The sequence below is a fragment of the Mercenaria mercenaria genome, chromosome 4 (genome assembly GCF_021730395.1).
Source record: "Mercenaria mercenaria strain notata chromosome 4, MADL_Memer_1, whole genome shotgun sequence".
Lineage (NCBI taxonomy): Eukaryota > Metazoa > Mollusca > Bivalvia > Venerida > Veneridae > Mercenaria > Mercenaria mercenaria.
Window position 1 is genome coordinate 70,599,565 of NC_069364.1, and position 132,809 is coordinate 70,732,373.

General features: G+C 35.5%; 2 protein-coding genes and 5 long non-coding RNA genes across 7 annotated transcripts; 4 read left to right on the top strand and 3 right to left on the bottom strand.

The window, feature by feature from the left end:
* The first annotated feature begins 10,463 nt into the window (after window positions 1-10,463).
* On the top strand, window positions 10,464-73,950 carry LOC123552973 (uncharacterized). The gene is made up of 13 exons (XM_053542263.1): window positions 10,464-10,564; window positions 12,072-15,761; window positions 21,503-21,674; window positions 31,446-31,559; window positions 62,791-63,087; window positions 63,410-63,469; window positions 66,173-66,225; window positions 67,232-67,280; window positions 67,533-67,646; window positions 67,885-67,971; window positions 68,491-68,901; window positions 69,783-69,899; window positions 70,492-73,950. The coding sequence occupies exons 2-13, from the start codon at window positions 12,087-12,089 to the stop codon at window positions 70,686-70,688; spliced, it is 5,346 nt and encodes a 1,781-aa protein (XP_053398238.1). The 5' UTR covers window positions 10,464-10,564; window positions 12,072-12,086; the 3' UTR covers window positions 70,689-73,950.
* LOC123540732 (uncharacterized) lies at window positions 31,570-38,261 on the top strand. The gene is made up of 7 exons (XM_053541633.1): window positions 31,570-34,149; window positions 34,421-34,516; window positions 34,779-34,854; window positions 36,054-36,154; window positions 36,732-36,787; window positions 37,205-37,396; window positions 38,183-38,261. The coding sequence occupies exons 2-6, from the start codon at window positions 34,460-34,462 to the stop codon at window positions 37,218-37,220; spliced, it is 306 nt and encodes a 101-aa protein (XP_053397608.1). The 5' UTR covers window positions 31,570-34,149; window positions 34,421-34,459; the 3' UTR covers window positions 37,221-37,396; window positions 38,183-38,261.
* Window positions 73,951-87,914: 13,964 nt separating the features above from the next.
* Window positions 87,915-97,107, bottom strand: LOC128556447 (uncharacterized). Its single transcript, XR_008370675.1, has 3 exons — window positions 96,972-97,107; window positions 89,210-90,221; window positions 87,915-88,377 (listed from the first exon to the last, which is right to left on the bottom strand). It is a non-coding gene; the product is annotated as an uncharacterized LOC128556447 (long non-coding RNA).
* A 5,290-nt stretch (window positions 97,108-102,397) lies between these two features.
* Window positions 102,398-108,428, bottom strand: LOC128556762 (uncharacterized). Its single transcript, XR_008370822.1, has 3 exons — window positions 108,172-108,428; window positions 104,244-104,393; window positions 102,398-103,222 (listed from the first exon to the last, which is right to left on the bottom strand). It is a non-coding gene; the product is annotated as an uncharacterized LOC128556762 (long non-coding RNA).
* A 3,717-nt stretch (window positions 108,429-112,145) lies between these two features.
* On the bottom strand, window positions 112,146-113,924 carry LOC128556763 (uncharacterized). The gene is made up of 2 exons (XR_008370823.1): window positions 113,123-113,924; window positions 112,146-112,340 (listed from the first exon to the last, which is right to left on the bottom strand). It is a non-coding gene; the product is annotated as an uncharacterized LOC128556763 (long non-coding RNA).
* Window positions 113,925-117,577: 3,653 nt separating this feature from the next.
* Window positions 117,578-123,057, top strand: LOC123552092 (uncharacterized). Its single transcript, XR_008370824.1, has 3 exons — window positions 117,578-117,845; window positions 122,064-122,192; window positions 122,880-123,057. It is a non-coding gene; the product is annotated as an uncharacterized LOC123552092 (long non-coding RNA).
* A 1,467-nt stretch (window positions 123,058-124,524) lies between these two features.
* Window positions 124,525-128,617, top strand: LOC123552091 (uncharacterized). Its single transcript, XR_008370825.1, has 4 exons — window positions 124,525-124,739; window positions 125,427-125,647; window positions 126,335-126,564; window positions 128,274-128,617. It is a non-coding gene; the product is annotated as an uncharacterized LOC123552091 (long non-coding RNA).
* Window positions 128,618-132,809: the final 4,192 nt, after the last annotated feature.

Genomic DNA, 132,809 nt, shown 5'->3' on the forward strand with positions numbered 1-132,809 from the left:
CTGTTCCCCTTGAGGTAGTGCGTGATAGTTTGTATCCAAGTTTGCTCGTCAGCTCGGTGGCAAATTGCCTGTAACACAAATACTACGAAGAGCAATTAGTTTGTCCAAATTCAGTGAAACATAAACATACAATATAATTGTATAACAAAATGAATAAACTTGTGTAAAAATATTATAACTTGACAAAAGTACAAAATTCGTTTAGATTTGGGATGTGGCGGGTGGGAAAATCTAGCAGTTGTTACTTCGTAGGTAGTACAAGTTTAACTGAGAATATTGCACGTGTTTCTGTGTTATATATGTACGTATATTACGTTTGGTTCCCAAACAAATCTGGTTTATTTATATACAACGTTTATAATAGACCTGGAACCAAAACTGGTTTTGTCTCACAAAGCTTACAGTAAACATACATGATCATACATGTGTAGGTATAGATGCACAACGACAAACTGACCTAGGTATAGATACGCGATGACAAACTGACGATTTCGTGAAAAATAAAAGCAATTATTTAAAAGATAAAATAATTGATATTATTTTCCTCTTCTAACATTAAACAACCACAATCCCATTCAAATAAATTCTTTTTTAAAAGATAAGGATCTATAACATTTTGTAATTTATCAATCACATGTTTTTTATATTCATCGCTATTCATCATAACTATTTGATCAAGTTTTGATTTAATAACGTTTCTTCTTTTTAGTACTATTTTTATATGAATTTTTATCTTCATTCATTATTTCTCCTAAAGTGCTAGATAATTTTGGCATAATCATTCTATCTACCTTTCTATTAACCATCTATATAATATACTTATAGAAAAAAATCTTTAAAAAAACGCACGTAAAAAATAAATCTAAATTTAATACAACTCTTCTTTTTTATTTCTGTATCGGTTAAGTTTAAATTCCTTCATATACATTTCAAGAGGTATTGAATAGTTTTTTTCTTTCTGCATTTCTAACAATATTGTAAAAATATCTTGAATAACTTTATTTGAATCTTCTTTATTTACTTTTCCGATTCCTGCTTTTGTTATAAGTTGTTTTATTTTGTGATGATGTAATTTTAAAATAGCTTTTTTGTCTCCAACTTTTAGTCTATTAATAAATATAGTAATTACTGATGGAACAGCGCCAGCAACTGCTACAAAAATAGGAATAGCTGGAACAAGTACTAATGCAGCTGAACAACCAAAAATACCTGCTGTAATTTGTAATCCTGTATTTACTTTTCCACAGCATTTATAACTTTTTCTGTAAGGAGCAGCAAGTTTAGTCAAGGGAATAATTAATTGGTCTATTGTTTCTATTCCATTAGAAATTAGATTTTTATTACTCATTTATATAATATATTTTTTTTAATTTAATTAAATTTGTTTTAGTTCACTAAACGGAATCCAACTATTAAATTTTTCACTATAACCTTTCCACTAAAGCTTGTTTTTTCTTATAGTCTCGTCTGATAACTTTTTCTATTCTAAAAACCTCTTGTTTAGTAGGTAATAGTTCTTGCACGTAAAATGAACCCTGAATTATTTCATTATTCAAATCTCTTATAGTGTATGTTCTGGGATTTGTGTTATTAATTTTATCAATTATAAATATTTCCTGTGTCCAGTTTGGTGTAATCCTTTTTTCAAAAGTCGTTAGTTTGCTTAAGCGAACCCGATCACCAATTTTAAATTTTGGTTACTCTTTAGTATCTTTAAATTTCCGTATAAATTAAAGTAAACAGTACCTTTATTAAGTTTTACTGCTTCAGTCGTGTCTTTTATACAAATGTTTTGTTTGTTATATTTATCACCATTCTTGTAAATTATCTAAATAAGTGTAAGTATTATTTGCTGTAAAATATTTCCACTTATTCTTTTTAACTTCTTCATCTTCATTACAACGGCTTCTCTTTAAGGTATGATCTGTTAATCTTATTTTTATTCAAACATGTTCAAACTTTTCTAATAAATTCTTTCCTTCATCTACTATAAAATTGTTGGTTCTACTTTTAGAAATTTTATCAATGCTTCAGTACAATCCGAGTTTTTTCTTTAATGAAACAACCCAACATTGTGATAATCAATATCATTAACAATACTTTATAACCTTTTTATATTTTGAAAAACTTCTATCACTAAATCACAGACCAGGTACATCAATATCTTTGACTATCACTCTTCGTAAATATTTTGTTTAATTGGTTTAGTAATCTTCTGCTATTCTCACTCATGTTATTTCGGGTTTTTGAATGAGCTTAGTCCCAGATTACTTTCAAGTAAATACTCTATTTTACTTTTTCAACCCAAGTTTGTATTTCGTTTAATTGCTGTTTTACAACTAAATGTTTGCATATCATTTCTTCCAAATGTTTTTGATTAGTGTTATTTATTGAAAGCTTTTTGTCACTGACCTTTTTAACAACAATTTCGTAGCAAATGGCATGTCCATATACTGCTAATTCATAACAAGTCATTTTTTCTAACGGGGGCCTCCTGGCCGAGTGTTAGAGTCGTTGACTTCAAAACCATTTGACCCTCATGGGTGTTCGAAACCTCATTTGGCGTGAATTCTTCACTGAGAAGCCATTCCACTGGCTTACGAAGGTCATGGTTTCTACTCAGTGCCGCTCGTGAATGAAATTATGCACGGAGGGCACCTGGGTCTTTCTCCACCATTAAGTGAAGTCGCATATGACCAAAATTGGTCGTGCGACATAAACCCAACAAAATAAATAATAATAAAGAATTATCTAAAGGATTTCCTGGCCCACAATAGTTTTATCCTGGGAGTGTTAAACCTTTCTTAGGTAATAAAGGTAACATTGCTTTATGAATATCAATTGCTCCTCCGAAACGTTTCACAAACTGTGTTTTTATATTACCGCAGGATGCACACTGAGCTCTTAACATAAGTCTACCATTTTTTGTTGTAACATATTGAGGATTTATACTATCAGTAAATTTCCTTTCTTTTACACAATATATTTGTTTTTGACTCATTTATATTATATGTATTTAAACCTTTTTTATTTTTTCACTTGGTCAAAGGGACAAAACTCTACACGGCTTAACTTATATAGTAACTAAAATCAAGAGCATTAATTTTCACCGGTGAGAATCCAATAATCACCTGGCAGCAAAATACTCTAATGGAAAACCAATATTGTGTACACGCTGGCAAAAATGACTGTTAAGTTCCACGCTGGAAATAATGACGCAGGTGGTTATTGATTTCTCACTAGAGAGAATTAATGCTAGCGTGTAAAGTTAATATCGGCTTTAAAGTGGAGGCTAAAACTATTCAGTGTGCCCAATCACGTGATCGTGCTACGTCATTTTGTTCCCGCTACAAGCTCGAAAGTGAAAGTGAAATGGTAAACAAAAATTATAAATCAGGGCGTAGGTTTGTTATTCAATATATTGTATAAATATCATGCACACGATTCGAAACCTATTTGAAAGTGCTATCCCCGGTACTACGATTTCCCCACCAAACCCTTCTCGTTTTAATGCTATTCCTGTTCAACCACTTTCGATATGTGTGCTCTGAGGTGTTCTCACTACAAGTCAATTGCAAAAAATTACAAAAATGCACTTTCTTGTGGATAAAATTCACAGCATAGGTCATCGCTATAAACCATTGATTACTTTAAGACCATGATTAGCTCGGATATTTACTCGTAGTCGCATATTGGACAGAAAATGCCATTTTATGGAATGTTCCCACAACAAGTCCATCGCAGACCATGTTCTCACAGAAAGCAACTTTTTGTTTTTCATTTGTAATGTAGGTGCAAGCGGCGAGTACGTATGTGCAGAATGCGGGAAAGCTTTCGCCACCTCTACAGAGAGGAAACAACACCAGCTAAGAAAGACAGATACACGTTTGACTTGTGATACGTGTGGCAAAAAGGGAACACCTTCGCACACACAATGACATTAGACATGTATAGTTTTATAGAATATCCACACTGTCCATCTACATATAAACACAGGTCGGCTCTAAACTGTCACATCAAGACGGCACACAAGAAAGACTGATGTGATGTTTCTCTTTGAACGTTTCATTTTTACAGCGATTTTACACTACTATGCTCATTCTTACAAAACGAAGCCCCTAGAGAAACAAATCTTTCTAATACGTAAAAACCACAAACTGTTGTTCTAGTCCTCTAGTGTTAAAATCTCAGTGGAGTAGATTGAAGAATTTCGAAAGTAGTTTGAATCATTTTCGAAAATTTGAACCTTTTTAAGGTCTTTGCCATATTATTATTTGAGTAAAATTACAAACTTTGTTTAAATTACTGTTCCAGAATGAGTGGTAGTATTAAGATGTTCTCCCTTGATCTACGTAAGATGTAGGTTTATATTTAATATCATACTGTATATCATTCAAGTGTTTAAATGATACTTTGTCCCTTTTGTTAAACTGACACTGATACAAAATGAGCCACGAAAGTTTACATTGCTTTACACAGACATTCTTTTTGTGCCTAAAATTGATTATTTTACGTTACTAACACATAAGCATTTTCATAGGGTATACTCATTAGGTTCGATCGAGTTACAAGTAGAGCCGTCTGGCGACGACTTCGGTACACTTAAGGTAATATGCGCCACCTAACGATTTTCAGCGGATTGTTATGAAAGTTTGCCAAATGAAAGTTGATAATATTTTCGATTGATAATTACGCAGCGACGAAGTATTTTAACTTTGTAATGTCTAGATTTTAAAGTGTTCCAAGGTCGTCGCTATAAGCCAGACTTTCGTTCGAACCCAGTGAGACCCTGGTTTATTGAACTTATTTCTGGTCACTCAGATATGGTACTAACTCACCATTCTTTTGACAGAATATTTCAATTGAGAGAAATGCAACCACCTTCATTGGGTGATATGATTTTAGAAATCCAATCATAACCATGTTAGGATCTTTAACCCTCTGTTAACACGTGATAGAATCTCTCATTAAAAGTCTCATTAGATAGCGCACTTTCTCAGGTCAGCGATCGAGGATCATCTGTGATGACCCTCTTGTTTTATCAACTTAGTTTATTTGTATTTTACAGGCGCCACATGTTTTATTTGAAAATAAGAATTGTAAGAAAGAAATGATATACTTCCTGCTTCTTCACAAAACCAAGATTTCACACAAGAAGTAAAATGCATCTAGATAAGCATATCTTCGTTCACTTTAGTATCATTAAATATACGTCAAGACCCATCTCCAGAGTAGGTAAAATTATTTAATCATTTCTGCGTGCACAACCGTCATATCTAACTCACATGGCACACTTCTTAAATGAATTTTGTTCACGTTATGGCTGAGTGAGTGAGTTGGGTTTTACGTCGAATCGACACAAAATTGTCATATATCGCCGAGGGTTCACGTTTTATTGAGGTCACTTCCATTTTCTGTGTCTAGCGTGCCATCTCAACAAAATCATACTTATAATCACTGAATTACATAAACTTTCGAATCATTTAGCAAAAATAAATGGCTTACACATCAATTCTACTATTATATGCAAACTGTATCCTTATATATCAAGTTCTTATATTTAACATAGATTGCATGTTAAGAAAAAAAAAACACGCTCTTTAAGCTACATCATTCTACCTTCTTTAAGACCTATATAACACCAAAAAACACCCTGCAAATTATAGAAGTCGGAAAGACTTTTTGAAGCCGCATCATAATTTTTTTTAAAAGATTTAATCTTTATACCTGCATTGTATTACAAAGTTGCTTTCTGTGAGAACATGGTCTGCGATGGACTTGTTGCGGGAACATTCCATAAAATGGCATTTTCTGTCCAATATGCGACTACGAGTAAATATCCGAGCTAATCATGGTCTTAAAGTAATCAATGGTTTATAGCGATGACCTATGCTGTGAATTTTATCCACAAGAAAGTGCTTTTTTGTATTTTTTTGCAATTGACTTGTAGTGAGAACACCCCAGATCGCACATGTCGAAACTGATTGAACAGGAATAGCGTTAAAACGAGAAGGGTTTGGTGGGGAAATCGTAGTACCGGGGGTAGCACTTTCTAATAGGTTTCGAATCATGTGCATGATATTTATACAATATATTGAATAACAAACTTACGCCCTGATTTATAATTTTTGTTTACCTTTTCACTTTCACTTTCGAGCTTGTAGCGGGAACAAAATGACGTAGCGCGATCACGTGATTGGGCACACTGCTATTTTGTAAATTGTTTTTCAGCCCGGGTGTAAAGTTTTTTAAGTTTTAAAGAAATTTTGAAAGTTAAATATATATTTTTTCAGTACTTTATCAAAAACCAAATGTTTTCACAGTAGTGGTTTTTGAATTGTGTGAGCTACTTACGTCCATCAAACCTAAGTACCCTTAGTACTGTGTCAGCATTGGTTGGTTTGGACTCAGGGTTAGGGTCAATCTGGGGTTAAAGTGCGCCTATAACCTCATAATCTATACTACTGACGTCACACAATTTACATCATGTGTCAAATAAGTAAAACGTGTGGAATGTTAAAATTAAAGGTCAGTCTATTACCACACAATATTGTTTTTATCCTGTGAATTCATGACATAATCGTCATTAAAACCTATAGCATGTACAGCGTCGGCAGCGATGAAAATTTCATCGGAATTTCCTCCACTAATTTGTCTTTTAAGTGTTTGACGCGAGTGCGGATATTGCCCATATGAAAAAATTATCGCAATATTTCCGAGGATCGCGTCAAATTTGTTTGACTACAGCATGTTCAAACCTGACTTGTACTTTCTTTATAAATAAAATAAATAAAATCAATGAATGCTTTTAACTGTCTTCGCTAAAATTAGAAAAATGGCAACAAATATAAATGGACTGTCGCCAAATTAAAGCCATATCTGTATTTTGTATGAATATCTGTTTAAAAAACCATATTCAAACCAAAGCAAATCTGCTCTGAAATATTTCTTCCACAAAGTATATTTCGGCACCAATTTCTAAGAAAATGTCATTCATTTCTTTCAGTTTAGGTACAAAGGTAGTTAATTGATGTCTACCTAGGCAGTATTTAAGTTTTTCACGTTTCTCAGTTACGTGACTATGGCCATATTCTTCGGTACATTTAAATTGTATATATACAGACCTTCAAGACAAGGGTTACAAGTGTCACATGAAGTGAAAGCATGGAAATGCTGATAAAAATTGTTATACATTGGTATTTTAACGTAGAAAGTAGCAGAGGATACATTCCATACTTTCTAACCTTTAGCCCTTTTGCCCCTATGTGCAAGGGAGCAACCATTAGAGGAACAGTCGTGCCAAGTTCAGGGGATGAAGAAATGTTGTTCTAAGAAAGTATGAAGGAACGGACTGATAGACAGGTGGGAGGCCACATTAGTTCACCAGGAGTACTATGAAAGGTCATTATCGGAATGCATATTTAACCAAGAACCAATGCCATTTAATATTGAAACTAAATGCTAAATATCCAAGCTGATTGATTGATTCATGAAATAGAAGATCTAGCCATTTTTTTATGCCTCGCCTCAAATACTTAGAAATTATCAATGATCACTGTTGAAAGTGACAGAAATATCCGTAAAACAAAGTCGCTTTGACAAGCATATGTTTACAGTCAAACCAAACGTGCTTATAATGTGTTTTCACTCTGCCAAAACGGGCTTACATAGGAAAAGAGCAAAATTACGTCAAAAATCAAAACATTTATTTGTAAACATTGCACCCGAATGCAAATGCTTGCATGAAACTTTTTTGTCTTTATATTTATCCGACTATAAAGACAATGTTGCTAAAGAATAGGCTTTGCGTCACAACACTGTCATTTATTTTGTGAAATATAAAGCAGAAACCTACTTACTAGTCAAAAATATCTCTGCCATGTGCATTTTCACTATACGAAATATGCAGATCTGTCCTTCCGCGTCCGCACCTTGGCAACGGTTAAAGTTTTGATGCACTTTCTCTTCATCTCTGTAATTACTTGATGGATTTGTTTCAAACTTGAAAAAGTTATTTCTCATAATCACCCACATCATTTGGCATAAGGGCCATAACTCTGGTTTCAATTTTTCATGAATTATTCCCCCTTTCACTCTATCTGAGTTATTACTAAATAGATTTGATTCCAACTTAACATAGTTGTTCTACATCATCACCCACATCATTTGACTCAAGGGCCGTAACTTTGGTATCAATAATTTATGAATTATCCCCCTTTTTACTTAAAATTTCAGGTTAAAAGGTTAAAGTTTTGATGCATACTCTTACTATTACCAAATGGATTTGATTCAAACTTAAAATAGTTGTTCCCAACCATCACTCACATCATATGACACATGGACCATAACTCTTGCACCCATATTTCATGAATTATGCCCCCTTTTTGTTCAGAATTTCAGTTTAATTTCGACGCTTTTTCACCATATCTCTGTTATTACTAAATGTATTTGGTTTAAACTTAAAATGGTTGTTCCACATCATCACCCACACCATATGACACAAGGTCCACAGTGCTAATAATGTTACGAGTCATGCTTTCTTTTTACTTAGACTTTCAGGTTCAAGCTGTAATACACTTTTGGTCTATCTCAGGTACTATATCTCCCCCAACTGGGGGAGACATACTGTTTTACCCTGTCATTTTGTCCATACATCACACTTCATTACCGATCAAATACTGGAGAACCATTTGACCTAGAATCTTCATACTTCATAGGTTGGTAGGGCTTATGGAGTAGATGACCCCTATTGTTTTGTGGTCACTCAGTCAAAAGTCAAGGTCACAGGGGCCTGAACATGGAATACCATTTCCGATCAATAACTTGAGAACCAGTTGACCCAGAATATTGAAGCTTCCTAGGATGATTGGCCATTCAAAGTAGATGACCCTTATTAATTTTGGGGTTTCTCTATTAAAGGTCAAGGTCACAGGGGCAAGAACATGGAAATCCATTTCCGATCAATAAATTGAGAACCATTTGACCCAGAACCTTCAAAATTATTAGGGTGATAGGACTTACAGAGTAGATGACCCCTATTGTTTTTGGGGTCACTTCATTAAAGGTCAAGGTTATGACCTGAACATGGAAAACCGTTTCTGATCAATAACTTGAGAACCACTAGACCCAGAATGTTGAAACTTCATAGGATTATTGGAAATATAGAGTAGATGACCCCAATTGATTTTTGATCACTTGATGAAAGTTCAAGGTCACAGGGGCCAGAAATTGGAAAACCATTTACGATCAATAACTTGAGAACCATTTAACCCAAAACCTTAAAACTTCAAAGGATGATAGAACTTACAGAGTAAACGACCCCTATTTACTTTGTGGTCACTTTAGCAAAGGTCAAGGTCACAGGGGCCTGAACATGGAAAACTGTTTTTTAAATTTATAACTTGAGAACCACTAGGCCAAAAATGTTGAAACTTCTTGGGATGATTGGACATGCTGAGTAGATGATCCCTATTGCAGCCAACCATCGGTGTATCTTGGGCTTTTGCTCCTGTCCCCTATTAACTTCTTGCTTATTACTACTATGCATTTGGGGAGACATGCGCTTTTCTACAAAAGCATCTCATCTTCTAGTTACTAAACAGATTTGATTCAAACTTATTATTAGTCACATGATATGACACATGATGCATTACTCTTGCAGGAAGTTTCCATGAATTATGTCTCTTTTATACTTATTTATATGTTTTGTTACACTTTATAGAGCTGTTATTACCTGATACTGTTGACACAGAATTAAGGCAATCTTCCTCAGATGTGCCCAATTTCACTATCAAGCACCAAAATAGTCAAGCGCGCTGTCTCCTTTGACAGCCCTTGTTGGTATAGCGATAACTCACTAAATCCTTACAGCATACCGCTGTACATTCTCCTCCTTGTAAATTGTTTGTTTGACAGGTAGTTTTATATATTGAAATGGTACAGTGCTGATTGTTGATTTCAAAGATATGCACAGATATTAAATTATGATGTATTTATCATTATTCATACTGAATTAAGTTTCACATGAGTATTACACTATGTATTTAGTTGAAGACCGTAACAAGTACGCAGATACGACAATTCAGTCACATGCTAAATAAAGGACTAGTGCGCATATTGGTATTTATGGCCAAAGAAAGTGAAACTGGATACAAAATTTTAGGTTTGTTGTAAGGAAAATCCTGTTCGCATATACTGATATTCGCGGAAAGGTGGCTCCTGCTAATATAGCTAATATTAAATGGTTTGAATCATTCTGTTTATTTCATTTTTCTACAGTTTCGTCCCTGGTGAAAGCATAAAAAATAAATAGCTCCCACTGAAATGAATTGATAGACAATAAAGTAAAAATCATGAGGTACATGTAACTTGTTTTATAATACTTAGTTCAGTATTCAAACCATAATGATGGAGTAATACTCAATTCACTCTTGAACTATATCTGTTGCTCTGATTTTTATTTCAGATTTAAACATAGTGTCATCATGCACAAAGGAAAAGTAATTCACCGTCGCCATGTCTCAAGTCTCGTGTAATTGAAGCAGGAGGGTATCCTTATCAAAAAGTAAGACATTCTATCCCTTCAAATCATTTTGTTTCAATAAAATAAATGATGCCAGGGAGTGGGGCTAGTTTTCCTTATATGGCTACATGGAAAATTGTGAAAATCTCGTCTCAAACCGCTAACCTGACTTTTAAGATAATTTCATAGCATTGTTCCTTGGATGACCCTCTTCCCAATTAAAGTTATTCTGATTCGCTCAAAAATGGCCATCATGGGGCATTGCTAGTTTTAACTCACCTGAGCATGAAGTGCTCATGGTGAGCTATTGTGATTACGCTGTGTCTGTCGCGCGTGTGTCCGTCCGAGCTTACATTTGCTTACTTAGGCGGCTATAGGAACAATAGGTATTCTGCAATTTTATTAGGGCGAGCGACTGTTCACTAAGGGCGAGTAGATTTTACTGCCTCTAGTACTGCAGGGCGAGTAGTGTGAAAGTTTTTACACCCCTGATATGCATTGGTGGATTATCTTAGTGTTACACGTGCTAGACTCCGGTAAAACAGACACTTTATGAACATTTACAATAATTTCTATTAAACCTATAGGTCTATTTGTTGATTCGTTTTTAACCTGATTATGTTTGAATCGCTAAACATTATACATATGCTTTATACATAATCTTATTATCTTTTAGTATAGAAAATTGCTTTTACTGAATTTTCAGGACATTTCTGATATCCTAGGTACTTTCTTATAGTAGACTTTGGTTATTTCCCAGATTGTAAATACACCTTGTTACATTCAGAAATACCAGTAATCCAGTAATCATATTTCAAATTCAACTCGATAAGAATAGTCGAAAGTAATGAATATCAAGCGGTAGTAGCGACATGAAAATATATATTGTAAATTAGGTAGGAGGGGTACAAATTTAACTGGTAAAATGGATTAACTTCAATTGTTTTCTCAAAAAATGTCAATATAATTATCTAAATTACCACATTAGTTTGTTTCCTGACATGTTATTTGTTTTGATAAGCATTTCTGTTGATTTCTTGAGACATCATTTAATAATATCAACACTTCATTGATGAGGTTATGATCGGATCCAGTCGCGGTCCCAAGAAGAGATACATGTTTATTGTTTTCGTGTTAGACCAAGAAATAGTTTGGTATATGTGGCGATATTTCTCAGTTGTTATTTGAGCGGGGTAACAAACGGTTCTGCACTAGGATTTTAATGTTAGTTGACACAAATGTTCACCAAAATTAGTTTTCGTGTCATGTGCAACAATTACGACCAAAGCTGAAAGGTCAAGATCACACTGGAGGTTAAAGATTAACACGGTCTGTTTTGTGTCTTCTTCCATCAAGATTTCAATATTACTTGGCACTAAGATATAATGTGCCATGTGCAAGACACAGTCCTTTAGCTTCAAGGTCAAAGTAACACTTACATGACAAAAAATATAAATAAATATTGCCCAACCCCTTCCCCAATTGCATTGCCATTTCTTAATCTAGGCTGTCAGATTTATTTTGAAATGTGTTTTTTTTTCTTCTGCAGCGTGACATACTGAAGATGGCAGAAACTGAAACCAGCTGTGAGTTTACTAAGGGCCGACTTCATATAGGGACTATGAAAGAATACATATTAAACATTAATTATTACTCATGCGGATGTGCAAAATATGGCACAGAATCAGTATCGAAACGATCAGAGGCTGATTTTACTGCACAAAATTGCCATCCTAAAAAGTCAAGTGCTGGTATAAAACGCAAATTAAAAACCTTTGCGCAAAAGATTACGATTGGTAAGAACATAAGAAAGTATTTATGTGGACTCCACTCCAGAACAGACAGTTTTAAAGAACCAGTACAAGAATCAGTAATAGAAGAGTTGAATACTACTGATCCCTCTTTACATTTTGTGAATGACATACCTTTTGATAATCATAGACATACTAGACATATTGATCCAGAAACTGGTAATGAATACAAAAATGAGTCATCAGTTGGGAATGCTAACCAAAGACCATATGCTTCTTGTTCAACTTGTCCCACTGCTATGCATTCATCTACCTTACAAGATACACACTTGAATAGGACCACAAACACATGTGCAACAATAAAGTCAAAGAAGGAAAATGCTCAAAGATTTAAAGATTGTTCAAATTCGAATGTGAAAACATATTGTGTTAGATCAGAGGATGCGAGGGATATGTTTAAGAATCAAGAAGATGTTCTGCAAGTTCAGCAATTAGCTAAAAGGAGAGGAGCTCATAGTCGTGATCCAAGAGATTCACAAAGTGTCAGTTATTCAAATCCTAATGGCAAAGCATTAGTGAAACAAGGTCATACCAAAACAGAGAATAGAACATTGTTAACAATAGAAAATAAAGATAATGATACTTCAAACAATAATAAATCTAAGTATTGTGCTGTGGTCACAGAAAATAATTGTGATGGATTCATATGTGGAAAACAAGAAAGAAAATATGGAATTAAAGGTAGGGAAGATATTAAAGGGAAACAGTGTTCAGGACTTTGCACGTCTACATCTATATTTACGAATGCTTCTGATGAAGAAACAGGCTTAAAATCTGTTTTAAATGTAGAAACCGAAGGTCAAGAAGAAATGACTATTCTTAAGTTACCGCAGCCTTCATATAATAGAGATGAGACTGAAGCTAAAGGATTAGGACAGCAGCTCAAAAATTTGGCAGATTCAGAGGGTGAAAGTAGTTCTGAGTCAACAGTTCCAACAGGATATCCTTGGAACACCATCTCATCGGGTACTGTCAGGCAGCTCACAGAAGATTTTATTACTTCAGATGTAAGTAAAAAGGAATCTAATCCAGATTGTTTTGACAATTTTCATCAGAAGACTGAGGCAGAGTTAACTGAAATAAAAACTGACAAGTCATATGTGACAGATTCATTAAATGAAGCTGAAAACTGTAATTACTCAAATTCAAGTCAAAAGTATGAAAACAGACAAGAAGTCAAAGGGGAAGGTGAAGACAATGAGTCACATGAAGCTGCCATGGAAATATGTGAAAATGGACTTAATGAATGGACAGAATTACAAAATTCTAGAAAAATTTACAATTTTTGTAGGCAGGAAGCAGTTGAAAATGAAGAAGAAAGTTATGTTGAAATAAATCAAAACAATGAGGAAGAGGAGAAAGAGGGGGATGGTAATGAAATAATCAAACATGATCATTTCAAAAGCCTGGCAAACAGCACGATTCGAGATAAACAAATACCAGTGACACAACATCTTATGAAGCTTACAAAGAAGAAGAGAAGTGACGGAATTAAAAATTCTGGTTTGAAACTTGGTGTTCAAGTTGAGGTTAGAGACACAGATGTTGCTTGCTTTGAGAAAAGTACAAATTCAAATAAAGCAAGAAACAGGAAAAGAAACTTATCATTTTTGAGTGAACAATTCATTCAAATTGGTAACAAAAGAAGGCGACTGCTGTTAGAAAGTACAGATTCAAGTATTGATCTGGATGTTCTTGGTGTGTCAGATCCTTTACATTGCACTTTATCATCTGCAGACACTGGTGATAAGACTTGTTCTTTAGTGCAGAAGTATTTTGTAAAGAACAGTGCTGGATGTGCAGTTTGTCATGCAGATACAAAGAGTTGTGGAAAGAAGAAAATTGTTGATGCTAGTAATAGTCTGGCTGATAGTAGCATTCTGGTAGTACATTCTAACGAAGACGAAAAAATTACAGATTCCAATATCTTGTATGAAACAAACTTGAGAAAAACTCAAAGTTTAGAAATCTTGCCAGAATACTGCAAACATGATGTTGCATGTAATTTACAGTTTAACGATGATATTTCTCACAGGAGATTTTATTCACTATCTGTATGTTATGCTGAAAATGAAGTGAGGACAAATTCACATACGGAGCTATTAGGACGTATGTGTGCTAAAGTCTCTTCAGAGGTGTATGTTGAAAAAAGTTGGAATAATAAGTGTTTGATTTTAAGATACGTTCCTGAAGAGGACCCAGGAAAAAAATCTAAGCCAGAGTCACAGTCTATTACTGATGACTACAATATGCCTGTTTCTAAAACTTTACGTTTAGATGAAAATCTTCCTAACTTTAAGGAGCAACTGGGTGATGCTGACATTACTGAGGAGAGCTATGACTTTAGCAAGAGTGTTTATCCAGAAATAAGTGTGCAAAATGGTGAGAGGAGATTTTGTAAGAAGAAAAGTAGTACAAGAGAAGGGAAGATAGCACCGCATAGGCGAAAGAAAAAGAAACACTATAAACATGCTCCAAAGCCTGATATTCGGTCACTGGAACCAGCCTATTTTTTATGTTCCTCAAAGTCAAAAAAGAAATGTTTTTTGCAAAAAAGTACAAGGGCAAAGTTGAGGCATTCATGTACAGGTAAAAGTTACAAGGATAAAGAAGAATTGAAGTCCAGACAAGAATTGTCTCAAACTACAGTAGACTCCGGACTTGGCTCTTCAACCATATCTAACAAATCTTTACTATTTAAAGTAGGTATTAATACATCTTATACAAACTGGCTTCTAGAGTCTTACCTAGAATCAAACACAAATAACTGTGGTAATGACCTGAGAAAAAGGCTGTGTCAAAGGAGGTCAGCAAAGGAAAGAAGAAGAAATTTACGGATTGTTATAAGGAAATCTGTTACAAAAAAGCTTAGAAAATGTCTGAAATATTATATTGCAAACGAAGGGAGAAGAGTTGCAAAATCTGTTGCTCGAGAAATACACTTAGACCACCATTTTCAATTTGTGTTTGGATTAGGGTCATACTTTGATAGATTTAACAATGGTCCACCTCCTACAACTCGAGAGCGTATGCAGTATGAATGGCTCAGACTGGAAACCTTCCGCAATTACACTGGCAATGGAAATGCTTTAGCTCTTGCAAGAAATGGATTCTACCATGACCATACAGGACCCACAACCACAAGATGTTACCTTTGTGATGCTCGTCACTCTAGCTGGGAAATGTTTGATGATGTTAATGCTGAGCACAGAAGGCAGTCTCCAAATTGTCCCTTCCATGAAAACAGTGGACAAGAGTCTGTTAACATATCAATAACTTCTGGGGACAGTGAAGGTGGGGCAACAGTACAGGCAAGGACTTCAGCGCCTACGGTTACTTCTGTTAATACCACAGTTACTGCAAGCTCCAGTTCTGCAGCTGCCAGTGAGGCCATGAGAAGTTTGCAGATTGATCAGGCGTCAAGTAGTGTAAGTATATATACTGCCAAATAATAGCAAGGCCCAAAATCTTTGGCAGACAGATAAAGGAACAATATGTTAGAGAACTTACACTACTTTTTTCGGGTTGATTTGGGCCGGAGTTCTCAATGAAATGTTTGTTTTTCCAATTTTACTTCTAAAATTCCCAATAAAAAGTTTGGGAAGAAAATGCCTAAATGTTTTTTAGAATCTTTAGCCCCGAGTTCAAATAGTTTAAACCATTTAACACATTATTTCTATCATTAGTCAAATTATTCTTTTACTGTATGTCTGTGACAAGTTATAAACATGTGTTTTTGTACGTCTTTTATTTAAAGTAGTATATGTTCACGTATAAAAAATCGTAAGTCAACAACTCCGAGCTCAAGTTACGGAGATGTTTTAAGAACTGTCAACTTCTGATTCAATCAATTACTTAATTACTTTTGAATATATGTTTATGTAATGTTGCATAGTTTACTTGACCGTTTTACATTAAAATGCTACAATATAAAATGAAACATACGAATCTATGCAGAAAGTAATATACAGTTTCTACATTGACTAAGACAGCAAAATGTTGGATTGATGAGTAGAACATACAGAAACTGAAATATAGTTTTGGTTCATAGATATTTTCTCATCAATTTTAAAACACTGTTGCTTCGTACTAAGTTTTATGATTAAGAGTAGGTTGCAGGTTCAGTTAACATCACTGATATGTCATTTCTGGTGTGAAATATTTTATTTTATGAATAAAAGATAAAATCCCTACATAATCATTTTTAAAACACAATAGGTTATACATTTGTATTTAAAGAATATCTAAAAATATCGAACAACGCGTCATTTTATTAGCCAGAAAATTGAATCGACATAAGATTATACTAATTTATTTTAGGTAAATTGTTATTTGTTTTGTTTTGCGTTATCACGCCATTTTTCAACAGTATTTCAGTTTTCAGGCTTTTAAGTAGTCTTACTTTTTCCTACTTTTCCTACTTTTTAGGTCTGTTCCTACTTTTTAAAAATAACTCCAATTATTTCTACTTTTTATTTAAAGAAGAAGAAATATGTAAACAAATGGTGTTAGTCTATTTGTAGAATGAATTTTGTTACATAATATAAGGACCGATGGTATACTGGTGAATACAATTAGACTTCAGAGCATCATAAAATAGACATACCTTATATACCAGGCCCGGATCCAGGGCTGGGCCGAGGGGGGCCTATGCCCCCCAGTTGGCTGAGAAGTGATCTTTACTAACTGAAGTTGCGCCAAACTACATTTTGGCAAAGAAATGATATTTTCTCAAAATTTAGACACAAAACACACCAGAGGCCATCATTTCTTACCTGTATTTGACAGGAATCTCTCATACTCAAATTTTGGACCAATAAATGACCTAGAGTCCAGCATTTCATACCTGTATTTCAAAATTTTCAAGGGGGCAGAACCCGCTGACCTCTCAAAAATGAGGACGTACCCCTCCAGGACCTCAAAAGTTAGACCATAAAATGCACCAGAGGCCACCATTTCATACCTGTATTTCAAAATTGTCCAGGTAGAGAGCCCCCTGACCCTCCTAAAGAGACAGGGATACCCCGTCCCATACATCAAATTTTAGACCAAAAAATGACGTAGAGTCATTTCGTACCTGTGTTTCAAAATTTTCTAGGGGGAGAGCCCCCTGACCCCCCTGAAATGAGGGTATTACCCCTCCAATACCTCAACAGTTGGCTGAGAAGTGATCTTTACTAATCGAAGTTGCGCCAAACTACATTTTGGCAGAGAAATAATATTTTCCCAAAATTTAGACCTAAAACACACCAGAGGCCACCATTTCGTAGAGCCCCCTGACCCTCCTAAAATGACAAATCTTACATAAATCAACTATTTACAAGAACTAGTTGCATTGTCCTTGAGTAATCTTTCTTGTCTATAACATTTACATAAACAACAACAATGAACTTCTAATTAAAAGATCTAATCAGATTTTATTTTTTTAGCTCACCTGTCACTTAGTGACAAGGTGAGCTTTTGTGATCGCCCTTCGTCCGTCCGTCCGTCGTGGTCTGTCCACAATTTCTTGTGAACACGGTAGATACCACATTTTTCTATCAATTTTAATTACACTTGCATAAAACTTGTATTGGTATAATATCTCGGTTCCTTTCGAAAATTGGCCAGATCCCTTTATGGGTTTCAGAGTTAATGGCCCCTTAAAGTGCCATAATTTGCTATTTTTGGCTTGTGAACACGATAGAGACCATAATTTGCAATTGATTTTAATCAAACTTGCACACAACTTGTATTGGCATAAAATTTCGGTTTCTTCTGAAAACTAGGTAGATCCCATTATGTGGTCTAGAGTTATGGCCGCTTAAAGGGCCAAACTTTGCTATTTTTTGGCTTATGAACACGATAGAGATCATACTTTGCAATTGATTTTAATCAAACTTGAACACAACTTGTATTGGCATAATATCTCGGTTCCTTTCGAAAACTGGCCAGATCCCATCATGGGTTCCAGCGTTATGGTCCCTTAAAGTGCCATAATTTGCTATTTTGGGGTTATGAATACGATAGATACCACATTTTGCAATCAATTTTAATCAAACTTGCACATAACTTGTATTGGCATAATATCTTGGTTGCTGCCGAAAACTGGCCAGATCCCATTATGGATTCGAGAGTTACGGCCGCCTAAAGGCCCAAAATTTGCCATTCATGGAACTTTATAGGAATGTTTACCTTGATGATTCCTATGCCAAAGTCAAAACTGGGTCATATGGGGTCAAACACTAGGTCACCCGCCAAATGAAAGGAAAAGCTTGTTGAATCCGGCAGATCCAATTATAGGTTTCGGAGTTACGGCCCCTGAAAGAGCCAAAATTTGTTAATTTTACCCTGTGAACACGATAGAAGTGACACCCTGGAGGCCACATTTATGACCCAATATTCATGGAACTTTATAGGAATGTTTACCTTGATGATTCCTATGCCAAAGTCAAAACTGGGTCATATGGGGTCAAACACTAGGTCACCCGCCAAATGAAAGGAAAAGCTTGTTGAATCCGGCAGATCCAATTATAGGTTTCGGAGTTACGACCCCTGAAAGAGCCAAAATTTGTTAATTTTACACTGTGAACACGATAGAAGTGACATTTTACATTCGAGTTTAACCACACTTCCACACAACTTAAGTCACTATAATATCTCGGTTCCTTTCGAAAACCGGCTAGATTCGTCCATGGGTTCTAGAGTAACTGCTCCAGAAAGGGGCAAAATTTTCTATATTGGCCCTTTCAGCCATTTAGAGGTTTCAGTTATGTTTTGATTTGAAACAAATTTACATAGAATGTTTATCATGATGATCTTTACGCCAAGTTCGAAACTTGGTCATGTGGGGTCAAAAACTAGGTCACCAGGTCAAATCATAGGAAAAGCTTGTTAACACCGTGGAGGTCACATTTATGACCCTATCTTCATGGAACTTTATAGGAATGTTTACCTTGATAATTCCTATGCCATGTTCAAAACTGGGTCATATGGGGTCAAAAACTAGGTCACCCGCCAAATGAAAGGAAAAGCTTGTTAACACTCTTGAGGCCACATATATTATTTATATTCATCTTGATGATTTCTAGGCCAATTAGAAACTGGGTAATGTGGGCTCAATAACTAGGTCACCTGCTTAAATCAAAGAAAATGCTTGTAACACTTTAGAGGCCATATATTTGACCCTATCTTCATGAAACTTGGTAACAATGTTTATCTTGATGATTCCTTTGCCAAGTCTGAAACTGGGCCACCACTCAAATCAAAGGAAAAGCTTGTTAACACTGTAGAGGCCACATTTATAACCCTGTCTTCATGAAACTTGCTCAGAATGTTTATCTTGGTGATTCCAAGGCCAAGTTTAACAGGTGAGTAATATAGGATCATCATGACCCTTTTGTTTTTAAATGCCGCTTAAACAAAATCATCATCGTACGAGTATAAGACGCACCATTTTTACCTAGATTCTGGTCAGGAAGAAACGGTGCGACCTATACATGGGTATATAGAACAAGACTAAATTTTTTCCCTGACTCAAAAAATTAAGAAAATCGATCTTTGTTTACACCGCGTACCTTTACATTGAAGAGAATTCAAGGGGAGAAACTACATATGACTCGGGCATAGCTAAAATCCGGTATAGAGACCCGGCCTCTTAAATGAATTTTGTGTAAGATGAGCTCCCGCAAAAGCTTTAAGAAATGCTGTTTTTCATTAAAATATATTTAACAACGCATTTCTATAGGACAGGTCGCCGTGATGTCACGCATCTGTTTATCTGGTGGTGGGCAAGACAAATGTTTTTACATTTTTTTGTGTATGAGATCTGAATTTTTATTTTTTAACTTTTTCGCTCATTTATGGATTTTCAAAATTCAAAAAGTTTTGAAATACTTAAAATTTCTATATTTACGTATTCAAATATCTTTTTATAATAAATAACCGTTTTAAATGACATATAATTTTAATAGCGGCGTAGTGATGTTCAAAACCTTTAGAAAAACACTGTAAGTTAAGCGTTCATAAATAATCCATTTTATTTCGAAATAATAATTAAAAGTAATTAGTAAATTGCATGTTTTATAACCTTTCCATTGATTAAAAAACTATTGATATAATTTGTGTTTTAAGAAAATTTAGGCCGTTAGAAAAACATCACTGTTTACAAAAAATATGGACGTTCGGCGTCTGCCCACCTTATCACTGTCTTATCAGTTCTAAAATTAGAAAATACAACGGATTTGTATACAAACACGATCCCTCCTTAAGTTTTTAGCAAAACCTGTGTAAAACTTTCCCAACGTGTTTTCACACATTTTGCAAGTACATCAAACCAACCGCAATTACAAGTGGCCGCAACACACAAGTGGATAATTAGGAGATGTTTGAGAAGGTGATGAGATCGAAAAGATGTTGAGAAGTTTGAGATAGTTTGGACATAACTTTTAATATCTGTGTTTTCGATAGCATCCCATACTCAATTTGACATCTGTCACTTGATTAACCTCTCAGTTATTTTGATCAGTATACCTCTATTGTCTCAGCTGGAAATCCCACTGAAACTGTCAAATTAGTAGTATCTCACCTCGCGATTTTAATAAGTCGTTTTCACAACTTTGTTAACATTACCAATACACGAGTATAAGCATTTTTCCAGAAATCTGTAGATTTATTTTTCACTGCGTCTTATACACGAGTGTGACCTATACTCATACTATGTAATGTTGAAATAGATCTTCTGCGTATCTGTTTGATGCTCTGTTGCTTAGAGATGAGCACATTTATTTCCTGTTTCCTTCGAAGAAAAGTGCGGCAAAAAATTGTGAAAAAAAAAATGGAAATTCAATAGCCAGACCTGGTGTCAAGCTGATTTTTTTCTGAAAGTTTAAGTGTAACTATATTTTAGTAATCTTGTTTTATCAGCAAAATGTCAGCTTGACACAACGAAAGGCAAGCATGTAATATATAAATCGCGTGTGAAAATGGTAAAAATCTTTGACCTCGAGTATTTTAAATGTCTCAGTCGTACAAATAACTTGGTTTTGAATATTTTAAAGTCATAGTTTTAACGATTATGATCTTCTCTTTTGTTTTAAACGGTTAAAAGTTTAATTATAGAGTTTTTATACCAATTATTTAGGGGGCCATTTCTCATATTTTATCATATCTCATCCTTCATATTTCAAAGGGAGGAGAAAGTATATCCCAGCAACCAACAGAAGATCCAGAAAGTAGAGACCGTTCCTTGTTGGCATTGTCTCAGCCACGTACACAACGAGCTCTGGGACGGACAGGGCACTCCTATTCTACTATCATAGCTCCAAGAAGAAATAACGTAGCTACAGGTGCAAGAAGTAATGGTATGTTTTAGCTCACCTGTCACGTAGTGACAGGGTGAGATTTTGTGATCGCCCTTCGTCCGTCCCCAAATTCTTGTGAACACGATAGAGACCACATTTTGTAATCAATTTTAATGAAACTTGCACACAACTTGTTTTGGCATAATAATCTCGGTTATTTTCGACAACTGGCCAGATCTTATCATGAGTTCTAGAGTTATGTCCCTTAAAGGCCAAAATGTGCTATTTTTGGTTTGTGAACACGATAGAGACAACATTTTGCAATCAACTTTAATCAAACGTGCACACAACTTGTATTGGCATAATATCTCGGTTCCATTTGAAAACTGGCCAGATCCCATCATGGGTTCCAGAGTGATGGCCCCTTAAAGGGCCAGAATTTGCTATTTTTGGCTTGTGAACACGATAGACACCACACTTTGCAGTCAACTTTGATCAAACTTTCACACAACTTGTATTGGCATAATATCTCAATTCCCGTTGAAAACTGGCCAGATCTCATCATGGGTTTCAGAGTTATGGCCCCTTAAAGGGCCAAAATTTGCTATTTTGGCTTTTGCAGCCATGTAGAGACTTCATTTATGGTTTGATTTGACACAAACTTGCAACATATCATCAACAACAATAAATCTTGGATTCCATGATGAATCTGTCAGATCAAATTATAGATTATAGAGTTACGGCCCCTGATGGACCCCTGAAAGAGCCAAAATTTGTTAATTTTTACCTTGTGAATACGATAGAAGTGACATTTTATATTTGATTTTAGCCACACTTACACAGCCATTTGATACAAACTTGAACAGAATGATTATCTTAATGACCTCTAGACCTGGATCGAAACTGGGTCACTCGGGTCAAAAACTAGGTCATCCTGTCAAATCAAAGGAAAAGCTTGTTAATAACCTTGATGCCACATTTATGTTCCTATCTTCATGAAACGTAGTCGAAATATTTATCTTGATGATTCCTAGGCAAAGTTCGAAACTGGGTCCTATGGTGTCAGAAACTAGGTCACCCGGTCAAATCAAGGGAAAAGCTTGTTAACACTCTTGTTCATTTGATGTGTATGAAACTTGGTCAGAATGTTAGTCTGCATGAAATGTCGTATGATTTTTTATCTGGGTCATATGGTGTCAAAAACAAGGTTTTCAGGTCAAATCAAAGAATAAGCTTGTTTACACTATAGGGGGCACATTTTTATTCTATCTTCGAAAAACGTGATCAGAATGTTTGTTATTATGAAGTCTTGGACAAGTTCGAATCTGGGTCATATGGGGTAAAAAACTAGGTCACTAGGTCAAATCAAAGAAAATGCTTGTTTACACTCAAGAGACCACGTTTTTTGGTCAAGTCTTAATGAAAATTGGTCAGAATATTTGTCTCCATGAAATCACTAGGTAAAACATGTTTACACTGTTATAGTGTGTTATTCAGGTGAGCGACCTAGGGCCATCTTGGCCCTCTTGTTATATATTTTGACATTTATCTACAATTGAATTATTTGTTTCTTATGTGCATCTAGTTTTACTGTAAGTTATTTGGGGAAAAGTTTGATACACTAAAAAAGAGATTTTATTTGCAAAATAAAACAGCACCAAAATCAGCAAGCTAAAAGCAGTGTACATAATGCAAAGGTCGTTCACAACTTCATAAAGGTCAAGTATTTGAGACTCGCATGATTTTGATCAATGGTTGGTACAAATCACTAAAGATATCATTGAATAGTTGAATGGTTCATGTATTTAGACTTTGATATATATAATAATGACCAGCTGATAGCTGACAGCTGATAGCTGATTTATAATTAAGATAAACACTTGGTTCAAATAACCTAAATACAAAGGTTTGGTAGAATCAAATTTTTAGCTTGACTAAAATTTTTCAAATAGTAGAGCTTTTGTTGTCACTCTTTCGGCGTCAGCATCGTTATCACTAACGTTTGCATGTAAGCAGCATATAGGTGTCTCTTAAACTACTCTTATGACTTTTAGCTGTAACAAATCAAAGAGCAAAGCATTTTATGATGTAAAATCCAAACTGCCTATGACGGGATTCGGACCCGGGTCGCTCGGGTGCTAGATCAATGCTGACGCAGTTGTCAGAGATTGACTTTAAAAGTGCAAGCTATGCATAAGCAACCGTAACACTTCCCCTCCTCAAAGAATTCATCATGATGACGTGTAAGCCATTTTGGCATAGAAGTGCCATTTTCGGCACGAGATAAAGTCTGTATCCGAGATGAGCCCAAATCTTATGATGGTTAAGGCATAACAAATCAATGAGCATAGCATTTTATGTCGAAAAATCCCAACTGCCTGTAGCGGGATGTAAACCAAGGCAGCTTGGTAGCTAGTCCAATGCTCTAATCACTGAACCAAAGAGTCGGCTCCCTGACGATTAGCTTTAAACGTGCAAGCTATGCGTAAGGGACCGTAACACTACTAGGCCAAATGCACATATTTGCATACATGATATCAGATGACCTCACCTGACACGTTACATAACTCTAGCTTTTATTTTTTAAAAATTATCTCCCTTTTAGCTCACCTGTCATGAAGTGACAAGGTGAGCTATTGTGACTGCTTGATGTCCGTCGTCCGTCGTGCGTAGTGCGTCGTCAGTCGTCAGTCGTGCGTCGTCCGTCGACAATTTCTAAAAAAAATCTTCTTCTTTAAAACCGCCTGGCGGAATTACACCAAACTGCACAGGAATGATCCTTGGGTGACCCCCTTTCAAAATTGTTCAAAGAATTGAATTCCATGCAGAACTGTGGTTGCCATGGCAACCAAAAGGAAAAACTTTAAAAATCTTCTTGTCCAAAACAACAGGGTCTAGGGCTTTGATATCTGGTGTGTAGCATCATCTAGTGGTCCTCTATCAAACTAATTCAAATTATCCCCCTAGGGTCAAATATGGCCCCGCCTCGGGGGTCACATGGTTTATATAGACTTATATAGGGAAAACTTTGAAAATCTTCTTGTACAAAACCACATGGCCTAGGGCTTTGATATTTGGTATGTAGCATCATCTAGTGGTTTTCTCTTCTACCAAGATTGTTCAAATTATCCCCCTAGGGTCAAATATGGCCCCGCCCCGGGGGTCACATGGTTTATATAGACTTATATAGGGAAAACTTTGAAAATCTTCTTGTACAAAACCACATGGCCTAGGGCTTTGATATCTGGTATGTAGCATTATCTAGTGGTCCTCTACCAAGATTGTTCAAATTATCCCCTAGGGTCAAATATGGTCTCGCCCCGGGCGTCCCAAATTTTATGTAGACTTATATAGGAAAAAAAGTTTAAAAATCTTCTTGTCTGAAACCACAAAACTTAGACCTTTGATATTTGGTTTGTAGCATTGTCTTATGGTCCTCAACCAAAATTATTCAAATTGTACCCCTTGGGTGAAAAGAGGCCCTGCCCTGGGGGTCCCAAGTTTTATATAGACTTGTATAGGAAAAAGCTTTAATAAATCTTCTTGTCTGAAACCATACGACCTAGGCTTTTGATATTTGGTATGATGCATTGTCTAGTAGTCTTCTGCCAAAATTGTTCAAATTATGGCCTTGGGATTAAAAGAGGCCCCGCCCTGGGGTCACTTAGTTATTATGTGAGTTGTGTTGGAAAAATACTTAAAAAATCATCTGATCCTATTTCCAAGACTGTTTAATTATAATTACCTGATGACCCCAAGTAATATGATGTCACTTGACTGTGACCTTGACCTACTTTCTTGTTTTTTTAAGATACAGACTTGAAATTTTGATGACATACACAGTTTTGCACACAAATCGTAAAACTGAATTTCATTGACCATGAATGTGACCTACTGACTTTCTTAATATTTTATCATCATTTTGACATTTGAAACATGTAGCTCATATAACTCAGGTGAGCGATCCAGGGTCATCATGACCCTTTTGTGGAATAAAATTTTGATTTGAGTTCTGCATGTAAACAAGACGAGTTAAAATGTTCTAGCTTTTATTTTGTTGAAATTTAGAATTTCTGACATGAATTTGGCATCATGAGATGACCTCACAGGACAACTTTATTAATTCTACGTTTTATTTTGTCAAATTTATGCACCTTTTTAACTTAAGAACTTTTTGTTTAAGTTTTGCATGTTTCAAGTTTCTCAAAATCTACTACGCCAAATGCCTTCAAATGTCACACACATATTCGGTATCATTATGACCTCACAGGACAAGTCTTTTTTTCAAACTTATCCCTTAATTATTAAAGTTTCAAATGACAGCAGGTTTCTCGAAAACTACCGGTACAAATGTTTTCAAACTTTATCTAATAGATGTCTTTGGCATCTAGTGGCAAGTTACATAACTTGACCTTTTATTTTGTTAACGTTATGCCCCTGTTTGGTTAAAGTTTCACATGTAAGCATGTTTCTCAGGAACTACTTCATCAGATGTTTTCAGATTCTCCACACTAACTCTGGCTTACGTTTTGTCAAAACTATGCTAACCTGGGCTAAAAACTGTTGTAGACAGCAGTTAGTTTGCAGTTGTTGTAAATCTTTTGTCTTTTACTTTTACTTTTACAAGTAAGTAAACATGTAAAAAGCAATTGTTGGAGACGCTAGTTATGAATTCAGAAATTTTGCATGCAAAATTGATGAAATAGCCAGTCTTTTTAGCTCACCTTTGGACAATGTGAGTTATTGTAATAGCCATATGTATGTTGTCTGTTGTGGTGCATCAGCTTTGGTGCATCGTTAACAGTTGTACCTTTTACTCTGGAGGTCACAGTTTTGCTTTAGTCTTAATGCTTGGTCAGAATATTTGTCTTTATAAAATCTTTTATAATTCCAAATCTGGGTCAACTTGGGTTATAATCCAGGTCACTATAGGTTAAATCATGGACCCTGTTTACAGTAAAGGACATATTTTCATATTTTCTACCTTATCTTTATAATACCTAATTAGAATGTTTATCTTTATGAAATCTAGGGGACAACCTAAACATACTTATCATGGGTCAAACACTAGGTCACAAGGTCAGATCATAGAAATATCGTCTTAACTCCCTAAAGGCCATATTTTCTACCTGATCTATATAAAACTTGTCAGAGTTTTTGTCATTATGAAAGTAAAGTCGAGTTCTAAACTTGCTGATATAGGACGAAGGCTAGTTCTCTAAGTCAGATCTTTGGAAAACCGTGTTAACACTGCAGAGGCCTAGTATTCTACAGGAACTATAAGAAACCTGGTCAAAATGTTTGTCTTTAAAGAATCTAGGCCAAATTTAAAAGTGAGTCATCTTGTTTCATAAACTAGGTGACTGGGTCATGTCATAGCAAAACTTTTACTTGATCCTTATGAAATATAGTCATAATGTTTATGTTGATGAAATCTAGTTACGTTTGAAATGTTAGGTCATGAAGGTCATAAACAGAGTCACTTGGTCAAATCCTTAAAAAGGTCTTTTGAAAACCTGCGGCCATATTTGTATTTGATCTGTATGTGACATGGCTAAAATGTTCATCTTTATGAAATGTATTTCTTGGTCATCTTTAATCAAAATCAAGGACACTACGTCAGATCATAGTAAAACTTTGTTAAACTCTAGAGGCCATAGTTTCAAACTGATTAATATTAAACCCGGTCAAAATGTTTATCTTTATGAAATCTAGACAAAGTTTGAAACTGGGTCATTAAGGTCCCACAATTAGACCACTAGAATAAATTAAATTATAGAAAACCCAGCTAACACTCCAGGCGCCATATTTTATGGAAAACAGACAAAATCATTACCGCCCCATCCACACACACACCCTGCAAATTAAACAACAAAATCAAAGGGAGGATTTTGTCTTCCTTTGTCAAATTGATCAGGATGGATTTTGTCCTTCTTTTATATTTTATACCTGATCTATATGAAACTTGGTAAGAAAGTTTATCTTGAAGGGAAAGGCAACATTGTTTTATTGTCTGATATGACTTCTTATATCATTAAAGGAGCGGGCAGAAATCAGTTTAAAGTTGAGAAAGTAACGAACATTGCAGTTTTCACATCAGATCTGGAAAAGACAGATAATGCCAGGATAGTGGATTATCCCTTCCTTGGACCAGGATATCTCTGAATAACCAAAGACAAGTGTATCTCGGGAAATTACAGGACCAGGATATTTCAGGATATCCCAGGACCAGGATATCTCAGGAGGTCTCAGGACCAGGATATTTCAGGATATCCAGGACAAAGATATCTTAGGAAGTCCCAGGTCCTGGATATCTAAAGAAATCCTAGGTCCAGGATATATCAGGATACCCATGGACCAGGATGTCTCAGGAAATCCCAGGAAAAAGATATCAAAGGAAGTCCTAGGTCCTGGATTATAATCTCAAGACATCCAAGGATCAGGATATCTAAAGAAATCCTAGGTCTATGATATATCAGGATATCTATGTACCAGTATATCTCAGGAAATCCCAGGACCAGGATATCTTAGGAGATCCCAGGACCAGGATATTTGAGGAAATCCCTGGTCCAGGATATATCAAGATATCCCGGGACCAAGATATCAGGATATCCCAGGACCAAGATATTTGAGGAAATACCAGGTCCAGGATATATAAAGATATCCCGGGATCAGGATATCCCAGGACCAGTATATTTGAGGAAATCCCAGGTCATGATATATCAAGATATCCTGGGACCAGGATATTTGAGGAAATACCAAGGACCAGGAGATATCAGGATATCACAGGACCAGGATATTTGAGGAAACACCAGGTTCAGGATATATCAAGACATCACAGGACCAGGATATCAGGATATCCCAGGACCAGGATATTTGAGGAAATACCAGGTCATGATATATCAAGACATCCCTGGACCAAGATATCAGGATATCCCAGGACCAGGATATTTGAGTAGTACCAGGACCAGGATATCTGGATACCAAGACAAGCAAATCTCAGGAATTTCCAGGTCCAGGATATCTTAGGATATCCCTAGACCTGGTATCTCAGGAAGTCACACATCCAGGATATCTCAGGATATCCCAATACCAGGGTATCGCAAGAAGTCACAGGTCAAGAATTCCCAGCAATGATTACGAAACCCTTATGAAGAGGATGCCTTAGGACAGGAATGTTATATTTTGGAGCAAGACGTTTTGAACACAAACAAAAAAGATCATTTTTAGTAATGCTTATTTATTCAGAATTGTGATTGGATAAAAATAACATAATAATTCCAAGAAAGAATACTTAAAAGCTGTTCCTAAAGCTGTAGTTGATTTCTTTTTGTTCAGTTCTTTGGAGGAATTTTACTTGGTCTTCTTAACAAGTTTTATTTTGAGTTCTTGAAGCATCTGTTACTTTGCAAATCTGAAGAGACATACTATAAATAATTAAAACTCTTTTGTTTTTTAAGGAATAACTGTGGTCAAATGGTTAAGGTTGCTGACAAGTCACTTGCCCCCCAGGGACATAGGTTTGAGCCTCACTCAGGGTGTTGAATTCTTCATGTGAGGAAGCCACCCAGCTGGCTTACAGAAGGCCGATGGGTCTACCCAGGTGCCCGCCAGTGATGAAATAATGCAAGGAGGGGCCCCAAAGTTCTTTCTCCAAGTCGCCATATCACCTAAATTTTGTTGGTGCAATGTTGAACCCAACAAAAAACAAAACTTTTTACTTTTTCTGTACTTATTCATCTTTAATATCCTGATTCTGATCTTGATGTCTTTCAGTTATGTTCAGAACAGATCTAGGTCTAAAATGTTATTGAAGCAGTTCTGGTAACTTCATTTTAATGATCAGTATTACACAAAGGTTACAACTTAATGAAGACTTTATGATAAATGGCCTTACTGAGCCTCTTAATAGACTGTTCAGACTTTGTGTCGCAAAATACTGTATGAAATATTTTATTTTAGCACTCTGCAACATCTTTATATGTACATGTTTTGTAAATTGCATGATGTGCAAAGGTCAGTTCCATACAGGAAGAGTCAACAGCCACAGGTTTGCCAAGGGAACTTTTGATCATCAAAAATGATTTGATAGTTTTAACACAAAAACAGTCTCAAAATTGAATATGCCAAATGGATTTGATTCAAACTTAAAGCAGTTATTCCAAATCATCACACAAGGTGCATATCTATGACACACATTTTTCATGAAGTATGCCCCCTTCTTACTTTTTATTTTATTTTTATGCAGCTTCACTATATTTCTGTTATTAAAGAAAGGTTTTGATTCAAACTTAAAGCAATTGTTTAACTTCATCACCTACATCATATGACACAAGGGCCAACACTTGCACAATTTTTTCATGAATTATACAATTTCAGGTTAATTTTGATGCACGTTAACTATATCTCTGTTTCAAACTTACAATGAGTGTTCATCATCAGCACCCACATTATATCACACAAGGTCCATAACTCTGGCACCAATATTTTTTAAGGTATTGGACCCCTAATAGTAATGTTTAAAAAATGTCATTTGCTTGGTATATTCTTAAAGTTGACCGTGCTTCGCACTGTGTGGCAATTTTTAAACAACTTTTACCGTGCCGTTTTTTATAAATTTTGTATAATTTATGGTATACCCTCAAGCTAAAGTAGAGACAAATTTCGAAGTGATGGCCACTATCCAAAACGTTTGCAGAGAATTCATAATACCATTAAATTTGATAAAAGAAACATCAAACTATTGGTAAACAATTATAAAACACAAAATAAAACTGTCCATTTCGTTTTTTCAAGGGTGCTTAAGTAAACGGATTTAATGAGACAGAAATCCAACATTGAAAAATTCAGGTCGAATCCTGCGGGTCTGTTTTGAATTTGCTCACTTCATTTAAAACTAAACTTGGGGCAGAAGTAAAACGTATCTACATTTCTTCCACAATATGTTATCTAAAGAGTGAAGGCAAAATAGAGAACTTTTACCGCATGTAAGCCGGTATTTTTAAAGATGTCTAACTCTTCCCCTTCTGTTTCAGAGGTAAACTCACTTTGAACAGCAAGAAATCGCTGATCAAGTGAAAATTTTCAACTTTTGTACAATAAATCAATAATAAGTCTTCAAAGAAGTAAAAACTTACTAGGAAAAAAGGAAAATAAGAAAAAAAAACATTTGGTCCCAGTGGGGCTTGAACCTACGCTCCCCTGAAAATTGCAGTCAAAGAAGGTTTATAGTAGGAATTGAATACTCTTCAACAAGGAGGTACTCTATTACGGGTCTAATACCTTAATTATGCCCCCTTTTAACATGTTAAGGTTATGATGCCCTTTTTCTGTATCTCAGTTATTACTAAATGGATTTATTTTTAATGTTTCGCATAATTAGAAACATGATAAATTATGAAACATGGTGCATTTCTCTTGCAGAAATAGTCTATAAGTTATGTCCCTTTTACACTTAGTTAATGTTTTAATACACTTTCACCTTATTTCAATCAAAACTAATTACATTTTTAGACTTAAACTATTTTCCACTGTAGTCGTGCACATTAAAAACTCCAGTGATAGCTCAAGCTCCCTCAGATTATACTATTAATGTCCTATTTCACTTTCCAGCACTGAAATAGTCGAGCACACTGTCTTCTGTGACAGCTCTTGTTGATATTCCTGTCTTTTCCTGTCTGCCTTAGTCCCGACTTTTTCTGACAGTGCACTGACTCTTGAACATTTAGCAGGAAGTTCACAGATTTCCCAGGATTTCCTGACCAACAGGATTTATTTCTGCATGGGAAAGTTTTTTTATGAAATTCATATCAACTGTTTCTTTTGTTACAGTTGGAATTGATCCTTTAGGAAATGGTTCTACAACATCCAGTACAGGCAGTCAGGTTCCAGGGATCCGCCCCTCTTCAATTCTGGGAGGGCCTGTAGGGGCGGGCGCTTTTACTGGTAAATCTCCTTAATGATGATACTCTAAAAGATTTTAACACATGTGTACATATGAAGTTTTAAGCTTGACTATTCAAAGAATATGTAGAGCTATTGCACTCGCCCATTCATCAGAGCCCGTCCCTAGATGTGAATTTTGTGTTTGTTTAATGTAGGCATTTAACCTGTTCTGACCTCTTGTAACGTTATTTTTGAATGTCATGGTATACTTGATGAGTATTAGAAGTAAGACTTTGGTGCAAAAATGTGTGAGATTTATTCAGGCAGAGAAAAGAAAAATACTGCTTTGTAAGCCGTTGCTCGCTTGTTGTGCGTAAACGGTTTGCAACTGGGCTTTGAAGTAAAAATTTTCTGAAAGATTATTCACTTGCCCAAAAGACAGCCAGTCATTGATAAGGAAATATTCAAAAACAATTGCGGGCCTGGAAGCAATGTACATGTCAAAATGCTGATTTACACCTTGCTAATGGCTCATTGTCGAAGGGGGAAAAATTGAAAATGACATTTTGGCATTTTTTCTCAGAAAACATTATCATTGTAATATATTTAAGTGTATATAGCTCATGGACCCATACTGTATCCCAGGGACGTCGTATTTTAGTAACCACTTATTGGTCAATTGTGATATGATATATGTAATGGACAGGTCCTATCAATTTTGTTATGGTCCTATGCCCTTGGGCAAAGAGATTGAACTGTCGGTCCGTCGTACAACACAGATTTCCATTTCACCTTCAGCCCACATAAATTACTTGATTTGGTACTTACTCAGACACAACAATCCTTCTAGCAAGACCTACAAACTGACCTTGACCTTTGTATGACCATCATCTTCAAACTTAAAACCTCAAAAAACAGCATTTTGGTTAACCAGATTTTACTGTTTTGCCAATAGCCCACATTGAGGATCAGCTCAGTATTGTGTATTCATCACAAAACCTTAGGTGAAAATATTACTTATCATAATACAGAATCTTCAAAACCAAAGTAAAACTTGATCAGTACAATATTTTGAAGGTCATATTGAGCAAAAAGATCAATTCTAGACGAGTTGTGATGCTTTTAAAGATTTAATTATTTCTAGAAGGTTATTCCATAATTATCTTTATTAGTGTTAATAGTATCTTATCTTTCAGTCTACGGGTTTATTTCATTTCTTTAGACCTGGGTCCCGTTTTATCATCGAGGTCGGTCGTAAGGCCGGTCGCATCGTAAGACAGATATTTAAGATTTTTTCTGCGACTACGGCCGAACCGTTTTATGAACACGGTCGTACGTCTTCGGTCGCAGCTAAGACTGATTTCCGTCGTACGATCTTAAAACCGTGATGCAGTCTGAAATGTAAACATCCGGGTCACCTGACTTATGTCAAAATCGTCGGTTTCTAATGAAAACAAGATGTCCGCTACATGTACTACAAAAGTAAAAGCCACCAGAAAAAGTAACTGGCAAGTGAATGAAGTCAACGTCCTCGTCAACGCGTGCACAGATAACGTGTCTAATATTTATGGTAGGCACGGAGACACCAGTGAGAAGGAAAAGGGGGATTTCTGGAGGGATACTTGTGAAAGGTTTATTTTTTATTTCGTATTTCCGTGTGGAAATATCTATATATATATATTTAGCTAAAGTACTGTGAATGATCCTGTTGTTGACAAAGACATTCGTTTGCTGAAAAAAATGTTTTGAAAATAACGCCATATAGTATGGAAACAATTATAATAGTCCAAATAATAGGACGTTTTGGGACCGCGTGCTAACTTTTGACTGTCGCCGTCCCTTCACGTCTTAGAGGGATGACAACTAAAAATATAAGGTCCTAAAATAAGTCATCCTGATAAGCCAAATGAGTAAGCTACAATTATAAGGGATTAGAGTTGTGCAAATAACTTCTTAATACGACGCAAACTTAGGCTTAGCTAGTTTCGGATGGCCAATCTTGGGTTTGTGTCGACACTCGCCCAATGAAACAGCCAGCCGGTTTCTCGTTGAACCAAATAAGTATAAACCACATATGTATATATTTTTCATTCCTTTAAACTATTATGGTTTGCCACAACATGCAAAGAATTTAAAAACAAGAAATAGCTGCCTGCAAGTGCTAATCTTCAAAAGACGAAGGTTCTGAATTACGAGAAGAGGCATACTGATTTCTTCATTTGCAAATGCTGTAATTTTGTGTTTTGTGGACACAAACACAGTGTTCAGATAGATCTACAAATGACTGATGAATTATAGAATTATGTAATCATTTATAATCAAAACAAACTTGAAAGTGTCATGTATAATAAATACAAGACAAGACAAGATAGGTTTTATTTTAAGTTGGCAAGACATATATAAGATCTAACAAAACAACATAAGCTCTGACTGAGTTTTTAACTGACTACGCTGACTTTTGTTTTTTACAAACCAATAGAGTTTTTTTACAGGGTCAGATTTATAAGTAAATAAATACTAAGTTATTTTACACATTTGACCTTCAGTTTGTACCTAATGCACTCATTTAATATTTTCTTCCAGAATTAACAGTATTGGAGGGTCAGACAGGTCGGTGGAGGAGGTGACGAAGAAATGGAAGGATTTAAAGGTTTGCTCTTTGAATTTCATTTGATGATCTAAAAAATGAATGTGATGTTATAAAATACAGAAAATCTCTGTGGGGTCAGACTTATTACAATCATTTACTTAACTATATATAGTAACCATACAGTGGATCATAGTTTAAATCCTCATTAGAATTACAAGTTTCAACTTCTTGTGTGAAACTAATTCAGCTAACTGGGCTGACAATAAAATATATGTTTTATAAATTTTTGTGAACATTTATATTTAAAACATCATTACAATGTCTTATGTAGAGTCAGACAAAAAAGAAGGAGCAGATCAGGAGGAAGGAAATGGGGACGACAGGTGGAGGTGGGGCAGTGAATTCACTGAGAGATTGGGAAGAGAAGGTATCAAAGATTGGTAACTTATAATTTTAATAAATGTTTCATTGAAGAATCCTTGAGGATGCTTATTTTTCTTTTATTTTAATATTAATGATAATTGGAGAATAATTTTCAAAAGCTAGAAACAAATCACCAACATTAATACAATAGCTGAAAGGAGCTAAGGTACAATTATTGAGAAGCAAATTTGAAGTTTCTGTAGTCTTAACTTAACACATTTTAAAGAATTGTATGATTGTACTCCATTCTTTCTGCTTATTTCCAGATAATATCAATAATACCATCTGCCGTAATAGAAGGAATCAATGATGGACAGGACATATTCAAAAAGAATGCTGGAGGTTGTAGCATTTTAACAGCTTTGAATTTTTTTCAAATAAAAGATTATAGATAACAAATCATATGTTGCAATGTGTAAATAAAAAAATCTCCTTTACTGGTAAAGGCTGAATTAACAAATGAGCCGCGCCATGAGAACAACAACATAGTGGCTTTGCGACCAGCAAGGATCCAGACCAGCCTGTGCATCTATGCAGTCTTGTCAGGCTCCATACTGTTTGCTGACGGTTTCTCTAAATTGCAATAGGCGTTGAAAGCGAATAGCATGGATAGCACAGGCTGGTCTGTATCCATGCTGGTCGCAAATCCACTATGTTGATTTTCTCATGGCACGGCTCAAATATTTTATTTGGTATTTTGTTATTGTCTTGACAATTGTCACATAAAACCCATCTTAATTAAAACAACTTTATAGGTGCAAGTTTGAAAGTACTAGAAAATAGAAATGCACTTAACCTCATCCCAGTATATTCAGCTGAAAAAAAATCAGTTATTTCAAATTAACAGAAATCATTTGCATTTACTTTTGATTTTATAGTATGAAAGTAGTTTACAGAGTATACAGACGGTTTAACTTGTGTTTGTGGTCACCAAGATTAAACATCCATTCATCTTTATCAATCATTGATACTGTTATTATGTTTTATGTCACTTTTTTAAGAAGCAAATTGTATAAGTTGCCACTTTTTAATCTTAATACAGGTTTAACTATAGTCATGAAGTGCAAGACATACCCTTTTCATTTCTATTTAATTTACATGCTGTAACTGTTTCTTTGCACTCATTCAACATATTTAAAAGGATTTCGTCTAATAATCAGAAAGCTGAATGAGAATTGCATCATATCATCAAATTCTACCAATTAGAAAGACTTCATATAGATGTAAAAGTATACACAACTTCAAAAAGGTTTCTTCGATATTTCCAATTCCAAAGTTTAGATATTTAGTTAGCCTTCATTAGGGAATAAATTGTCTGCATACAGTGAAGCCACAGGTCATTATTAAGTGATGTATAAAGTGTTTATTTTGTACAAAGTGGGTATATATTATTTTCTTGATGACAGTCTTCCGTGGTCTTATTGGTTGCATTTCAAACTCCTGTGATTATATTATATATTAGGAGACTGAAATAGACTGAATGATACATCTTTGTCTGTCATTCATTGTAAGAGTAAATATTTATTACCCACTATCAATAGGTGCCAAGGAAACACACGTGCAACCAAGTACGAGTGAGACCATTGTGCAGGTGGAGGGGGAGGAGACAGTGGTAATACACCCAAGTACTATTCATGTACAGGTATCTATATAATATTATCAATGACTGTCCTTTGATTGAAAAATGGCTAAAAGTTAAAGGTACAAATTATTTAGTTTAGATGCATGCAAGCAGAAAAGGTGTCAGGTGGAAATGAAGTCCTTACGAAATCCCCCAAAATCCAGCTATGTTCACACTTTAGTTTATAAATGTTGTCTGTCTGTTAAGGATTAAAAAGCATTGGTACAATGCCCAAGCGAAAGGTGAGTTATTTAAAGTTTTAAGGGCTCATTCAACATATGTGGTGTCTCATTCAAGAGACACAATTTCTTTTACATGTCAGTGTTTATAGCACCTATATATGAGACATTTTTCAGTCTCTTGCAATTTGAGTTAACATGTCTGATAATAAAATTTGACGTCATAGCTTATTAATGTAAAACTGTTGGAAATATAATTCCATACCGAAAAACTGAGATCTATGAAAGAGGATTCCATCTGATAAGGACCTAATATCATTCCATTTTCTTGGAATTCATGCAATAACTTAACAGTCTGTAGCTTCCTAGTGTCCTTTATGGTAAAAGACACATCTGAATGAAAAATGCTTGCATTGCAGGTTGAAAGCAGAAAAGAAGTTGTAGATGAAGGGAGAGAGAGCAAGAACAGCGAGAGGTATTTTTACTGTTTAACAAACTATCAATGACTTCGAGTGGTTTATCGTCAAATTTACCACAATTAACTAATAAAGCATCTGAACTCTAAACCATGGTAAATGAGAGGATAAATCACAAGAAGGCCTTGATTGTTTTCATTCTGACATGCTCATTGACATACCTTAATAAATATTATGCTGGACTTTATTTTCCTGCGGAGTAATGTAATATAGACGTCATGTGGCAATTTGACATCATAATTGATGTCATAATGTTCTCTTACCGGTCTGCGCATATGGACATTGTACGTAAAGTAGGTAAAATGATGAGAATTTAAAGCTATATCAAGTGTTGCATTTGAAAGCTGGCTATGTCATTAAGGTATGATTATCTTTTGTAGTGTTTACTTAAGTTGTTTCTCGTTTTATCTCATTAGATCATTGACCGAGTAAAAAGAGGCTCAGTTAAACTTCTATGAAGAAAACACTGCACTCTGCAGAAGTCAGAGGAAGGTTGCAGAGCAGCAAGTGGAAACCCTTGCTGTGCAAGAGGAGTTTTTTAAGTTGGCAACCAAGACACTGGCAAAAAAGAATGATTTGTCCGGCATCCTGGATCTTTTTACAGAACAGTAAGTTTACTTACTTTAAATGCCACAATTCATTAATATTTATAAGATTAACAATAAACATTATTATACCTCTCTTTTGTCTACAATGATAAAATCCAGTTACCCAAGAAAGAGATATTTTGACTATCAAAAACATTTTCAACCTTTTTGACATGTGACCAAGCATAAGTAACTGTCAGGTCATGTGACCACGCTTATATTTTGAATGTCATATAAGCATTTTACCAGAAACAGAATTTTTTAGACTTTACAATGTTGGATTTGATATAAATGATACTAAGAAGTTGATATTCAAATCGAAAAAGACTACAACATGCAATTTTCAAATCGATTATCACCATTTTTCAAAAGAATTTTCACCCATTGATATTGAAGGAAATCATGATTTAAAACAATTTTTGTCTTAATCTATGAAAATTTTGTATTGAGCAGAAATGGATATTGACAAATTTCAACATGTTGATAGCAAAATATGATATCAGCAAAGGAAAGCATGTGCTCAGTGACAAAATTACATTATCGCTAGCCTGATATCAACTCTTTATAAATAGATCTTTACCTTGTATTCATAGTTTTATGCAACAACTGTAATTTCAGATATTTCATTTCCTTTAATTTGATTTAAAACACACAGTTTTATATCTATCAAGTCACATTCACACACTATTTAATTCTGTTCTTTAGATTTGCATTAAATGTGCATGAAGTTGCAAGCATTTATGCCTTATGTGAAAGAAGTACAAAAAAGATTTTCAACACTATTTTCTTTTTTTGTGTTTACTTCAGATAAAAGAGGACAGCATATAATGGAGGATGAAATTTTATGTACAAAGTTGAAAACTGAGATATTATAAAGTAATTCTTGTAGCACTTATTTACTTTGTTGTTTCTTAAGGGTTTCGGCACATTTCTGTCTGCCAGTGAAGGTAGAGGAATATAGCTTTGGCTTTGTCTGGACTGCCATCTTTTCATCCACCCGAAACTATATCAATTACATGATGTGGTGTAATTATATAAAACATGGTAGAATTTGAAATTTAAACTCAGCTGGTCAAATTGTATTAGTACGACAAGAGGTATGGTCCTTTGTTCATGTAAACATCATTGTGGTTTAAACCATACTAAATTTCTTTAATGTGCTTGTCCAGCTTTCAATTCTGACAGAGTTATTAACAGTGAAAATGAATGCTTACTTAAATAAACTGACTCAACAGTGCATATTATGTTCAGAATACACGGATGTGCAGTCTGATCTTGATATGCACTGGTTGCAAAGTCAGAATCAATTATGTCCAGCATGATGAAGGTAAATAAATTTGTAGTCAGTTTTGTAAGTGTCTGGATTCATATTATTTTTGAATTACAATGAAACATATATTAGAAATAAAAACTGCTACATGACAAACCTTTATCATGGTATCTGCTTAAAAAAAAACTGATACAAAAATTTAACCAAGGCGCAACGCTGATGCTAACACCGTGGAGAGTAGGATAGCTCTACTTATTCTTTGAGTAGTGGAGCTTAGTTTACTATTATTATTGATGAAAAAACTGCCACAGTTCAAATGATTGAATACACTTTAATTTTGATAAAAACAAAACATTGTGCATATGCTTTTTATCCTATTATTTTGTCCATTTCGACATATAAACAATACAATTCAGTATGTTTATTTCGGCATCAAATATTGTTTAGTTAATACCACATATGAAATATTGGTGAGCAAACAAAAAAGAACTATATTCACTTGTAAATAGATGGTCTCAGAGGTACAATGAAATTCAGAAAGTGAAAAATAGTCACAATTTATAAATACAGTTTTATGTCTAAATGGAACCAAAAAAAGGAGATGGTAACAAAATTTTTCAAAAATATCAATCAATTTTGTTGACGTTTACAAATACATAGTTATAAAGAACTAAGAATTTTAGCTAGTAAAAATAATTACATTTTACATAGTAACTGTTGTTGTCATGTAGACTAGCCACTAGACTGATAATAGATATATTTCTACATTTTCCCCTTTTTTTGACAAATTCAATTTCATAGTGACAAAAGCCAGTCTATTTTAGAGATTTTCACAGAGGACTGATGTTGAGATTATCAGTCTAGTACAATCCGAAATGCTCTCAGAAAGATGACTGGCACCTATGGCTATTAGATTACCCGTGGATAATTTGGTACATTGCTAGTGGTCAAGTGTTACGCTGCTGATCATAAATCTGTTTACCTAACTGATTTTTAATGGTGATAACTGAAGAACCATTCTCATCTAGAATAAACCATTTTGCTACTTTTGAAATCTTGATGGGTCCTCTTTCAAATATATCTATTAACAATAATATGTTTATTTTACTTAAAGGATTATTCTAATCAGTAAAATTCTGAAACTGAAGAATGGATTTTAAAAGTTTCTTACAGCATGTCATTATTTAAGCACATTTTAAAAGATATATTGAGTTCAAGTTTATTCAAACGATAAAGAAACTGCCTTGTGTAATATGTGGCAAAAAGGAAGATTACGATTGCTACCATATTAAACTGTTCAAAAGGTGTTAATAAAACCGAGACTTGTTGTCCCATTGGAAAGCCAGTTAATAGTTTATTTGTAATGACATTTTTGTACTGAGCAGTCTAAACTCATGCATATAGACAAAAATATGAGAAAGCTGTACCAAAATTGAAAGAAACACAAGTGTCAGCAAAAATGATTTCTATTCAGTGACCAAGCACCGTACTGCAGTCACTGCAGCACCAAACAAAAAAGCTGTTTTTCTTTTCTTAACAAAGATTGATAAATAACAAAACTATTGAAGGTCGATGCATATATGGAAGGCTGGTGCATCATTCTAATTGCCATATATCTAATGCTAATAGCTAAATACAATATTCTCTCTAATAAATGCGAAAATTTCAAATATCTAATGTTTATTGCTGAAAGATAATGCTAATTGTCCATTGATTTTATAAAATAAAGATCTGCATCATCTTATGATTCTGATTTGAAGCACTTGCTTGTTCTACCATGTCATGCCAACATCGGACAATGCATGAAAGCATTCAGCTTTGTATAGAGGGCCGGTGCGCCGTGCTAATTACCGAATGCCAATTTTAATGTTAAATGCCATTCTAACACGATCCGATTCATTTTCCAATGAAACAAAGAAGGCTGAAAACAGTGAATTATTATACAACAATTCAATGTTCTGACGTCACAATTATTACGCCATAGCGTCAAACGGCATAGCGGCGCACTGGAAAAGAATTCGATTGAAAACGGGCAAATAGTGATGAATGCCGTCAAGGCTGTACTTAAAAGTCCTTGGTAAGGTGTTAGAATCGAAATAATATATCTTATTTAGTGATTTGCTCTTGAATTAAATCAGTATTTGTCGTTCAGATGCGTATTATTATATCACTCGGGCTGCGCACTCGTGATATAATTTCTTCGCATCTGAACTCCAAACAATGATTTATTAAATATATTTCTAACTTTGAGACTTTTCTATCTTCTGCAGAAATACCAATTTTGATGTAAAAATGTGCTTTCATGTATTTATATACAGATTTCTAAAGCTGAAAATTCATCCAATGAATGTGACACCTGCATTAGATTCAGAAAAGCCATATACCTTCTAACTAACAGAATACAGGATAAAAAGAAATGCAAGCATTCTGTCCGAATATCCTCAGAGCAAGATTGCAGATTTGTGTGCCTCTACTTGTGCTTCACTGTCCTTCTAATACAACACTTTTATATGCATTTATTCAGCCCCTGAAACTAGCTATTCATTAATGTACCAAGAGATGATACCACTATATTATATGTGCATTCTGTCTTTTAACGTTCAAGGTTTTCCGCTACCAATTCGGGGAAAAACACATCTTTTCTACTCCTTTATTGTCCGATTACAGTTTAATTCCATATGCCCATTTTATGACAAGCCATAGGAAATGTGTATCTTTCAGATTTTCCGATCTAACTTCCAGTACCAAATACAGAGAAATGAAATTCATTTCTGATAAAATTTCAACTCAGCTGACCCCTGCAGTTGTAAATCCCAGCTATCAGATGGTATCAATGAGTTACATAAACATGTGGCAGTCTCTATCAGTTAGGCTGTGGTCAGTTTTTGACATTGATTGATAACAAACCTAAAATTAGGTTTGTGAATTTTTGGATTGTACTAGACTATGATATTGGACATAGGATATAGACTGGCTCAGTTCGCTACCTTTAATCATAAAAAGTCTTAAAAAGATGTATCATAGTCTAGGAGCTAGTCTAGTTGTCATGGTACAGACGAGATTGACAAAGTGGCAAGAGTTACAAGTTACACAGCTATCAAGCCACATAAGTTATTTTCAGTTGTTAACAGAGATTAACAGAGGTACTAATAAAAAAATCTTGTAAAAATAAGATACAATTTAAGTAGAAATAAATGTTGTTGTCACGGTACAGAAGGGATTGAAAAAAACAGTTGCAAAAGTTACTTTACACAAGTTGCATAGTTATCACAAAGCAACATAAGATATTTTCAGTTATTTACAGAGGCATTAAGACCTTCAGCTGGCAAAAATAGGAATTGAACTAAAGGGCAAATTTACAGATTACACAATTTATATAGTTGTCAAGTCACAAAAGGTATATTCAGTTACAATTTACATGATATTATCAGATGCTGTCACAGTTCAAATGGTGTTGAAAAAAGTGGCAAAAGTTACAGGTTACACAATTTATACAGTTGTCAAGTAACAAAAGTTACATGCTGTTGTTAACAAAAAATATCAGATGTAATCCTATTACCCAAAACAGTATAGTACGTTTATCTAGGCGTTAAAGTTTAATGCTCAAATAAACGCATTGCGCTGTATATATGATTAATTCTATCACAACTTGATTCATTTTCCTATGAAACAAAGAAGGCTGAAAATTGTGAGTTATTGTACAACAAATCACTGTTATGACTTCACAATTATTACGTCATAGTGTCTTTTCGGCAAAACGACGCGTTGAAAAAGTAACTAAAAAAATCACGCAAATATTTGACGGATGTACTTAAAAATCCTTGGTAACATGTTAGAATCAAAATAATATATCTCATTTACTGATTTGCTTTTGAATAAAATCATTGTACTTCTGATGCGTATTATTATAACACTTGGGCTGTGCTTGTGATATAATCCCTTCACATCTGAACTCCAGACAATGATTTTATTCAACGACAATCACTGGATGAGATATATTATTTCTTAAGCTATGTATAGTTTATAAAGTTGTATTCAGTTGTTAACAGATGTTAGACATAAAAACATTTCAAAAATATAGATAGGATCCAGTATGGAATAAACATGCCATTGGGTGGATTCTAAGTCAAGCTAAAATGATCAAATGCTCCATTATTCCTGCCATGCAACAACAGTATGTGACTCTGACCTAAACAAATGAGGAAAATCTATCTTCTACCCAAAACGCTCAATGATGTGCTGCCGATAAGCAACAGCATGAAGATCTGCAATATTTGCAAGCACCTCCTCATGTCTGTCAACAACTACTGGCTGGATGTTATCTGGTAATGGTATGTTTCTTTCCAAACAAAAGTTATGCAGTCTTGTACATGCAATTACAATTTGGCAACACTTTCCAAGACTTACGTATAGAACTCCTCCAGTGTGCAAACATCTGAAGGACAAAAACTTATCTTACATACTTGCAAAGCTATTTGTGGATTTTATATACCTAATATGCATACAAAGTATCAATTCCTGATCAACAGTAGATTTTGTAAGTTTTATGATTTACATCTGGTGTAAGACAATTGAAAATCAGGAAATGTTACTACCAAGTTAAACAAGTAATTCAATGCATTTCTGCATAGTAACAAAGAAGCAATTAAGTAGCATTTTCTATACAGCCATAAAGAGGTAAACAAGACCTAAGTTGCACGGAAATTCCTCTACAGGGTTTTGGGACTGGCCTTTAAAACAAGTATCTTAAAATACATTCCATGCAAATGTTCAGATAAGCACTAACTTAGGCAGTTGAGTACTGTACATTATCTTATTGAGAAAAACATTTGAATTAAAAGAAAATCCTTGAATATGTTTAAGACATAAAGAATGGATCCCACACATTTAAATCGTGACATTGAACTTTACCTAGTGACAGGGTGACTAAGGTGGTCTTGTTATTAGCTTTTTTGATCCCATCGTGTGATGATACATGAAAATGGAATGAAAACTGTACTGTTTTTAATTTACTTACAAGAGACATTTTTGTCTAGATGCAGACAGACTGACATCTGCTAAGCAGTAAACTTATCTTTGCTGAATTCAGATATAATATTAAGTAAAAATAAAAAGTGAAAACCTGAATCTAGATTTTAGCATTCCAAATGCTCGCTCAACCACCATCCGGCCACTTGAATGAGCTTGATTGAATCGTACTTCCTACTCAGTGGTTGGAGTTGTTACTGGCGTAAGAAGGTATTTTCTGAGTGGATATCCAGAATCACCCAGGAGGTGACCAAGTTCGTGTCTGTCTAAATGGTCCTGTTGAAGAAATAAAAATTGAAGCATGTCATCCTAATTTCCCTTTACATAACAAGTGTTCTTGAGTTATCATCCGGAAATCATTTAACTGTTCCAGGTCACTGTGACCTTGACTTTTGACTGACTGACTTCAAAATCAATAGGGGTCATCTGCTTGTCATGGCCAACCTCCCTATCAACTTTCATGATCCTAGGCCCAAGTGTTCTTGATAATCATCCGGAAACCGTTTAACTATTATAGGTCACTGTGATCTTGACCTTTGACTGACTGCCCTCAAAATTGACAGGGATCATTTGCTGATCATGACAAACTTCCTTCAAAGTTTTATGATCCTAGGCTCAAGTATTCTTGAGCTATCATCCGGAAACCAATTTGTCTACATACCGACAGACCGACCGACATCTGCAAAACAATATATCTCTCCTTCTTCGAAGGGGGCCATAACAAATATTCTTGCCAATTTTCACAGAGTATAAACTAGCCGAGACTTTCAAAAAAATGTTTTTAACATTAGGATTATGGGTATTTTCTAGAAAAATCTAGGGGCCTTTTCATTTCATTTGACCATGAAGCCTAGTTTTTTATCAAACAGGACCCAAATTCAAACATGACTACAGATCAACAATAAAAACACTCTGACCAGGCATCATGAAAACAGGATCATAAATGAGGCCTCTACAGCATAAAAAAGCTTTTCATTTGATTTGAGCTTGTGTCCTACTTTTTGACCCTATATGACCCAGATTCGAAAATGGCCTCCAATGACCATTCCTAAAAACTTTCGTTTAGTTAGGGTCATACATTTGGCCCATAGAATCCTCACAAGTGTTCCTTTGATTTGAGTAAGTGACCTACTTTTTGACCATACATGACCCAGTTTCAAACTTGGTCTAGGAATCATCAAGACAAACATTCTGACTATGTTTCATGACGATAAGGTCTTAAATGTGGCCTACAGAGTGTTTACAGAGTTTTTTCTTTTAACTTGACAGGGTGACATAGTTTTTGGGCTCAGTTGACCCAATTTCAAAACTGGCATAAGAGTCATCAAGACTTAGTTAAACATTCTGACTAAGTTTCATGAAGATATGGTCATAAATGTGGGCTCTGGGTGTTAACAAGCTTTTCCTTTGATTTGACCTAGTGGCCTAGTTTTTGACCCCACATGACACAGTTATTAACTTAACCTAATGATCAATAAGTGCAAGTTTGTATCAAATCGCAGCATAAATGTAACCTCTATATGACTGAAAGGGTCAAAATAAAAAGGGGCTGTAAATCTGGAACAAGTGGTGAGATACTGTTGGTTCTCGAAAGGAACCGAGATATTATGCCAATACAAGTTGGATGCAAGTCTGGTTAAAATCCAATTCTGCTGTATAAAAGAAACCGCTGTTGTGCATACAAAACCAAAATAGTCAATTTCTGGCCCTTTCAGGGGTCCTAACTCTGGAACCCATTCTGAACAATAGCTCGTAGAACATGAAATGCCCCCTTGATGCATTCTGTAATTGCACAAGGAACAGAAATTATTTGGTCACTGTATACAAAAGCTCTACTATTCTGGTCAATGTGACCTTGACGTTTGACCTATTGATCTCAAATCAATTTGGGCCATCTGCTGGTCATGATAAACTACCCTAATAAGTTCCATGATCCTAGGCCCAAGCAAATTCAAGTTATCGTCCAGAAAGGGTTTAACTGTTACGAATCAATGTGACCTTCAACTTTGGCCTACTGACCTCGAAATCAATAGCAGTCATCTGCTGGTCATGACCAACCTCACTATCAACTTTCATGATGCTAGGCCTAAGAGTTCTTTAGGTATTGTCCAGGAACCATTTAACTGTTCCTGGTCACTGTGACCTTTTACCTAATAAACTTAAAATCAATAGGGGCCATTTGCTGGTCATGCCTAACCTCCCTATCAACTTTCATGATCCTAGGCCCAAGCGTTCTTGAGTTATCATCCTGAAACCGTTTAACTGTTTAGGGTCAATGTGACCTTGACATTTGACATACTGATCTCAAAATCAATAGGGGTCATCTGCAGGTGATGACCAACCTTCCTATCAACTTTCATGATCCTAGGCTCAAGCGTTCTTGCGTTCTTGAGTTATCTTCCGGAAATTGATTCGTCTTTATACCGACAAGATCTTATGGTGATAAGGTTGTGTGCAAGTTTGGTTAAACTCAGATCATAAATGAAACAACTGTTGTGCAGACCAGAAATTGTTGACAGACAGACGACGGACATTAAGTGGTCACAAAAGCTTAACTTGAGCCTTTGGCTCAGATGAGCTAAGAACACTTCCATACAGGATATTAAAGATGTACATGCATTTACCTTGAGTCCACAGTTGTCAAAGATGGATGCATCATGTGTCGACCCTGGCCATTTAGCTACCAAGTCAATAAACCTAAACAAAATGTATGATAAAAAAATTGATTTCTATTCTATAATAATAGCAGTAGTTATCACAATAACTGCTTTACTTTACAGCTAAAATACCACAAAAACAAATGATTATCAAATGATTGGTTAGAGGGGAAATGCATACATGTGATAATACAGTCTATTTTAGTTTTAATATTCACGAAGCAAAAGTTTGTACAATGTATGTAAGACTGGAATCAGCTCCAACAACTGTCAATTTAGGTGAAACCTTTAAACACAATACCTTGCTCTGTGATCTACCACAGCTTGAACATTAATTGCATGGTAGTTTTTCTACAGACATACACCTCTTCATTTTGTGACGGAGCTATAATTGATATTAAAGTTCCGTCTACAGTGCCAACTGTATTGGGAATATTGCATTTCCTGTAGAGAGCCTGTTTCACATCAGCCAAAGCCATACCTCCTGGAAATCTGAGGCAATGAAAATACATATCTATAATTAAAATAAATCTATATATTTACAGGTGTGCTATCTTAAGATTGTGCTATTTGCTGAATTCCTTTTCATGTATTCCTTTCATCAATGGTGAAAAATATATCAATATAACAATGCATGAAAATACAGCCATGGCTGATGCAGACCCTGCAAATGGTAACCCTTACTGCAATTGTGTCACTTCATCACAAAATGTTTTGTTTGAGTAACGCTGACTTTAAGGTAGAACGCGACACTTTGCGAACTTTCAAGTAGCGCCTTGAAATTTTGCATGTGTAAAGTTGACCATATTTCAAACAAGATGCAGTTTATTTTTATACCAATAGAGCCAACCAGTTTTTGTACACGAGACGTCAAAGTTGACCACCAAAACCCGTTTTTGAAACTGAAGTTGCCGCGTATCCTTGGCAACTGTTACGGTTACTGCAACGGCACCAGCCAACAAATTTTCTATAATTATACATCATTCGACGAGAATTAATTTTTCCTTTATGGTGATGTAAAAATCATTGTTTTACACCGACAAATATTTGAGAAAATGGAAAGAAAATCGCCGTTTTTGACTAAAATTTGACGTTCAGTTTCGCAGCATTTTTCGGCTTTAAATCAGCATATTACAAAATCCCTGAATTAAATTTTTGATTTTTTTTCAATAAACGGTGTTTAAAATGTATACCGAGTCCAACAGACAAATAAAACAGGGGGGTCACCGACTTAGTTTTTTGGTACATGTGATTTTATTTCCCCCACCCCCATGCGTAAAATGACGTCGCCGCGTATCCTTGTCAACACTGTTACGGGTACTGTGACGACACCAGCAAACAAAGTTTCATAAACTATACATTATTCGACGAGAATTAGTATTTCCTGTATGGTGATGTAAGAAACATTGTTTTACACCGACAAATTTTTGAAAAATGGAAAGAAAATCGCCGTTTTTGACTAAAAATTGACGTTCAGTTTCGCAGCATTTTTCGGCTTTAAATCAGCATATTACAAAATCCCTGAATTAAATTTTTGAATGTTTTCAATAAATGGTGTTTGAAATGTATACCAAGTCCAAATGACAAATAAAACTGGGGGTCACCGACTTAGATTTTTCGGTGCATGTGATTTTATTTCCCCCACCCCCGTGCGTAAATTTTGTACCATAATTCGACGCCTGCAGATACGTTCGAGACATCATAATTCAGTCATTTTGAAAATCGCTTTTAATATATTTTCTATATAATAATGATTTTTTAAAAATCTTTTTCTTCTTCAAAGTACCAAATTAACAAGTTTTCCGTTGTAATACACTGCTAAAATGAAGAATTCATACATATGCAATTGTGTAGATAGTTCGGAGATTTCACATTTGAAACAAAAGTTAAAGCATAATTATTGTAAAATATCATAGATCAGTATTTTACAGCAGTTTCATATAGTTTTAAGTTTGCCATTCACGAGAGTAAAGTTTTTCTTGATATCATCCCTTTTCCTCCATAAGCACACACGCACGCACGCCCGCACATCCCAATGTCATATATGCTGGTCGTAAATGCACTATGTTGGTTTTCCCATGGCACGGCTCAATAAGAGGTATCGCTTTGAATACTATCCTAAAGTTACATTACCGCATAAGCGTAGCTTTATAAAATTCTGATGAGTGAACTGCTAAATTGTTTGAAAATTGTTACATTCTGTATGTTGAAATCTCAGACGCTTATTAAAATAAAAATAAATAAAATATAAAATCTTACACATATACATATACTGGTCATATCCTAGTATCTCGTAAATACGAAACCAAGACCAGCAAGTTTGAGTCGTCGGTCCTATGTACAATGTTACGATATTCGAGCCGCTCATATAGATAATTACAACATAGAATTAATTATACATGTTTAACCGCTGATGAGTTACAGCGAGTTTCCATCACAACCACTTTTTTTGTGTTTCTTTCTTTTACCCCATCCGCTTAGCTCAGTTCTATGAATCGCTTTTTCGATCCCTGGGTAGGGCGTGACAATTTGGTAGAAGGTATTTGTCCGAAATCATTCGTCCTCCACCTCCGATTTTATGTGGTGAAGTTAAAATTTACTTGTTGAGGAACACTGGTTAGGTTAACCGCCTATCGTAACAGAAAACAGCGCTAAACCTAAAACAAACAGTTTTCTTTCTTTTTTATTTTATGGAATATTTATCATTTTTAGCAGAGTATGTACTCGTACTTGTTATGTCTGATAGGTCTCTAATATTAGGAAAAATATTATATATGGAATATGTTTCTATTATGTGTCTATGAATACAAGGATAACCTTTCTTTAAACACATCTCTGGAGAGCTAAAACCTCTTTGTAAAGGATGGTGTTTCTATCTAGCGTTGTTAATAAATTAACCTTTTCAGAGCAACAGCCTCCGTACAATGAATTTAAATTCTGTTTCCCCGTGGCTGCACTTTATTTGAAATCGGGGTGTCTAACTACTCTCAAAACAATCCAAATATTTTCAAAACGTAAAATTTATAATAAAGTTAAATAAATTTGTGATGTTTATTCCAACGATATTAGGGCTTTTATTTTTTCTTATTATTTTTGTAAATGTTTGCAATGTCGTGTGTATCAATTATGTATAATCATGAACTTTAGAGGAAATTCAAGAAATCCTTGCAAAGTTGTAAAGGTCTCTGTTGACTAAATTCTTCTTAAAATAGGTTAAAATTGATCACAAGACATACGAGAACCCGTTTAATTACGTATTTGTATCTGGGGTAGGGGTAGAGTAATATAATTCAGCGTAATAATTTCGCCCACGGTAACCGAGTTTTAAAGGCTATTTTGATCTAAAAGTAGAGTTTATCTTAAAATGAAGATTTACAGAAACAAATACTCATTGCAATTAAATAAAGTTTTCATCATCATATTACTTTTTAGTCAAATTATATTGTTTGGGTTTTACATTAGACAAGATTAAAGCATATTTTTTATTCAAAGCTCAACGTCATATTTGTCGCTCTGACGTAACTTTAACGTAAATATCGGGTCTAAGGTTAAGTGATCACCACAAATTATATAACATTTTAAATGCAGATATTTGTTGACTGAACAGAACTTTTTATCGAAAACAGTCCGACGGACGAGAAATCATGGTTCATCAAAAATGGACGTCTAAGTATCACGGTTCATCAAAAATGGACGTCTAAGGTTTGCGGAGAAAAAAGTTACAGAAATATCAAAAGTGTAAAATACGCATTATATGAGGAATATGTTGGATTTTAAATTAAACAAAATGTCGAAACGGAACCCAATAACTTCTGAATTTAGACGCATTCCTCCTTACTTATAGCAAATTGTGTCCACTTGACGCATTTAAAGATACCTAACGCTTCGGATTTTTTTTTGCACTGGTGACACGTTATATAATATATTGAAATGTACTAAGATTTCACTTTTTAATACGTTTTCATCATTGTTTATATATTAACGTCTTGCCATGGAACAAAATGTTTGTTTTTGTTTTGTATAAAGTTCTTTAAGAACGAGTAAAACACTAAATGGTGGAGCTGATAAGCTAAACACAATGGCCAAATCATGCTGTCTCAAACGTATCTTACATTAAACTTCATAATAATAATATAACTACTTTCAAGCATAATTTAAAGAATTTTCTCTTGTTACAATAGTTTTTAGCAATTAATTACTTGTAATTACAAGAATTTTGTTGAACTGATGTTACTGTATTCGTTTCCAATAATAATAATATTCATACTATCTTATTATTCAAATCTGGGACTATTTATTATCTTATGGGACAGACTTTCTTTTTTGTATGTATCTTAATTGTCATGTATAATCTTTGTGACGCATGGTAATTCTTTTAAAACATAGTTATTGTTACATTACGTTTATTTATTACATGAGTACCTATAAATAGTAACAAATTTGTGCTGAAAATTCTCCCATTATCGCACTGCGTCATGCATTATCACATTATCATAATAAGCCCCGGGGCCATTATCGATAATGGCCCTGGCGTTAGCGCGGGAAATTAACATCTGTAAACAGAAATGACGTCATAGCGTTTCATGGAGGTAAAACAGCGAATATTTCCGTTTTATTTTATCATCTTGAGCGTAATATCGTGTATTCTTCGTGAAATAACGTATTTTTATCCCTAAATTATGCAATAAGCAAGAAAGTACAACTATCCAGATATTTGATTTTATACAGTAAATAGACTCTTGTACAAATAATATAGAAACTGAAAAGCTGAAATTTATTGTGCCAGAAGATGCAAGTACCCATAAAAATTACACAAAAAAAAACATTTCTTACTATATTATAGGTAAACATGTAATAAACAGGTAAATACATGGGACAGCGGTGCCTTTGAGTGATAATGGCCCTGGAAGAAGATAATAGCCCTCGGGCAAAAGCCCTCGGGCTATTATCACCTTGCCAGGGCCATTATCACTCAAAAGCACCGCTCTCCCATTTATTAACCTATACTTAAGACTTCTTTAATTTGAGACGTGTTTGTCGAGAAAATTTAAGTAATTCTGATATGTGCATTTTTGTATAAATGTTAAATTATAAATTGACTGTATGATTGTGTGTATGTGTGAATGTATATCAGTTGAAGGCCATACTGGAAATAAGTTGTAAAATATCTGTATTTGTACACTTAGTATGTCACCTTCAGAAAATAAAGCTATTATTATTATTATTATTATTATTGTTATTGTTATCTGCAGACGTCGAATTATGGTACAAAATTTACGCACGGGGGTGGGGGAAATAAAATCACATGCACCGAAAAAACTAAGCTGGTGATCCCCCAGTTTTATTTGTCATTTGATTCGGTATACATTTTAAACACCGTTTATTGAAAACATTCAAAAATTTAATTCAGGGATTTTGTAATATGCTGATTTAAAGCCGAAAAATGCTGCGAAACTGAACGTCAATTTTTAGTCAAAAACGGCGATTTTCTTTCCATTTTTCAAATATTTGTCGGTGTAAAACAATGATTTTTATATCACCATACAGGAAATACTAATTCTCGTCGAATAATGTATAGTTTATGAAAATTTGTTTGCTGGCGTCGTCACAGTATCCGTAACAGTGTTGACAAGTATACGCGGCGACGTCATTTTACGCATTGGGGTGGGGGAAATAAAATCACATGTACCAAAAAAACTAAGTTGGTGACCCCCCTGTTTTATTTGTCTGTTGGACTCGGTATACATTTTAAACACCGTTTATTGAAAAAAATCAAAAATTTAATTCAGGGATTTTGTAACATGCTGATTTAAAGCCGAAAAATGCTGCGAAACTGAACGTCAATTTTTAGTCAAAAACGGCGATTTTCTTTCCATTTCTCAAATATTTGTCGGTGTAAAACAATGATTTTTGCATCACCATAAAGGAAAAATTAATTCTCGTCGAATGATGTATAATTATAGAAAATTTGTTGGCTGGTGCCGTTGCAGTACCCGTAACAGTTGCCCAGAATACGCGGCAACTTCAGTTTCAAAAACGGGTTTTGGTGGTCAACTTTGACGTCTCGTGTACAAAAACTGGTTGGCTCTATTGGTATAAAATAAACTGCATCTTGTTTGAAATATGGTCAACTTTACACATGCAAAATTTCAAGACGTTACTCGAAAGTTCGCAAAGTGTCGCGTTCTACCTTAACCTCTTAAAAGTCTCTTTGCTTTATACAGAACTTTACAAACACATTTAAATGATAAAATAAAAGCAAACTTTTACCTTACCTAATATTGTCAAGTCTATCATTTACTGCTTCCACAAATCTATCAATGATATGACATGCACTGGACCTGAAGCAGAAAAGGGACTTTATATATAACAAACAAAGTAATAAAAAGATATTAAAGCTAACCCTTTTTATGCTGGACACAACTGATTCTGCCTTTGACACCAGAGTAGATCATGATCAGACTGCACATCCATGCAATGTGATCATAATCTGCTCTGTTTGCCATTCAGTCAGTATCTTTTTTGGTTAGCACCCCTTTTAACAGTTAATGGTGCTATCCAAATTGAAAAAGGCCCGGGACAAGTTCATTAATACATTATAGAAATTTAGCATGGTAAGGGTTAAGTAACAAATTTAATGTTTCTTTACATAAATTATCTTTGTTCTATAGCTGCATCATCAAAAAAAACCTATAAAAGAGAAACATAAAGACAGCATTATAAAAGGCAATTAAGATCAAACTGTTGCCTGGATATTAACAACCTTGAATCATATTCAACTTGATTAAAACAGCTGCACTGTCAGTATGAAAATAAAGAAATGTCCATTTACCTACTAACTCCATGTAAATCTGCAACTTCAGACAAGAAATCACCCTTGGCCAGGTATCTCAAACCAATAAGTACCTGAAAACAACCCTTATATTAATAATGGCAACAACCTTTGAACAAAGTTAATATTGAAATGCTATTCATGAAATGAGTAGAGATACAAAGTACCATGAAATAACACATCTTTATCCAAAATTGTAAATAATTATAAAAAGTTTTAAGTTGCAACATCAGGCAATGCTTAGTGCTGGCATAGTGAGAGGTGTGAGGCAGTTTAAAGAGGTACTGTAGATAGATACATAGTACACAGAAAACACAAGTTCTGAAGAGCTCCACAGTTTTAAATGGCAACTTACATTAATACGTATACATATTGGTTTGAACATATCTACATCTGAAATTTGTGAAACCATAGGGCTTTAGAAATAAATGTAGTAGGTACTGAGTATACGGGTGCACTTATACTTACTTGCTAATGAGCTAGCTTTTATAGCGACATGGTAGAGTGTCCCCCTTAGATGTGAGAGGTCCAGGATTTGATTGCTTGTCAGGCCTGAAGTAATTTCAGCCTCTTACATAAATATATTTTATACTTTTTTGGTGCTATGGACTAAATAAAAGACTTAAAATGACAGATTCTTGGCTAAACTCAGTGTCTGCAGATAGTGCCAGTAGTAGAAGATGATAGTGTTGAGTTTAATAGTAAAACTGATTTAAAGAACGAAATTCAGAAGGATATTCTTGGTGAAACAGGTGATAAGGATGAAGAAGTCCTCACATATGAGAATAGGAATGATACTGGTTTTATACCAGTGGGAGTAATGGTTGCTACACTGAACCAAGAAACTATTGCAGTAGTTCAAGATGAAGACTCTGTAATAGGATCAGTGAAGCAATGGATAAACACAGACAAGAGGTCTGAGTGGTCTGAAGTCGCTCCAAGTTCTGTTGAACTTAAGTATTATTGGAATAGGTTAGATTCCTTACAAATTATTGAGGATGTTTTATACCATCTTTGGGAAAGTGTTGATGGTAAAACTTCTGAATACCTGACTGTATTACCTAAAACTTTCATACCGGAGGTTTTAGAGGAATTACATAATAGTCCAACGGGAGGTCACTTTGGTGTAAGAAAAACCAAACTGAAAGTAAGACAGAGATTCTTTTGGTATGGACTGACCAAAGATGTGAAGCAGTGGTGTAAGTCTTGTGATGTATGTGCATCTCAGAAAGGCCCTCAGAGAAAGGCAAAAGCCACTTTAAAGCAATATAATGTTGGTGCACCATTAGAGAGAATAGGCATTGATATCATGGGACCATTACCCCGAAGTAACAAAGGAAATAAATATGTTCTGACTATAGTAGATTATTTTACAAAGTGGATAGTAGCTCACCCGATCAGAAATCAAGAAGCTACAACAGTTGCGAAAAACTTTGTAGAGAAATTTGTTAAGGTATTTGGAGTACCAAAACAAATTCATTCCGACCAAGGTACAAACTTTGAATCAAACGTTTTTAGGGAAATGTGCGAAATTCTAGGGTCAGAAAAGACTCGAACAACCGCTTTAAGGCCCCAGTCAGACGGTCTGGTTGAACGCGGGCATAGAACAATAAAGTCTATGCTCTCTAAATTTGTGGCTGAAAATCAGAAGGACTGGGATACCTTTCTGCCAATAATGTCAATGGCATATAATTCTGCTGTTCAAGAAAGTACAGGTTTCACTCCCAGCATGCTTATGCTTGGAAGTGAAATAGACTTACCAGTTGATTTGGCATTGGGAAGACCTGAAAATTAAACTAACAATACAGAAACCGAATATGCCGAAGCATTGACCGAAAAGTTAGAAAAAGTTCATAATCTTGCACGTAAACATATTTCAATCGCGAGTGATTCTCAGAAACGCAAGTATGATCATCGATTAAGTCAAAATTCATATGCAGTCAGTGACCTTGTATGGTTATACAATCCGCAAGTTAAACCCGGCTTCAGCGCTAAACTTTCCAGACGATGGACTGGACCATACCAGGTTCTGAAGAAAATCAATGATGTAGTGTATAGAATTCAGTTAAACAGATGTTCAAAGCCAAAAGTTGTACATCATGACAGACTCAAACGTTATAACGGGACACTGAGCTTTGATTAATCAGATATATATATATATAAATAGGGGAACTTATATCTGTACATTGCATTTTTGTGATCTATATTCTAATACATGTTCTTGTTTAACAATCATTTGTTTTTATTTTTTAACAGTGGTTGTGTGTCACCTGCCGCAATGTAGTGTTCAATAAATATTACCTGGCTTCACGGCATGTGATGGAAAAACACAGTCATTTCATGTACCAGTGTTTGCGCTGTAGGAAGTTATTTACAAGGCGGTCGTACAATCACAATCAGTGTTCCAACTTACAAATGCAGGATCTGGTCTTGATGGACCCAGATGGCGAGCGGGACGGTGCCGCCAATAAATTTTTCCAGTGGAAGAAGGAAAAACTTCCACATCTGGTTCAAAGGGTAGAGGCAGGATATCTACGCGATTTGCGTTTACTTCAAAAGAGTACGGTCCGACGTCAGTAGGTAATGATGATGAAAGTGTCAAAACGGATGACACCAATAACTTTATACTAGATAAAGAAATCAAAATTATGGTGAATAATCCAATATCACCAGTAGACAGTCCAAAAAGAAGTGTAATTTTGAAATCCCTAGAGTTAGAGGATATAAGTGAGGAAGAGCTAGACTTTGAAGATGAAGTAGAAACACAAATGAGAGACGACAGTAAAACAAATGCACACAAGAAGAAAAGAACAAATAAACAAAGAATAATAGAAACGAGTTCTTCTTCAGAGAGCGATTCTTCGGACTCTTAATCCGAAGAGAGCAGCTCTTCAAGCTCTTCAACCTTGACAACATTGTCAAGCTTGTCGTCAGTCAGTGTTGCAGTCGCAAAGAAGATAAAACGAACTTGGACCAAGTTCAGAGGCAAAAGTGGAAGTTCATCGGACAGCGACAGCGACGATTCGATAGTAAATACAAGGCGGAAAAGGAAAAAGAACACGTCAGAGGTCAAAGATGATAAGAAAAAGAATAGTGTTATAAGTGAAAAGAAACAGAAAAGTGAAACAAGTGCAGAAAGTTAACAGACAAAGAAAAGACAAACTGATAAAAAACATAGTGAAAATGAAAACTGTAAAACAAACAAAAAGAGTAAGCACGACGTAGAAAAGGAGAATACACAGAATAGTCTGACTAGTGAAAGTGTTAATAAAAAGAAGAAGCAACGTGAAACAAGTGAAAAAAAAGAATGGTGAGGTAACTAAAAAGAGACAGACAAGTGTTGCTAGTGAAATAGAAAGTGATAAGAAAAAGAAAAGTGAAATTAGTGAAAACAAAATTGAAAAGACTAAGAAACAAGTAAGTGTTAAAGATAACGAAAAGAAACAAAGTGAAACAAGTGAAAAGAAAAAGAATGGTGAGGTAACTAAAAAGAGACAGACAAGTGTTGCTTGTGAAGTAGAAAGTGAAAAGAAAAAGAAAAGTGAAATTAGTGAAAACGAAATTGAAAAGACTAAGAAACAAGTAAGTATTAAAGATAACGAAAAGAAGCAAAGTGAAACAAGTGAAAAGAAAAAGAATTGTGAAGTAACTAAAAAGAGACAGACCAGTGTTGCAAGTGAAGTAGAAGGTGAAAAGAAAAAGAAAAGTGAAATTAGTGAAAAAGAAACTGAAAAGACTAAGAAACAAATAAGTGTAAAAGAAAATGAAAAGCAAAGTGAAACAAGTGAAAAGAAAAAGAATGGTGAAGTAAGTGTTAAGAAACAGACAAGTGAAACAAATGAAGAAAGTATAAAGGAAAAGAAAAGACAAATAAGTGAAAAGGAAAGTGCAAATAAAAAGTCTGAAACACTCAAAGGAAGAAAGAATGATGAAGTTAGCGAACGGAAACAGAACAGTCAAACAAAAGAAAATAGTGGTGGAAAGAAACATAGTGACATAAGTGAAACGGAAAAGAATGGTGAAGGAAATGAAAAGAAAAGTCAAACACAAGGAAAAGATAGTGAACAGAAGAATAGTGGGAAAAGTAAACAGGGACAGAGAAGTAAAACAAAAGATACCAACAGTGACAAGAAAGAATATAATCAGACTTGTGAAGGCAAACTGAAAATACCAAGGACAGAGAAATTAGTGATAAACCAAGTGAAAAGAAAAATGGTGAATCCAGTGAAGGAGAAAGTGAAATAATGTATATAAATGAGACTAGAGAAAATGAAAATAATAGTGAAAAAGGTGAAAACAAATTGGAGGGTCAAACAAATGAAACTAATAATAGAGAGGTCAGTGAAAAGAAAAATGGTGAATCTAGTGAAAAAGAAAGTGAGAAGGTAAACAATAATGAGACATATGAAAAGGAAAATAATAATGAAATCAGTGAAAAGACTTATAAAAATGAAAATGAGAACAACCAGAGAAATCAAACCAGTGTAGTAGAAAGTGAAAAGAAAATTTGTGAAGGAAGTGAAAAGATGAATAAAAGTGGAAAAAGTGAAACGAAAGGGATAAGTGATAAAGAATGTAAACAGCAAATGAATAGTGAAACAAGTAAGGAAGAAATTGTTCAGAAAAAGCTTAATGAATCAGGTGAAGGAGAAATTGAAAATAAGAAGGTAATAGAATAGCGTAGTACCTTTAAGTAAGCAAAGACGTTAAAAACGCAGTTATTCCCAGGAGTGTAAGACTTTCGAAAAGTGCAATGGAAATGAAATTAATTGTGGATTGGCATTATTGACCCTAAAAAGTAGACTATATAATGAGTGTTTTTGAAATATTCTGTGCTTTCTTATGTACTTTTGCACATTATCATTGTATATATATTCTTGTATATAGTATTACATTTGACCAGTTTTTCATTAGAGTGTGAGGAACATTTTAACTTTATCAATATGATTGTTTTAAGGTCCACCTACAGTATCACTTAGACTGAGAAATGCATCTTTAGGTGATGTGTTAATGATTAAAGATCCAGTATATAACCTGATTACTAATATTGTTTTATTGCCAATATGTATAGTCTTAATATTAATGTGGTTTTATATGCAACTGTAGGTTCTGTCATATGTTTTGGATTACTTAAACATGTCACACATGATTTGATTGCTGAATATTTCTGAAGATTAAGGTTCTCATATACTTGTATTGTAATGTTGTATTGCTATTGTTGTTCTTTTAATATAGTGTACAGTATTGAACTCAATTTGACTATGAATGATGTTTAATGTGTTCAAATTTATTTGTTTAATGTGTTCGAATTTAATTATCTTGAGCCGTGTTTATTGTTAAAAAAAATCTTAAGGTGCTGCATCATGTTTACATATATAGACTGCATTAGTCGCCATGAACCTATTGTTTTTGGTAATTGTAAAGTGAAAACTATCTCTGAAATTGTTTTGGGGGCCAAAACTTTGTTGGATGGGGGCAATGTAACGATCCGTTATTTCATTTTAGTCCTACCCTCTTTAATAGCTGTACTTTATGTAATGTTTATGTTCCCCACCCATGTTGAAAATAGCACTTGTTGTTGATATTTGTTTCTAAATGTAAATTCAATCATTTTATTTGTAATATGATGTACATAGATATGCATACTTTTGATTACAGATTTAATTTTTACTGTGCATCGTCGTCCGCGATCAAAATATTCATGGACGTTTGTGCTTAAAATCGGCAGTATTTATTTCTAGCGTAAATGCTAGATTTCCGCTATTCAACTGATTTACGCTTCTTTCAACCGATAAATATCGATAATAAATGTGATTTACTTACGAAATATTCCCGAAATATCCTTTTATAATGTGTTTGTTGCTTAGAATCGTTGAACAAAAGTGTAATTTCAAGTCAATTCGTGGTTTTGGAAGTCACTTTCTGATTACTGCGCTTCACTGTCCGAGACGTGACGTCACAAGTCTCGGAGTATAAAAGTGGGAACGGCGCGAAATTCAAAACAATACCGAACAAGGACGGTATTCGTGCGGTACGCCTACCAATAATTCCAACGTAAAATTATAAGTTAAATATACCAACTGGTATTAATACCAATGCCAATTTAAAATCTACCATCTAGTTCAGAATACCAAATCTGGTATACAACCATGAACAAAGAAGAGGTAATATTTTTAAAATAAATGAAGTGTGGAATTGGTTTTCCTTGTTTCTATCTCCAGCATCATCGTATACCAATTGGTATCGTATACCAATACCCGTGTTCTTTACCGTACATACTCATCTATCAAATTTCATAAAATTACTTATAGTATTATAATATCCTTGAATTGGTATTCAGTGTTAAACATTATAAATACCAATAGATCTATTGGTATATACCATTTGGCGTAAATACCAACAGTGAGTTACAGTGTAAAAAATCTTAGAATTTGTGTTTACAATGGAAGTCGCGCTATATGTGTTTATCTAGTGTTCGTAAATTTTAATAATCAGCTTATCTATCGTTGATACCAATAGGTAAGCAGCAGTGATACCATTTGGTAAACAATACCAAATTCACATATTTACGTACTTCAATATTAAAAGCAACGTTCGGAGTATTATATCTATACCACTGAACAGTGATAGTTTATTTAACTTGATTCCTTATAGTGTATTTATCAACTGACGAGTCATACTTAGTAAATTTCATATTCCGGGGAATTTTATCCCTGTGTTACTTGGACTGAGACGATCAGGGTAGATAACTATGGACTGAGTTTATGTCAAATTACCTCCCTTTATTTCAAATTAAAATGGGTATATCTATGGGTATTACAGAAACAATTAAATGCTGTGCATCAATATTGTATAGATTGGCATCTGTCTGTTAATATTAGCAAGACAAAAGTAGTTGTATTTAAAAATGGTGGTCAGCTGTCAAAAAATGAAAAATGGTTTTATGACGGTACTCGTATTGAAACAAAATTCTTTTATGTATGTAGGTTTACAATTCACATGCCGTATGTCATTGTTTAAAATGGCTGATTGTATGGCTTCAAAAGCTAAAAGGGTTATTGTTTCCCTCTTGCAGAGTTTGAATAATGTATTACCTATGTCACACAAAACATATTTTAAGATATTTGATACTAAAGTTGTACCTGTACTACTTTATGGGTCTGAGTTATGGAGAATCCATATGATGGAAAATACTGAAAGAGTACATATATATGCATGTAAACGGTTCTTAAATGCTTCCCTTAAAGCATGTAATGAAGCTATTATGGGACACTGTGGTCGATATCCTATGTATATTGTAGCACAAAAAAGATGTATTAAGTACTGGATCAAGATTTTAGAAATGCCTGACTGTCGATATGTGAAAAAATGCTATAACATGTTATTAAAATTAGATTCCCTTGGATACAGTAACTGGGCCAGTGTTATTAAACGTAATTTGTACAGTAATGGATTTGGATATATTTGGGAAAGTCAAAAAGTAAACAATCAAAATGTTTTCATATATACCTATTTGCAACGTCTAAAAGACCAGTATCTGCAAATGTGGAACACAAAATGTGCTGAGAATAGAAAATTAACATATTACCATGTATTTAAGACAAATTTTGATGTCGAAGCATATGTAGATGCTATAGATATAGTTAAGTTTAGATCAAGTATCGTCTCTCTAAGATCCTCATCTCACCAACTATTAATAGAAAAAGGAAGACATTTGGGTATACCTAAAAATGATAGATTATGTTTTTATTGTAAAAATTGGGTCGAAGACGAGTACCATTTTATACTTATTTGTCCAATATATAGAAATATACGACAAAAATATCTGCAAGAAAAATATTTTAGATATCCAAATGTTAATAAATTTTGTATTTTGATGTCAAGTACCAATGTTAATATTATAAGAAACTTGGCAATATACATATATTATGCATTTAAGTTAAGAGCGGAATATAGTGACAATAGGTAATATGAAATTTGTATAATATGTGACGAACTGAATAATTACTGTATTATTTGTGTATTATATTTAATAAAATGTCAGCTGGGTATCACACAAGTACAAACTGTATGCATGTATTGTATAAGCTTAGCTATGTAAATATTGTGTATATGGGCCGGAGGCCTTCATGCTTGTTGAAATAAACTGAAACTGAAGCATCAAAAAAAAAATATCTCCGTAACTAATGAAGATACTGATGTGAAATTTCATTTCTGTCAACAGATGGACTCGGACAATCAGTGAAGATACATATTGACTGAATTTATGACAAATTAACTCCCTTTATTTTTTATCTAAATGAATACACCTTAGCAGCTTCTAATGAGATTGGTTTTAAACGTTATTTGTGTCTTCCATGGTAAGAAATAGTCATATTAGATAACTCTCGATTGAACATTTATCGATATGAATACTTTTCTAATATATTGTTGTATAGGCTTGTACTCTGTATCTTCTACATGCTTATGTAAAGCGCCTTTGAACGTGAAATTGATCATGAAAAGGGCGCTATATAAATCTGGTATAATAATTATAATAATAATAATAATATACCAATGCATGATAACCTCCCCTGATTTAATAAATTTATAGAACTCATTTGAAATTTCATTATTGTCTTTAGTTGGACTGAGGCAATCAGGGTAGATAGCTATTGACTGATTTTATATCAAATTACCTCCCTTCGTTTCAAATTAAAATGGGTCTAACTCAGTAACCAATGAAGATACTGATTTGAAATGTCATTTGTGCCATCAGATGGACTCTGGCAATCAGGGTAGATAACTCTTGACTGAATTTATGACAAATTACCTCCCTTTATTTTATGTAAACGAATATATCTCAGAAGCATCTAATGAGGAATAGTCATGCTGCTTCAAAAATGTAGCATTGCCTAGGACTCTCAAACTTGGTATGGAAATTGGCCCTGACTAGGTCAAAAGGGACTGTTACAAGAAAATGTTTATCCTGATGATATTTAATGTGTATGCCTATGTGCTCTATGTCAAAACTTGATCATATCATTTTGAGCAATGGTACTCAGGTGAGCGATACAGGGCCATCATGGCCCTCTTGTTTAGTGTTAAAATCCTGTCTTGAGGAGTTGTTTGTACATTCTTGATAAAAGAATCTCAGGATATCCCAGAATAATCCTGGGATGTTCAGAGAACAGGTAAAATTTCTGCTTGTTAAACTTATTTTAGTGGCTAGGCTTTTGAGTAGTTGAGTGTAGTTGTCCTCTTTTAGACAGGCTTTATCTCCATTGGAAGACTAGCTTTCTTTCTCAGAAACTTTTAATGATTCCTATTATAATTAAACCATTTGAATAAAAGACCCACATGATATCTTATCGTACTGATAAATATATTGAATGCATTTTTTATAGTAAATACTTTTTTACAGGAGAAATTTAACTTGATAAAGAACGAGAAATTTAACTTGATAAAGAAAAGTATGGGCCAAGTTTCAGTTGTTCGGTTAAAATTAGTTTTTAGTAATATGAATTGTCTGATCCAAAATTCTTAATAAAGTTACTATTTCCAGTGTAAATTTACTTGTAATTGTGAATATCTAAATTATACATGATAGAAATGCTTTGTTCATCTAACTAAAAGAATATCTTTCAAGGTTTAAACAGAACTGGTCAAAACACAGATGCACAGCCTTCTGTTTCAAGAGCAACTGAAGGTTTACAACAAAGCATTGCTCCATCATCGTCTACCGAAGCAGCTGCTGGGACAAGACAAACTAATCCTGCACCTGGTGCAGGAGGAAGAACAGATCCTACAATAACTGTGGTGGTCGATAACCCTAAACATCCAGATTATGTGAATATAGATTCTAGAGTTAGTTCATACCAAGGATGGCCAGATTATCTAGATCAAACCCCTAGACAGATGTCAGAAGCAGGTTTCTTCTTTGTTGGTGGGTATCATTCATGTTAAAAACTGAAAATATTACCAAAAAGTCGTATTTCTGGCAAGGAAGTGACATGTGAACAGTGCAAAATGAGCAAATTTTATTGACTGCTATGCAATCAGATAACGAATCAAATTAAGCTTTGTTCATAGGTCTGTATTGGGAAGTTAAGATCGTTATACTGAATTTTGCTTACATTGCTTGGAATCATAGCAGCAAAATGTAAAACAAGAGATGCAACCATGTGTTAGGAGTTTTTGTTTCAGTAAGCTATAAACCTTGTTATAGTCAGAACCTCTGATTTCCATAACTGTCTTTTATGATACAGGTGTGGCTGATTTTACCCGTTGCTTTTGTTGCGGCGGAGGTCTACGAAACTGGGAGCCAGGTAGGTTGACCAGACTGTTTTAGTTCTGTTGTCTAATGTAAGTCATAGCACAAATGAACAGATCTGAATATGTTTGTCAGTCTGTGCAAGCCATTATACAGGTTATGAAACAATTATAGCAGTGAAAGCAGATATAGATGTATATAACTGATTCATTTTTAGCTCATCTGATTTTTGGGGAATAAAATGATGAGTTATTGTCATCACTTGATCGACTTCGGCATTGCCTGGTTAAGTTTTATGTTTAAGTGAATGTTTCTCCTAAACTATCAAATGTATTGCTTTGAAACTTGCAACACTTGTTCACCATCAAAAGCTGACCCTGTACAGCAAAAAAGTAACTCAATCCTTTTTTTTTGCAAGAAATTATGGCCCCTTTTGGACTTAGAAATATACAGATTTCTTGGTTAAGTTTTATTTTTAGGTAACTTTTCTCCTAAACTAACAAAGCTATTGCTTTGAAACTTGCAGCACTTGTTCACCATCATAAGCTGACCCTGTACATCAAGAAACATAACTCCATCCTGCTTTTTGCAACAATTAAGGCCCTTTTGGACTTAGAAAATCAGATTTCTTGGTTAAGTTTTGTGTTAAGGTCAGCTTTTCTCCCAAACTATCAAAGCTATTGCTTTGAAACTTGCAATACCAGTTCACCATCATAAGCTGACCCTGTACAGCAAGAAACATAACTCAATCTTGCTTTTTGCAAGAATTATGGCCACTTTTGGACTAAGAAAATCAGATTTATTGGTTAAGTTTTATGTTTAGGTAAACTTTTCTCCTAAACTATCAAAGCTATTGCTTTGAAACTTGCAACAGTTGTTCACCATCATAAGCTGACTCTGTACAACAAGAAACATAACTTCATCCTGCTTTTTGCAAGAATTATGGCCCTTTTTGAACTTAGAAAATACCAGAAAATCATGGGTAGGACAATATTTCTATCATACAGAGACAAAAAAAAATCAGATGAGCATCTGCACCCGCAAGGCAGTGCTCTTGTTATGCACTCGTCTCTGCAAGGGCGGGGCGTATTATGTCAACACCCGCCGCCACATGAACACCTATGGCGGCGGGCGGGCAGGCAGGCGGCGTCCAAAGCATGTCCGCTCTCTAAGTGGACCAGTTTTCATCGGATCTTCACCAAACTTGCTGGCAATGTTTGTGGGCATAATATCTAGGCCAAGGTAGATAACCAGCCAAATTGCCCCAGGCACTCCTGGATTATGCCCCTTGAATTAGGTCAAGTTCGATGACGGGCGAATTTTGTAACAGCCGCCTGGCACTCTTGTTGGATCATTGTGTTAGATCCTTGTGTTGGACAAAACTGAAGTTGAAACTATCTGAACAAAGTCAGATTTCTTACTGTTTGTCCTGTTGCCATTCAATAACTGAGGAAAAAGATACTTGATATTTTTCCGTCCTGTGTAATGCAAACTTGAGTAGTTTTGAAATGTTTCCCTCTGAATTCAACTTTTACATTAAGCAGTAGTGAGAAATCATTACTTGTGAAGTACATATTAATGAGCCATTGTCAAGACTATTACAAAGACTTAGTTTCATGTACTTATTCTTCCTAGTTACTAATTATTTACTAACTTTTCTGAATTTATCATATACATGTGTATTAATTTTAGACCTTATTTATTTATTCTGAGTTATTGTTAACTTATTCTTCCAAGTTAGGACAACTTCATACTTATGAAAATCTGTGACATTTGAGGCAGTAAACACACTGCATCTGAAGCCCAGTAATATATTACATTTATGTCTTAAGTATAAAATGAGTGAAGATATCAAACTATTTTGAGTCGATAGTGTGCAGAGAATATATGGGTATTTTCAATGTCTGGTTCTGTTAAGTAATAGCTTTTGTTTCAGTTACTGACTAAATATGCAGTGCTGATGTAACTAAGAGGCTCATATCCATATGAAAGCATCATATACGAGGGTTGATCCACAAGTAATATCACTACAGCCTTAAGAATGTGTATAATTGAAAAAAAAAATGTACAAATACTACGATCTATTTGCACTATTTTTTGAAAATATTAGATTTTATAGCTATTTTATTGAGGTATCGACATGCACAGAAAGCATGGTAAGGATGATTGTTGCACGTCACTGACGTGTCTGACGTCAGAAATTGATATTTTTGCCACTTTAAAGCAGTTTCAAGCCTGAGCACTACACAGTGAACTTTAACCTGCGAGGATTCCACTAAAGTTTCATTGAAGGACATAGCTTCTCATCATTGCAATTTCATTTGATTAAATATGTTATTTTGATGTCAGTTTGTGATTGTCAACGGTTTTTTTTTCTGTTTATGAAAGAAACGCTATTTCTGCGTGTGGCAAAATGTTGCAAGGGGTGAACCTTGCAGTTAAAGTAAACAACCTTAGAAAATAATATTTTCCCATGTATTCATACTTGAATTAGGTAACATCTTCATATAATCTCTATTATAATATAAGAAATATATGTGCATTGGGCATAGTGACATTACTTCTGGATTAACCCTGGTAGATTTTAAGTATTAGGTAAAGAAATGACCAGAAATACTTTCTATGAGATGCCCTTTTATCCCAAAAGTTACAAATAATTTGTATGCTCAAACTTATATTTTTCATTTTATTTATGTATAAATAGGAGAGATCCAATGTTGGAACATACAAGATGGTTTCACGTTGTGAATTTGTTAACAACTGAAAGGCGAGAGATATGTGGGTGCAGTACAGAGACGTCATCAAGAACATGTAGTGTTAAAAAAGTCACGCTTTAAAACCCTTTTTCCCCGCTATAATTCTAAATGGACGTGTCTGTCATTTAATTTAGGCAGTACCACTTATTATTCAAAGGGGTTTTAACTGAAAATCTATTGACTGAATAGGGAAGAGTGCAGACTGATGTGCAGGCTCATCTCTGGTTTTGTCAGTAAGTTGTCACCAGCATGCTAAAGGTTAATTGCTGAAGAACAGGGTGGAAGGAGTGAGTGTAAAGAAAACCATGAAGGTTCAAGAATATTATTTCATTGTTAACTCAAAAACGTTTAGGTAGTATTTAAAATATTAACTGGTTACTTTAAGCTGTGTTAGAGTTAAGAGGAAGAATTTTATAAAGAAGTCATTCAGCTCCTTGCAAGAAGTTGGGATACATACCCAAGCTTCTAAATACTAAACCAAATCATTTGCCACTCAACGATTAGGGTTTGTTGAATTCTTCATTATGGCCATCCAGCTGGTTTATGGATGGTCGGTGGTTCTACACGGATGCCCGCCTGTGATGAAATAAAGGCATCTGGGATCTTCCTCCACTATCAAAACAAATCTACCTACTACGCATAGCTAAAGGATGAAGATATTTTCATTTGATATTTGAGGATTTTAAAGCCATTATTAGGTCATAATCCCAGTTGAAAAAAGTATCTTTTTTTTTACAAATTTGAGACAAAAATGCACAATTGTATCCTACTAAAAGTTTTGGTAAAATTAATCTTTCAGTGCTTAAAGCATAGTAAAATTAATATTGAAAGAAATAACATCAAAAAATGCAAATCATTGTAAAGAATGATGGTTATTTTGCCTTTAATATTATGTTGTCGCTACAAATGTATTTATTTATAGGTGGTTAACTGAATTTTTCCACAGTTTTGACCAAATACTGCAAAAATTCTCAAAGCAGAGGGTATTGGTCATCCTTCCCAAAAAAAGCCTGGAAACAAAAAATTATTGTACTGTGTTTTATATTCCACTTGTTTTTCAGATGGCTGAACAGCAGAGACAACAAATAGAGATTGCACAAAGACGGGATGGTATGTAATATTATTTCTTCTACCCACTTCACGCATATTCCACTTGATGATTCGGTTTTCAATATTTTTTAAATGTTTTTTTTTTCCACAGGTGTGATGTAGTGAAATATTTTAGAACTTTTATTTAGATTTAGTTACCAGTTACACTGGAATTTTATTAGCCCATAAGATCCAAGTTTTAGTGATTAATGATTTTAATAAATGTCAAGAAATTGAAGTTTTAGCCAGAGATTATTTTTATGGATATTTTAGAGAATCGTAATCCTCCTGATCCGATGACAACAGAAGCTGCTGCCGTTATGCGGGAAATGGGCTACTCTGCGGAACGTACAAGGGAGGCAATCTTAGCTGTTAGACGACAAACAGGTTTGTATTATATACTTTACCTTTATAACATTTTAACTATTATATGTAAACATGATGAAAAAAGTGAATAAAAGGCAAATGTGTTAGCATTTGATAATCATGTTTGTAATCATTATTTTGGTAAATGTCCATTTGATTGTGGTTAATGAAAAGCTGACTGCAAATGATAAAATTAGGTGATAGAGAATTTAAAGATGCAAGGATGTTTATTACCTGTGTGTGTTGTTTCTTACTACAGGGTCAGCAATGGTCACTACCCAGCAAGTTCTGACCTGGTTACTGGACGATGAAGAGAGACCATTAACTGGTAATTCAAGTAACACAGGTAAGTTACTGTAAACTCAAGACTTAACTATGATACAGTGTGAAATGTTTGGTCCTGGTGGCTGTTGTAAGGACTATAAAAATCTTGTAAACATTTAGAATTTTTAAGCAACATGAGTATTGTTTTCATTTAATCACTGGTGGTGGTTTGAAACTCATCTGGATCAAACTCTTTGCATGAGAGGAAAACTTTCTGCAAGATGTCTGAAATGATCTTTGGAGGGACACCGACTGTGTTGTTGTGAATTAAAATCCAACAAAACACAAACAAAAAATCAAGTGCATTTGAATGAAAAGGTAATTTGCTTTATGATAAAACTAGCAGCCTTGTTTATTAATTGTTCTTGAAATACGTTACAGTTTTCCATAAAGCAGTAAAAAAACACTCACACTGAAGTATTCTTACTCCTTGACATTTGTTGTCTAGAAGATTTGAAAAAAGTAGTTAATTCAAATTCATCATTAAAAAAAAGATCATAACATGCATATTTGTTTTAGATTTTAAATCTTTATCTTGCAGAATTAGGCATTAGACCTCCACCTATGTCCTCTTCTACAGCAACTTCTATTGTCGACACCAGCACTCCATCTTCTATTGTGTACACAGGAACCAGTATCTCATCTTCAATTGTATACACTGGAACCAGCATAGATACTTCAATTGTAAACACGACTTCAAGCATTTCTACCGCAACATCTATAGTCAGTGCTGGGACCAACACATCTACAGTCAGTTCAACATCAACTACTGCCACAGCTGAAGTCCAGCAGACTGGCACTCCAGCAGGAGCAGAAAGCTCTGGAACTGGGAACCAGCAGACTGGTTCAGGGAATAGTTCCAGTTCTAATGCAGCCAGTGGAGCCAGTGTAGAGAAGCAGTCTGGAGCATCTGGTGGTGACAGTGATGAGTCCAAATCAGCAGCTAAGGAAGGTTTGTCACTTTTCTGTCAGCTTAAGTCATAGCTTTGATAGTGTTTTCATGCATGATAACTCATATTATTTGTAATTGCAACAAGATACACACATGTCTAGATAAAATGTCAAGGTCACACTGAAACTAAACTGAAACTGAATAATTTGATTAAACGCCTATTTCTATACAATGACATATTCAATGGCGTTGTACATAATAATAATAATAACAGTAATAAAATCGAAAATAATAATAATAATTGACCGCACTCTTCCCCCTGAGGTTATTTTACCCCTATTGCGAATACCAGTGCTTAAAGCCTTACACTAGGAAGCCAAAAGTCATTTAACTTGTTTTTGTCCACTATATTTTCTAAACTACTGGAAGGATTTTCATAAAACAATCATTGATTGTTTGATTACTTCATTAGGACACTGCAAAGAAAATTACCTAAGTCTGTATCTATATCCAAGGTCAGGGTCGCACTACAAGGCCAAAAGCAATATGGTCTTTTTCTTATCTGCATGATATCTTCTAAACTGCTTGTAGGATTTTCATAAAATTAGCATCAGTTCTTTTCCTAAGGCAGTTCAAGTGCAGGGCACAGGACCCTTTTCACTAAGATAAAGGTCAAGATTAGACACTTTAGGTCAGGGGTCAAATAGCTTTATCCATTTCATATAAACAGACATGCAGGCTGATACTGGTCTGTATATTTAGTTATTCAGTCAGTAAATTTTCAGTAAACACCCTTTGAAAAGTAAATGGTACTGCCCAAATTGAAAGCTGGACCAGTCCATTTTAGAAATCTAGCAGTGTGAAGGTTAATTTCATCTCATGATATAGTACATAATATTATGACAAATAGTTTTTCTTGCAACACTCATGTTCTGTTTCAGATGCAAGCAGCAGAGAGCCTACAAACAAAAGTACAAAGAGGAAAAATGCAACGAAAAAAGCTAAAAATAAAGCTGCAGCAAAATCAGAAACTGCTGGTGCCACTGGAGGAGATATAGGTAAACAGGATATCATTTTTCACAAAAAAAACTGCAGCAATAGCTGTGAAACTTTGCTCACTTGTTTATCATCATTAGATGAGTAAATATGCAAAGAACAGTAACTGTCACATGCGTTTTGTCCGAATCAAGGCTTTTGTTTTTGTAATGAAAAAAGACGGGGAAAAAAATTGGGACTTCTTTTGCATAAGTTTTGCATGAATTTTGTCAGAATTGTATTTGGGTCAACTGTACGTAATACTATAAGAGTTATAGGTTTTAACTCTGTATACTTTCTTTCCACCGTTAAGCGAGTATGTAGGCCAAGAACCATAAGTATGACCTGCATTTTGTCAGAATTATGGACTTTCGTATACTTATAAAATTGTAGTAAGTTGGTCAAATCTTGCATAGGGTGTAGAATTCTTCATGTGAGGATGCAATCCACCTGGCTAACAGAAGATTGATGGTTCTACCCAGTGGCTGCCCATGCCGGAAATAAATTATTACTTTTTTATATTATCAATGATGTTGGCTGTAGCATAACTAAATTTTGATGAGTTTCATCATCTATTACTCTGTCTAATGTGAATCTTCTTTTAAACTTTTCTAGATGCAAAATCTTTGAAGGCAGAAAATGAAAAGTTAAGAGAAATGCAGACTTGCAAGATTTGTATGCAGCGAGCGGTAAACACAACCTTATTGCCATGTGGCCATTTAGTATGTTGCGATACTTGTGCAGCACGACTACAGAGATGTCCTATATGCAGAAAGAGGATTAAAGGAACAGTGAAAACATTCATGTCTTGAGGAGAAACAAGAACTGGCTTCCATCCTAATATCTCACTAATATCTAATAATATGACCTAAGCAACTGCCAATATCACATCCAAGTTCAGATTGCTTAAGAGAATTCAGCATGCAGAAAACTTAGCTCCCCAAGCCTCTGCTGGCCAGGGTCAGAAGGCATACGAACATAAAGAATACGTTGGTGTTAAATGACAAATATCCACTGAATGTGAAATGTTTCCAAGAAAAAAGGTCACAGTGTTGCCGTTTTTCCAGAAATTACATTTCCACAGAATAGGGACCTTTCTGTCAATTTATGGATTTTATGTTATAGGTACTGACCTCTAGATTTTGACTAAAAATGATCTTTCTTTTAAATTGAAGTTTGCTCATATTATGAAAATTAGAACTTAAACTATCAAATCTGTTACAAACGATTTCCAATTTTGAATAGAAAAAACAGCAAAAACAACTAGTTTTCATAACATATAATCTGTCAGTAACTAAGTTTCAAAGCCTTCTTAAGAAATATAGCAATACTGTTCTGATATCTAGAAATGTTCTCTTATTGTTTTATGATCTGGAGGTCAGTGCCTTTAAGTTTACTTCAAATGATAGTCTTACTGAGAAATAAGTGGTTTTAATCTTACTGAGAAATAAATAACCGCTTGGATATTTAAAACACTTCAGAAAAGTCATATGCCTTCTAACCTTTATATGTATGACCAATGTAGAAGTTTGGTCAGCGGAGGAGAGAACAACTGGGGAGGGTTAGGGGGGAGGGGTTACAGTTAATTTGTTGAAATCTCAGAAGTGACTTCATGCTACCATGTCTGCTGAAGTCTTGTATTAACAAGGTAGGAAACTCTATTGATAACAATGGAAATTATAGCAAACAAGTGTTAGTATTTCTAAACCTCAATATTGATATGTTAGAAATATGTTTAAGAAGAATTCATAAGGTCTAGTTAGAAATAAATGACAATTGAATGAATAGTTGTAATATTTTTAAAATAGTAAACATGGATGTACGTTCACAACAGATCTATCTAAAATATTTGAGGGAAAATTTTTAAATGGAATTCCAAAACAGTACAGCTATGATTTCATTATTAATACAGTACTTTGATCTGAAGTGTTGTATTCAGCTTGAGTTGATTTTATCAGGCCTGAATACCAGATAGTGTAACTTAGACAGGAGCGATCATGTCTGGAATTTTGTTAAATATTAAAAGACAATGAAATTGATTATTTGATGATTTGATTTGAAAGAAGACTGTTTTTGCCTAATGAATGTACTTTATTAAGATCAACAGTAGTGCAAACATTAAAGAAATAAGTCTTGTCTTCAAGGAAGCATACAAGCCATAGATGTAAATGGCTTAAGAGGTGTGGTTTCGCTACCTTCAGGGGTCATATTTTAAATACTGTAACGTCTCTTATTCATAAAGCTTAACTTCCAAGAAACTTACAGAGATATTTACTTTTAGTTATTTTTTTTTATAGAAGATGAAGTAACAAATGCACTAACTTACATTTTTTACATAAATACCAACATGAAAAGATGTTTTAGATCCAGATTCATATTTGAAAATCTGAATAGTTACTTCATCATAAAATTAGCATATTTTTTGTGAATACACAATACTGTGTGTTAGATTTGAAATACTGTACAAACTTGTATAGCTAAGCACAGTGTAAAAGTGTACTACTACTAAAAAAAATAGAAGATTTTTAAACAATGACTGTTATATATGACCTTTAATTGTGAGTGCAGCTGTACAAACACAGTTAATGTATTTATTCAAGTTTGATTCATTTAATGAGGATTTACTACATTTGAAGTTAGTATCTCAAACTAAACTATTTTAGCGGACTTTTGACACTTTCTTGATTATCATTAAGTCATATCATTATTGGCATTATGTCTGTGTATTAAATAGTATATTGTGTAGAGTAACATGTATAAAATTGGTGTGTTGTATTTGAAAAAAAAAATATAAAAAAATGTAGAAAAATCACCAGTTGCTACAATCATTGTATATACAGCCATAAGGTACTTGCTTTTATGTTTGAATAGTTTTATTTGTATGTATTTTTTGTTTTGTTTTGTCTTTCAATATACACTTATAAACTTGTGTTAAGATAAAGATATAATATTGTAGACCTGCCTGAAAGGAATTTATCAACCTTTACATTTTCTGTCAGTTCCTCATATTTTCATCATACACACAAATTATGGTCTGATACCTCTAGAAGCTTTTTTGTTTGTACTGTTATTGTGCCCATCTTCCCTTACATTTTCTCTTCAAGACAACTGTGATTGGTATCAAATTTCCTAGTCATCATTCTTTGTGTACCTGCTCATGCAGCACTCTCAGGTAATCAAGTGAACTAATTCAAGGGTGATATAATATCAAGAATTATAATGCCTGGCTTTTTTTCTCACTGGGTTGAAATAAAATATTTCAATTTCTTATTTTTATTTGTGTGAACTTAAGACGAAAAGATTATTAGGTGTAAAAATATTCGGATGTGTATGTCAGGATGGTTCTTTGACAGGTTTACAATTTATGATATCTTAAATTAGCTTAGATATGTTAACAGAATGTTTGCGGAGACAAGTGACAGATATACTTATGTTCTGATTGTTTAATTGTTTAGTATATTGCTTTCAATGTTTACTGACGGTGTTGGTACCAGACTTTTTATTTGAATGTTTTATAAATGGTATATAAAGTATATTAAAGTTTGTATGTAGGTATCCATAGGGTATCAGAATTATCTACTGTTGGTGATGTTCTCGAAGAATTTTACAAATTTAATGTACTAGTATACAGACATTATTTTCTATATATTTCTCATCATATGTATGATATGCAAAATATGCCCATGGCATAATCTTTATTTAATTCCGTACATTTTAATACATGTTGTTAAGTGATCAGTACTTCGAATGGTAAGTTTTGCTGTATTTCTGTAACATCACATGTACTTACAAGATACATGTAGAATGCAGACAACTAAAATGCCATACCTTTATTATATTCTTCCATATATATATATATATATATATATATATATATATATATTATACCGCCATTAGAACATATTCATTAATGCACATGCATTTTAATATTGTCAGTGATTTCAAGGTATTTATATTTCGGTGCAAGAAATTACATTGTGTTACTTTTTCTGTTGTATGTCATTGATTATGTCTGTATTTTATTGCAGAAACGGCTTTTATTATGTATTGTACGGTATTAAAATTTGAATTTTGTGATGCATTTTTGGCTTATTTCTATAATTATGTTTAGGGAGACAAACTTATTTAATGCTGTTCGTCTGTTCATCTGTAAAGTTTGTCCACAAAAACTCCTTTGACACTATTGGACAGATTTACACCAAACTTCCCAAGAGTGATCTTTGCTTAGCCTAGTTATGCATTACTTCATGCATTTTGTTATTCCTTTACTTCCAGCAGAGTTATGGCCCTTAATTCATCGAATTTTATGTTTTGGCCTCTTCTCGTATATTATTTGGCTGATTTCCACAAAACTTTACAGAAATAATCAGTGCCAAGACTCGTGCATATTTTCTGTATTTTCCGGTTCAGAGATTTTCATAGGAGTTTTGGCCCTTGATTTGTCTTATTTTACCTTGCTTGAACGATTGCTGCTATACCATAAGTGGGAATTACTACTTCAAACTTGTGGCCTTGATTCATCCATTTTTTATGTTTTGGCTGTCCATCTATAATAGAGCGGATTTCCACCAATCCTTGCAGGAGTGATCAGCGCCAAGTCTTACAGTGCAAATTCTTGGTATGTTCCAGTTCAGTGATGTTCAAGGGAGTCACAGCACTTTATTCGTCAAATTTTATGATATTTTGTGAACTTCTCTTACACTATTGAGCAGATTTCCACCAAATGTTATCAGTGCCAAGCTTGTTAGGTTTCCATGTCATTGTCATGTTCCGGTTCAGTGATTTTCAGCTGAGTCATGGCCGTTGATTTGTCATATTTTACCGTGTTTACACTACTTGCTATATACTATTTGGCTGAATTTCAAAAAACTTCCCAAGTGTGAAGCATAGTTGTGCATATCATTACCATGTTCTAATATAGTGATTTTCAGTGGAATGTGATTTCGTTGAATAAAATCATTGTTTGGAATTCAGATGTGAACAAATTATTTCTTTAGGGCATAGCCCAAGTGATATGATATGCTTCTGAACGACAATGATTTTATTCAAGAGCAAGTTATTCTGTGAGATATATTATTTTGATTCTAACACAATGTCAAGGATTATCTTTACATCCCAAATATTTGCCTGTTTTGTGTGGTTTTCTTTCCCAACTAGCGGCTATGACAAATGTAACGCTATGACGTAATAACTGTGACATATTAATAGCGATTTATTGCATAAAATAAATCGGGTTGTGTTAGAATTAAGAAAAATATGTACCATAATATATCCAAAAAATTTTGATGGTTTAACATCAGCCGAAATGCTTGACCAATTCCTGTTTTCATCTCGCAGACACTTTGGTGCTCAAGGCATATTGATATCAATACATACACGAATTGACAATGGTGAACACATCAAGTAGTCATTGCCAAGTTGGATGCTCAAAGAATATGTAAATGTGTGTGGGTCTATAGGTCTAGATTCAGTTTCTTCATTAAAATGCATCTGTTGAAACAGGTTTGACGGTTGTAACACTTAATTCACGTCATTGGTAGAAGAGTGCAGGCATACGGTGAAATAAACGTGCTACTGGTGGAAAAGGTATCAAACTTGGTAGAAAGCGAGGATATGGTGTCTTTAAATAATGAAAGGAAGTTTGAAAAATATCAATACCAGCTAATATGTGTTATAGACACTTATATGAATAGATTTTAGCTATTGATTGTTTTTCTCAGAAATTGAGTTACTTCCCTTTGTTGCAGTTTCGCGCAGACAGCTTAACCTGTTAAAAGTCTTTGCAGAGTGTTAAAAAAGATAAAAGATCAATAAGAATGATAGTCTGAATCCAAATAACAATACAGATTGTTAGAAAGATATTATCCAAACATTTTCTGACGCATACTGTAGAGAATACAACTTAATATTCGGACTAAAGTACTTCACGTGTGCTGTCAGTTTGTTTCCGCCACATAAATTGAAATCGATACCTTTCCTTATATATTCCAAAGATGAATATAGACTACTTTTCTACCATGTAGAAATTATCATGTTTGTTAATTAATTCATTATTTCACAGATGTAGGAAATCAAAGTGATCCCAAACCTTATCAAGGAATGAGTCATTTAACTTCTGTAAAATATTAAACAAAAATAGATAGCCTAAGGATAATTTGAATATAATGTATATATTGAATTTAACATGCATGTAGATACTAACGCATTACGAAAGTACTGTAAAAATACATTAAAATGACTCTGGTTGAATATAGTGACTTTATCAAAGTCCGCCAAATCCCTAACCAAGTATGAAATTCAAACAGGGGAAATGCAGTCGCCCATATAACATTTTAAAACATTGCCTTGATCTACTTTTGATGTAAAATATGTGTTGTATACAAAGAACAGATATAAGAAACCTTACAATGTCCAATTTCAGTAAAATAAATACCTCCAAGAAAACTTCAGATCATAAGATTTTCATATTGGTGGCTATACTTAATCAAACAATATTTTCAATGAGTTTTGGTCAGTTGCTCCGGTTGTCATACATCTAGATTGAAAATTTTGGTACTTCTAATGACACAGAGTTTTTTGATCTTGTGTCCCTGTTCTGCCCATAAACTTCTACCGTGTTGTAAATAATAATACTGTGGAATTTTAATTGAAACTTTTAGGTTTGAGTATGTTTCGCTGCTAGCCAAATGGGGCTCCTTCTGTAAAGGGGTAATCTGACTATGATCGGGTGTTCTAGTTATAATGCGAGCTGCTGTGTTCTGTACATGTTGTTGTTTATACAGTACGGTGCTATGAATACAATGGAACAACGCATTGCATTTTGCAATTGTGGATATACAGCCCTTCATACAGAGTTGAACATGTTTTAACACTGCCTGAAATTCATCGATTCCTCACATACATAGTTGCAGAGTCACTGATAGTTGCAGAGTCACTGGTCTTCCTCAGCATGTTAACACTGTACCTGGAATTAAGCTTTGATTTCTGTTGTTTTGTTTTTTTTCAGCATTGAGTTTGAGCATGTTACAATACAGTGCAATACCTAACTGTAGCTTTTATAGCCTTAAAAGAAAAGAACGACTAAAAGGCGTTGGTGTAGTAACAACAAATCATTCCATAGCATCACCTTTTTTCACCATTGAACGGTAAATATATGTAACTTTTGGGATTTAGTTTTTGAGCCGTATGTACACTGTATTTCGTCAACATTGCACACCATTTGAGAGTGATTGCTTAGTTAAATGACATCCGACCTTCAAAATGGTGCTCAAGTCAGTGCAACACAGATTGTCAATGGTCATGGTTCTAGTAGCTTGTAACATACATGTAGTTTGGTAAAGAGGCTGAATAATGTCGTTCTGGAACTTCGTTAGGTCAACCTTGTCTTTCATTTGCACATAATCAGTTGACTGAATTTTTCTGTATGTAGACTGCAGTCCCTCAAGGAGTTTATTCTTTTCTGGATGGTGCTCTTACTAGATATCAGCTACCGTCTCCAAAATATTTAAAATAAGTGGGAGAAGGGATACAAGCATGTTGTTTTTGTGACTGTTGGTTCTAGCCTAGGTTTCTTTAACATAGATCTTATTCTGCACATTCTTAAATATCTTTGGTACATTACCTAAATCCATGGAATATATTTATATATTTTGCTATCAATGGTTAGAGCTCCTCCAGGAATTTCTTAAAAAGTCATGTCTGTATCTTCTGTTGCATGAGTCAAGTCAACAAAACTAAACATGACGTTCGATAACATTTTGAGTCTAACCAATCTGATTTTAGTGATTTGTCTTGTGTAAGTGTATAGCATCCCGTATGTTTTCAGATTTATTGACACAAAAGTCACTGAAATTCTGTTCAGTGCAAGTTCCTTTGCGGATAACTCAAAGGGAAAATTAAAATGACTATTGTTTGTTTATTTTGGGTTTAACGCCGTTTTCAACAGTGTTTCAGTTATATAACAGCGAGCAGTCAACCTAACCAGTTTTCCTGGGTTTCGCTGCAGTACAAACATGTTCTCTGGAAGTAACTGCCACCTTCCCCACATGAATGGGAGGTGGAGAACGAATTATTTCAGACACAATGTCTTTTTATTTTATCAAATAGTCATGGGGATTGAACTCACAACCCTGCGATCCGTAGATATGCGCTCTCCCTATTGAGCTAAGCGGGCGAGCTAGATAACTCTTATCTCCCTACAGATTCCTGACGTCTTGGAAAAAGGCCTATGCAGAGTAACAATTCGATCCTGATATTACCCATCACTTTATATTTGATTATTTATTGTGACTTTGAGTGTACGCCGCTTACTTTCAGGCTTGCTTTTTAGAAGTTTGACCTTATGAAAGGCGACTGTAATTAGGTGCAATTTGGTCGAAATACGACTATTCTAAGCGGGCAAATGAATGCTATTTATAAGTGAACATTAGCTTTTTAAATACATAATATACACTCACTAGCTTATCAACATGAGGCTGTGCATGGCATATAATTAGAGAGTAGTTTTCTAAACAGTCGTATGACATGTTGATAGTTTGATAAACTAACTGCATACACACTGGAAACACACCTGTAATTATGACAATTTGTGCGAAAACAGCGGATTTGGCTAGACACTTGCGATGAAGATGAGTATGGTTTGATGTTTAATGTCTTTATATTTCACACATATATTATCTCATCTGCAAAGACAGTAATGTTCTGTATAGCTATTTGCCACTGTGGTGGTAATTATGGCAACGGCTGATAAATTTATAAACTTGTATAATAAACATATACTCTTTGTATTTGCAAGGTACATAGATAACCATTAATTTGGTATGAATCAAATATGTATATATCTTGTTAAGTAAAGTGTTCAACTTTCTCAATAAATTACATAAAACAGTATGTTAGGTCTGTTGCTGAAATAGGCTGTATAAAATGGTTTTGTGTCTTTATAATCTTTCCCATATAGATATGACAAGATTTGATTTTAATTATTTCTATTTAAAATTCATATTTATGACCATGTTCTTAATTTACAGTATAATGATGGTTCGGTTCATGAAATAAATCACTACTTTATATTCATATTTTGGCGACCATTTTACTTTTGACGGCCATTTTGATAACACAGTAACATCCAATATATGTCAACAAATACACTATGCAGCCCTAATTATCATACTGTATAAATATTGAGAATTCTTTTCGGGTTTTTTTTTTTGTAGAACTATTTGGCAAGATAACAGATTATTGGAAGAAATGTTGGATTTTGGCAGCCATTTTTTAGTCAGCCATCTTAGATATTGCAGCAACTTCCTTTCGGTTTCTTATAAAGATAATACCCAGTAACATTTATACCAAGTTTGATGCTTTTTCCACAAATGGCACGATTTTAGGAAATTAAGTCACCATATGGCTGCACTAGATATGCTTAAAACAAAGTTACTTGTCTATATCATTGTAAATGCAACAACAGCAGGTGGTATTGAAAACACAAAACAGTCTGAGAGATTTGTCAAAGGTTATCTAAATTCATTTTCAAGGATATTACGAGTATAACATTACATAGTTGTTTAATGATGAAGACATATCAAATAGTAAAGTGAATAAATCATGTTACTCCTTAAAACAATATGTGTGATAAAATCTTTATCAAGATGCTTTGGAAGCATAGAACGTAACCAAGCATACAAATAGCAGACTCGGTTTAACTGGGGTTTTTTCAAGAGAGGTAATGAAATGTGCAGCATCTCTCTTGCTGCTAACTCATGATCCCTAAGGACCAAAAATAAGAACAATGTTATAACATCTGCAGAGGTTCAAGGGATTAGTTGGTGCCCGAGCCTATGTAGGGTACCAATGTATTCAGAGGGATTCTGAAAATGTTACACGAAACACCACTGACACAACTTTCTTTTGAATCGTGCTTTACTTCGAGGTTAGTATACGACCTGGTTGTGCTGTATTGCCATAATGGCACATCTAATGTCGTAATTGCTTGAGGGCTTAAGCACGAGAACCATACTGAAACTAAGCGCGTTATGGCTAGAAGAAACACCGGTCATTTATTGACCTTTTTACTATATAGATTCCCTTCATGTTTATCATGAGAACAGGAGAATTACAAAGCTAACTCCATTTTCATTCAACGTTTCGACTATTTTTATAAGTCTTTTTCAGGAAGTAAACAAATATGATATGAAATAAACAACGTCATGAATATATGACGTCATAAAAGATGACGTTACGTTACAAACGTTTTGGCGTAAAAATTACAATGTACAATAGGCTACATAATGTTTACACAAATGTATATCTAAAGTACTGTTTAAAGTATATTATGACAAAAGTAAAATTAAAAGTGGTTATACTTAATACATAGTAAGATTATAGACATTATTTAAAATAATAATGTTAATAATCATAATAACAGTAAGTACAGGATCACAAAGATACGAAATCACTGGGTAAATTGTGTTATAGACAAAAAAAGAAAATACCAGCAAAAACAGTACTAACTGACATTAAGAAAACCACAGTTTGTGTTACATAACAGAAAACACTATGAAGTGAAGAAATTTATGAAAAATTATACATTACTTTTGAATTCATTCCTTTTGGAAAAATAGTATCTAGTTTGTGAATCCAGTAAGTTTCCTTTAGAAGCCTCCTCATATCATCATGGATAACATCAATAGGCATAAAGCTAAAGTCATTTAAGCTATGACCATTTTGATTAAAATGAGTTGCTACATGACTAGAAAATGCAGGATCGATAAAACTTGTAATATCAAAACGATGTTTATTCATGCGTCTTGAAACTTGCTGGCTAGTTTGGCCTACATATTGCATTTTGCACTTCTTACATGTGATTAGATATATTACATCTGAACTTTTACAAGTTGCATTATTCTTAAGCTTGAAAGTTTTCTTACACTGAGAGCTATTAAAACTATCACTTTCAGTAATGTAAGAACAATGCGAACATCTTGAACGATTACATTTAGAGGAAGTAAAATTAACATCAGACAACATATAAAAGTCAGTTTTAACTAGAATGTCCTTCAAATTCTTAGGACGTTTAAAAGCCATGATAGGTTTACACAAATGTAACATTTTAACAGCAGGATTATCTGACAGCTGAAGTAAATCCCAGTATTTGTTAATAATGTTGCCAATATTAGGAAGAGATGTATTGTACTCAACTACAAAAGGCACAATATTTTGATCTTGTTTTACAGAGGCTCTAAGTGCATCATCTTGTGACATACACATACCTTTCTCAAATGCTGTATTAATAACAGACTCTGGGTAGTTTCTAACAAGGAAGTGTTGCCGAAGCTGTTCGATATTACCAAAAAATTGATTCTCATCAGAACATATTCGGCGATACCGTTTAGCTTGACTGTAAGGTATACCATCCTTACATGCTTTAGGATGGCACGAACTATAATCAACATACTGGTGAATATTGGTAGGTTTGACATGTACATTGGTGCTGATGTTATGTTCATCATCTATACTAACATCTACATCTAAAAATGATACTTCAGATTCAGATATGTTATATGTGAACTTAATCATTGGATGAACTGTATTTAACAACTCAATAAATTTCTTAAGCTCATCTAAAGAATGACTCCAGAGCATGAAGATATCATCCAAGAATCTAAACCAAACATCTGGTTTAAACTCACAACTATTAAGAAAAGATTGTTCAAGTTTACCCATGAATAACGAAGCAAAAGATGGAGCCATGGGACTGCCCATAGCTGTCCAGTTTTTTGTAGATAATTATCATTATTAAACTTGAAGAAGTTGTTTTCTAATACAGTTTGTATAAGTTTACATACACTGTCCACTGACAATCTACCATTATAGTTACTATTTTCCAAAAAATATTTGCATGCTTCTATACCTTCAGTGTGTGGGATATTTGTATACAAAGAATTAACATCCAATGTAACTAGAAATGTTTTATGGTTGCTTAGTTTATGCTGTTTAAGCTTTGTAATAAAATCATTTGTGTCTTTTATATACGACGGCAGGGACTGCACAAATGGTTGCAGAATATGGTCAACGTATTTAGATATATGATCCGTGCATGAATCATATGCAGACACAATAGGTCGGCCAGGGTATCCAAGAGGTAGATTATCATCAAAAGTTTTATGGATTTTTGGCAGTATGTAAAATTGTGGGGTCCTCAGATTTTCTGGAAAAACATCAAATTCATTCTTAATGTTAGGTTCGATGTTTTCAATTTCTTCGACACATTTGATAACGTTCTGAATAGCTGCAGGTGAGAAGTCAATTTGTACCTTCTCATAATACTGATCATTATCCAATTGCCGTTGAACTTCTTTTACATAGTCTTCTCTATTCATAACTACTACTGAACCAGATTTATCAGCTTTTTTGATAATTATACTTGGGTCATGAGACAGGCCCTTTAAGCATGCAAGTTCATCTTGGGAAATATTTGTATGCTTGCGTTTATCGGAAACAGAACTTAAAATTTCTTGTGTAATGGCCTCAATATAGAAGTCAAAATATTTGTCACGACCACTTTTTGGCGTAAAAGTAGACTGTTTCTTGTTGAAAAGGGCATTTCTCTATAATCATTATTCAAATTATTAGTACTATGATTATGACTCTCATTATTAGACAGGTCATAGAAATACTCTTTAAGGCGCAATCGACGTGTAAATCTAAAAGTTTGTTCAGCAAGCTTGATCTTGTCATGATTTTTTAATTTTGGACAAAAAGTCAAACCTTTCCCTAAGAGTCTGAATTCTGTGTTTGTAAGTTTGCGACCCGAAAGGTTAACTACTGTCTTTTTCCCCCTCGCCACTTCCTGTTGATGTTTCTTGTGCTTTTTCCATTTTTTCCTGTTTTGGATTCGTACAAATCTTCTGTTTTTTGTAGACTTTTCAGGCACGTAATTATTACGTCTATTGACTTCTGTAGTTGGACCTGTTGACTGAATCCCTGTTGTACAGCCTCTGCATAGGTTTTCGTTTTGTTGGTGCCCAGGGTTTTCGAGTTTTTTGTACTTCTTGTGTAGAAGTCAAACTGCTCATTTTTGTATGAGTTTGCTGGCGCTGATGATTTTTTTGTATCATCATTCTGTTTAGGTAAGTCTACTTGTGTTTCAAACTTGGTTTTTCCATTTCTGGAGTTGCCATGTTTTACAGCTGCACTTTTATTCTTTGAAACATGCTTAGGTGGCTGTGACTTTTTGTCAGTTTTTGTTTGAACTGTATTTAACTGTTGATGTGATATTGTTTCATCATTCTTTCGATTTTGTTTATGACACATTTTCATTTCTGCATTCTTCTTTTTCTTTTTCTTCTGTGCTGAAGATTTCTCATGATATGGTAATTCTTCACCAGTAATTATGACTTCATCATGTTTCTGTTCATTTCGAAGAAATTTTAACTTTTTTTCTTGTCTCGCAATTATCTTGTTTTTCTTCTCTTCTGTTATTGTGAAAATTTCAGCTGCAATTTCGTTGAATTTACCTTCGTCCGAAAGCAAATCTCTAAGATTGTTTTCCATTTCAGTCAAGTTTCCCTTTGACTCATGTAGCTGGAGTGCATGCTCGTCTTTTATCATTCGGCATAGTTCAAGTGAAGTTTTTTGCAAAATTCTATTAACTCCTTGTTGAAGTCTGTTATTGTCACCAACATGCACTTTAAGGTTTAATCTTAAACCCTTTGGTATAGTGTTATCTGTAATGCAGTTTTCCAGGAATTGGATGTGAGTTGATTTTCTCATCTGGAAGTCCGCCATCTTTCTTATTTCTTTAATTTGTTTTTCCATACTGGAGGATCAAGTTGATGCTGAAGCCTTGTATGTAATATATATTCAGAGAACAGGAGAATTACAAAGCTAACTCCATTTTCATTCAACGTTTCGACTATTTTTATAAGTCTTCTTCAGGAAGTAAACAAATATGATATGAAATAAACAACGTCATGAATATATGACGTCATAAAAGATGACGTTACGTTACAAACGTTTTGGCGTAAAAATTACAATGTACAATAGGCTACATAATGTTTACACAAATGTATATCTAAAGTACTGTTTAAAGTATTTTATGACAAAAGTAAAATTAAAAGTGGTTATACTTAATACATAGTAAGATTATAGACATTATTTAAAATAATAATGTTAATAATCATAATAACAGTAAGTACAGGATCACAAAGATACGAAATCACTGGGTAAATTGTGTTATAGACAAAAAAAGAAAATACCAGCAAAAACAGTACTAACTGACATTAAGAAAACCACAAGGATGGTATTTTCATTTTTTGTATTCTCACAAACTTAAATATCATTTGTATTGTGCCATCATTATATGAGAATATATCAAAATACGATTCAGCACCCTTTCATCCGTCATAAATACGTTGTTGTATAAAGTCAGAGCAAGCTCGTTCAGGGCTATTACGATTATGGCGCATGCGGCACTATGCGCCAATATGTATCCGTCATAATGACTGCCTTTCGACGGCTTTTTTTATTGCTACTTAAGAAGGTATATATAATAAACGGCAGTAATTCGTCCTCCCGCAACGACGTTGCATATTGCATACGAGGTAATTAAAATTTTAACCATATATTTTTCAACTGCATACGGTGTATAGTTAACCTTAACAGTGTTGCTGGATTTCTTACCAGAATCTTACCAGTATTAACATAAATGTATAGTCAGCTTCTGTATAAGTAGTCCAAATAATAGGACGTTCGAGACAGCGCGATACTTTTTGACCGTTACTGTCCCGAGGCACGGCAGTTGTAAAATATCAGATCGAGTAAAGCTACTGTTGATGTAGTTATATTCTCATGATTTCAAGATTTTATTTATTACTCTCAGTTTGTACTTGATACAAATACAAGCGCAATATCATATATGTATATAAATAATCCATCGATGATACATGGCATACAATAGTCAGAGGACAACAACCTATTATACGTACCTATCACTTTGGAAAAAGAAATAAGAAAATAAAAATCAATCTTTCTAAATAACAACATATAAAGAAATATTTAGCCGGGATTCGCACTTAAAATCATGCATCATTGATGCAAATTAGTTAAGTTTAATTGACAGCGCCATGGCCAGTTTTTCTGAGTTTACTGAAATTGATCTGTCCTTAAAGGTCACTGATCGGTTTAATTTTTTGTCGCGTGCTTCGAAGTTCTGCATACTTGCATGAAATATATAGTCCCTTTAAACTTTCAGTTTCATTTGGATTTTTGAACCGTCCAAAGATGTTGGAAATGTTTGTCTCATTGTTTATTTTTTTTTTAATAAAAATGTTACTGCTTTCATTGTCTACCACTTTTTTTCCACCCTTGCCTGAAAAAACAGTAATGAGTTTGTACACTGTTCAGACAATTGTGCTCTGTTGAAATTTAACCAAACACAAGTTTACCTGCATAAACAGAAAGCATGATATGTCACCATGCGCGGATCCAGAGGGGGGTGGGGGCTGCCACATACGACCCCGACATAATTCATATTATTTATCTAAAAGAAAATAAGAATTTTACCTTCAAGAAAGCTTGATTTTATCATTTTCCCAAATTTAACAGGTTAGTCCATAAAACTGTCCCAGAATGCAAAAAAAATGAAGTGCTAAATTTCAAAATTTCCAGGGTGGGGGGGGGGGGGTGTATGTGCCTTTATACATTCAATGGAGAATATGAAACTAACCCATTTCTGTGAACCGCAGACTCCATTTAAATACTCGTTTATTTCCAAAAGTCTTCTGGATATAAAAAGTAGACACATTTGTTTATGTAAGAAAACTCCATCGTAAAAACTAACAGATGTTTGAAATATGATCTTATATGATGAATGTAAAAGCTACAGATTTTCTCAAACAAGAAGACGTTTTTAAAGTCGATGATCGTTTTTGCATTTGAAGGTTACGAATTCATATTGTAAATAAGAAGAGGATGTGGTAAATCTGTTTAGCTGTTTTTCATTTCATCATCCGAACATTACTTTGTTTTATATGCGTCATTTTCGAAAATGTAACAATGCATTCTATTTTTATAAAACTGTATGTGGATCTTCCTTTGCGTTTTTCTGTGCTTTTAATCTATTTCGGCTCTTAAAATTTATACATGATAATAACATTTTAATTGACTTTTTATAACATTGATCATGATAATATACATGATAATATATGATAATGTACCCGTTCATTTTATTGCAAAAGTATATGTCATCTCCTTATGTCTTTTTAGATAGGAATATATATTGAAAGTTAGCTCTAGAAATAACAGAAAATAGTTTTAAACAATGAATTAGGGTCTTACAATACCTAACAAACCAACAAATAATATGTTGATCTAGAAAGATATTTGAATTATCTTAAATTAAACAAAATTATATAAAATGTAAAATGTTCATGTATTGATCAGACCATCTCAACGCAAATTTAACGGACTTCTCTTTGAAAAGTTTAAATGTCATATGACATAGCTAATCTCCTATATATTTCTTAGAATATAAACATATGATCTTGTCTAGTTTAGTTCTAATATTTACAGTATTCTATGGCATTTTCAATACCTCTGTATCTTTCAAGTAGGCTGTAAAACAGGCTAGAATTAGATGTTGTAAGGTGATCCAAGATGCCATGATGCTTTTACATAAAAACTGTTTTAGTAATGCATCATAAATACAGTATGTGTATTTGTTGACTGTGATTCACAAACGTAGAGCAAACTATTATGTTTATGAAACAATGATTAAAATGACGATAACGTTTTACATGTTTTACCACAAAATGAACTTGTTATTTTAACTGGTGGACTGTTTCTTCCAAATAAGGCATTTTATAAGGATATCCCTTTCGTTCAAAGCAGAAAATGGAATCAGTTGATTATTTATTTTACACAATTTCTTAGATAAATCATCAATTTGATTTCCATCTGTCAAACCTTTTCCGTCAAACTGTTTATTCATCTCTGTACACTAATGTAACGAGTTTTGTATGATGTTTACCTGTGTTTCTTGTAAATTACGATAAAATTGATTTAAATGGTGGCAGAGACTTTTGCAATAAATGCATACGTACAAAATTATTGATAAACACCTGTTCACGTCAGAAATACTTTGTCGTAGTCAAATACTTATGTGGGTTCTTTAGAGTAGATCTTCAAGTCCCATTTGACATTGATGGCTCCTGACAGTTGTGGAAATGTCATATACTATCATAATTAAGAAACTAACTGTGTATTATTCTGGTCAACTGCAAGTTATATATACGTAGCAATAAAGAAAATAGACAAGGACAAAACAAACACATAAAGAATCACAGTTTGGCACCACCTTTTAATGATTCGATTTTGCTTATAATCAAACTTTTGTGATAAAATACAAAATAGTAATCACATACCCTGCTTTTCATTTTTTCTGTCATAAAAGGTCTGATCACTGTCAAAACTGCGTCAAAAAATACAGGTTCGTTGTAATCATTGATACCTTTTGTTCGTATAGGTAACGCTTTCTTGACAAAACAAATAAAAGTCTTATTCATTATCAAAATATATTGTTGTTAATGATTCCATATCTACATAAATGGTAACGATTACCTATTTATTTAGTAAAGAAACAGTAAATAGGCTTTTTGTTCTAAAAGAACCGGAAATATTTTAAGATATTCTATTTTAGTACAGAATTACTAGCAGTTAATATTCATTATTATTCAAATACACGGTAAGTTTTAAAACAAGACTTTTGTTTTTTCGCATTTAGATAAAAAAAATCTGTAGGAATTAAAAGTTAAAAGAAGATTCCTGAAGACATTGATGAGATAAGATATTTAGTACCTGGAAATATTTCATCAAGATTTTGGATATTTTCGGTGTAATCAAATGTAGCACAATGTTCATGGTCATATCTGTATGGTCAGATAAAACAACCAGTCCATTCACTTGAACATTTTCATCATATGCCATCCATTCAAACACGATAGATAATGCTTTGTAGATATACCTTGCAAGTGTCTATATCTAAACTACCTAAAATCATTTAAACAGTTCAATCATCATTAAATAGCGATATATAGAAGATAAAGAGAATTTACATAAAGTATAAAATAAATATGGTCATTTAATTTAAGTGAAAGAGCGAACCAGTAGCGTTTTTGTCCGTTTTCATCTCAAAGACAATTTCATTCCAGCTTTTTCCTGTCTTCACATTTTTAATATATTTTCTGCTCCTTCGGGATCACGGAATCCATGCAATGTTTATGGATAATTCCACTTTAGCCGTTGCTTGGGGGCGTGAATGGTGATGCGCATTTTCTATTATTCAAAATGAACCCGCTGTTGATTTGTTTATTTGCGTTTCATCGTTCAAAAGGGTTTTCTTACAGATTTTATCAAATTTTCCATAAATTTGGATAATGTACTTACCAAATTTCATGGAAAAACACACGTCTGTTTTTCTTGTCAAGTTTCTCTGGACTATAGCAGAAACTGTTAATAAAGGTAAAATATAACAATAATCATGAGACATTAATATAACCCAGAATAGTCCAACCGAAAAGCGACTTTTTTCCCATGAAAAGCTATGAATTGTCAACAAAGTTTCTCTACAATATCCACCAATAGAAATATCTTAAAACTTACAAACTGCAGCACCCCATACCATGACTCTCCCCGAGAACTTAATATGGAAAACCATTTGACCGAATCGATTGTAGCTCAGCATTATATAAACTGCATGAGGTTACTAGAGTCAGAAACAGTAAGAAATAAAATGGATCTGTCTAAAATTTTGTTACGTTTTACACAGCAAAGAAGGTGGCTTGAAAAAATGGGATGCGAGGAGTGAGGTAGTGAGGTAGATAAGACCACAAAAATCATTTACAGTTTTTGTTTTGTTTTGTTTTTCACATTTTTATGTTATCTCGCTTGTTGTTTACATCTTAAACCGACACTCGTATCCAAGTCAGAAAATATATTTCTATTTCTGTTAAAAAAGCTCTATATGTCCAATGAATGACGTCAGTTCTTGTGTTTTTCGAATTAACCACATGGTTATGATTCTCTGTCAGAGTTGAATCTTTGACCATTGATCTATTACTAATAGCACAAAGTACAAAAACCAGTCTTCAGTACATTACCACTTAACATTTAAGGACTTCTGTGGCTGAGTGGCTGTAGGTTTCCTTTTGCCATCATATGCCTTCTATACTTAAAAAGAATTAGAAGTATGGCACTAATATCTAAGTGGAAATGAGAATGGCACATTATACAGTAGACGGTATTAGTAATAAAATGTTGAAAAATATCTGCAATGTTTTACCCTGTTCTGATTATGGCTTGTAGAGTTTGATCGGCGGGGTCAATATTTCTGAAGTATTCTGGAACGGTTGTCTTCAAAGTCCAATAATTCTCTAAATTCTGACGTGCAACAAGTTGACTGTACTTTCTCGTCAGTAAAAATCGGAGTAGAAAACCAAAATCTATGTTAAAAAGAAAAGCTGACCTAGAACATTTGGATAAGATTTTATACTTCAAATGTATATCAACGTTTTACATAAGACACCGACTACTATCTGTGACAAAAATTTGCATTAGGCGAATTTCCAGAGTTCGAAGTCGCATATACCTATTTACCATTTCTTGGTTTCCTTTGTCAAATGGTGAGGAAAAATGCAGCCTGACCAGGACTGGAATCCGGTGCATCAGACTACCGTCCAAATGCTTTATTGACTGAACTACCCGACCTCCTACACATTTTCTCCCTATTTGATAATCAAGTCGAATACCATGACACTTTGCAGATCAAACAAAATTTCTATTGTTTTCAATAAACTATTTTTTTATAAAGCATCTTCTCGTTTTCTGCCTAAGAACAATGGAAACGAAAGGTTTTTGTCGAATTTAAATTAGAAGTATTACATATTTAAGCCAATAACGATGTCTTCTAGATGAGGCAACACGCTGGTGGAAACGCTATAGTTTATGTGGACCTCATTGGTCGAGTGGTTAAATGCTACTTTGAATCAAATGTCACTCGCATCTTTAAGTTTGAGCCGTACTATAGAGCTAGTTTGCCTGCGGTCGTTGGTTGAAAACTAGTGTCCACTCCTGTTCGAAATATGACTGTCATCAATCAAAATTACCTCTAAAATATAATTCATTTTGCAGCAGAACAATCTGACCTGTTGGTGATTTTAGCCAGTCCGCTTCGATGACCCATTTCCTTAGTGTTTGAACAGCTATTTCCCGATCTTTTTCATTTAGTTCGTTCAATTCATCTTTCGCTTTCTTTCTGCTATCTACATCGAGCGTGCTTACGAAGTTAGAGTCACCTAAATTCACATTAGTACATGTATTTCTCACTTATCGGACAGAAAAATCTCTATTTTTAGAAGTGCTGGAAAATCTTATTGGTCCGAGAGCTCACTGACTTTTATTGCAACAATTGAGGCCAAAAGAAGTTTATACATTTTTGGAAACACTATTTCATATCCTCCATGAAAACCCATTTCTTAAGTGTCAAAGCCGTGCCTATCTATATTTTGTTCGCTTATGTTTGTGATATGGGAGGTTAAACTCACTTGTAAAAATTTAGGGGGTAGGGTAAAGTTTACGTCTACCAGTTTTTTCACTGTTTAATTACAGTAGCTATTTGATTGTCAGTAAATGTATATATGTCAACTAATGTCAGCAAAAAGAAATTCATCAAAAAGGAATGAAGGGCAAACTTGATATTTAAGGTCAAAGGTCAAATTTATGTACAAATCACAAAAATTGGCATATTTGAAATTTATTTTTATTCTTAAAAATTAGTTTGTTATCATAAGTCACTCAGTTTTACTTATGTAATGTGTTTATATCAGCCAAAGTCAGAAATGCAAATCTTATTGCAAAACGTCAAAGTCAACCCTGATAATTGAAGGTCAAAGTTCATTTTCATGCACAAATGTGAAAAATGTTACCTTTACTTTTTTAATCTGTTTAATATGTATTCACATTATTAGTCACTGAAGTTAATTTGTTTTAATGTCTGTATGCTAGACAAAGTCAGCAGTACAAAGGTAACCACAAAACTGCCAAGGGTAAAGCTTATATCAAAGGTCAAAGGTCAAATTTGAGTGAAAAATTGCATGAATAGCTTTTTGTTTGAAATATAAATGCTATTTCACATCATTATTTGTAATTGCACGTAATTTATTTTAATGTATATATGTCCCACAATGTCAGTAATAAAGATAGAGTCTAAAATAAGACAAGTTCAAATGTGATATTAAAGGTTAAAGGTCACTTTCAAGTAAAAGAATGAAAAAAATAGCTCTTTATTTTTTCTTCTTGTTAATGGTATTTTGTCGATATTAATCAACAATATCAGTTCATTTTAATGTATAAAAAGTAGGTGATGTCTGGTATGCACATATTATTCCAAAACATTCAAGGTTAACCATAATTTCAAAGGTCAAAGGTCAAAAAAGTGAATAAAATGTTGCAATAATATCGCCTGTTTGTAATATTTTTATTGTTTAAAAGTATTTGTTTTGTCATCTTAGTAACTGGTCGTTTTTCATTTTACTGTATATATGTCAGACGATGTCATGGAAGAGAAAATAAGTCAAGGTCGAACCTAGTATTAAAGGTCAGGGGTCATTTTTATGTAAAAGATCAATTTGTAGCATACTTACTCATTACTTTGTTCAAAAATAATAGCTCTTGTTAGAAATTTCTGTTGGCAATTTATTTTAATGTATATATGTCAAGCAAGGTCAGGAATGTAGGTCTTATCCAAAGAAGGCAAAGCAAAACCTATTATCAAAGGTCAAAGGTCAAATTTGCGTGAAAATTAGCCAAAAACCCAGTATTTTTGCAACGATTTTTCATTATTTTTTATGGTATTTAAAAACTATTAACTAATTATTATTCATTTTAATGTATTTATAACAGATGATATCATTCTTGAAATAATAATGAAAAATTAGTCAAGGTCAAATCTGACATTAAAGGTCAAAGAAGAGGGCCTTCAAAAAACTCGCCACTATGAAAATAACTGGCAGGAACAAGTTAGGGAGTAAATGCAAAGATCCTCTGCAAGTCTACACAGGCAACGTACGATACATAGCAGAGTACGCATCAACCTCATTGGTACCTGCTTCCAAAACCAGTAAAAATAAATTGGACAGTGTTAAATTTCATGTCTGAGTATAATCCCGGGGCAATGAAAACAACTCAAATAAAATGAATCGAAAAGACAGCCAACCCTGAACAATTAGAGACAAGACGAGAGTACAAAGCTTTTGTCCATGCAGAGAAGGCAAAGAGACTACCATCCCACCCACTCCACTCAAAATTCGAGAGCAGAACCAAGAACATACTGAAAATACAGGGTCTTATCCACATCGTCAAAAAACTGCCAAAATAGAAAGCAGCAGCACTGGACACAGAGGCAGAGCCGCTCGAGCCCAATGAATGGTTTCCCAGACAATGTGCTCCCAAGATCAGATTTGAGGTGCCAGGAGTAGAAGAAAAGGGAAAACACCATCAGGCTTACCAACAATCTCTTACGCTAGAAATGATCAATAACCGCTATCCAGCACACTCTTGCATCCAAGAATATACCAATAGATCAGTGGAAAAGGCAGTTCAGAAAGCTTGGGGTGGTGCTTACATCAAATTTTCGGACAGCTCCTCCTTCATATTCTCTCATACAGTCGGCAAGAGATGCTCCAACTACAGATCCAGATGCAAGCCCTCACATCGGCGACACTCGAACAGTATGAGCGAGGAGAAAAGGGACAATATATTCCTAACAGACCCCAAGTCAGCTCTTCAGGCTCTCTCAGCAGGTCCATCAGACAACTTAATCAGACAGCTGTTGAAAAACATCAGTCTCCTGCCTAAGAACAACAATGTAGCATTTCGATAGATTGCTGCACATGTGAGCATAGCTGGAAATGAAGCTGAGCACAAACTTGCAAAGACAGCAACCAGACAAATACAGCCCAAACCTCCAACTTCATACAGAGAAGCTCCGACTTCTGTGGAAGAACAGCTTTACGTCAGACTGGAAGAACATAAATGGAGGTTACCCGCCAAAGCATGACTATCTACACAAGCTAAACAGCCAATTAACTGTCTTCCGTCTGCGCACTGAAGACTGTGGCCCGAGAAAACATATGAAGAAGCTAGGATTTGCAGAGAAAGCTAAATGTCAGTGCGGATCAGAGGAACAAACACCGTTTCACATTCTGCAGAGTTGTTCCTATCTGGAAGAAGCACACGCCAGAAAGTTTGGCCAACAGACATCCCACTTGGGATCAAGCCGTGGAGAGATATCAGCGACCTGTAGAATACGATGCAGTTCATTGTCGCATCTAATCATAAAATATAGAACTGCCATAAGAAGATGGAAGACAGTAAGGAAGTAGGGAAGTAAAGGCTAACTTTAAAATGAATTAACATCAAGCTATAACAAGATATGTTTGAACAAAGAAATAAAATTACAGTGCTATAATTTGTATTTATTACCCGAAAATGAATTTTAAACTTTAACATCAGGGCTGATCTAGACTCATGTCTTATGATATCTCCATTGTAGACATTGACCCATATATAGATACATGTATATACATGTATGAGACTTCAAGTAATAACCATAAGATATTAATAATGACAAAATACTTTTAAACAAGGAAAAGTACTTTTTGCGATCTTTCACGCAAATTTCACCTTTTACCTTTGATATAAGCTTTAACAATCACTGTTTTCGAAATTAGATCTGCATTGCTGACATTGATTTACAAATAAACATAAGACAAAATTGATTTCAATGAACAAAATGACAATATAATTTGTAACGAAGAAGAAATTAAAAAGACTGTATTTTGAATTTTTACATGAAAAAGACCTTTTACCTTTAATGTCAGGTTTGACCTTGACTTACTTTTCATTATTATTTCAACAGTGGTATTGTCAGTTGTATATATTTGAAAATGAATACTGATCAGTTTTACTAGTAGTGACAGAAATAACCTACACAATAAAGAATCGAAGCCTTGAAATGTCTGATGGTTGCGGGTTTTTGGTAGGTTTATTTTCTGTTTAAAATGGCAGTCTATGAATATACATGAATGAGAAACAAATACAAATTTAATGTGCCTCTTATCTAAGATGAAATCTGCCTGACCCAGCTTGTGATGTAACCATGGGCTGGAATACCTTATCATTGAAAGATCTTATATAATCTAAATGGTTAGTGTGAGTGGATACAGGTTGAATAAGAATTGCTTGTTCATTGATAATTCATCCGCACTGTGCATGAATGGGACTATTTTGTGTAGCACATGAACATCTTTTGGATGTGATTCTGAATAAAATAAAAATGCTATGATAGTCAAAAATACACTTTAACTTTGGTAGCGGGATCTTATATAATATAAATGGTTAGTGTGAGTGGATACAGGTTGAATAAGAATTGCTTGTTCATTGATAATTCATCCGCACTGTGCATGAATGAGACTATTTTGTGTAGCACATGAACATCTTTTGGATGTGATTCTGAATAAAATAAAAATGCTATGATAGTCAAAAATACACTTTAACTTTGGTAGCGAGATAAACCCGCAACCAAAAATCATTGCAAAATTCTTGTTATTTGTGAATTCTTACACAAATTTGACCTTTGACCTTTGATAATAGGTTTGCTTTTGACTTGTAAGGATAAGACCTACATTGCTAACCTTGCTTGACATGTATACATTAAAGTAAATTGCTAACAGTGAATTATAACAACAAGCTATTTTTTGATCACAGTAATGAGTAAGTATGGTAAAGGTTGTGATTTTTTATACAAAAGTGACCCCTGGCCTCCAATACCAGGTTTGACCTTGACTTATTTTCTCTTCTATGACAACGTCTGACATATATACAGTAAAATGAACAACAGTCAGTTACTAAAATGACAAAACAAATACTATTAAACAACAAAAATTATTACAAATAGGTGATATTTTTGCAACATTTTACTCACTTTTTTGACCTTTGACCTTTGATATTATGGTTGACCTTGAATGTTTTGAAATTATATGTGCATTTTAGACATCGCCTCACATTTAATATACATTAAATGAACTGATATCGTTGACTAATATCGACAAAATATTAACAACAAGTTAAAGAGCCATTTTTCTTCCTTTTACATGAAAATGACCTTTGACCCTTAATATCACATTTGAACTTTTCTGATTTCAGACGATCTCTTTATTACTGACATTGTGGGACATATATACATTAAAATAAATCACGAGCAATTATTAATAATGATTAGGAATAGCATTTATATTTCAAACATGAAGCTATTCATGCAATTTTTCACTCAAATTTGACCTTTGACCTTTGATATAAGCTTTATCCTCGGCAGTTTTGAGGTTACATCTGCACTGCTGACTTTGCCTGACAAACAGACATTAAAACAAATTAACTTCGGTGACTAATAATGTGAATACATATTAAACAGATTAAAAAAGTAAAGGTAACATTTTTCACATTTTTTGCATGAAAATGAACTTTGACCTTCAATTATCAGGGTTGACTTTGACGTTTTGCAATAAGATTTGCATTTCTGACTTTGGCTGATATAAACACATTACATAAGTAAAACTGAGTGACTTATGATAACAAACTAATTTTTAAGTATAAAAATAAATTTCAAATATGCCAATTTTTGTGATTTATACATAAATTTGACCTTTGACCTTAAATGTCAAGTTTGCCCTTCATTCCTTTTTGATGAATTTCTTTTTGCTGACATTGGTTGACATATATACATTTACTGACAATCAAATAGCTACTGTAATTAAACAGTGAAAAAAACTGGTAGACGTAAACTTTACCCTACCCCCTAAATTTTTACAAGTGAGTTTAACCTCCCATACCACAAACATAAGCGAACAAAATATAGATAGGCACGGCTTTGACACTTAAGAAATGGGTTTTCATGAAGGATATGAAATAGTGTTTCCAAAAATGTATAAACTTCTTTTGGCCTCAATTGTTGCAATAAAAGTCAGTGAGCTCTCGGACCATATCTCACATGGGTTATCCCACACTCCTGTGACGGACTCCTTCATGCGCTGAATATACATATTATTTATGTAAAATAATTAAAAATCAGGTACCTTTATCTTTTCTTTCCGTCCCTTATAGTGTATTTCTCGATTCAAAATTCATTACTTTATGCTAAGAACGTACTGTTACGTTACAAACGATAAAACTAAAGCGGAACTTTGTCATTGTGCGTCACTGAAATATCACGACGTCACTTCTGCTTACGGACGCCAATTTCCCGCGTTTTAAGTAGTTTCATATTTTTATGCTTGTTTTTATTGTTTCTGTTGTGGTAAGTGAGAAATAGAATCCATCATTGGTGTTCGGTGAAGATCGGAAATCCCAACCCTCGGGCGCACCGCTCAAGTCTTAAACTCGGCTCAGCCTCGTTTAAGACTTGAGCGGTGCGCCCTCGGGTTGGGATTTTCTGATCTTAACCGAAGACCAATGATGGATTCTCTATATCCAAACATGTTTTCAAAAGTGAACATAATGAAGATATAAAGATATACTGACCGTCAAATTTCTCTGTACTGTTAGACCGTAAATAACTGCAGCAACGATTCAGTTGAAAAGTCAGAAAAGTACAAAACTGCTTTGTATCTTTGCATCGTTATGGTTTGGTTTAATGTCACAACTCCAAGAAATATGTCGGAAATATTATTACAAGGCAGATAAGCCCTTAACAGCAATCAAAATGTATGTGCAATAAAAAGGAAATGACATACAATTTATACATTCTGATTGCCTTAAACTAGTAAAAATAGTCAAATGGTAGAGCAACTGATGCAGTAGTAATTAGATACAATGTTATATATTTACTGTCTTAAGAATAAACTGTGCATTATCAAAATATTTAACAATAAATATCAACGTCTATAAACTACTTAAGACCACGTGAGTGTTTGTATATAAATCTTGCCTTATACTAGTAATTACCTTCAGAATTTTATTAAATCTAACAATAATGCATAAGACCTGAGTACCTGCTTCGGTAGTCATGGTACTTCGTATCCCTACTAGAATAATTCCTGATGGGAATTGCACTGGATATAATTAAACAGAGAAAAATATAATAACTACAGTAAATTATTGTATTTTAAATCGCTGGAGAAATAAAGCACATTCACTTCACTTATCATACCTGAATAATCTGATTATGACCTTAGGCAACATTTTGCAACAGCGCGAAACGTTATGAGCCATCACATATTTAAATCAATAGATTAAAGATATAGTTCAAGTTTCAAGTTTTCAAGTTTTATTTTCATTAAACCAGAAGTTCATAGACCCATGTGGTACAAATACATCATATACATGGCAATAGTGAACATTTAATCATAACACAATAAACAAATGATTCGTATAATATAGCAAACTATTCATGTATATGCAGTGCAAGGTGGCCAACCCAAGTGACTTTTTCTGGGACGGGACTACGCCTTACTTTTAGGATTATAACGATTATTTTAATTTCATTTTTAAAAAGACAAACAGAAAAGAATGAACTGTAAGCGGCAGTAAAGGTAATACACACTTCTATCTAACAAATATGTACAACCACTTCCAAGTAGATGTGTTGTGGTTAATATATAGGAATATGATAATATCCGTCTCGGCGGTAATGAGGCTTTGCCGAGAAACTGAACTGGGTGTCCCTCTGTTTGGATCACTTTGAGCTGTACTAGTAGAGGATGAATTTTAAATGGAGCAAAAATATTCACTGGACAGTCGCGGAATTTTAGATAAGTCAGGGATGAATTTACATCTACAAGTTAATCACTATTCTGAAAGTCAAAGCATACGTCTTTTAACCTAAATTAAACAGAAGCGCACATACAACTCACTTATTTTCAATAAAAAAGTATAAATGTAATGAAAAGAAATTTTACAGTAAACAAACCTTAGATTTCTCCCCGTACTTCAACTCTGTGATTTTATATTTTCTGCTCCTTTTTGATCATAGAGAACATTCTATTTTACAATTCCACTGAAGCCGGTGCTAGCGGTTGTGAGGTGCGTTGCACATTTCATTACCTCTCATAAGCAGACACAATGAAACTGGGTCTGTTTTAAATGTTGCTGTGTTGCTTTCTATGCTTTCAATAGATTTTATAATCATTAATCATTTAATGGTGATAATATTGCTTAAAATTTAAAAAAAAAAAATTTTTACAGCAATAGAACTGTACTTGAACGAGAAGGGATATGGATAAGACAAAATCTGAAGTGATTACTTGAATGTCATACACTTTTATTACACCATTAGTACATTTTCGTATAGAAAAGGTGTTGCAATCACTATGCAGCTGCATGAAGTATTTCAGGTTTACAACTGTCCGAGTTGTTAGATTATCATCAAACGCAGAAATAAATGTGTCTGTTTAAATGACAGATATTCTCATCTTTCTTGAAAATAAAACTGAAACAGTTCTGAAATTTTAAAAGGAACATTTTCTTGTAAACTCCGTTATTTCTTTGCATGACTTCTTTAGTTTGGGATATACAGGTCGATCTCTGAAAGAAGATGCAGTTCTTGCAATGATTATAATTAATGATTATAAAAATAATGAATACACAAATTATTTCCTTTTAAACACCAAGGCCGTCGCGGGCCCGAGCATGATATCGGCCGTACCAGCTTTTTATTTTTCGCATAAAATTTCAGCCTTTGCTTAGATTAAAAGTGCCGAAATATTGCCTTGCTAATTATCGGCAACGAGCGGTATCTGTCATGATTGCCCGCGGGGTGTGAAAACTTCGGCACACTTCGTTTCAAAAGTAACAACCCTACTTGATTGGATTAATCATAAATAAACGCTTTAAATCTGATATATCTTTAATCCGGTATGATCTAAAGGGCGATTTTTTTTAATAATCTATAATAATTGCTTTGATGGAAAAAAAAATAGTCGTATGTTTAAAAAAATTGGAAACAATTGTGTTTTTCGTGGTATAATAAAACAAAACTAACCGAAAGCTAATTTCTTCTAATTATTTTGAATAATCTTAAATAATTGCTTTAAATCAAATAAAATACCGACGTACATCTCAACTATACAATAATATAAACTTCGTTTCTATCTACTCTAAATTCTGAAACCGTATGCTTAACTTGTTGCTTAACGTATTGCTGTAAAATGGACATACCTGAAATTCCAAATCAACGTCTTACATTTAAATTTCCGAAACGCACCTTTGATCAGAAAAATCCGATGAACAGAAGTTTTCAGCCTTCGTGGTTCACCAATAGATCGTGGTTGCATTACGATGAAACTAATGACCTCGCTTATTGTCATGTGTGTATGGTGTGTACGGCAAGTTGTCAAGTTCGAATCTTGATAAAGCATTCATTATTAATGCCACCGCCTGATGAGACTCACAGACGGGTCGAAATAGTTGTTTTCTTTTGTATTGGCGGACACTCAGAAGTGAAATACATCAACATTCATTGGGCAAATGTCGGATAGTTATCCTTGAAAACTGTTATAATATTGACTGAAAATCCTAATGGAAAATGCTTTCAAGATGCAACGAAAACGCACTTACGGGCATCCCAAATCTTAAAATTTTCTCGGGGGAGACCCCCAAACCCCCCTTACGAGAGGGTAGAACCCCCTCTCCTGCTCTCCCTTCTCTCCTGCCTTCGGCACTCGCGGGACGCCTTCGACGTCCCATGGCCAGACCACTTTTTCGAAGCCGGTGTAATGAAGTATTTCGACCCGCATAGAATAACGACCCTCCGGTCACTATTCTATAGAAAATGTGACTCCTTTCCTGTAAAATATTGACTCCCCTTATAAAAAGCTGACTCCCTTTGAAAACTCTATAGAATAACGACCCCCCGGTCATTATTCTATAGAAAAACTGACCCATCCTAGTAAAATACTGATTCCCTAAAGATGACTTCCTTCGAATCTCATAGAATAACGACCCCGGTTATTATTCTATAGAAAAAGTGACTCCTTCAATGTAAAATACTCACTGCCGAAATTACTACATTCGAACTCTCATACAATATCGATTCCCGGACATTATTCTATTTAAAAAAGTTACTCTTTCCGTGTAAAACACCGGCTCCTAAAAAGACTTTCGACGATAATATCTATTAAAAAGTGATCCCCACCAAACCTAACGGACAATTTTACTAGATCTGCAACTCTAATACCCTCCATTGCCAATAGTTAACATTTTGATTGTACTACTACTACTGGTGCCGCTACTTCTATTGCTATTACTACATGTACTTCTTCTTCTTCTTCTACTACTACTACTACTTCTACTACTACTACTACAACTGCTACTACTGATACTACTATACCTGCGTCCACTAATACGTCTTGTACATCTACCTCTTCTTCTCCTGCTGCTGTTGTTGCTGTCACTTATTCCTCTGCTGCTACTGCTGCTGCTGCTACTGCAACTGTCACTACCACTTCCGCCACTACTACTACTACTACTACTACTACTACTACTACTACTTTCTATTGTTGCCGCTACCGTACTTTACTGCCACTGCTAAGTATTGCAACTTCTATTAATACTAAGTTCTATGCTAGCAGTTTCTTGTGCAGTTTTCTTCTGAAGAATTACTTCATACCGAAGTTTGCAGGGATTATTGACACTGGTGTGTTTTGTGAACGTATTGTGAATTGTTATTTTCCTGAAAAAAAATGTATACACCAAGATACAGCGTCTAGAAATAGAATCCCTTTTCCCGTTGCGGAATGCTCTGATTTCTGTGTCAAGTGATGGTATCTGGGGCTAATGGTCAAACGGAAGGACGGACGGACGGACAAGGGCAAATCTATATGCCCCCCCCCCCCCCTCCCCCGAGTGGGGGCATAAAATGCAGCCATTAGGCCTTAGATACATGAGTTATCACTAAATTTGACCAAATGACCGGGGGTCGTTTTTTTATGGCAGTCAATATTCTTCGTGAGGTGCAGTTTACTTCACGTGGAGGAGTCATAGTACTATGATCTGGAGGTCATAATACTATGACCGGGGGGTCACTTTTTCTATAGAATAATGACCGGGACATGAAAAAAATGTATACACCAAGATACAGCGTCTAGAAATAGAATCCCTTTTCCCGTTGCGGAATGCTCTGATTTCTGTGTCAAGTGATGGTATCTGGGGCTAATGGTCAAACGGAAGGACGGACGGACGGACAAGGGCAAATCTATATGCCCCCCTCCCCCGAGTGGGGGCATAAAATGCAGCAATTAGGCCTTAGATACATGATTTATCACTAAATTTGACCACATGAACGGGGGTCGTTTTTTTATGGGAGTCAATATTCTTCATGAGGGTCAGTTTACTTCACGTGGGGGAGTCATAGTACTATGATCTGGAGGTCATAATACTATGACCGGGGGGTCACTTTTTCTATAGAATAATGACCGGGGGGTCATTATTCTATGGGGGTCGAAATACTTCATTACACCGGCTCCTAAAAAGACTTTCGACGATAATATCTATTAAAAAGTGATCCCCACCAAACCTAACGGACAATTTTACTAGATCTACAACTCTAATACCCTCCATTGCCAATAGTTAACATTTTGATTGTACTACTACTACTGGTGCCGCTACTTCTATTGCTATTACTACATGTACTTCTTCTTCTTCTTCTTCTACTACTACTACTACTACTTCTACTACTACAACTACAACTGCTACTACTGATACTACTATACCTGCTTCCACTAATACATCCTGTACATCTACCTCTTCTTCTCCTGCTGCTGTGGTTGCTGTCACTTATTCCTCTGCTGCTTCTGCTGCTGCTGCTGCTGCTGCAACTGCCACTACCACTGCCACTACTACTACTACTACTACTACTACTACTACTTTCTATTGTTGCCGCTACCGTACTTTACTGCCACTACTAAGTATTGCAACTTCTATTAATACTAAGTTCAATGCTAGCAGTTTCTTGTGCAGTTTTCTTCTGAAGAATTACTTCATACCGAAGTTTGCAGGGATTATTGACACTTGTGTGTTTTGTGAACGTATTGTGAATTGTTATTTTCCTGAAAAAAATGTATACACCAAGATACAGCGTCTAGAAATAGAATCCCTTTTCCCGTTGCAGAATGCTCTGATTTCTGTGTCAAGTGATGGTATCTGGGGCTAATGGTCAAACGGAAGGACAGGCGGACGGACGGACAAGGGCAAATCTATATGCCCCCCTCCCCCGAGTGGGGGCATAAAATGCAGCAATTAGGCCTTAGATACATGAGTTATCACTAAATTAGATCAAATGACCGGGTGTCGTTTTTTTATGGGAGTCAATATTCTTCGTGAGGTTCAGTTTACTTCACGTGGGGGAGTCATAGTACTATGATCTGGAGGTCATAATACTATGACCGAGGGTCACTTTTTCTACAGAATTATGACCGGGGGTCATTATTCTATGGGGGTCGAAATACTTCATTACACCGGCACTTAGAAATTTAGACTTAGAAATTTGATGGCCTAGTGTGACGATGTATATGTAAGTATTCGTATTTTCAACTATTAATCAGGGTCTTATATCTCTTTTAGGTATTGCAGGATTCACGGGTTTTGAATATTTTGTAAGAATTTGTTGTCAGGGTTAGCATATATTTTCGACGCATATTTTATGCATATTTCCCTCTTTCCGTGTACCATTTGTAATGAAAAATATCTTGACCTTTTCTTTGCGGAAATGATAGATGGATGGAACGAAAACCCTTATACACCTGGCGGGGATTCCAATACATTCATATTGTTAAGTGCTTACTAGACACATAGGAAACTTTGGATTAACAATATAAGCATTAGACACGGTAAATATTTGTTTAGAACTGTGCAAGATCGGAATATCTTTCGGAAGAACTGGTGTTCAAGTGTGACAGATACATAACTTTAAACATGCATGCATAACACACCATTTTCTGTTTAGTTAATCTTTTTAACGGTTTTAACTAAATGTACATATTCTAGAGTTATATTTCGCTGTGAATTTACCAGATATATTTCACTGGGTTATTTCAATAATTTACTAGAAAACATGTTAAATGTTAAAAACTACTACGACAGTTTTACCCTGATTTTATAATGGCTTGTACAATTGGGTCGGCAGGGTCAAGATTTCGGTAGTAATCCGGAACGTTTGTCTTCAGTGCGAAGTAGTTTTCTATCATTTGTCGTGCTCCAAGTTGACTGAACTTTCTCGTCCGTAAAAATCGGAGAAGAAAACCAAAATCTAAAATTAAAAAAAAAAACTGTTTTCTATTTCGGAGCATATGACTTCAACGTACATATTATGCATATTGTCTTCTATTCATGTATAAATTCTTATGACAATTCTCTTGACCTTTTTTCAGAAGGAATTAGTCATAATTATATACGGGGAACGTCGGACTGACTGACTGTTTTATGGTGGCTGATTTCTGCCATTTCAAGTGTTCGTATCAGCGAGGCGAAATGTCGAAGTAACGAAAACACGAAAGATCGAAATAATGCATATTTGTTCGTGCCGGCGGGTAGAAATGTCCAAGACATTTCGCATCGCCGACACGAACACACGAAATGGCAGAAATCAGACACCATACTGTTTAGATAATGATTGTTTAAAATCTTTTTTACTATTTCTTTGTTGCAGACCTCCCAGAATTGCACTTCACTACACTCAACCGGTTTAATTTTTACCTCGGAATGAAGAGAAAAGATCGATTCGTTGAATATTAAGTTTGAGTACTGTATTAAGAATGCTGAAAATATGACACCAATACTGGTTTTTCCAGGAAGCGGACTCGAGAGTGGTTCCAATAAGCTTGAAACTTTGATCACAATCGAGCTAAAACAAATTAGTATAAAAACTAAAATAAGATGAATTCTAGATTTGGCAACATGGTGTTGAAAACAACTAAGCTCGTAATCAATAATGTGTACTACGTAAAATCAGAGCCTTCGTGCCCGATTTGTCAAGGTCGCTGACTTTTTTTCAATTGCCATTTACGTCCTTGGATTCAATCTCTAATTATTTTGTCATGTATTAATGTCATCCAGTAGGATTGCAGAGGATCAGTGGTTCTGCTCAGGTACAAACATGTGTCTGAGATAATGACAAGACGGGTATATGGAGTGTTCCTCCGCCAGTGAAGCTAGTGGCACCTTATAAACTGCATTGTTTCGATGCAACTTAAAACCCTACTATGCAAACAAACGTAGATTCTTGAAAAATAATTCAATCTTGTGTCTAAATCATGTAATGAATACAATACCTGTAGGTGATTTTAATCAGTTCGTTTCTATGACCCATTTTCTAAGTGTTTGTACTGCTATTTCTCGGTCCTTTTCATTTTGTTCGTTCAGTTCATCTTTTGCTTTCTTCCGGCTGTATTCATCGAGTATGCTGACGAAAGCTGAATCACCTAAGGACAAACATGTATTCAATAGTCTTTTGAATAATGAAATGTTGAAAAGTATAAACAATAGTTCAAATTCACCTACTTTTAAACGTGAATTATTCATGACAAATGTGTATATTAATACACACAAACATATATTATTTGACAGATTGCATGCACATGTTTAATAAAAGTAATAAAATACACCGCAGATATTCTAATTAGACATTTACATATTGTTGATGAAATAAATGGACAAACATGAAAATAATCAGTGTACTAAAAGTAATTTGATTGTCTTGTGTATTCATAAACGTCGATAGAAGATTTTAGTTGATTTTTTATGTGTGTGTGTGGAGGGGGTGGGGGGGGGTAAAAGAAGGTAATCATACCGAAGAATATTCCTCCTGCCAATAATCGATAGCGGTCAGATTTTCTATATAGAAATAAGAAGGGCATGTACACATTTTACTTAATAACAAAATTACTAAAAATAAGAAACCTTAGGTGCAAACATATTACCAAAGTTCAACATTTGATTCATCACAAGGTTTTTTTTAATTAAATTTTATCTTAATTTTTGATTCGTTCTTCGCATGAAGTTTGATGCCATCATTTCGTCATTTTTTCCCTTCTTTGTTTCCATATAAAATGTGCAAAAATCTCATACATGCGTTTAATAAAGTTTATTTCTATTTCATATATCCACAAGAGCCCCACAAAGTGGTGTAATGCAAGTCCGTAGTTCTGCTAAATCAGAGGAGGAAAAAATAAAATTTAAAGAAATTTATTTAGTGTGTGTATCGGATTGGGGTGTATCGGATTGGGGTGTAGTGTTGTGTTGGGTAGGGGTTTTGGGTTTTGTTCAGCGACGGTAATGGAATACCAATGCACTATACACTAAAAGTGAAATTATTGTTTTGGGGAAAGGGGAGGGGGGAATAAGCTGTGTGTGAGACGGGGGCGGAGCGTGTGGGCGTAATGTGGATTGTTGTCAGTCTCCTTAAGTTGTCTCATCACCACCCACCTATATGCCAAGTTAAATTCAATACCTTGAATAGCTTTGAAGTTGTGCTCCGGACACAAAATACAAAGGACAAACCTACCTATAAGCCAAGTTGGAAATCAAGATAAGTTACATGCCCGAAATACGAAGGATAAATTTGACCTTTGAGCTCTATTTACTAGTAGTACCTTGACTATTGACCTACCGACCACCTTCATACGTTTTACTTATTGTCTTATTGACACCTACAGATGTGCCAAAGTTAACGTCAATAACACAAATATTTATTAAGTTATGCTCCAGACACGAAATATGAGGGGAAAAAATGAAGTATTAGCTCGATTTGTGACCCTGACATTTGACCGACAGATCTGGTTCGTGCTCTCTACAAATCATCTCAAGTTTAAAGTTACTAGTAATACAATAAATGGTTATTGAGTTATGCTCCGTACACGAAATATTACGGACAGACAGACGGGCAGACGCACGCGACATCATATAATACGTCCGTTTCCCAAAACAGGCGACTGAAGAAGTTCTTTTTGTTATATATCTTTTTATTTTCCAATAAGTACAGTACATTTACAACAAATACATCAGTGACAGTTCTTTCTTTCCAGTATTGAAAAAGAAGTAAACCTACATTCATTATTCTTAATTAATCTTCAGTATTCATTTTAATATTATAAATGTCTATATTATTGGAAAGATGTAACAAAAAGGAGAAGGAGAGTATAAAAAGTGAAGTAAAGGAGAGGAAGAAAAAGAATGAAAAAAAAAAGATTTGGATGTTTTCGATAGAACATACTGTTATTGATGGAAAAATGCAAAAAGTTCTAACACTTAAAATAATTTGGAAACCACCTCCTGCTAAATCTTATGAACTAACATACATTTGAAATCATGTCTCTTTTAAACTAAAATGAACTGAGTGAAAGTGAGTCAAACCTGTTTCGGGTGCCATAATATTCAAGTTCCCTAGTATATATTCCTGATATGAAACGTACTAGGTTCAGTCATAACACAGAAAAAATATGATAACTACAGCAAACGGTTTCCAGATCAATGGCACGCGACGTGCCGCTGGGAAAAAAGATACAATTATCATACCTGAGTAATTAGATTAAGGCCTTAGGCAACATCTTGTAAAAGTGCGAAACGTTATGAGTCAATGTATATTTAATCAGTTGTTAAACGTTAGAAAGAAGTTAAGTACGATTTTTCATTTTCCAAATCCTGTTAAAATCGCAGTCTTTGGTTTCTATAAGCTTAAAAAGTCCAGTTCTAACCCTATTCAAGTTAAAAATAATTATTTAAGGATTTAAGCATACATGTATTCAGAAGCTGTGCACTACATCAAATTGATAGGACATCATTCTCAAAGTTTATTCTTCTTAGATTTTAACAACAGCTATATCATCTCAATTAATGTGACTTCTCACATTGAGTAGATTTTTGGGGCCTCCGTGGTCAAGTGGTTAAGGTCTCTGACTTCAAATCTCTTGCCCCTCAATGATTGGCGTTCGAGCATCACTCGGGGCATTGAACTCTTCATGTGAGGAAGCCATCCAGCCGGCTTACGGAAGGTCTGTGATTCTACCCAGGTGCCCGCCCGTGATGAAATAATGCACGGAGGGTCACCTGGGATCTTCCTCTCACATCAAAACCCGGGAGGTCGCCATATGACCTATAATTGTGCCGGAGTGACGTTAAACGCAAAATCTGAATAGATTTTGTCAATAATAATCAAAGAAAGTAATTTCCATATAACTTTTACAGCTTTGATGACTATCTAGAATTAACGTTACATGTTACCTTTGAAAATATTTTGTTCAAGAAACAGCATAAGAACACAATATTTGAAATGTTATAATATCTATATATACATGTACTATGGAAAAACTCTAGTAATTAAGCAAGTAATTAAGGTTGTATGTGGAAAAAAAGAGTCAATAAGAGTTTAAATTCAGGATGTTGTGTAACAGAACGATCACAAGTTCTTAAGAGAGCTTACAAAATAGTTATGATGACAGAAATACACAAAACTCCTCACTCATAAGGGGTTTTCCATCAGGTGCACCAAGGAGTTTATTTTGACAGTTTATCTTTATAGGCAACAAACTGATGTATGCTCCCCGAATTCGTCCTCTACAATACCAGTATACAAGGGCCGTTCTAAAATTAATGATAATCGTGCAGGAATATATTGTACACCGGCTGTGTACAGACTTCCCTTCAAAGTATTCGACCTTGACTTTTTTGTATTTTCGTTTAACAGATTTCAGTACTTTGTCTCTATAAAATTTTCAAGTGACTGACTTTCGTGACGGTGAAGGACTTTGTACATCAGTACTCCTTGAGTTAAAGAAGATGGATTACTAAGTTCTTTTAACAATTATTGGTTAATTGGCACTCTGCTGTCAACGTGACGCTGTAGTTCATAAAGTGTATCCAAGTCACATCTCCTGTTAGGAGCAATGACATTCTGCGATCATCTAAATTTGAGAATAGACATTTGATCTTGGCCTTTGGCTCCTCGGTTAATATGTGAGGCACCCATCGGTCATAGACCTTTCTTAATCCAAAGTGCTAGGTAAGAATCTCATCAGATCTCTCCGTTGACATGCTAATAAAAGACTCTATCTTGGTGAGAGCATTCATTAATCTTTTTTGCTTTATTTCTTTGTGTTGTGTATATGCTCTGTTTTGTAATTATTTATACTGTAAATATATAAAGAACAAAATAAATATGATTAAACTAAACCGTCAGAAGGACAGAAAATAAATCAATCATACCTGCTTCGGTTGCCATAATAATTCTAATCCCTATCTAATTCCTGCAGCGAAAAAAGTAAATATAAGAGCTGGAGTAAAACATTTCGAAATCAATGGATGTCACGTGCCGCTGTGAAAAAGATACAATCATATAACTCACCATACCTGAGTAATTCGATTAAGACCTCAGGCAACAATTGGTAACATCAGCCGCATAACCTATATTAACTGAATATTTTCATTTTTGTTTTTGTTAGCTCACCTGAGCAATGCTCATGGTGAGCTATTGTGATCACGCTGTGTCCGTCGTGCGTGCGTACGTGCGTGCGTGCGTTCGTCCGTCCGTCCGTCCGTTTAAAAGACATCTCCTCCAAAACCACTGAATGGATTATGATGAAACTTGGCATGGATGTTCCTTCGATGGTCCTCTACCAACATTATTCAAACGGTTCCGCTTCGTTGCACGAACGGGCCGCCAGAACTAAAAAATAGACAAATCTTTAAACGACATCTCCTCCTAAACCGATGGTCCGATCTTGAAATAATTCCGCAAAAATGGTACTTATGTCACCCTCTACCAAGATTGTTCAAATTGTAAAATTAAAGCGATTCGTTAGAAAATATGGCCGCCAGGGGGCGTGGTCACTTTTCCCTATATATATATATATATATATATATATATATATATATATATATATATATATATATATATATATATATATATATATATTGGAAATTTTGTACACACAGGTGAGGTATCATCATTACACAAAACCTAACATCGTACAGACTTGTAATATAGTGGTTTGTTGTAGACATGAAGAACAAACATCCAAATGATCCATTGAATAACGCCGAAATAAAGCGGTTATTACATGTGTCCGGAAACAGGTCTTGTCCGGATACTGGTTCCCAACCAGTACGTCTGTAGATTATGTAGATTGATCTACCAGGCGTTGCCAAGCGTGTCACCATTTTAGGATCACATGGTTGTACCATCGTCACGTGATTTGCTTGAATTTCCCGCCATGGAATAAATTCTTTGCATGGCACCAGCAGCTGTGAAGACACTCTCTCAAGAATAAATTCGCTGCGTCGGACCAGCTGCAATGCTTTATCGTCATCTGAAGATCTACTTTCAGGAATAAAGTCTCTTCGCTGGACCAGCTACTCTGCCAAACTGTGACCTCTCTGTCTCTGTGTCTCTCTGTCCGGTGGGGCTCAAACTCCGGAGCTCTCAATCCGGAGGCAAACGCTCTACCACTTCAGGTTCTCATGGCACGGATTCCACTTTCAGTGAAATAATTTTGTCTAATGGTAGAGCGTCCGCCTCCGGTGCAGAAGGTCGTGGATTCAATCCCCGTTCACGTACCAAGGATGTGAAAGTTGGTACCAGTTGCTCTCTTAATATGCTCAGCATTATACGTATAGAACAGGCTTTTCTCTCAAAGTCGTAATCTCGCATGAATGGGATGTGGAGACTGATGTCTAAACTGGTGGAATTTGTTTCAAGATTCACCTAAATTAATTAGTGTAAAAAACCGTAATTTTGTATCAGATATAGGATTCGATATACTATTTTCATGCTGATTATAGGCCTACATACATAGGAGAGCAGCCGTCTGACATGCTGTAATCAAATATTTCTGGTAAAATAAAGCAAATCCTCATATCATAAAATGTTAAAACATGTAAAAGTAACTATTTTCGACAATGGGTCGCACACTAGCTTTTTTTTTACAAAGTTTAGCTTGTAACTCTTTTATTATATAACTCCACTTTTTTGTGTGTTGTTTTGATATGGAATGATAATTTTGTGTTTATTGATGTTAAAATAGAAATGAGTGTAGTTTTTGTTTGTGCTACTTATGGAGCTGTCTCAGGCCATGCATATTAGACCAAAACTGTTCTGTCTGACACCACATGATTCGCAGGGAAGGTTCTTACTGACACCAAGTTTTGATGATAAGATGTTCTGCTGACACCAACATTTGATCATACGTTTTCTTGCCTTTATTTCACTCGGTTTGCAGTATTTTTACGAATTTACGCGTGTTTTCGGGTATAACGGGTCGTTGAATTCATTTCTCTAATAAGGCTTTAGGTTATAATGTAGCATTTCATCGTAATTCGGTCGAAATTGTGCCTTCGTGGTGTAGTTGAAAGATCAATTGGTTCATAAGAAAAGGTCATTTAAAGGCATTTCTACTTTAAGCTCTAGTGGCCCCTAAAAGGGAACAAGCACCCCGCCCCCCAAATGGAACAAATTTATGACCTTATAATGATACTAACACGTTTAATGAAGATCTATCCATCATGAAAAGTAGTCATGAAAACTTATTTTTCTTTTTTAGCCCAAGCAATCCCTAAAAGGACCAACTGTCCTCATTTGAATAAAGTTAAGAAGGGACCTTATAATGAGCCTACATACCAAGTCTGACGAAAATCCACCCAGTCATTCATTACAAGAAATGGTTTAAAGGTATTTCTAATTTTAGCTCTAGCCGCCCCTACAAGGGGCCAAGTGCTCCCAATTGAAACTAAAAGTGAAGGACCTTATACTTATACTACGAATCAAGATTTGATGAAGATCCATTTAGCAGTTCATGAGAAAAGGTTGTTTAAAGGGTCTTTCTTTTATTTTTAGCTCCTAAAAAGGACAGACTGCCCCCGTTTGTATAAATTTAGCAGAGGCCCTACCAATGTTGCTGCAGACCAAGTTTGACGAGATCATCAAGCGGTTCAGGAGAAGAAGTCTTTTAATTGCATTTCTATTTTTAGTTCTAGTGACCCCTTTAAGGGGCCGACTGCCCGGTTTGTACAAATTTTGAAGAGGACCTTATAATAAAACTCCAGACCAAGTTTGATGAAAATCCATCAAGTAGTTCATGAGAAGAGGTATTTTAAAGGCGTTTCTATTTTTAGTTCTAGCGGCCCAAAAAAGGGGACAAGTGCCCCCATTTGAACAAAATTGGGCAGGACCTTATAATGATGCTAAAATACTTTCTAGCGATTCACGAGAAGAAGTTGTTTAAAGATATTTCTAATTTTGGCTCTAGCGGCCCCTAAAAGAGGCCAAATGCCCCCACAAATTTGGGAGAGAACCTTATAATGATGTAATGATGCTACAGAGCAAATCTGATGAAGATCCATAAAGCGGTTCATGAGAAGAAGTTCTTTAAAGATTTTGATATTTTTAGTTCTTGTGGCCCCTAAAAGGGGCTAAGGTGAACAATTTGAACAAAATTGATACAGGTCCCTGCCAGTAGGCTGCTGACTACGTGTTGTGTAATTTTGACCTGTAGTTTCAGAGGAAAATATATTAAAGTAAAGATGTTGACGCAGGACACAGGCGATGGACGACGGACCATCCACCTTTACAAAAGTTCAGGTGAGCCAAATCAAAACTTAATATTCTACGACCTGCAAGTTGGGCGTTGTTCTTTGAACTAGGTGCCTGGGTCTTACACGCGACAAGTTGGTTCATCCCTCATGAACACACAGTCTAACTGACCCTGCTATCATTTCCCTGGGTTTCTGTGCTTCCAAACTATATTCTTATATATTTTACTGATACGGGGAACATCTGTGACAAAAAATTGTCCGATGCCAACGCTATGGATCGGTCACTAATAATGTTGACCTTGACCATTAAACTAGGGATGTTTGCGCGACACGTCGCCTTATAAAGGGTGAAATTTGGTTAATGGTAGCGTTATAGACCGGGCATGTAAAGGACGAACGCACGGTCTGATAGATGGACGAGGAGCAAACCTATACTCCCCAAATTATACGGGCTCCCATGAGGACCTTTGAAAACCACATAGTCAGGTTCGTTATTATGCAACAAGAACCGTTGAAAGAAGCAATCTGGTGACAATTCAAATATTTACCAAAGACTGTAACAAAAATATATCAATGGTCAGAAAACTATTGAGTGACCCTCATACAAGTAAATATTTTTGTTTTGGCGGTAAAAAAATGTGAAAGGAATATCACAATTCAGAATTCTTTATTTCTGAAAAAAGAATGGAATCTATACTGTTATTCAACGTTTAGTTTTCTAAATGAAGCTTCCTCGGGTGCTTTGTCTTGTTTTTTCCTGTTTAAATCCACACCATATTTGTCGCTGGTCAGTTTCTTAATATATTTCCTGAACTTTGGGTCGTTCATACTTGTAAGCATTTCGTCTGCAAAATAAAATGAAATACAACTATTGAATTTAAAAACAAGTCGATGTCAATGTGGCATAACAATAACTGTTCGATTCTTGTAACTATTAGTAATTCTGTACTACAACTGGAGATAGTTCTGTATATTTAAAAACAGACTAGGTTAAAGGTTATTTATTAACCCTTAGCTTGCTGGCGACAAGTGGTTCTGTGTCTTACCTGCAGTCTTATCCGTCATAAAAAGACATTAGAACCTCAACACAGAATAACTTTAGAACGTTCTATATCATTATGATGATCCCGCCATTTCTAATATGTTGCACTTTTACATTTTATGTTCGCTTAACATTAGACATATTCTTGCACAAAACTTAAAGCAAAACTGAATATCGAACAATATCATCTACTAAATATTACATAGTAAAAACAAGAACCAGTTAACGGATGTAACTCCACCGCGTACGGCCTCGGGCCAATACGACAACCCTTGAACAAATAATAAGGCCAATATGAAATTGCTTGATTAATGATAATGTACATAGCCTATTTGTACTTCATAATTTGGCAGAAATCGTGGATGAAAGGGATGGAAAATTCGAAAAACCGAGTCTCTCCTCGCTTAAATTTATTTTCCGTTGTTTTTGTTGCATTCAGGAGCAAAGTCTAGAAATTTAAGCCGTTGTCGGAGGTAATGGTATACAACCGATGAAAGACAAATGTCAGTGCCGTGTTATAGGACAAAACATTCTCCCTTAAAGGAAATATTAACAGAGAAATCAATGAACAAACGAGGAGCCTACCTTTCCCCAATATCCACGTCCACCATCTTGCATTTTTCTCGCCGTACACCAGGTCACGTGACAGCATACAGTGATAACATTTATAATATACGTCCGATTGTTGACAGTACACAGGTTATTTATAGATTACACGCCACGCCTACTGCATAAATGTGTCATATCGACAAATATGTTTAATCTATATTCTAGAGTCTTTGAATGTAATTTACCGATACCGTTTTACACTGTGTTTTAAAAATGCTGTCATTTTGTCATTTTTTAATGTTTTTCAGATCTGTTTTTTGCACTTTATTGCCCAAAGTCTATATTTTATGTTTATATCGGTATTAATTACTTTACATATTGTATAAAAATGATATTTACGATCGCGCTGTATGAAATTTTGCGGTTAATTTTATCAAAATTCGACCGTTTCTCTGTGATTTTGCTTATTTTATTGTTATTATTTTACTAAAAATGATCTATCGATCTAGCTATATGTGTTCTTTAACGATACTGAGTATTTCAAGATAATCTATGTATAAATAAATGTTTTACACGCGAATCCTGTGTACCCGTCGCCTAAATTACGCGTAAAAATTCTTACTTAAAATTTACCTGTTTACCTGTTGTTTGTTTACCATTGTGTGTAGACGTCTGTGTGTTTCCGGATCATCATCACTACTGGATTTTCCTATGGTGGCGTCTTTCTAGTACATGCTTTCTCGGTCCGGGCGTTGTTTATGCCACTATAGGTCCCTACTACATATAATACTAACATAAAATGTAATTTGATATTTACTTTATTATGATTTTATTTTCTCTGTTCTTTTACTGTTAAAAATATCTTTAAATTGTTTAAAATTTTGTTAAGATTGATAAAATTTGATAAAAGTTTGATAAAATTGGTAAAATCAGAATCGGCCTTTGCCGAAAAATTACCAGTTGATATTGTTGATAATGATTTATATAGGTTATTTCGTGAAACGTCCTGGATACACCGATTAAATACCTGTGGTATTGCGTGCTAAAGTGTGGCACGTAGCCGTTACAGTTGTTACCTATTGTAATCATGGGTTGCATACACACAAAAGAATTTGAATAGTAGCGGAGCAGGTCTTTAACTGTTTTCTATGAAGAGACAACTAAAATTTCATAGAAAAATATATGGTAACATGCTGTAAGTTAATCCCAAGTGTTACTTGACCTTTAGAAAAGAAAACAATCATGTCATAATTATATGAAAAAAGGACTGCCTCAACTGGGAATCGATCAAACATAACATTTAAAAAGAACTGTCTGATTATGGCACGGACTGTAGGACACAATTTTCAAGTCGACAGTAAATATATCATTCGGTATATCGCATGTTAACGAAAATGGATCGATCCCGATTTTTATCGCTTCGCTCAAGATTTGTTCCCTATCAATTTAAAGGTACATTTTGGAATAAAGACAGAACTGCCCATATTTGTACTACTGTGCAAGAAGATGTGGTTCATACAAGTAATGTTGACACTTACTAGGCACAAGGAAAAAACGTATTCTTTCAAACAATTCATGGTCAGACGCTCTTTGCACGTGCCAGAAGTACACATTTTTTAATTTGATAGTATGTACCTCATTCTGTACAGCGCATGTTACAGTACAGGGATCGGTAGGATCGATTGTAGTAGTGATCAACAAACAAGAGCTGTCCATAAGACAGCGCACTCCACTATTCGGGGATTTGACAGTAAAATGAATATATGTCTGAATAAGAGACCTACTTCAAAAGGAAGATACACCAAGGGGCATAATTCCATCAAATACACAAATCTGAGTTATAAGGATTGTTACAACACATGCAGATGATGATGATAAAACAAAGCCTGTAAAAAATTTAAGTGTAAAAGGGGCATAATTTATAGTCAAAAATACAAATCAGTGTTATAGGGATTGTTACCACACGTGCAGATGATGATGATAAAGATACATTTTAAGTTTACATTTTAAGTTTCAAGTCTTTATCTTATATTGCATTAAGTTATATCCAGAAAGCGAAGATTGCAAAAAAGTTTAAGTACAAAAGGGGCATAATTCTGTCGAAAACACATTTAGAGTTATGGGGTATGTAGCCACACATGCAGATGATTATAAACAAATAGTTTTAATTTCAAGTCATTATATTTTAAAGTACCAAAGATATGTCTATAAAATAAGTTCTCGAAAAAATTAAACAAGAAAATAATTCAAAGTATAACTTCTTGGTAACCTTGACCTTGGGTATAATGGGCCCAACCCCTGCACATACTTTGTTTGTGTGCTGGACAATGTGTATGTGAACTTACAGTATGATATAAGCAAAAGTAACAAAGATATGACAGAAAAACAAAGGTTGCCGATAAACTTTAACCTTAAAATAACCCAAGTATAAGACCTGGGTGACCTTGAACTTGGGTATAATGGGCTCAGCCCCTACACATACTTTGTTTGTATACTGGACAATGTTTATGTGAAGTTACGGTAAGATATAATCAATAGTAACAAAGTTATGACAGAAAAACAAAGGTTGCCGAAAAACTTTAACCAAGAAAGGGTCACGCCGACGCCGGGGAGAGTAGTATAGCTCCCCTATTCTCCGAATAGTGGAGCTAAAAAGCATGTTGTAAGTGGAGAAGAAACATTTATAGACAACTAACAACATTAGACTATGTTGTATGTAAATATCGCGGTACTGTAAGTACTTCAGTAGTTACAAAGATATTTTGATGCAAAATTTTAACCAGAATTTTCTAAGTACAAAAAGGGCATAATTCTGCTAAAACGGAGGTCAGAGTTACGGGACATAGCCAGTGACCTAACATTATGACACTGAAGACATGTGTGAAGTTTAAATTGAATATCTTTAATAGTTACATAGATTTTAACTTGCACGCAAAAATTAAACTGAATTTCTTTTCCGATTTAAGTACAAAATACTTCTGCTAAAATACATGGGAGCATAAATGTCACTATCTTCTCAATATTCCCTATTTTTACACAACCAAAATACTTTTAAAATTATCGCATAATTTCATAATTTTCCCACAGGAACGGTCTAATGCCTTATGTGTGTACTCATTCTGTAAAAAAGTCCCTTAATTGATCTACCTCTTATGCTTTTCAATTTATTGCAAGAGCTGTTTTATTAAGTTTTCTCATGACAAGGTACAAAAATTGCAAAAAATAAATGATGTGCCTCCTATCAGTATAGCAAGTTAAATAACCTACCATGTACTTCTTATTAAGTCATTTCAGGATACAGTTTCTTACATTTGCATAACTAGGTAAAAACAAAATGCATGCATTTTCACCTGATGTTTTTTCATAACATATAGAAAGTTTCATCAAAATTGCATTATCCTTTGTTTTGTACACTTATTGAGACAATTAGAAGGACATTCTGGTGGACGGAATTAAGCCACCTAAAAGAAGTTTTAATCACTAAATAAGAATTAGCGAATAAATAGAATTCAATATTATGTATTGTCTCTTGTAGCAGCATAAGTACCGATTCGTATTAAAGCATGGACAGACGAACTGATGGAAGTAGTAAAACTATAAACCCTCTAGTGAAACAGGTAGGGACTAATTCTAATTTTCTTAGTTTTATTGTGTATAATAATAATAATAATAACAATAATAATAAAAAACTTTCTCGAAAATAACTGTACTGTACTTCTAATTGTTTTGCCAGATAAATTTTGTTTCAAGAACATAACTGATAAAGACAAAAAAATATATTATTACTCACCTGTAAAAAGTAACAAATAGGATTAAATTTATTTTATAGCTCTTCGGAAATGATGAAAAAAAAAAAAAAAAACATTCCCTGCTTTGTAGACAACAATATAAGACTTCTATAAATTTCTGCTGATTAGTAAAAAGGCATAAAACTTGTGGTCGTAATTCATGTAAGATAAGGTCAAATAGCAGGTAATTAATGTGAGGATTTCGGTCAGCACAGCTGGCCACGGAGATTTATGGGATATTAACAGTTACAGATTATTTGCCTAGCTGAATAGCCCCTGCTAGATTTTAGTAACCTTCTCCGACATTTTGGTAGGACTGTATACTATTAAACGTTTAAGGACCCCATAGGAAATAAGCAGAAACACTTTATGGGTTATCCAGTGATATATATGTCACGGGTCGTATTTTTTAGACCGTTTTATGTGCGCCGTGCATTAAGTCTTTTCCAGAGCGGGAAAATAATACTTAACCCTCGCGCATGCGTCAAATTTCCGATAGTGTCATTATGTTGTATCGTCTGCTATTTAATTGAATCGGGGCTTCTCGATAATGTACGTAATATCACGGATATTAACGGAAGTTCCCGAGGCAATTCATCAGTGTGTTGTCATGTTTGTCCAATCGTCTTGTTTGTCTCACATGTTTGAATGAGAGATAGAATGAGAGAAAGATATACATTGGTCTGTTCTTTTTATTCTCTTTGCACTTTCCACTGCCAAAATCCTTCGACCCTAAGGGCAGTCTTTCTTCTCTTACGTGTAAGATGGGAAAATTATTTTGAATTTATTTATTTACCAATCTTCAGCTTTATGTGAGATATCGCTCACATGTCAAAAAGTCGGACATTAGTTTGGCGAGAGGAAAAGTAGCTCACTCACTGAAAATAATGCCTAGAGGTTAGAAAATGATGTAGAAGAAACAGTGAGAAATACCGGCGACGGCTTGATAGCAGCATGTTTCATATGAGCAGGTAAGTTATAACATGATTGATTTAAAACTTGTGATTCTAAAATGTAGTCTTGTCCAACTAAAGGACTGTGCTTGTAACCCTGACAAGTTTCAAACACTCGGCCTTCGGCTATTAACTAACAGGATGCTGGGTTACAGCAATAGGAAAAACTGCGTTCAAAGCTATTTCAACCTCCACTATTCGGAGAAGGGGAGGGGTTAGGTGTGTGTGTGTGGGGGGGGGGGGGGGGGGGGGGGGGGGGGGGGGGGGGGGGGGGGGGCTATTGTACTCGCCCCGGCGTCCGCGTCGGCATCGACAGGACCTTTCTTGGTCAAAGTTTTTTCAGCAAGCTTTGTTTTTCTGTCATATCTTCGTTACTATTGCATAATCTTACCGTAACCTCACATAAACATTGTCCGGCATATAAACAAAGTATGTGCAGGGGCTTGACCCATTATACCCAAGATCAAGGTGACAAAGGTGTTATACTTAGGTTATCTGTAAGGTTAAAGTTTTTAGGCAAATTTTGTTTTTTCTGTCACATCTTTGTTACTATTGCTTATATCTTACTAAAATTTCAAATAAACATTGTTCAGCATACAAAAAAAGCAAGGTCAAGGTCACCCAAGTGTTATACTTTGGTTATTTTTAAGGTTTTTCGGCAACCTTTGTTTTTCTGTCTTATCTTTGTTACTATGGCTTATATCTTACTGTAACTTCACATTAACAATGTCAAGCATACAAACAAAGTATTTGCAAAGGCTGGGCCCATTATACCCAAGGTCAAGGTCACAAAGGTATTATACTTGAGTTATTTTTAAGGTTAAAGTTTTTCCGCTATATTTGTCTCCCTGTCATATCTTTGTTACTATTGCTTTTATCTTATTGTGAGTTCACATAAACATTGTCCAACATACAAAGAAAGTATGTGCAGGACCTGGGCCCATTATACCCAAGGTCAAGATCACAAAGTTGTTATACTTGAAATTATTTTAATGTTATTTTTTGAAAGCTTTGTTTATAGACATATCTTTGGTACTTTAAAAGATGATGACTTGAAATTAAAACTTATTTCTTTAAAATCATCATCTGCATGCGTGGTTACAATCCCCCCTGTGGGAACGCTAAATGATACAACTTCGCTAAATGATACAACTGGCGTTAAATGATACAAAGCTGACGCTAAATGATGCAACCAACGCTAAATGGTACAAATCTAGGGTCGCTAAAAGATACAAACCGTTGACGCTAAAAGATACAAATTTTCTATAGGGGTATATGGATAATTTCTACACTTGATGACGATTTCACAAAAATATTATCTCATTTTATGCACGGCGTGTCAAATGGAAATTTAAATATAGTTTTGTATGTTTCCTGTGAAATAAACATATACTTGATACCAATTTTATTTTTCTGAAGTGATTGCCAGCGTATAAATGAAGAACAAATCGGCATATTTTCGGTCTTAATATGCAATCTCTATGCCGTTATTAATACTTTTTAGTGGTATTGGTACATTTTTTTTTATTTTGTAAGTTCTTCAAACTGAGTTCGAAATGTATCCTTGCCGTGGTGACATATGCAAAATGGATTTTTTTTAATTTGTTATATTTATGTTGTTGACACTGTTATTATAGCAATTCAAGCTTATATTTTTTTTTTTTTTGCAAAAAAAATATCCGCTACAATTGTATATCTTTGTTAAAATAGGTGTTTTTGATCACTCAGCTGTAGCATTGTACTCCCCACTGTTACTGTACTTTCAAAGCTGACTGTATTTTGTAAATATTCCGAACACTTTGTTTCATGACAACCATTTTTTTACATTTTAAAATGTGATCCAAAAATGCAACTTCAAACGAGCCCACTAACATAATTAGATCAAGTGCATCAACTATATGATGATTTCTACGGACTAATACACGCTCAGTGAAAATTGTTACATAAATAATATTTTTATGAGTCAATGATTTGAAAAACATCCCAACTCTGGAAATTTTATACTTACCATTTGGATATATGGAGAGTTCTATAAGAAAATAAAAATGTGTCAATTTGCAGAACTCTGAAGAAGATAAAAAATGTAAAATGACATGTTAATATAGGCCTACAACTGATGTGAAGATGTGACTACTGTTGTATTAATGTAAAGGGTAGTTGGAAATATTAAAAGCAACAATAAAATTTGCTTTTCATTGATTAAGAATATATTTATTGATTATCGATCTGCATTTACAGAAGTATCACTCATAGAAGCATCGATACAAAATGAACGCGATATTGTACAACACGTGCTTGCAAGCAAAAACTGATCCTGGTTAAAGTTTTACATGCAAGTTAGATCTACTATCTGCAGAACAAATGTTTTTTTTATTGTTTGTTTTGGGTTTCAACAGTATTTCAGTCAGTTAACGGCGGGCAGTTAACCTAACCAGTGTTCCTGGATTCTGTACCAGTACGAACCTGTTCTCCGCAAGTAACTGCCAACTACCCAACATGAATCATCAGAGGTGGAGGACTAATGATTTCAGACACAATATCGTTTATCAAATAGTCGCGGAGAACATACGCCCCGCCCGAGGATCGAACTCCCGACCCTGCGATCCGTAGACCAACGCTCTTACCTACTGAGCTAAGCGAGCGGGTCTGCAGAACAAATGTAGCATTGACATAGGTTCTTGCCGCAGTGATCCGGGTATCATCTGGAACATAATATTTATCAACGACTACCTGTATGAGTAGCTACATTTATATTATTCTACAAAACCATTGTCAATTTACTCATATAACCTTAGGACGGCCAGCACATATTCATGCATCCTCGCCAGGTATATGTATGTTTTTGATGACGTCACTCGACCTGCAGCTATTTCCGGAAGTAAATAAAATAAAAGTAGAAATGCTTAACTTGAAAACGAAAGCCGCATTTTGATTCGTAGATAGTCAGGGGTCATGCGCAGGGGTCACCCCGTCTAAATGTATGCGCGTGGACTTCTTTTTTTTTTTTTTTTTTTTGCTATTGGGGAGCCAATTTTCAGCACTTTATTACGAATTAATATTACCTGGGCTTTAGTATGTACAGCATGTCAGCTTTTAATCTATCAAAAAAAAAAAGATGCTCTGGAAAAAAAAAGATGCTCTGGATAAACACTAATCCCACAGGGGTCCGCAACGGACGAAGCGTACATTGGTAATTTTGAAATTTCATCAAATCGCTCAAAAGGTCATTTTTGATGTTGTCTGAGAGTGTCAGTATATGCCTTAGATGTAAGATATAACCGTATTTGAGAGGTGCAGACCTAGACATTTCAGAAATATTTTCAAAAAAATAAGTTTCGTGTAATAAATGTTGTTTCTACGGAAACGTGAAAGGGCCATCAGACGCTAATACGTTTTAGTAGGCCTACGTTAAGGCTGCGGAAAGGATATGTAGGAACTGAATTGCATGAAGAGCACACACTTTTGGACAGTTCAACGTCTTTACTTACAAGCTCACCATTTTTAAAATGCTGTTAGATATCTACATGCCATCATTTTGATGCATTTGCAGCAATATCTAAGTGCTATAACTTAATATAAGTAGGTTAAAAATACTTTTAGACAGTTGTTTATTTTACTTTTTTTACAAATGTCATTCTAATTTTCAAAGCGGGACAGATCTTTAGAATATTGTAAGTATCCAATTCTACGGAACAGAAGAGTAAAGAATGCAGTGGACTGATAGAATGTTAGAATGTTGGAAAATATGTTACTTGTTAATTTCATTGGTTGGGAGGTAGACGATTTTATCCAGGCTGGGCTGGTGTGGATTTCTTTATGTTGGTTTTCTCGTGGCACGGCTCATTTCTTAAAATGAAAGGACTTAGGACTTGCATCGAAGGAAAGGACTGACTGGTGGAGGAGATAATAATAACATGATGCTGACACTGATGGTAATAACAATAATAATAATATCTGCGCAGTCTGGTGTGGATCCACGCTGGTCGCACACCCACTATGTTGGTTTTCTCATGGCGTGGCTCATTTCTTTATGCTGGTTTTCTCCTGGCACTGCTCATTTCTTAAAATGCGACCAGGATGGATCCAGACCAGCATGAGCCGTGCCACGAGAAAACCAGCCTAAAGAAATGGGCCCCGCCATGAGAAAACCAACAGTGGGTTTGCGACCAGGATGGATCCAGACCAGCCTGCGCATCCTGCTCAAGTTCTTTATGTACACTAATTTGAACCTTTCAGATGGCGTCAGCGAGTAGGACTTGCATCGCAGACAGGAAAGGACTTAGGACTTCAATCGAGGGAAAGGACGGACTGACGGTGACTGGTGGAGGAGATAATAATAACATGACACCTGCTGACCCACTGATGGTAATAACAATAATGATAATATCCTGCTCATTTCTGAAATAATTCTCTTAAATTAATAGTCATAACATTAGTAGAGTTTTCATTAAATATTGTTGTTAGAGACAGGCTGCGAAGTCTGGTGTGGATCCACGCTGGTCGCAAACCCACTGTGTTGGTTTTCTCATGGCGGGGCTCATTTCTTTATGTTGGTTTTCTCGTGGCACGGCTCATTTCTTAAGCCATTTTAAGAAATGAGCCTTGCCACGAGAAAACCAACATAAAGAGATGAGCCCCGCCATGAGAAAACCAACACAGTGGGTTTGCGACCAGCGTGGATGCACACCAGACTTCGCGGCCTGCTCGTTTCTGAAATAATTCTCTTAAGTTAATAGTCAAAACATTAGTAGAGTTTTCATTAAATATTGTTATTAGAGACAGGCTGCAAAGTCTGGTGTGGATCCACGCTGGTCGCAAACCCACTATGTTGGATTTCTCATGGCGGGGCTCATCTCTTTATGTTGGTTTTCTCGTGGCAAGGCTCATTTCTTAAGCCATTTTAAGAAATGAGCCGTGCCACGAGAAAACCAGCATAAAGAAATGAGCCCCGCCATGAGAAAACCAACATAGTGGGTTTGCGACCAGCGTGGATCCAGACCAGCCTGCGCATCCTGCTCAAGTTCTTTATGTAGACTAATTTGAACCTTTCAGATGGCGTCAGCGAGTAGGACTTGCATCGCCGTAAAAAGGACTTAGGACTTCAACCGAGGGAAAGGACCGACTGACTGACTGGTGGAGCTGACGGACTGGTGGAGGAGATAATAATAACATGACAAACCCACTGTGTTGGTTTTCTCATGGCGGGGCTCATTCTGGTGTGCATCCACGCTGGTCGCAAACCCACTGTGTTGGTTTTCTCATGGCGGGGCTCATCTCTTTATGTTGGTTTTCTCGTGGCAAGGCTCATTTCTTAAGCCATTTTAAGAAATGAGCCGTGCCATGAGAAAACCAGCATAAAGAGATGAGCCCCGCCGTGAGAAAACCAACATAGTGGGTTTGCGGCCAGTGTGGATCCAGACCAGCCTGCGCATCCTGCTCGTTTCTGAAATATTTCTCTTAAGTTAATAGTCATCACATTAGTAGAGTTTTCATTAAATATTGTTATTAGAGACCGGCTGCGAAGTCTGGTGTGGATCCACGCTGGTCGCAAACCCGCTGTGTTGGTTTTCTCATGGCGGGGCTCATCTCTTTATGTTGGTTTTCTCGTGGCAAGGCTCATTTCTTAAGCCATTTTAAGAAATGAGCCGTGCAACGAGAAAACCAGCATAAAGAAATGAGCCCCGCCATGAGAAAACCAACATAGTGGGTTTGCGACCAGCGTGGATCCAGACCAGCCTGCGCATCCTGCTCAAGTTCTTTATGTGGACTAATTTGAACCTTTCAGATGGCGTCAGCGAATAGGACTTGCATCGCCGTAAAATGGACTTAGGACTTCAACCGAGGGAGAAGACGGACTGGCTGAGGGACTGGTGGAGCTGACGGACTGGCTGAGGGACTGGTGGAGCTGACGGACTGGCTGAGGGACTGGTGGAGCTGACGGACTGGTGGAGCTGACGGAGCTGATGGACTGGTGGAGGAGATAATAATAACATGACATCTGCTGACCCACTTATGGTAAGAACAATAATGATAATATCCTGCTCCTTTCTGAAATAATTCTCTTAAATTAATAGTCATAACATTAGTCGCGTTTTCATTAAATATTGTTATCAGAGACAGGCCGCGAAGTCTGGTGTGCATCCACGCTGGTCGCAAACCCACTGTGTTGGTTTTCTCATGGCGGGGCTCATTTCTTTATGTTGGTTTTCTCGTGGCACGGCTCATTTCTTAAGCCATTTTAAGAAATGAGCCGTGCCACGAGAAAACCAGCATAAAGAAATGAGCCCCGCCATGAGAAAACCAACATAGTGGGTTTGCGACCAGCGTGGATCCAGACCAGCCTGCGCATCCTGCTCGTTTCTGAAATATTTCTCTTAAGTTAATAGTCATCACATTAGTAGAGTTTTCATTAAATATTGTTATTAGAGACCGGCCGCGAAGTCTGGTGTGGATCCACGCTGGTCGCAAACCCGCTGTGTTGGTTTTCTCACGGCGGGGCTCATCTCTTTATGTTTGTTTTCCATGGGCACGGCGCCATTTTAAGAAATGAGCCGTGCCACGAGAAAACCAGCATAAAGAAATGAGCCCCGCCATGAGAAAACCAACATAGTGGGTTTGCGACCAGGATGGATCCAGACCAGCCTGCGCATCCTGCTCAAGTTCTTTATGTGGACTAATTTGAACCTTTCAGATGGCGTCAGCGAATAGGACTTGCATCGCCGTTAAATGGACTTAGGACTTCAACCGAGGGAGAAGACGGACTGGCTGAGAGACTGGTGGAGCTGACGGACTGGCTGAGGGACTGGTGGAGCTGACGGACTGGCTGAGGGACTGCTGGAGCTGACGGACTGGTGGAGCTGACGGACTGGTGGAGGAGATAATAATAACGTGACACCTGCTGACCCACTTATGGTAAGAACAATAATGATGATATCCTGCTCATTTCTGAAATAATTCTCTTAAATTAATAGTCATAACATTAGTAGAGTTTTCATTAAATATTGTTATTAGAGACAGGCCGCGAAGTCTGGTGTGCATCCACGCTGGTCGCAAACCCGCTGTGTTGGTTTTCTCATGGCGGGGCTCATCTCTTTATGTTGGTTTTCTCGTGGCAAGGCTCATTTCTTAAGCCATTTTAAGAAATGAGCCGTGCCACGAGAAAACCAGCATAAAGAAATGAGCCCCGCCATGAGAAAACCAACACAGTGGGTTTGCGACCAGTGTGGATCCAGACCAGCCTGCGCATCCTGCTCGTTTCTGAAATATTTCTCTTAAGTTAATAGTCATCACATGAGTAGAGTTTTCATTAAATATTGTTATTAGAGACCGGCTGCGAAGTCTGGTGTGGATCCACGCTGGTCGCAAACCCGCTGTGTTGGTTTTCTCATGGCGGGGCTCATCTCTTTATGTTGGTTTTCTCGTGGCACGGCTCATTTCTTAAGCCATTTTAAGAAATGAGCCATGCAACGAGAAAACCCGCATAAAGAAATGAGCCCCGCCATGAGAAAACCAACATAGTGGGTTTGCGACCAGGATGGATGCAGACCAGCCTGCGCATCCTGCTCAAGTTCTTTATGTGGACTAATTTGAACCTTTCAGATGGCGTCAGCGAATAGGACTTGCATCGCCGTAAAATGGACTTAGGACTTCAACCGAGGGAGAAGACGGACTGGCTGAGGGACTGGTGGAGCTGACGGACTGGCTGAGGGACTGGTGGAGCTGACGGACTGGCTGAGGGACTGGTGGAGCTGACGGACTAGTGGAGCTGACGGACTGGTGGAGGAGATAATAATAACATGACACCTGCTGACCCACTTATGGTAAGAACAATAATGATAATATCCTGCTCATTTCTGAAATAATTCTCTTAAATTAATAGTCATAACATTAGTAGAGTTTTCATTAAATATTGTTATTAGAGACAGGCCGCGAAGTCTGGTGTGGATCCACGCTGGTCGCAAACCCACTGTGTTGGTTTTCTCATGGCGGGGCTCATTTCTTTATGTTGGTTTTCTCGTGGCACGGCTCATTTCTTAAGCCATTTTAAGAAATGAGCCTTGCCACGAGAAAACCAGCATAAAGAAATCAGCCCCGCCATGAGAAAACCAACATAGTGGGTTTGCAACCAGCGTGGATCCAGACCAGCCTTCGCATCCTGCTCGTTTTTGAAATATTTCTCTTAAGTTAATAGTCATAACATTAGTGGAGTTTTCATTAAATATTGTTATTAGAGACCGGCTGCGAAGTCTGGTGTGGATCCACGCTGGTCGCAAACCCGCTGTGTTGGTTTTCTCATGGCGGGGCTCATCTCTTTATGTTGGTTTTCCCGTGGCAAGGCTCATTTCTTAAGCCATTTTAAGAAATGAGCCGTGCCACGAGAAAACCAGCATAAAGAAATGAGCCCTGCCATGAGAAAACCAACATAGTGGGTTTGCGACCAGGATGGATGCAGACCAGCCTGCGCATCCTGCTCAAGTTCTTTATGTGGACTAATTTGAACCTTTCAGATGGCGTCAGCGAATAGGACTTGCATCGCAGTAAAATGGACTTAGGACTTCAACCGAGGGAGAAGACGGACTGGCTGAGGGACTGGTGGAGCTGACGGACTGGCTGAGGGACTGGTGGAGCTGACGGACTGGCTGAGGGACTGGTGGAGCTGACGGACTGGTGGAGCTGACGGAGCTGACGGACTGGTGGAGGAGATAATAATAACATGACACCTGCTGACCCACTTATGGTAAGAACAACAAGAGCACCGCCTTGCGGGTGCTGACGCTCATCTGATTTTTTTTGTATAATAGAAATATTGTCCTACCCATGATTTTCTAAGTCTAAAAATGGCCATCACTCTTGCAAAAAGCAGGATAGAGTTATGTTTCTTGATGTACAGTGTCCACTTATGATGCTGAAAAACTGTTGCAAGTTTTAAAGCAATAGCTTTGATCGTTTATGAGAAAAGTTGACTTAAACATAATATTCAACCAAGAAAATGATTTTTCTAAGTCCAAAAGGAGCAATAATTATTGCAAAAAGCAGGATGGAGTTATGTTGCTTGCTGTACAGGGTCAGCTTATGATGGTGAACAGGAGTTGCAAGTTTTAAAGCAATAGCTTTGATAGTTTAAGAGAAAAAGTTGACCTAAACATAAAACTTAACCAAGAAATCTGATATTTTCTAAGTCCAAAACGGGCCATAAATCTTGCAAAAAGCAGGATGGAGTTATGTTTCTTGCTGTACAGGGTCAGCTTATGATGGTGAACAAGTGTTGCAAGTTTTAAAGGAATAGCTTTGATAGTTTAGGATAAAAGCTGACCTAAACATAAAACTTAACCAAGAAAACTGATTTTGTAAGTCCAAAAGGGGCAATAATTCTTGCAAAAAGCAAGATGGAGTTATGTTTCTTGATGTACAGGGTCTGCTTATGATGGTGAACAAGTATTCCAAGTTTCAAAGCAAAAGCTTTGATAGTTTAGGAGAAAAGTTGACCTAAACATAAAACTTAACCAAGAAATCTGATATTTTCTAAGTACAAAAGGGGCCATAAATCTTGCAAAAAGCAAGATGGAGTTATGTTTCTTGCTATACAGGGTCAGCTTATGATGGTGAACAAGTATTCCAAGTTTCAAAGCAATAGCTTTGATAGTTTAGGAGAAAAGCTGACCTAAACATAAAACTTAACCAGGCAACGCCGACGCAGACGCCGACGCTGACGCCGACAACCGCTCAAGTGATGACAATAACTAATCATTTTTTTCAAAAAATCAGATGAGCTAATAATGATAATATCCTGCTCATTTCTGAAATAATTCTCTAAAATTGATAGTCATAACATTAGTCGCGTTTTCATTAAATATTGTTATCAGAGACAGGCCGCGAAGTCCGGTGTGCATCCACGCTGGTCGCAAACCCGCTGTGTTGGTTTTCTCATGGCGGGGCTCATCTCTTTATGTTGGTTTTCTCGTGGCACGGCTCATTTCTTAAGCCATTTTAAGAAATGAGCCGTGCCACGAGAAAACCAGCATAAAGGAATGAGCCCCGCCATGAGAAAACCAACATAGTGGGTTTGCGACCAGCGTGGATCCAGACCAGCCTGCGCATCCTGCTCGTTTCTGAAAAATTTCTGTTAATAGTCATAACATTAGTAGAGTTTTCATTAAATATTGTTATTAGACACCGGCTGCGAAGTCTGGTGTGCATCCACGCTGGTCGCAAACCCGCTGTGTTGGTTTTCTCATGGCGGGGCTCATCTCTTTATGTTGGTTTTCCCGTGGCAAGGCTCATTTCTTAAGCCATTTTAAGAAATGAGCCGTGCCACGAGAAAACCAGCATAAAGGAATGAGCCCCGCCATGAGAAAACCAACATAGTGGGTTTGCGACCAGGATGGATGCAGACCAGCCTGCGCATCCTGCTCAAGTTCTTTATGTGGACTAATTTGAACCTTTCAGATGGCGTCAGCGAATAGGACTTGCATCGCCGTAAAATGGACTTAGGACTTCAACCGAGGGAGAAGACGGACTGGTTTGAGGGACTGGTGGAGCTGACGGACTGGCTGAGGGACTGGTGGAGCTGACGGACTGGCTGAGGGACTGGTGGAGCTGACGGACTGGTGGAGCTGACGGAGCTGACGGACTGGTGGAGGAGATAATAATAACATGACACCTGCTGACCCACTTATGGTAAGAACAATAATGATAATATCCTGCTCATTTCTGAAATAATTCTCTTAAATTAATAGTCATAACATTAGTAGAGTTTTCATTAAATATTGTTATTAGAGACAGGCCGCGAAGTCTGGTGTGGATCCACGCTGGCCGCAAACCCACTGTGTTGGTTTTCTCATGGCGGGGCTCATCTCTTTATGTTGGTTTTCTCGTGGCAAGGCTCATTTCTTAAGCCATTTTAAGAAATGAGCCGTGCCACGAGAAAACCAGCATAAAGAGATGAGCCCCGCCATGAGAAAACCAACATAGTGGGTTTGCGACCAGTGTGGATCCAGACCAGCCTGCGCATCCTGCTCGTTTCCGAAATATTTCTCTTAAGTTAATAGTCATCACATTAGTAGAGTTTTCATTAAATATTGTTATTAGAGACCGGCCGCGAAGTCTGGTGTGGATCCACGCTGGTCGCAAACCCGCTGTGTTGGTTTTCTCACGGCGGGGCTCATCTCTTTATGTTGGTTGTCTCGTGGCACGGCTCATTCCTTAAGCCATTTTAAGAAATGAGCCGTGCCACGAGAAAACCAGCATAAGGAAATGAGCCCCGCCATGAGAAAACCAACATAGTGGGTTTGCGACCAGGATGGATGCAGACCAGCCTGCGCATCCTGCTCAAGTTCTTTATGTGAACTAATTTGAACCTTTCAGATGGCGTCTGCGAATAGGACTTGCATCGCCGTAAAATGGACTTAGGACTTCAACCCAGGGAGAAGACGGACTGGCTGAGGGACTGGTGGAGCTGACGGACTGGCTGAGGGACTGGTGGAGCTTACGGACTGGCTGAGGGACTGGTGGAGCTGACGGACTGGCTGAGGACTGGTGGAGCTGACGGACTGGCTGAGGGACTGGTGGAGCTGACGGACTGGTGGAGCTGACGGAGCTGATGGACTGGTGGAGGAGATAATAATAACATGACACCTGCTGACCCACTTATGGTAAGAACAATAATGATAATATCCTGCTCATTTCTGAAATAATTCTCTTAAATTAATAGTCATAACATTAGTCGCGTTTTCATTAAATATTGTTATCAGAGACAGGCCGCGAAGTCTGGTGTGCATCCACGCTGGTCGCAAACCCACTGTGTTGGTTTTCTCATGGCGGGGCTCATTTCTTTATGTTGGTTTTCTCGTGGCACGGCTCATTTCTTAAGCCATTTTAAGAAATGAGCCGTGCCACGAGAAAACCAGCATAAAGAGATGAGCCCCGCCATGAGAAAACCAACACAGTGGGTTTGCGACCAGTGTGGATCCAGACCAGCCTGCGCATCCTGCTCGTTTCTGAAATATTTCTCTTAAGTTAATAGTCATCACATTAGTAGAGTTTTCATTAAATATTGTTATTAGAGACTGGCTGCGAAGTCTGGAGTGGATCCACGCTGGTCGCAAACCCGCTGTGTTGGTTTTCTCATGGCGGGGCTCATCTCTTTATGTTGGTTTTCTCCTGGCACGGCTCATTTCTTAAGCCATTTTAAGAAATGAGCCGTGCCACGAGAAAACCAGCATAAAGAAATGAGCCCCGCCATGAGAAAACCAACATAGTGGGTTTGCGACCAGCGTGGATCCAGACCAGCCTGCGCATCCTGCTCAAGTTCTTTATGTAGACTAATTTGAACCTTTCAGATGTCGTCAGCCAATAGGACTTGCATCGCCGTAAAATGGACTGAGGACTTCAACCGAGGGAGAAGACAAACTGGCTGAGGGACTGGTGGAGCTGACGGACTGGCTGAGGGACTGGTGGAGCTGACAGACTGGCTGAGGGACTGGTGGAGCTGACGGACTGACGGACTGGTGGAGGAGATAATAATACCATGACACCTGCTGACCCACTTATGGTAAGAACAATAATGATAATATCCTGCTCATTTCTGAAATAATTCTCTTAAATTAATAGTCATAACATTAGTAGAGTTTTCATTAAATATTGTTATCAGAGACAGGCCGCGAAGTCTGGTGTGGATCCACGCTGGTCGCAAACCCACTGTGTTGGTTTTCTCATGGCGGGGCTCATTTCTTTATGCTGGTTTTCTCATGGCACGGCTCATTTCTTAAAGCCATTTTAAGAAATGAGCCGTGCCATGAGAAAACCAGCATAAAGAGATGAGCCCCGCCGTGAGAAAGCCAACATAGTGGGGCTTGCGACCAGCGTGGATCCAGACCAGCCTGCGCATCCTGCTCGTTTCTGAAATATTTCTCTTAAGTTAATAGTCATCACATTAGTAGAGTTTTCATTAAATATTGTTATTAGAGACCGGCCGCGAAGTCTGGTGTGGATCCACGCTGGTCGCAAACCCGCTGTGTTGGTTTTCTCACGGCGGGGCTCATCTCTTTATGTTGGTTGTCTCGTGGCACGGCTCATTTCTTAAGCCATTTTAAGAAATGAGCCGTGCCACGAGAAAACCAGCATAAAGAAATGAGCCCCGCCATGAGAAAACCAACATAGTGGGTTTGCGACCAGGATGGATGCAGACCAGCCTGCGCATTCTGCTCAAGTTCTTTATGTGGACTAATTTGAACCTTTCAGATGGCGTCAGCGAATAGGACTTGCATCGCCATAAAATGGACTTAGGACTTCAACCGAGGGAGAACACGGACTGACTGAGGGACTGGTGGAGCTGACGGACTGGCTGAGGGACTGGTGGAGCTGACGGACTGGTGGAGCTGACGGAGCTGACGGACTGGTGGAGGAGATAATAATAACATGACACCTGCTGACCCACTTATGGTAAGAACAATAATGATAATATCCTGCTCATTTCTGAAATAATTCTTTTAAATTAATTGTCATAACATTAGTCGCGTTTTCATTAAATATTGTTATCAGAGACAGGCCGCGAAGTCTGGTGTGCATCCGCGCTGGTCGCAAACCCACTGTGTTGGTTTTCTCATGGCGGGGCTCATCTCTTTATGTTGGTTTTCTCGTGGCAAGGCTCATTTCTTAAGCCATTTTAAGAAATGAGCCGTGCCACGAGAAAACCAGCATAAAGAGATGAGCCCCGCCATGAGAAAACCAACATAGTGGGTTTGCGACCAGCGTGGATCCAGACCAGCCTGCGCATCCTGCTCGTTTCCGAAATATTTCTCTTAAGTTAATAGTCATCACATTAGTAGAGTTTTCATTAAATATTGTTATTAGAGACCGGCCGCGAAGTCTGGTGTGGATCCACGCTGGTCGCAAACCCGCTGTGTTGGTTTTCTCACGGCGGGGCTCATCTCTTTATGTTGGTTGTCTCGTGGCACGGCTCATTCCTTAAGCCATTTTAAGAAATGAGCCGTGCCACGAGAAAACCAGCATAAAGGAATGAGCCCCGCCATGAGAAAACCAACATAGTGGGTTTGCGACCAGCGTGGATCCAGACCAGCCTGCGCATCCTGCTCAAGTTCTTTATGTAGACTAATTTGAACCTTTCAGATGGCGTCAACGAATAGGACCTGCATCGCCATAAAATGGACTTAGGACTTCAACCGAGGGAGAAGACGGACTGGCTGAGGGACTGGTGGAGCTGACGGACTGGCTGAGGGACTGGTGGAGCTGATGGACTGGTGGAGCTGACGGAGCTGACGGACTGGTGGATGAGATAATAATAACATGACACCTGCTGACCCACTTATGGTAAAAAGAATAATGATAATATCCTGCTCATTTCTGAAATAATTCTCGTAAATTAATAGTCATAACATTAGTAGAGTTTTCATTAAATATTGTTTTTAGAGACAGGCCGCGAAGTCTGGTGTGGATCCACGCTGGTCGCAAACCCACTGTGTTGGTTTTCTCATGGCGGGGCTCATTTCTTTATGTTGGTTTTCTCGTGGCACGGCTCATTTCTTAAGCCATTTTAAGAAATGAGCCGTGCCACGAGAAAACCAGACTTATTTTGATCGACTAAATTCGTGTATTACAGATGTTAAGACTGGGTATTTCTCCAAATTTTCTCTGTTTACATATTGTAATTTTTTGTGAACCGTAAAATTCCTAATAAAACAGCCACATAAGTCATTACCGTAAATTTCCAAATAAATGCCCTGGTGAATTTTTTTTTATTTAGCACCAGACAGGAATCAGCTATTTTTTTTTACTCTAAATGTATAGGAATTAAAGCAGAGCCAGATTTGAATAGCTGATACAGTTTATCAGTCAGTATTTGTCGTGTCAGTGGTTATTTTTGTTACTACCGTATAACCCCATTTAAACCCCCCCTCCCCACCCCGTGGGCGATGCATTTTACAAAAAATTTGATCCAAACAATGTCAGTAACTCGTATAAACG

Coding starts and splice junctions, on each gene's coding strand:
- LOC123552973 (XM_053542263.1), top strand. CDS start 12,087: ATGGCAGAAACTGAAACCAGCTGTGAGTTTACTAAGGGCCGACTTCAT. Junction 15,762..21,502: donor TTGATCAGGCGTCAAGTAGT/GTAAGTATATAT, acceptor CATATTTCAAAG/GGAGGAGAAAGTATATCCCA. Junction 69,900..70,491: donor TGCCACTGGAGGAGATATAG/GTAAACAGGATA, acceptor AAACTTTTCTAG/ATGCAAAATCTTTGAAGGCA.
- LOC123540732 (XM_053541633.1), top strand. CDS start 34,460: ATGGGGACGACAGGTGGAGGTGGGGCAGTGAATTCACTGAGAGATTGG. Junction 34,855..36,053: donor ATTCAAAAAGAATGCTGGAG/GTTGTAGCATTT, acceptor CACTATCAATAG/GTGCCAAGGAAACACACGTG. Junction 36,155..36,731: donor CAAGTACTATTCATGTACAG/GTATCTATATAA, acceptor CTTGCATTGCAG/GTTGAAAGCAGAAAAGAAGT.